Here is a 140,367-nt window from a genome sequence, read left to right on the forward strand (position 1 = left end):
ATATCCAAATGTATAACATGATCTTGTGTTATATATGTAATGAGTTATCTAAACAGTACTTAATCCTAAAGGCTATTGAGAGCTGTCTGTAGACCCTGTGGGAATACTGCACTACTTTACGTAAGTGATTTCCATGAGCACAGACCTTAGAACATGTCACCATGGGACACTGAGGGATGGTATGATGTTTAGTTTTGTCAACTTGACACAATCTAGAATTATCTGGAGAGTCTCAGTCAGGACTGTCTAGATCATAGAAGCACATGTCAGTCAAAGTAGACAAGGACCCCAGTGACTGAGGTGGGGTAGTCTGAGCTCCAATCCTAGCTTTGTAGGGATGTGGGGGGATAAGGTAGAGGTGGTTTTCTTTGGTTTTGGTTGTGTGTAATTCACAGTTATTTGGTGTCTGTGTGTGTATACACACATATACCATGTCATGTATGTATGGGTATGTAAGTCAAAAACTATTTGGGGAAATAAAATAAAAATAGAGGTTGGGCAGATAGCTCTGTGATTAAGAGCACTGTCTGCTCTTTCAGAGGACCTGGGTATGATTTCCAACACCTACATGATGATTCACAACTATCTGTAACTCCAGTTTCAGAGGCTCTGATGGCCTCTTCCAGCCTCTATAGGCACCAGGTATGTAAGTGGTGCATAAACAGTATTCAGACAAACACTCACTAAGAAACAAAATAAAGACTTAAAACAACAAAAACATGTTGGTTGGTGTTGTTGGGAATAAGGTCTTTCTCTGTAGCTCAGGTGATCCTACCACCTCAGTGTCCTTAAACGCTGGATGACAGCCATGTACCACCACATCGGGTCTCATAGATCATAGATCAACTCCTAATGGTCCAGTGCTACCAACCACAGTGGTAGAAGATAAGACTAGAAATGCCAAGGACTGGTGAAAATATGAAATGGTAGGAACATGTAGAATGCTGCTGGTGGCAACATAAAACACGGGAGGACCCCTTTAGAAAGCATGTGGCAATCTCTTAAAATTAAGAGATGCATTTGTCACGTGACCCAGACATTTCACTGCTGAGTGTCTACCCAAGTGAAATGAAAACCTAACAACTCCTAGCTGAATGATTATAGCAGTATTATCCCCAATAACCATAAACTGGAAAGCCACTCAAAGTATCCAACAAGGGTGCATGGGCAAACATGTTGACTTAGAAGGCCACGCAGGACAAGGAAGAGGAAAAAGTGAACCTGAAGTAAAAGATGCTTGCAGATCCATGGGCGGGTCAGAAATTCATGGGACCAGGGAAGGAAGCACTGCATTTAGGTGAGGTTCAAAACCAACAAAATAGAAGTAGAAAGTAAACCAAGAGAGTAAACCAGTAGATGCCTGACTCTAGCTGAGGAGAAGAGCTTTGCAAACAAGTTTTAGAACTGTTAAAATGGGGTCAGGGATGGAGACTGCCACCTGTTTTGATGAGGACATGGCACAAGATGGATAGGGTACGTTTTCTTTTACGTAAATACAGACTTATTAAAACGAACAATGCAGATCTGGGTGGAAAAAGATAAAAACTATGTGCTGTACCACAATTGGTGTAAACTTTAAAATATACACTCGTTGGAACAATATGTGATTTATAAGCACAATTTTTTTAAAGGTATATTGGGCTAGAGAAAAACACCCATACTCATAAAATAAAACTAAATAAATCTTAAAAACAAAAGAAAATACAAGCTGGACTAGAGAGACAGCTCAGCGATTAAGAGACTGCACTGCTTTTATAGAGGACCTGGGTTCAGTTCTCAGCACCTGCATCAGTAACTCCAGGTCCAAGGCATCTGATGCCCTCTGCTGGCACTTGGGCACTGTTTGTGAACACTCAGCTCCCGCCCCATCCCCCTATATATCTACATAAACCAAACATTAAAAATAACTTAAAAAACTTTAGAGTCTTGGCTAATACTTTAGGTGAAATTAATCATAATTGTTACTTTTTCTGAGACAGGGTCTCATTGTCCTAATTAGATTTCTATTGCTGTGATAAAATGCCATAACCAGGAGCAATCTGGGGGAGGAGGTGAAGAGTTTATTTGTCTTACTCATCCTGATCATAGTCCATCATGAAGGAAAATCCGGGCAGGAACTAAAGCAGGAAACTGGAGGCAGGGGGTGAAGCACAGTCCACGGAGGGGTGCTCCCCATGGCTTGCTCAGCCTGCTTTCTTATTTACCCAGGACCACCTGCCCAGGAGTGGCACTGCCCACTGTGGGCCTGGCCTCCCCACATCAATCACTAATAAAAAAAAAAATGGTCCACAGACTTGCCTACAGGCCAATTTGATGGAGGCATTTTTTTTCAACTGAGGTTCTTCTCAAATAACTCTAGCTTGTGTCAAGTTCACACACACACACACACACACACAGAGTAACCAGGACACTCATGTAGTCCGAGATGGCCTCGAACTTGGGACCACAGGCCCACACCAGCACACTGGGTTTATGCAGTGCCAGAGACAGAACCCAGGGCTTTTGAATTGTTGTCCGGAGCTCAGCAGTTTGCAGTCTGAAGATGATCCCTGGATGGAGTCTATCGATCAGCCAAGTGAGAATCTGCTGACACAAATACAGACTAGGGACAGAAAATTTCCTAGTAATTGGGGAAGGTGAGGAATCCCAAGACCAGGAGAAAAATTCCTGTGTTCAGGAACAGGTAGGTGTACTTATCTGGAGTTCACTTGACCAAGTCATTTTCTGAAACTTACAAGAATCTTTTTAAGTTTATAAGAGGAGAAGAATTTTAGATAAGTTATTATTATTATTTGGTTTTTCGAGACAGGGTTTCTCTGTGTAGCCCTGGCTGTCCTGGAACTCACTCTGTAGACCAGGCTAACCTCAAACTCAGAAATCCGCCTGCCTCTGCCTCCCAAGTGCTGGGATTAAAGGCATGCGCCACCACCGCTCGGCTAGATATGTTATTATTATCATTGTTTGTAATCTGTGCTGAAATCCATGTAGTAGAGAAGGCAATATATTCATATCTTCGTATCAAAGTAGATGCTTGGAAAATGGTTTTGGGTTAAAAATACCAATGCTCTGTAAGGCGAGTTCAGGGAAGACAGAAGCTTTCTGTGGAGCAGACTGGCAAAGGCTCATTTGATCTTGGTTTTCAGTATAAATCACGAAAGAGGGGCTTTTCCCTTCTATCCAGAAGACTGGATGTACACAGATTTAGCATAATGAGAAACATTTTTAAGTCTACATTTAAAAGACAATCAAGGGAAATTAAAATATTGAACTTGTGCTTATGATAGTGGATCATACAGTGGAAATCTTTACCAGAGTTAGACTAATAATTTGTCAGAATTCTACTGATTAATGTTAAAGCTCTAAACTTTTGAAGTCTTAAAACACCAGTAGCATAGAGAAGAAAAGCAATCTGAAGCATTTTTTATTCTTCTTTTAAGTATCTTAAATCACTTTCTTACCATTAAAGTTTTATGTATTCTAATTTTTATAATTTGCACTTATCAACTTTAAAATATCTTCTTAAACCCTCAAATTCTTTCTCAGATGCACAAATATTTTCTTAGATCCTCATGCTTTAAGCTTTCATATCTTCAGACCTTAGATAAATTTTATATTTTCTCCTGTCCAATTATTCATCATGGGCCACAGGTGGTTGGGTACTGGAGGCAGTCACTGTAAAGTGAGCTTTAGGTAAAGGAACAGTGAAAATATGCATCTGAGAACTGTTTATCTTTTAATATGAAGCCTGTGAGCAAGGCAAACCTGCCTGCCTTTTCCTAACAAGAGACCTAGTAGACTTAGAAAAAGCAAGGCTCGTTTTTTTATATATGAAATGGACTAACAAGGCAACTGCAGCCTTGCAGGGGACAAGATGGCTGCCTACTGCTGCCAAGATGACAAACCTACAGTTAGCCTAACTGTCAATGCTATCAGAGATCTGAGAAGAATAAATTATAACTGGAAGTATAATCCAAATGGCCTATGTATCAGTTAAAGTGGCAGAGTCTTACCTATTACCTAGATAGCCACCCCATTAGGATCCTTCAATGGCTTTGTTGGGGGTGTAAGTCCCAGGGCAGCATTAGTCTGGCAAATCTGAGAGGCCTTCCTGTGGAGGAGGAACTTGGGAGACTGACTTATTTGTCTTAAGCAATAAACAGTTCAGGCCAGACCCTAGCAATAGGCAAGATATTGGGGCTGTTTTTCTCAGTGGTTAACATAGCATAATCCAGGTGGAGTCCTTATCATTGTACCCATATCTTCTTGGAGACCTTGTGGGGGAGTCACTGTTAGGATTTTAGACTCTCTGTCTTTCATAATTCAAGCATCTTAAATGACATATTCAGCAGATTCTCTGACAGGTTTGAGGACCATAATCTATTAAGTATAGCTGAGGTAAAACAAACTTTGCTTGTTCTTAGTTATTTGTTTTAGGCTTAACATTGAGAACATGTACAGAAAGCTAAATAAAGCTTTGTCATGTAGTTAATTGCATCAGGTCTTAGCATGACTTCAGATGTATTTCTGAAGACATTAAAGGTATGATCATTTACAAGGTGACTGACCATCAAGTTACGTGTCTTAGTTATCCTTGATAGTTTATGGTAATTTTGTAGCTTTCATAAGACCAGGAGTCCATGTTTTATCCTCATTAGGTTTAGATTGAAAATGACAGTTTTAAATTGGAGTCTTCCTGGACTCAAAATAAAAAATTTTAAATCCATAAACATAGTCTATAAAGAGACTGGAAACTTTTCTGACCTTTAAATGGTGTGTCATTATGGAATGTAACAGTTTCCTAGGAAGTCAAAGGGATACAGATAGGAAAGGAAGAAGTTAAAATTTCACTATTTGCAGATGATATGATAGTATACTTAAGTGAACCTAAAACTTCCACCAGAGAACTCCTAAACCTGATAAACAACTTTAGCAATGTGGCTGGATATAAAATCAACTCAAACAAATCAGTAGCCTTCCTCTATTCAAAGGATAAACAGGCAGAGAAAGAAATTAGGGAAATGACACCACTCACAATAGCCACAAATAAAATAAATTATCTTGAAGTGAATCTAACCAAGCAAGTGAAAGATCTGTATGACAAGAACTTCAAGTCTCTGAAGAAAGAAATTGAAGAAGATCTCAGAAGATGGAAAGATCTCCCATGCTCCTGGATTGGCAGGATTAACTTAGTAAAAATGGCTATCCTGCCAAAAGCAATCTACAGATTCAATGCAATACCCATCAAAATTCCAAATCAATTCTTCATAGAGATAGAAAGAGCAATTTACAAATTCATTTGGAATAACAAAAAACCTAGGATAGCGAGAACTATTCTCAACAATAAAGGAACCTCTGGGGGAATCACCACTCCGGACCTCAAACTGTACTACAGAGTAGTAGTGATAAAAACTGCATGGTATTGGTACAGAGACAGACAGGATGATCAATGGAATAGAATTGAAGACCCAGAAATGAACCCGCACACCTATGGTCACTTGATCTTTGACAAGGGAGCTAAATCCATCCAGTGGAAAAAGGACAGCATTTTCAACAAGTGGTGCTGGCTCAACTGGAGGTCAGCATGTAGAAGAATGCAAATTAATCCATTATTATCCTCTTGCACAAAGCTCAAGTCCAAGTGGATAAAGGACCTTCACATAAAGCCAGGTACACTGAAACTATTAGAAGAGAAGTTGGGGAAGACCCTCGAATACCTAGGCACAGGGGAAAAGTTCCTGAACAGAACACCAATGGCTTATGCTCTAAGATCAAGAATCAACAAATGGGACCTCATCAAATTGCAAAGTTTCTGTAAGGCAAAGGACACTGTCAACATGACAAAACGGCAACCAACAGATTGGGAAAAGATCATTACCAATCCTACATCCAATAGGGGGCTAATATCGAATATTTACAAAGAACTCAAGAAATTAGATGCCAAACAACAAAATAACCCCATTAAAAATGGGGTACAGAGCTAAACAAAGAATTCTCAACTGAGGAAACTCGAATGGCCGAGAAGCACCTTAAGAAATGCTCAACATCCTTAGTCATCAGGGAAATGCAAATCAAAACAACACTGAGATACCACCTCACACCAGTCAGAATGGCTAAGATCAAAAACTCAGGTGATAGTAGATGCTGGCGAGGATGTGAAGAAAGAGGAACACTCCTTCATTGTTGGTGGGGTTGCAAGCTGGTACAACCACTTTGGAAGTCAGTCTGGCGGTTCCTCAGAAAATTGGATATAGCACTACCTGAGGACCCAGCTATACCACTCCTGGGCATATACCCAGAAAATGCCCCAACAAATAACAAAGACATATGCTCCACTATGTTCATAGCAGCCTTATTTATAATAGCCAGAAGCTGGAAAGAACCCAGATGCCCTTCAACAGAGGAATGGATACAAAAAATGTGGTACATTTACACAATGGAATATTACTCAGCTATTAAAAATAATGAATTTGGGAAATTCTTAGGTAAATGGATGGAACTAGAAAATATCATCCTGAGTGAGGTAACCCAATCACAAAAAAACACACATGGTATTTACTCACTGATAAGTGGAGATTAGCCCAAAAATTTGAAACAACAAAGATTCAACTACCAGACGACATGAAGCTCATGAAGAAGAAAGAACAAGTGAGGATGCCTAGGTCTTTCTTAGAAGGAGTAACTAAATACCCAAGGGAGCAAATATGGAGACAAAGTGTGGGACAGAATCTGAAGGGGGGGTTGTAGGGAGACCATTCCATCTGGGTATTCATTCCATGGGCAGTCACCAAAAATAGACGCTGATAGGGATGTCAAGATGGGAAAGCTGACAGCAGCCTGATAAGGCTGTCTCCTTAGAGGTCCCCCAGAGTCAGACATACCCAGAGACAGATACCCACAGCTATCCATTAATCTGATCAAAGGTTCCCAATGGAGGAGTTAGAGAGTAAATTGAAGGAACCTTAAGGGCTGGTGGCCCCGTGAGGAGAGCAACAATACCAACCAGCCAGAGCTCCCCAGGGTCTAAACCACCAGCCTAGGAGCACATAGGGAGAGACACATGACTCCAGCTGTATATGTAGGGGAGGATGGCCTTGTTGGACATAGGTGGGAGACAAGATCATTGGTACCCTGAAGGCTGAGCACTGAGGGGGTGGGGGGAATCTGAGGGTGGGGAGGGGGGCTGGGGGTAGGTGGGTAAACACCTTCATAGAGGCAGGAGGAGGGGGGATGGGATAAGAGGTTCCTGGGTGGTGGGGGAAATATGATAAGGGGATAAAATTTGAAATGTAAATATTATATCCAATAAAAGAGGGGAAAAAATAGAAAAGCGGTTAGAACCAACATTCTTAATAAAATGTCAGCCCTCTTAAAAAAAAAAACTATCTTGATACTAAAATTTGTTTTGAGAATTGTATATTGCAGAATGATCAGCCTTGGTGTATCTACTCAACAAGCAAGCTGGGCAGACCTGCTCAAACCTCTGAGGTCCGGGAATTCCATCTGGAGGCAGCGAAGACACAGCATCAGAGGATTGTCAATTTGCTCTCCCCCCCCCCACTCCTCTTCTAATATCTCAACGCCCATAATCAGCTTGAAGAAGCTAATGATGAGTCAGCGCCCCTATTCCCTGGGCTTGGGGACTAAGGTGGTAAATGTTGGGCTGTCTCTCTAGGGAAAAGTAGTGGTTTTGTTGGAATAGAGAGGATTAGCTAGGGTTTATTGCATAGCCATAACCTATTAGTAGAAATCTGTATAATTAATATCAAGATGAAGATATAAATTCTTAAATGGCACCAATTTACTTTGTTTACAAATTTTAAGGTTTTCATTAGCATGAGCTTCTTAGTGATATAAGAGTGAGATGAATATTGTTACTCTCATAGGCATTGTACCAGTATAACACATTTAGGAATACAAAGCTTAGACCCAGTCCTTCTTTAACTTTTTTACCTGATTTGAGATGGTCAGCCTGTGAGTTAAGGGACTATAGCAAATTCATGACTTGGAGTTTATTACAAGGGTGTTCTCTATGTTTTATGTAGAAATAGCTGAGTGGAGTTAACAGGCAACAGTCCAGATTACCTTACATGGATAGCTGGTTTTCAAAACATCAGAAATCCTTAGAATTGACATGACAAACATTTCAGTGTTAATGTTCATTTTCATTAGAGACCTGTCTGCTCCGGACAGCTTCCTATATTGAATTCTAAGAAGAAATTGAGCATCCTTGGAGTTACTCCAGTTGTGGTGAGACAGCCACTAGGCAAGAATTGCCACTTTCCTTCTACAGACAAATTACTGTCCAGAAAAGGACACACTTGCAGAATAGTCGACTGATTATATCTGCCTAGACAGAGTAATCAGCCCTTAATAATTCTGCAGCACTAAGGTCTGTCAGATGATCCTGGGCCAGAAGGCTGAAGAACAGATGCTCCAACGTTTTGAAGTAGAGTGAGTGTCCAGGTGTTCAGAGGTCTCTATAAATTGGCTAAGTTTTAGAAACTACGATTTGTACTTCCCACAATTATAGTTAACTCAGTCATTCTGGATTTCTGATGGGGTTGAAAACATATAGCTATTTACCTTAAGAGAAAAGATTTGAGTGGATGGTCGTCAGCTGACATTCATCCTAAAACCAGGTTCAGAACTAAATGTTTTAGTTAGAATAGATGACAGAGGAGCTGGTTAGTCAACAAAAGGATGGACTGGGTATTAGGACTATCCTGTACCTCACTGGTACAAATTGGCATAATTATGCTCTAATTGTATTTTGAGAGAAAAGTTTCATTTTAACAGGAAGGATGATGTGTAGGAGGAGCTAAGGTAGGAGGAGTACTGAGAGGAAGAAAAGGAGTAAGAAGAGGAGAAGAAGAAAGAGAGGAGAAGCTAGGTGATGAAAGAGAGAAAGAGGGGGGAGACAGGGAGGCAGATGTTCAAGTATCTCCACCAGTCAAAGATAGTTGTTATATCTAGGTTGGTCAGTGGGTTACACCTCTGATTGAACAATCCCAAACTTATAAAGCCTATGATTAACATTATTTTTAAAAAAATGTATAAATGCAAAAAGGAAAAGGGGGCATGGGCTAGGGGTTTCCTAAGGGGGGTGGGAGGGAATGGGGAAAGGGGATGCCATCTGAAGTGTAAATAAAATATCTAATAAAAAAAGAAAAAAAAACAGTTTCCTGTATGACTCACTTTATAATAAAAGCCATATCTTAATAATGCTAGTAAAAATTAGGTTAAATATATCTTTAAATTTGTCTTTGTTAGCCTGAGCAGACCTTATCAGCCAGGGATTTCCATTTTCTTTAATGTTGTAACCCTTTAATATAGTTTTTTATGTTGTGGCAATATTAATCATAAAATAAACATCTGATTTGCAGTCAATGCTAGGCTACCCCTGTAAAAACAGACTTTTGACACCAAAGGGTTGTGACCCATACATTAAGGAATTGTTCCAAATTCTTTGTCAGATTGTCCAAGGTCATTGTCTCATAAGAATTCTTTAGAGTCTTGTGTTTAGCTGTGGTTGTAATTTAGTTTTTTTTTTAAGTTAAAAATTCCTTAATTTTTTATTCCTGGTACAGTTACCATAGTTTACAGGGCAATATATTGATATAATGAAAAGGAAAAAGAAAAGCTACACAGATAAAAGAACTCAGGAGTGTATACCTAGTTGACATCACATTGCATTAATCACTAGCTGCACATTTTGTACACTGTGGCTCTGACAGTCCTGAACAAGAGGCGTTTCCTGTTTAAGCTGCAGTAACTTTTCTGGCTATGGATCATTGTTCCTCCTGTGGCAGGTTTTTACAGTTCCTCTAATGCATCTGGGACAACTGTCTCAAAGTAACCTGCAGCTTTTAGGACAACTCCTCGCTCTCCCTCCTGCTAAGAACTGTAGCCCTTTTCTGCTTTTATTAGACCTTCTGCTATCATATCCGTCATTTCCATCACCAGACCCACAGCCATCGGCACAGGGACTGCCTGAGCTTCTCCCATCTACACTGATTCCTTCCCGGGTCCACAATTTGATGGCTGTTGTCCGTTATGATATTCAAAGTCATTATACTTTCCACCATCGTCATGGTTACCTCCACTAAAATTACCTTCTCCATTGTAACCATCATATACTAATAAAGACATTATAATAATAAAATATTTGATAAATTTAAAAATATCACAGGTCTTATATATGTAAATGTTTTTAAAAGTTGGTTTTGCAATAATATTAAAATAAAGCCTTTAAAAGGGTAAAGTTGTAGAGCATAACCATAATTTTTAGAAGACAAAACCAATTTGTAACAGTGTAAACAATTCAATGTCTCTAAAATCAATACCAGGTGCATTATTTTGATGCTATAAAGTTTGGCTGCCACCAAGAAAAATTCTTGTATAGGAGCGGATGGAGGTACAGTTTTAATTCCCCATTAATCAAGCACAGTCTTAAACTTTATTTTCTATAAATCTGGTTTTTAAGACAGGACAAAAATTTTGCAAAATCTTATCCCAATTTAAAAGCATCTTTGGAGACCTGGTCCTTCATAGGTTCATGTCATTTGTTGCTGTTCAGGATAGCTCCAACCTTGAGTTCCAAGTTTAAGCTAACTTTTTTGGTTTATTTATTTATTTATTTATTTATTTTAGAGATTTTACACACACACACACACAGAGAGAGAGAGAGAGAGAGGGAGAGAGAGAGAGAGAGAGAAAGAGAGACAGAGACACACACACACACAGAGAATCCATATATTTAAAACCAGCCAGAAATAAATATGTAATGGCCACGTACGTTTAAACATTTAAAACAGATAAAACCTTCCTTTATTACCTCCAGCTGTAATTTCAAGGGAGGACACCCCCTCTTGTCACCTGCTGAATCCAGCTGATCCAGGCAGGAGGCAGGGCTTCTTCAGCAGGGCTCACCTCCTAGCTTCGTGTGCAGGGGCTACAAGAACAGTCAGTTTATCCATTTTTGTTGTCCCAATTCAGCCATTTTTTCCCCTGAAAATCCTTGAAATGAGTTAAAACTAAGTCCAGGGGTGAATGGCCAGCAGATGAAGTTTGGCCCTTTCTTCTGAATAGGAAACATAGAGCAACAATCAAGCAATTAAAATTATAGACATAAACTGACAGACGCACAGACTGGCACACCAAGGACAACCTTGGAGTTGCGGAGGAGAGAGAAGAGAACCAGATGTCCCATCAGGGTGACCAAACTCTGGCTTTCTTCTGGAAATGCTGTAAGATGAGGTCTAAAGGAGATGAGGCTGAGGGAGAACTTTGACCCATGAACTTTGACCCATGCTTTCAAAGTAGAGTGAGAGACAGGCTGATGTGGGGGCATATGGACAGAAACAAAGTTTGACACCAATATCAGAGCGGCAAGACTATGAAGGAAGCTGGTCAGCTTCATGTAGTTAATTAGGGCACAGCAGGCAATTGGTTATGTATTTTTACAACTTATGCCCCTTGGTTTAGATAACCACTGTTAAGCCCAAAAGTACTGCATGGAGACTAACACTCCCATGTGCAATTGTCAAGAGTGCTTTTATTCTATGAAAGCAAGAAGCCTGCATGTAGGGGTCAGCCACTTACAAAAATGACAATGACCTCAGGCAATGACACACAGGGCTTTTTAGAGGGAACTAGGGAAATTTTAGCTAGGGTTACGTAATCTAAAACTTCACTGGTAGGTGCTGTGGATGTTACATGTGTCGGTTTTTGATCAGCTTGTGTCCAGGTGTTTGATGGACTGCATTCCTGTGTCATGAACATTTAACCATGGGATGAGATAGCCAAACCACACTAGGCTTCGCAGCACAGATGGCCCATCCTGAGATAAGATATTTTCCCATCCTTGTGGTTATCTCCAGGCTGTTCTTTGGATGGGGGATTTTATAGCCTAGGTCCTGGGACTGATGACTTGGAGGGAGGGGGTTATGGTCATTTCCTGGAACAGATGACTTGAGAGGGTTTTATGGTCAGTTCCTAGAATGGATGGCTTTCTTTTTGAAGTCAGGCTTGATCCTAAAATGGAGTTTATGTTGTCCTCTCACCACAATGTCTTTACCCATTAGCAGACAATTGAGAAAGTATTTGGAGAAGTGGGATAGGGGTTCATTCCTAGGCTGGGAACATGAACTTGTTTGACCCAGCCAGCAAGATGGAGAAGTTGTGCCCTCGCTTGGTCTTTGTGGCTAGGACAGACGCCAAGCTGGTCTGCTCCTGTGAAGACACCAGATCCTGAGACATCCTAGAGGAGCCACTGCAATCAGAGCAGCTGAAGCTCAGGATCACAAGATCACAGAGACATCTGGACCCTGAGGAGTTCTGACACAAGCAAGATAACTGGAAAGACAGGCTCCAGTCAGAGACAGTGAGTGCAGGTAGCACTAGAGGTAACCAGATGGTGAAAGGCAAGCTCAAGAACGTAAGCAACAGAAACCAAAGTCACTTGGCATCATCAGAACCCAGTTCTCCCACCATAGCAAGCCCTGGATACCCCATCACACCGGAAAAGCAGGATTCAGAATTAAAATATCTTCTCATGATGATGATAGAAGACTTTAAGAAGGACATAAATAACTCCCTTAAAGAAGTACAGGAGAACATAGGTAAACAGGTAGAAGCACTTAAAAAGGAAACACTAAAATCCCTTAAAGAATTGCAAGAAAGCACAACCAAACAGGTGAAGGAATTAAACAAAAACATCCAGGATCTAAAAATGGAAGTAGAAACAATAAAGAAATCTCAAAGGGAGATTACCCTGGAGAAAGAAAACCTAGAAAAAGACCAGGAGTCATAGATGCAAACATCACCAACAGAATACAAGAGATAGAAGAAAGAATCTCAGGTGCAGAAGATGCCATGAAAAACATTGGCACAACTGTCAAAGAAAACGCAAAAGGCAAAAAGCTCCTAACTCAAAACATCCAGGAAATCCAGGACACAATGAGAAGGCCAAACCTAAGGATAATAGGTATAGATGAGGGTGAAGATTCCCAACTTAAAGGGCCAGTAAATATCTTCAACAAAATTATAGAGGAAAACTTCCCTAACCTAAAGAAAGAGATGTCCATGAATATACAAGAAGCCTACAGAACTCCAAATAGACTAGACCAGAAAAGAAATATCTCCCGTCACATAATAATCAAAACATCAAATGTACAAAACAAAGAAAAAAATACTAAAGCAGTAAGGGAAAAAGGTAAAGTAACATATAAAGGCAGACCTATAAGAATCACACCAGACTTCTCACCTGAGACTATAAAAGCCAGAAGATCCTGGACTGATATCATACAGACCCTAAGAGAACACAAATGCCAGCCCAGACTACTATACCCAACAAAACTCTCAATCACTATTGATGGAGACACCAAGATATTCCATGACAAAACCAAATTTGCACAATATCTTACCACAAATCCAGCACTTCAAAGGATAACTGATGGAAAACTCCAACACAAGGAGGGAAACTACAACCTAGAAAAAGCAAGAAAGTAATCTTCCAACAACCCCAAAAGAAGATAGTTACACAAACATAATTCCACCTCTAATAACAAACAGGAAGCAACAATCATTTTTCCTTAATATCTCTTAATATCAATGGACTCAATTCTCCAATAAAAAGACGTATACTATCAGATTGGATACATAAACAGGACCCAGAATTCTGCTGCATACAGAAAACACACCTCAGTGAAAAAGACAGACACTACCTCAGAGTAAAAGGATGGAAAACAATCTTCCAAGCAAGTGGTCTCAAGAAACAAGCTGGAGTAGCAATTCTAATATCAAATAAAATCGACTTTTAACCAAAAGTAATCAAAAAAGATAAGGAAGGACACTTCATACTCATCAAAAGAAAAATCTAGCAAGATGAACTCTCAATTCTGAACATCTATGTCCCAAATGCAAGGGCACACACATACATAAAAAAATTTACTAAAGCTCAAAGCATACATTGCACCTCACACAATAATAGTGGGGGATTTCAACACCCCACTCTCAGCTATGGACAGATCGTGGAAACAGAAACTAAACCGAGACACAATGAAACTAACAGAAGTTATGAACCAAATGGACTTAACTGACATCTATAGAACATTTCATCCTAAAACAAAATAATATACCTTTTTCTCAGCACCTCATGTTACCTTCTCCAAAACAGACTACATAATTGGTAATAAAACAGGCCTCAACAAATACAAAAATATTGAAATAATCTCTTGCACCCTATCAGATCACCACTGACTAAAGTTGGTCTTTAATAATGACAAAAACAATGGAAAGCCCACATACACATGGAAACTGAACAATGCTCTACTCAGTGATGACTTGGTCAAGGAAGAAATAAAGAAAGAAATTAAAGACTTTTTAGAATTTAATGAAAATGAGGACACATCATAGCAAAACTTGTGGGACTCCATGAAAGCAATACTAAGAGGAAAACTCATAGCTCTAAGTGCCTACAAAAAGAAACTGGAGAGAGCATACACTAACCACTTGACAGCACACCTGAAAGCTCTAGAACAAAAAGAAGCGAATACTCCCAAGAGGAGTAGACAGCAGGAAATAATCAAACTCAGGGCTGAAATCAACCAAGTATAATCAACCAAGTATTTTGTATAAAAGAACTATACAAAATATCAACAAAACCAGGAGCTGGTTCTTTGAGAAAATAAACAAGATAGACAAACCCTTAGCCAGACTAACCAAAGGGCACAGAGACAGTATTCAAATTAATAAAATTAGAACTGAAAAGGGGGACATAACAACAGAAACTGAGGAAATTTTAAAAAATCATCAGATCCTACAACAAAAGCCTATACTCAACAAAATTTGAAAATCTGGATGAAATGGACAATTTTCTAGACAGATACCAGGTACAAAAATTAAATCAGGAACAGATAAACCATCTAAACAGTCCCATAATCCTTAAAGAAATAGAAGCAGTCATTAAAAGTCTTCCCACCAAAAACAGTCCGGGGCCAGATGGTTTCAGTGCAGAATTCTATCAGACCTTCCAGGAAGACCTAATACCAATTCTCTTCAAACTATTCCACAGAATAGAAACAGAAGGAACACTACCCAATTGATTCCATGAAGCTACAATCACGCTCATACCTAAACCCCACAAAGCCCCAACAAAGAAAGATAACTTAAGACCAATCTCTTTTATGAATATCGATGCAAAAATACTCAATAAAATTCTCTCAAACCGAATCCAAGAACACATCAAAACAATTATCCATCATGATCAAGTAGGCTTTATCCCAGGAATGCAAGGATGGTTCAATATTCGGAAATCCATCAATATAATCCACTATATAAACAAACTCAAAGAAAAAAACCACATGATCATCTCACTAGATGCTGAGAAAGCATTTGACAAAATTCAACATCCCTTTATGTAAAAAGTCTTGGAAAGATCAGGAATTCAAGGCCCATGCCTAAACATAGTAAAAGCAATATACAGCAAGCCAGTAGCCAACATCAAACTAAATGGAGAGAAACTTGAAGCAATCCCACTAAGATCAGGGACCAGACAAGGCTGCCCACTCTCACCCTACCTATTCAATATAGTACTGGAAGTCCTAGCTAGAGCAATTAGACAACAAAAGCAAGTCAAAGGGATACAAATAGGAAAGGAAAAAGTCAAAATTTCACTATTTGCAGATGATACGATAGCATATTTAAGTGACCCTAAAACTTCCACCAGATAACTCCTAAACCTGATAAACGACTTCAGCAAAGTGGCTGGATATAAAATCAACTCAAACAAATCAGTAGCCTTCCTCTACTCAAAGGATAAACAGGCTGAGAAATTAGGAAAATGACACCCTTCACAATAGTCACAAATAATATAAACTATCTTGGAGAGAATCTAACCAAGCAAGTGAAAGATCTGTATGACAAGAACTTCAAGTCTCTGAAGAAAGAAATTGAAGAAGGTCTCAGAAGATGGAAAGATCTCCCATGCTCCTGGATTGGCAGGATTAATTTACTAAAAATGGCCAGCTTGCCAAAAGCAATCTACAGATTCAATGCAATACCCATCAAAATTCCAAATCAATTCTTCATAGAGATAGAAAGAGCAATTCACAAATTCATTTGGAAAAAAAAAAAAAAAAAAAAAAAAAAAAAAAAAAAAAAAAAAAAAAAACCAAACCAAACCCAGGATAGCAAGAACTATTCTCAACAATGAAAGAACATCCGGGGGAATCACCATCCCTGACATCAAACTGTACTACAGAATAGTAGTGATAAAAACTGCCTGGGATTGGTACAGAGACAGGCATGAAGATCAATGGAATAGAATTGAAGATCCAGAAATGAACCCACACACCTATGGTCACTTGATCTTTGACAAAGGAGCTAAAACCACCCAGTGGAAAAAGGACAGCATTTTTAACAAATAGTGCTGGTTCAACTGGAGGTCAGCATGTAGAAGAATGCAAATCAATCCATTCCTATCCCCTTGTACAAAGCTCAAGTCCAAGTGGATAAAGGACCTTCACATAAAACTAGCTACACTGAAACTAATAGAAGAGAAGGTGGGGAAGACCCTCGAATACCTAGGCACAGGGGAAAAGTTCCTGAACAGAACACCAATGGCTTATGCTCTAAGATCAAGAATTGACAAATGGGACCTCAAAAAAAATTGCAAAGCTTCTGTAAGGCAAAGGACACTGTCAATAGGACAAAATGGCAACCAACAGATTGAGAAAATATCATTACCAATCCTACGTCCGATAGAGGGCTAATATCCAATATATAAAAAGAACTCAAAAAAATTCGACTCCAGACAACCAAATAACCCTATTAAAAATGGGGTACAGAGCTAAACAAAGAATTCTTAACTGAGGAACTTCGAATCGCTGAGAAGCACCTTAAAAAATGCTCAACATCCTTAGTCATCAGAGAAATGCAAATCAAAACAATCCTGAGATACCATCTCTCACCAGTCAGAATGACTAAGATTAAAAACTCAGGTGATAGTAGATGCTGGCGAGGATGTGGAGAAAGAGGAACACTCCTGCATTGTTGGTGGGATTGCAAGTTGGTACAACCACTCTGGAAATCAGTCTGGCGGTTCCTCAGAAAATTGGACATATCATTACCTGAGGACCCAGCTATACCACTCCTGGGCACATACCCAGAAGATGCTCCAACATATAACAAGGACACATGCTCCACTATGTTCACAGCAGTCTTATTTATAATAGCCAGAAGCTGGAAAGAACCCAGATGTCCTTCAACAGAGGAATGGATACAGAAAATATGGTATATTTACACAATGGAGTATTACTCAGCTATTAAAAATAATGAATTCGAGAAATTCTTAGGTAAATGGATGGAACTAGAAAATATCATCCTGAGTGAGGTAACCCAATCACAAAAGAACACACATGGTATTTACTCACTGATAAGTGGATATTAGTCCTAAAGCTTGAAATAGCCAAGATTCAACTCACAGACCACATGAAACGCATGAAGAAGGAAGACCAAGAGTGGGTGCCTTGGTCCTTCTTAGAAGGCGTGACAAAATGTGGGACAGAAACTGAAGGAGGGGCCATCTGGAGACCATTCCACCTGGGTATCCATCCCATGTGCAGTCACCAAAGTTAGATGCTGATATGAATGTCAGGAAGTACATGCTGACAAGAGCCTGATGATATAGCTGTCTCCTTAGAGGTCTGCCAGAGTCTGACATATTCAGAGGTGGATGCTCACAGCTAACCACTGAACTGATCAAGGGGTTCCCAATGGAGGAGTTAGAGAGAAGACTGAAAGAGCTGAAAGGATTTGTGGTCCCATGAGGAGAACAACAATACCAACCCACCAGAGCTCCCCAGGGTCTAAACCAACAGCCTGGTAGCACATAGGGAGGGACCCATGACTCCAGCTGTATATGTAGGGGAGGATGGCCTTGTCAGGCATAGGTGGGAGAGGAGATCCTTGGTCCCATGAGGGCTGGACACCAAGTGTGGGGGAATTCAAGGGTGGAGAGGTGGGAGTGGGGGGGTAGGTGGGGGCACATCCTCATAGAAGCAGGAGGAGGGGGGATGAGATAGGGGGTTCCTGGTTGTGGGGGAATGGGGTAACGGGATAAAATCTGAAATGTAAATATAATATCCAATAAATAAAGGAAAAAAAAGATGGAGAAGCTGTCCTTGAGATGTCTGAACTCAGACAACTGTCTCCTTACAAGTTGTCCCTGAGATATCTAAACCCAGACAACTGTTTACAACAGAAGCTGTTCAGCTTTTGGGACTGTCCCCTAGGTCCTGAGATCTTGAATCTAGTTTCTCCCTATGATTCAGTCGAGTCTGAAAACAAAATTGCAGTCCTAAGAATAAGTTTCTTTTGCTTGCTCCCAACAGGATGATAGGCAAACACTCTACCAACTAAGCTACATGCCAAGCCCACATCTTAATTAAAGAAAAAAAAAATAGTAGGAAAAGATACACAGTAATGAAGATAATAGCCAAGGCTAATAAAAACAATACTTTGGAAGATACACTAATAAAGGTAGTTGCGAAAGATACACAATGATAAAGGTAGTATGGAATGAAGATAAATTGCAACAATGTGAACAAAGAGAAACAAAAGTTCTGTGCTATCACTAAAGGAAAAAAAAAAACTACCAACTAACTCTGAACAAAATAGACACTTAAACCATTTTTGTGGTTTTTGTTTGGAGTCGGAGTCTCAACTGCTAGCTTTTCCAGGTTGGTTTCCAGTTTCTGAACTCTGGTTATCCACCTGTTTTGGTCTCCAGCATAGCCGGGACTACAGGTGCAAGCCACCACACCCAGATACAGATATTTTTTTTTTAATTGGAAAAAAATAGTAACACAGATTTCAGAGGGTTGCTGGGAGGATTAGTTGAACTATTATTGTGTGGAAAGCGCAGAGAACGCCTTGCACAGAGTGAGTGTTTAGTAAGTGCTAGCTGTCATCATCATTATTATTGTGGCAGTTGCCCTTATGGATTTAATTGCCATGATTCCAGTGTCTCCAAGGTTCCAGGGCCAGAGCCAACAGCTATGAGTGACAGCTGGGGATTTGAGCTGGTAGGAGGCAACCGCCCAAATCCTTCCTGTGGAACAGAAAATGAGTACATAGTTGAATTGGAGAGCAAAGAAAAAAAAAAAAAGCCAAGAAAACCAGCCAAGTTGTCAGGCTTCCTCCTCCTCCCTCCTCCCGAGTTTCACAGACAACTAACCTCCACTTCCTGTTTTTGCCCAAGGGAGTTTTAATAACCAAGGAAGTTTATGCAGGAGAGGAAGGAATCCAGAGAGAGTTGCAAAGAAGAGACAGAGAAAGAGAAACTTGGAAGGACCTCCTCGGGGATGGGCTTTGTCAGAGGGCAGCTGTACTTCCTGGCACACACCCAGCCCTTACAGCATGAGAAAGGTCTCACCCAAAGGCGAGATGTCATGTCCCTGTTTTATGGAAGAATGGGCCCAGAATAAGAAAGGTTCAACTCTGGTCTGTCCTGGTTGATGGGAACACATTCTAGAACATTCTTTAGCTTGAAAGTTCAAGAGAGGGGGCAATGGGGAAGTAAAAGAATGTGTTCGCGTCTCCATTTAAACAGATGAGGAAAACATCCAGCTTGTAGAAGACCTGAGGAAACCAGAAGGGCTGTTAGGGTCAGAGCCTGGATCTTAGGAGTCCCAACAACCACCTGCTCTCAAAATAAACAAGTCATGGAAAAAAGCAGAGAAAGGGTCCACTTTAAGAAGAGGGACAAAGGGAATCTGTGTGTGACACATATGCCCTCCAGGTCCTCAGACCACAGAATCCTGACATGAAGTTTAAGCTTAAACAATGAGCAAGAGGTACGCCTAGCTGGGCAGTCCTGACCAAGCTGTGGTCCCCTGTGGTCTCCCCTCCAGTCTCTCCTGCAGTGATCTGAGGGTTTGTGTTTGAGGGAAAGGGTTCAGTCAGTAAAGTACTTACTGTGAGGTCTTGAGTTCCACCCCCAGAACCCATATAAAAAGTGGGGTGTGTTAGAACATGTGTAATCCCAGGGCTGGAGAGGTGGAAACAGGAGGATACTTGGGGCTTCCTCAAGCTATCCTCAAGCCAATGAAAGCCCTGTCTCAAAAAACAAGGAAGCAAACAAAAAGCAAAGGTGAATGCTATCCAAAGCCATCCTCTGACTTCCACATGGACATGAGCACCCGCACACACAAGTCCACTTGTATACACATGCACCACTCTCCCTCTCCCTTTCCCTCACTCTCCCTCCCCCCTTAAAGTTTTAAGTCTCTTGGGGCTTGAGATGGTTCAGTAGTTAAGAGCATGGGCTTTAACTTATAGAGGACCACGGTTCAGTTCCCCACACTGACACAATGGCTCACAAACGCCTATAACTCTAGTTCTAGAGGATGCTAGCAAACAGGCCATTCCACTGGCCTGCTCCCAGGAGCCTAGCAGCTGCTTATGTCACTACCTGCCACCGCAGTGATTTCTCCCTCTGCCCTTGTGTCTCCTGCTCTGTCTCCCTCTATGTCTGCTTCTATCTCTGCTTCATATTGACATCCTTTCGTTCTCCCCTCCCCCAATAAACCTCCTACACCAGATCTGTTGCTTGTCCTAATTTCCCAAGGGTACATCTTGGCACGGGCTGACAAAGGTACCCTACCCCTCGCCTGTGTTTTGATCCTATTAGGAGATCTTAGAACTCTTTTCTGACCTCTGAGGGCACCACGCTCTCATGCAGCACACATACACACACATAGGCCGAACACTCATACAAATAAAAATAAATACTTTTTAAAAAAATCTGTTTCCCAGAGACAAACCCTCCTCTGCTGGCATATGGATTTCCCTGATTTCTTCTTCTAGCACAAGACTCCTGGGAATGTCTAGTTTTTGGGGGCCCATTGTCTCTAAAGTCTGATAGCCAAAGGGAGGTACACAGTGCCTCTTTAGAGTATCTTCATTCCTCAGAGGTGGGTCTGCAGATGTCTAGGAGTCCAGCAGTGAGGAATGTTATCACAGTTCCTGTGACGTGTAGTGATGTTCTGAGATGCTCTGTACAGTTTCCCAGGAGCTACAGATACTCTGGTTTAGATTGAACCAATGAAGTTAGAAGATGTGTGGTGGGGATTTTCCTTCCAGTGGCCCTAGGTTGTGTGTGTGTCTGGCTTAGCTAGACACTCTGTGTGGGCCTTTGTTTTAGTTTTGCTTAGTTTTTGTTTGTTTGTTTGTTTTGAGACAATGTTTCCCTGTGTGGCTCCAACTGTCCTGGAACTCACTCTGTAGACCAGGCTGGAATTGAACTCAGAGAACCATCTGCCTCTGCCTCTGCCTCTGCCTCTGCCTCTGCCTCTGCCTCTGCCTCTGCCTCTGCCTCTGCCTCTGCCTCTGCCTCTGCCTCTGCCTCTGCCTCTGCCTCTGCCTCTGCCTCTGCCTCTGCCTCTGCCTCTGCGCCTCTGCCTCTGCGCCTCTGCCTCTGCCTCTGCCTCTGCCTCTGCCTCTGCCTCTGCCTCTGCCTCTGCCTCTGCCTCTGCCTCTGCCTCTGCCTCTGCCTCTGCCTCTGCCTCTGCCTCTGCCTCTGCCTCTGCCTCTGCCTCTGCCTCTGCCTCTGCCTCTGCCTCTACCTCTAGTGCTGCTATTAAAGTTGTACACCATCAGATAGTTTGTTTTTTTTTTTAATTTTTCTCTCATTTACTACATTCTGAACACAGTTTCTCTCTCCTCCTCTCCTCCAAGTTGCCCTCCCCCATCCACTCCTTCATTTTTCTTCAAGAAAAAACAGACCTCCCAATGGTATCAAGCAGACAGCACATCAAGTTGCAGTAAGATTAGGCACCACCCCTCATATTAAGGCTGGATAGAGCCCCTCTGGTTCCTGTTTACAAGTGTAGCAGAGTATCATTATGGATCATTTCACTCTCACACACACGGATATTATACACACATTATATGTATATATATAATATACATCCTATATAACCTACCCCTAACCTATATAACCCTAACCCCTGTAACGAGAGTTAATAGAATGGAAGCATCTGTCTAGTTCCCGGCTTAGCCACCATGTTCCCACACTAACATTGGCTCCCTTCAGGCCACCTGGTTTCAGCTGGGTGTCCTCATCTCGGCAGGCTCTCCCGCAGGGCCAGAGCTTCTGAGCTCCTTCTGCAAGGCTACTCTCTCTAGCTTGCCCCTGTAGCGACCAGTTGCTGTGATTCCGGCTCTGGTCCTCATGTCCCTGGAGCCACTAGTTCCTTCACAGTCATAACCACCCGGCGGACCCACCTCCCAGTAACCCAGTAAAGTAAAACTCTAAAGATTAATATTATCCAATGGATTTATGTATTTAGAAATGCTCAATTTTCAAGATGCTCACATAATTAGAACAGTTACCCAATATCTAACCTTTGATGTAAGTTGCTACCCAGGACTGCTCTCGACCCATCTGTCCTCCTCCATGGTTGCTAGCCTCCTCCTCTCACTCCTCCTCTTTCTTTTCTCCTCTCAGCTTCTCACTCCACCTACCTTTCATACTATCTAATCAACGAGCTTTATTGGAAATGTAGTGGGGGAGGGGAGGAATATCCCTGCTACAAACCCTAACCCTATATATAGTCCTGTTTGGTTGTATCCTGGGTTTCTGGGCTCTCCAGCCTATGGTTTCTGGCCCTGACACAGGGGTGGGCTCCATCTCATGGCATGGATCTTAAGATGGATCGATCATTGGTTGGCCACTCACATAATGTCAGCACCCCCTTTACCCCAGTACATCTTGTAGGCAGGACAAATTAATTATAAATCAAGGTTCTTGTGGCTCAGTTGTTTTCTCAGTCTCTCCACTTGAAGCCTTGCCTGGTTACAGGAGATGGCTGCTCCAGGCTCCCTGTCCCTCCAGGACAGCCAGGGCTACACGGAGAAACCTGTCTCGAAAAAACAAGACAAAAAAAAAGTGTTGTTAAAGGGGCTGGAGAGATGGCTCAGCCGTTAAGAACACTGACTGCTCTTCCAGAGGTCCTGAGTTCAATTCCCAGCAACCACGTGGTGGCTCACAACCATCTGTAATGGGATCTGGCACCCTCTTGTGGTGTGCCTGGAGAGACTATGGGGTACTCATACATGAAATAATAAATAAATCTTTTAAAAAAATACTTGTTTTGTGACCAAGTATATGATCAGTTTTGGAGAAAGTTTCATGAGATGCTGAGGTGGTATATTCTTTTGTGTTTGGGTGTAATGTTCTGTAGATATCTGTTAGGTCCATTTGGGCCACAACACCTGTTACCTCTGTTATTTCTATGACTAGTTTTGCTCTGCAGTACCTGTTCATTAGTGAGAATGGGGTGTTAAAGTCTCCTACTACTGATCTGTGAAACTTGATGTATGATTTGAGTTTTAGGAATGCTTCTTTTTACAAATGCCCTTGCATTTGGAAAATAGATGTCCAGAAGTGAGAAATCATCTTGGTGGATTTTTTCCTTTAATTAATATGAAGTGTACTTTCCCATCTCTTTTGATTAAATTTAGTTGAAGTCTATTTTGCTAGATATTAGAATGGCTACGCCAGCTTGCTTCTTGAGTCCATTTGCATGGAAAATCTGTTTTCAACCCTTTATATCAGGTAATGTCTACCTTTGATGCTGAAGTACGATTCTTTTTTTTTTTTTTTTTGAAGTACGATTCTTGTACACAGCAGAATGACGATTCTGTTTTCACAATCTGTATTTTGTGAAAATACAGAATCTGTTGCACAATTCTGTATTTTGTTAGTCTGTGTCTTTTTATTGGGGATTTGAGCCTACTGATATTGAAAGATATTAATGATCAATGATTGTTAATTCCTGTTATCTTGGTGGTATGTAAAAGTATGGGACTTTTCTATGCCCTCCTTTGTACTGAATAATGACATGGAAACTTATTTATTAATAAGTTTCAAGCACTATAGCTGGGCAGATGTTCACCTATTCCAACCCAACTATGCTGCCTACTACACAGTCATGGGTCCCATTACCTGCCATATTAGTCTCACCCTGACTGCTCCTGCTTCATCTGTGTCCCCATTGACTCCCTCATGGCCACTCTCTCCTGGAAATTTCTCCCTCCTTTCCACCCAGGATCTCTTCACTTGGATCAGAAGTTCCACTTTAACTTTCCTCCCCAGCTATAGGCTGATCACATCTTTATTGATGAATCAAAGGTGAAGGAGAATAATTGCCACGCAACATTGAGACAGGAGGTACTTCAATAATTATGGCAATGCCAACATCCATACTGCAACCAGATCTCTGGGCACAGTAATGGACATCTGAACACACAACACAGTGCACAAAACAATCCCCCAACTTCTCCCCCTTTTAGTTAAATAAAGGCTCTTCCTCTTATATTAATAAACTGTATAATAACAATTATGAAAACTATAAATTACGAAAATAAAATTATGAAAAATTATGAAAATTACATGAATAATGTCCAGTCCATTTGTATTTGGCAACCTTGGAGAAAGTACTCCATCAGCTATCTTATCTTGGTGAGATCAGAGTTCTGTACTTAATTCATTTTCTATCATAACTTGCATTTGTCAACCTATAAATACCTTTTTAGACTTTAAAACATTTTCTTAAATCCTAAACAGCTTAAGCTTAATTGTGAGATTCTAACTATCTAGTCTTTAACCCCAGCAGAACCCGAGAAGGATAAATATTACCTGAGTAAACAGGGAGTGCAAAACAAGTAGCTTCCCAAACTGTAGAGATGACAAAGGTTTCTGGCTCCCTGGATGTCATTCAGTGTTTCTCAGCATCATGAGAGTATCACCTTCAGCTTTCTGGCCAAGTGTATGACAGACTTTCCTGTGAAGCAGGAATTATGAAGGACTTGCCTACCTTGTCCTTGCAAAGTCCAGCCATCTTCCATGTCCTGTTTGTCAAGTTTGGATAACATGCTGTCTACAGTTGAAGCTAGAGCATTTTTTTTTTGGCCTGGTGGCAGCTTGCCGCCACATTTGAAGCAAACTCCACATGTAGATTCTTCGATGCTCATCATCTTCTTTAAAGTAGATGGGCTGTTGCCAGGAACTGACATGTCTCACTGTCATGGAAAGCCTATTATTAATAAAGCATCTTTAAATGCCATATTCTGTAGATCTCTAAGGTTTGTGAAGACCATCTATCTACCTATAGTATATCTGAACAGACAAATGCTGCTTGTTTCTAGCTATCAATTATCTGTTTAACTCAGAAAATATCTAAAGGAGGCTAAATAAAGATTACTTCTGAAATTAGCTAAACTATTACCTAACAAGACCATAAAGTTGATTGATTGACTACTAATTCTTTCTAATAATTTCTTAATTATTCTGAACAGTTTGCAATAACAGCTTTCAAGGACTAGTACTTCACATTGCATTATAAAAATGAATTACATAGGTACAGTACCTTAAACAAAAGTTAAAACGTAAATATATAGTATGTTGTTTTTTAAAAACTTTAAATTTGTATCAAGTATATAAAATTCCATACCAATGTAAACATATTTGGCTTGTTCATGTTCTTCAGTTTAAAAGTAGATTCAATACTCTACCCTTTTATTCTATTATTCCTATATTCTTTTTTTCTCTCATCCCTTCTCACCCTCCTTCCCCAACACTAAATGGGAAAGAAAGAAGAATCGAGGAAAGAAAAGGAAAGAGAAAAATCCCTGAATCTAACCTCCTATATTTTGTTTCATCCCTGACCAAGACCATTTACTATTTGTAATTAACCCCCTAAAACAACAACATATATCCATTACCCACCAGACAACCAAAACCCATCCACTCCCTTTTGGGGGAATGTGGCATCATTCTCTTAAAACGGTCTCCTGCTGTCTAGGATTGACATTCTCTTTTGGGATTCCTAAGAAAATTAGAATAATGGCCAAGTCCTAAGAAAGCTAGCTGTATCATGTGTTGTCAAGTCTCTGTGTGATGGGAAAGTACAAGGCTTAACTGAAGTCCTGGTTGGAATAGTCTGTGAGTCTGTCCAGACTGATAGACTTACTGTTCATCTTAGCTAGCCATCTTGAAGTTGTTCTGGATACAAACTCTTGAGGAAACAGCTATTGAGGCAGTCTGTGAGGTAGCATCATCTGGGCTGTTTGTCTTGTCTTCTTCGGTGTCTGGTTCTTTTGCTTTGCAAACATAAACCTATAAACCTTCACAGGTAATATACATTTCTACATTAACATGTGTATGGAATGTGCTATGTACACAGACCAGCTAAAGAGGATTCTTTGATCTTTGTTTGAGCAGGTAAAGCATGTGTTCTTTTTTTTTTTTTTTTTTTTTTAGGTTAGTTTGGACTGTATAACCAAACTGTAATATACATATTCATCCATTCCATTTGATAGGATGTCATAATAAATCCTGAGGACTCTGTTGCCACCAAGATTTATTAAGTAGGCTTTAATAAAGTCTTGACTGAAGACATTTTTATCTTAGTCTCAAAGCTGTTTCCACATAGAGGGATCCATGTTCATGTTACTTGTTTTGTTGTTGTTCTTGAATTTTTTTCTTCATGTCTGTAGCCAAGATTTTCAGGAGGTCTCCTCTGGTCAAATTTAATCTTCATTCAGTTTGATGGTATCCATAGCTTTCCTTCTCCTGTTGAAACAAAGACAATACCTAATTCACTAATGCAATGCATTTCCTTCCTTCCATTCTGAAGTTAGGACATCTTTAAAATAGATGGAATGTTCTGATTCAGCAGTTTTTTCTATGATCCAATGTTTCTCAGAAGTGCTGTTTTTCTGTCCATTGCCATTTAAATTTTTTTAAGTTAATAAAGCATTATGTTCTACTACTAGGGGTCTTTGTTACCCCTTTCTGTTTATTAAGCATCTCTTTTAAAGTACAATTAAAACAACTGTTTGTCCTACAGGATTAAGCAGTATACCTATAATATGTTTTATATTGTAATATGCAAAAATTGTTTCACTTTATTAGAGACATACGCTAGAGCACTGTCAGTCTTAATTTGTACAAGTATTTTCATAATTTTCATATCTTCTAATAAATGTGTAATTAGAAAAACAGCCTTTTTATAACTTAAAGTAGTTGCCTATTGAAACCCTGAGTATGTGTCTATGGCATGGTGAACATATCTTAATTTTCCAAACTCTGAAAAATGGAACATATCTACTTGCCCAATTTCATTTCTTTGGGTATCTTTTGGATTACTCCCTGTAGGTAACGGAGTTTGGTTGTACAAAGAACAAGTAGGACATTTCTTTATAAATTTCCTTGGCTTGTTGCCAAGTGATAGAAAATTCTTTAAACATTTGCTGTTAACATGGAGTTTTAAAAATGAAATTCTGAAGTTTCTAACACATTTCCTATTAATAGCAGGAATTAAAAGCAATTTCTTTATTTCCCTGTGTTAGGGAGTCTGGTAAACCTGTCCAGGATTTCATATGTGTTATACATAATGGGTTATTTCTATTTCTGATTATTTGTTGTAGTTGAATAATACAATACCTCTTCAATAGTAAAGTCAATAGTAAATAGTAAATAGTCAATAGTCAATAGTAAAGTTGACTATGAATTATCCTGAATAAGTTCAGTGGCTTCTATATGCAATGCAAAATAAATTTTTCTGCATATTGAGAGTCAGTAACTATATTAAAAGATTCGGAAAAATCTAATAATGCCATAAGAATGGCATACAACACTAATTTTTCAACTGAGCTATAAGGGCTCTGAACCGTTTTGTTAATATACTGACTTGCAACCTGACTTTTCTGACTTCTTTGCATCGGTATAGAATGTAGGGGCCCCAGAAATTGGTGTCCCTTTTACTATGTGAGAAAGAATTCAATTAGTTCTTTTTATAAACTGAAGTCACTTGTGTTAAGGATTTGTTCTAATGCTTGATTCAATCTGTCTCCCAAAGGCTGTGAGCCCAGACACTGATCGTCTCCACTCCAGCTGGATTTGATCCGCAATAAAGACAATGGCTGGGCAGGTAGACTGAGGTGGGACCTGGGGATTTGCATAGGCTAGGAACTGGAGGAGAGGAAGGAGAGGGAGATTGCCATGACAGGGAAGAAGAAAGACCAGACCTAAAGGCCAGCTGACATGTGAGAATCAGGGATAGCAGAGATGAAATATAGAAATAACTCAAAAGTACTGGAGGAGAATGTTTGATTTAGAAATGCCCAACCATTATATTACGCTAGTCAAGGCATATTAAAATTAACGTGTGTGTGTGTGTGTGTGTGTGTGTGTGTGTGTGTGTGTCTTTCATTCAAGAATCCAGATAGCTCTGGGGGTGAGGGGGTGTGGCCCATCGAGAACTAGAGCACTTAGCTAAATTACTGCCTCACACTTGCTTCAGGGGTATTTGTTTTTAATCTCTCCCAAAAAATTATTGCAAGCTCTTTGCCAACATTCACTTTCTGCCCCTAATGAGGCAGTTTTAGCATTAGTAAAAGGTACTACAATTTCTGCTAATTGACAGTCTCATTCTTTCTTCTAGAATCAATTCAAAAACCTTTTCTAAATAGGTCTTTAATTTTTTATTCTGTTTGCGTGTTAAAAATATTCATTATAAGATGTAATCTTCTCCCTGCATAAGAATTCCTGTGAGAAATAAGTAGAAGTCAAAAGAACTAAAATACAAGCCATCTTTGGATCCAAATGATAGATACGTGCATCCTATAATTTCTTTACTACCAGAGTAAGTTCTTTTTCAGCCTGAGCTGATAATTTTCTTGAACTATTTAAGTCTGTATCAGCTTGTAAGGTTTAAAATAAATTACTTAGCTCATGAGTAGTTAATCCAATTGTGGGCTTAGCCAATTGATATCTCCCAACATTTTTTTTTAAATCATCAAGAGTTCTTAATTGATCTCTCCTGATTTGTACCTTCTGTAATTGGATTTTCTGTAGACCTATCTTATATTCTAGATGATTAATAGGATCTTCTCCTTGTATTTTTTTCCAAGATCAATTTGTAATCCCCAACAAGGCAAAATTCCCTTTACCTCATCAAATGTTTTTCCCAAATCATCTCCAACTGAATCAGTCAGTAAGATATCATCCATATAGTGGTAAATTATATTGAAGTAAATTGAGGAAACTGCTTATGAATTATTTCTAGTGGCTGTTGTGCAAAGTATTGATGTAAGGTAAGACTACTCTACATTCCTTGAGGAAGCACTTTCCAATGTTACCTTTTTATTGAACAACTATTATTATAAGCAGATATTGAAAAAGCAAACCTTTCTCTATCATGCTCTTGCAAAGGGATTGTGAAAAAACAATTTTTTAAATCAATCACCATAATAGACTATGTCTTAGCTAACAAGAAAGCAGGTGGCTTTCAGGTTGTAAAGAGCCCATTGGTTGAATGATTTTATTGATTGTTCTCAGATCTTTTAATATCCTCAATTTGCCAGATTTCTTTTTAATGAAAAACACAATAGAATCCCAAGGGCTGCTGGGCTCTGCTATATGCTGAGCCTACAGCTTTTCTTGGACTAGCTGTTCTAGTGCCTGTAAATTTTCTTTTGTCATAGGTCATTGCTCTACACAAACAGATTAGTGAGTCAACCATCTTAGTGGTAGGGCTGTTGGTGTTCTGCTGGTAGTGGCTCCCTCATATAAAGTTAAAGAATCAGTCTCTGTTATATCCTGCTTATGCACAACTTGGACAGACTGTGACTCTTCTTGATAACATTTTTGAATACCAGTGTAGTCACTGGGGTTCTGGACACCAGCCAGCATAGTTTCCAGTAGGGCCTGGGACTTCTGCTGGAATTGTAGACCAACATATGGAAACAAGGGGAGGGTGCTGTTAGAAAAGCTGAGTCAGGTCTGAGGAAGCATTGGATATCCAGAAGAGTAGTAACTAGTTTGATTTTTTTTTTTTTTTGAGTCATGCGGGTCTTGCTCTGTAACCTAGAGTGTAACCTCCTGAGTCCTAGGATTACAAGTATACACCGCAACACTTGTTTTTCTGTGTGTGTGTGTGTGTGTGTGTGTGTACATGTACATGTGTGTGCACATGGAAGCCAGAGGACAATCTTAGGTGTCATTCATCAAGGGCCACTCACCTTTTATTTTTATTTATTTATTGCACTATTTGGGGGGTATGGGCAGTACATATGCCACTGCTCAGATATGGAAGTCAGATGTCAAGTCTCAGGTTGGTTCCATCCTGTGACCATGTGGGTTCCAGGGATTAAACTTGGATCCTTAAGTTTGTCAGCAAGCACTCTCTAAGTCATCCATCATAATGACTCTTCCTTGTGTCTTGTTGGTTATTTCTGTGGTTGTTGTTCTCTTTTGTTTTCTTGAGTTAGGGTCTCACTAGGTAGCATTGGCTGACTTAGAATTAACTGTGTAGACCAGGCTGGCATTGAACTTACAGAGACCAACTTGCCTCTGCCTCTCAGGTACTGGGATTAAAGGTAATGTCACCATACCCAGCTCTCACCTTGTTTTTAGAGTCTGTCACTAGCCTGAGACTTGACAAGTAGGCTAGACTGACTGGATTGGGCCTCATGGACTCTCCTCAATTCTCCAGCTTTGACATTACAAGAACACAACAGACCACCTTCATACAGAAGATTCTCTGACCCATGGAACTGCCTATATGCTTTCAAAAGCCATAACCCATGCTAGGGGGACTCTTTGGTGATGCAGCTGTCTTCCAGTCATTCCTGCTCCTGTAAGTAACCCAATACTCATTGGTTTTCCAAGCTGGACTTTGGTACAATCTTACTTTTGTCTGTTGTGGGTTTCCTGTTTGGGCCAAGTAGATGTGTGTGGTGTCTCCCTAGGAAAACCCACACATGTCCACTACTATGGTAGGTCTGTTACTATGTCACTGACTGAAGTTAAACTCCAGAGGTTGGACTGAGACCCTACAGAATGTCTCTGCTGCCCCACTTCATTGGATTCCCATAATATCACATAGCACTTGTCCAGAAAATTTAAATTTAACAAAACCCCATCAGCATCCATAAATTCAATACAGACTCCATAGCTTTAAGAGGTGACAATTGTGATAATACTTGGGGACTTGAGGAAAATATGGAAGTATCATAAGAATGCCAGAGAGGAGCCACCCACCCTAATGTGTATCTCAAGTGTTCTCATCATTAAACAATGGTAACTATATATAGAAGTGTGTATGTATGAGCCAGCTGGAGTTATCCACCCAACAGAAGACACAGATTTCTTTGTGTTTTGTTTGTTTTGTTTTGTTTGTTTTTACCTTGGTACTGGGCATGGGATTCAGAGCTTCATGAGAGCTAAGTAAATACTCCACCACTGAGCCATACTCCCAATTTTCTGAGGAATTGCCAGATTGATTTCCAAAGTGGTTGTACAAGTTTACACTCCCACCAGCAATGGAGGAATGTTCCCCTTGTTTCACATCCTTGCCAGAATGAGCTGCTGCTTGAGTTTTTGACCTTAGACATTCTAACGGGTGTAAGATGGAATCTCAGAGTTGTTTTGATTTGCATTTTCCTGATGACCAAGGAAGATGAACATTTCTTTAAGTGCTTCTCAGCAATTCAAGATTCTTCAGTTGAGAATTTTCTCTTTAGCTCTGTACTCCATTTTTTAATAAGGTTATTTGGTTTGTTGCTGTCTAACTTCTTGAGATTTTAATATATTTTGAAATATATATATAATATATATATATATATAAAATATTTATATATTTTATATATTTTATTAGAAAACAAATTGGTGCCCAACTTATTATTTAGAACTCAACTAACTTGAGATAAAAATGTATTGAAAGCTGAATAGGTCTGAGGACCTACAAAGAACAAAAAGTTACAAAGTACAAAAAAAAACTTCCCCAATGGCCAAGGTCAGGAGCAGCACTCAGCGTAAAGCTGGGCTTGCTCACTGCCCTGTGAAAAAAATTAAAAAGTGAAACAAAACTGATTGCAGAGAGACCAATAGGTCATAGTAAAGAGAATTAAAAAGGTGAATAGAAATGGATAAATAGATGAAAAGGGCTTTAAAGTTGCGAGAAGTAAATTGCAGGCTGCTCTGAGTCAAGAGAGCCAAACAGGTAAATAGTTAAAGGTTATAGTAATAAATTGTAAGGAGGGACTGGTGATCCTAGAACATAACTGTCTGTGAGGTAGTTTTCAGATAAAAACAGTGAATTGAGGGCTGCAAACTTGATAAGTTTTTAATATAAAAAAGAAACATATTTTGATACTTAAAGATGACAAAAACAATGGATATCTTTTGGGCTTTATATGATGATATTTCAAATGGTTTGACAGGAATCAACTTAGGGAACACTTTATTATTTATCAGTATTGCAATATTTATTTTTTTATATACTATATCTTCTCAAAAGACAAAGCTCTAGATAAAAAATTCTTTGCCTTGGAAAAGAGATTACAAGAAACAATAGAACTTTTGGTACAGGATAGAGATGAGATTTGTAAACAGATAAAAAATAATGAGGAATGGACGCAGGGCTTAGAACAGAAGTTACAGGAGCTAGAAAAGATGATCGAACAGAGCATACAACAGCTCACAGATCAGATGGAGAAACAGATAGAAAATAATGAGGAATGGACGCAGGGCTTAGAACAGAAGTTACAGGAACAAAAGGATGAAAGTGAAAGTGGGAGACAGGAGATTAAAAGGATAATTGAACAGAAGATACAGCAGTTAATAGATCAGATGGAGAAACAGATAGAAAATAATGAATTGAAGACACAAGAAATTATAGATCAGAATAAGAGACAGAAAGATGAGAATGAAACTGGGAGACAGGAGCTAGAAAAGATGATCAAACAGAGCATACAACAGATCACAGATCAGATGGAGAAACAGATAGAAAATAATGAGGAATGGAAACAATTACAATATAAAGAAACATATGAAGCATGTATACAAACCTAAAGGGAGGAATTTAAATTTTCAGCTGAGGAAAATACTGAGGTTAAGACAGAAGTAAATAGAGAAAGTCATCCAAGAGTTATTAGAAAACACACCTTGGTCTATCCGGTTACTGTACAACAAAGACCTCCAAACGTTGTTTACCCACAGGGTTATGAGGAATTTGAATGGCAACCTGTGGATGTGTTAGATCTGAGAAAATTTAAGGAGAGTGTCACTAATTTTGGTATGCACTCACCATTTGTTAAACAAATTCTGACTTCTTGGGCTATTAAAAATAGAATAATCCCCCAAGACTGGAAAGATATGGCAAGAGCTATATTAGAACCTGCCGCAAATTTACAATGGGTTGCATGATAGAGAGATGAGGCGAGGGAGATAGCACGACAAAATAGAGTCAGAGGAGGAGAGATTTCCATAGACCAACTGCTTGGTGAAGGTCGTTTTGCTGAAATAGAGGTGCAGGCTGTATATGATGAAGAAACTCTGGCATTGTGTAGATTGTCAGCCTTAAATGCCTGGGACAAAGTTGCAGAATCCGGGAAGAGACTTGAACCATTTACTCAAGTCATACAAGGGCCAAAAGAAACCTTCCCTGACTTTTTACAAAGGCTAACCTCAGCTGTCGAAAGGAGTATATCAGATTCAGTAGCAAGAAAAGCAATAATTGAGTCTTTAGCCTTTGAAAATGCAACTGCTGAATGCAAGGAAGTAATCAGACCACTGAGGGCAAGGTCAGCATCAATAGAGGAGTGGATTAGATACACAGCTGATGTTGGATCTCACTCAGCTGATATGTCAGTAATAGGAAAAGCTGCAACTAGTAATCTAGAGTTGACCCAGGATTTCAAATGTTTTAATTGTGGTAAATGGGGTAATCTCAGAAATGACAACAGGACAGATAAAAATAATACTAAATGGGGGCCTAAGCTTTCTGGAATTTGTCAAAGATGTGGCAAAGGCCGACATCTGATTAAGGATTGTAGAGCAACAACAGACAAATGGGGAAATACCCTGCCAAAAAACTTCCAGGGGGGGCTCTTGCAGGCCCCAATGCCAGACAAAAAGAGTTCTCTTTCCCAGGAAAATTAAATGTCACTGCTTCAAAAACAAATGTTGTAAGACCAGATAAGGCTGAGGAAGGTTTTATAGACAATTCAGAAGGCCTCACAGGGAGTCCAAAGCAAATATTTTGGCAAACTTCTATAGAAAATCAAAGACCAAAACTAAGAATACTAGTGAATAATATTGCGATTGAGGGGATGGTTGACACTGGAGCAGATGTCACTGTTATTTCTCCAAATTCTTGGCCTGAAAGTTGGCCACTTCATGAAGTAGACATCCAGTTTCAAGGACTTGGAACTTTATCCAAAATAAAACAAAGCATCAGATGGCTTAAATGTATAGGACCAGAAGGTCAGCTAGGAAATTTGAGGCCACACGTGGCTGATATAGCCATTAACTTATGGGGAAGAGATCTATTACAACAGTGGAAAACCCAGATTAATATCCCCTCAGTGTCAATGTTTAATCATGAAATTCATCAGGCTCCTAATAAAAATTTAAAACTTGTTAAGAAACGTTATTTAAGGCAGTCTCACACTGTCCAAGCTGTTCATAAACAACATATGGTAGAGGCCGACAATTTAGCTCTACCCCAAAGAGCCATTGCTACCAAAACACCAACAACATTATCACTAAAGTGGTTGACTAATCAACCCACCCATTTGGATTGAGCAGTGGTCTATGACAAAAGAAAAATTACAGGTATTAGAACAGCTAGTCCAGGAACAACTGGAGGCTCAGCATATTGAAGAGTCTACCAGTCCTTGGAATTCTCCAGTATTTGTCATTAAAAAGAAATCTGGCAAATGGAGTTTGTTGACAGATCTCAGAGCAATTAATAAGATTATTCAGCCTATGGGTTCTTTGCAGCCTGGTATCCCATTGCCTTCCTTGTTGCCTAAGGATTGGCCCATTATAGTGATTGATCTGAAAGATTGTTTCTTCACAATTCCTCTACATGAATGTGATAGGGAAAGGTTTGCTTTCTCAGTACCTACCTTTAATAAAGGTTGCCCAGTAAAGAGATATCATTAGAAAGTCCTACCACAAGGAATGGTAAATAGTCCTACCTTGTGTCAATACTTTGTACAACAACCATTGGAGATAATTCGCAAAAGGTTTCCCAAATCCATTATTTATCATTATATGGATGATATTTTATTGGCTAATTCAGATATTAATATCGTGGAAAAAAATGTTTAATGAAGTAAAGAAAATCTTGCCTTGCTGGGGATTGCAAATAGCCCCCCAAAAAATACAAAGAGGAGAGCCATTGGAGTGGGGGAGTTGGCAGTTGGTGGAAGCAGAGGAGAGGTGGTTGGTGGAAAGGAGAGAAGACGAAGAAGACCTTGACCTAGGAAACCGCAAGTTGTTAAGAGCTCTCTTAGCCGGGGAATAGTGTAGTTTAATGGTAAATCTGCCCAATCTAGGCATGCAGCATTCATTTAATATTTATTGACTTGTGTCTTTTCTTCTATGGACTTCCTATGGGCAAGAGATTTACTGCAACAAGTTTTTTATATTATTATTATATATATTATATATTATATTTAATATATTTTGAATATTAGTCCTCTCTCAGATGTAGGATTGGTGAAGTTCCTTTCCCAATCATGGTTGTCGTTTTGTCCTATTGATGGTATACAAAAGAAGCTTTTCAGCTTCATGGAGTCCCATTTATCAATTGTTGATCTTAGAGTCTGAGCCATTGATGTTCTGTTCAGGAAACTGTCTCCTGTACCAAGGCTATTTCCTCTTCTACTAGAATTAATGTATCCAGTTTGATGTTGTTGTCATTAATCCACTTGGACTTGAGTTTATGCAGGGTAATAAATATGAATCTATTGGTATTTTTCTACATGCAGACATCCAGTTAGACTGGCACCATTTGTTGAAGATGCTTTCTTTTTTCCATTGTGTGGATTTTGTTTCTTTAGTGTCTGTAGATATGCAGGTTTATTTCTGGGTCCTTGATTCTACTTCATTGATCAACCTCCCTGTTTTTATGCCAATACCATGAGGTTTTATTACTATTGCTCTTTAGTGTAGCTTGATATCAGGGATGGTGATAGCTCCAGAAGTTCTTTTATTGTTCAGGATTCTTTTGGCAATCCTGGGTTTTTTGTTTTTTCATATGAAGTTGAAAATTACTCTTTCAAGGTCTGTAAAAAATTATGTTGGCAATTTGATGGGAATTGCATTGAATTGATGGGGATTGTTTTTGGTAAGATGACCATTTATACTATGTTAATTCTACCAATCCACAAGCATGGGAGATCTTCCCATCTTCTGTTATCTTTTTCAATTTCTTTCTTCAGGGACTTGAAGTTATTGTCATACAGGTCTTTTTCTTGCTTTGTTAGAGTTACACCAAGATATTTTATATTATTTGTGGCTATTGTGAAGGATGTTGTTTCTCTAATTTCTTTCTCAGCCCATTTATCATTTTTATATATAGGAAAACTACTGAATTTTTTAGTTAATTTTTTATTCAGCTACGTTGTTGAATGTTTATCAGATATAGGAGTTCTCTGGTAGAATTTTGGGGGTCACTTATGTATACTATCATGTCATATGCAGATAGAGATACATTGACTTCTCCCTTTACAATTTTAATCCCCTTGATCTCCTTCAGTTGTCTAATTGCTCTAGGTAGAACTTCAAGTACTTTATTAAATAGACATGGAGAAAGTGGACAGCCTTGTCTTGTTCCTGATTTTAGTGGAGTTCCTTTAAGTTTCTCTCCATTTAATTTGATGTTGGCTATTGGCTTGCTGTATATTGCCCTTATTGTGTTTAGGTATGGGCCTTATATCCCTGATCTTTCTAAGACATTCTATCATGAATAAGTGTTGTATTTTGTCAAATGTTTGGGGTTTTTTTTTTGTTTTGTTTTGTTTTTAGCATCTAATGAGATTGTCATGTGAGATTCTTTTTCCATTTGTTTATATAGTGGTTTACATTGATGGATTTTTGTATGTTGAACCATCCCTGTATCCCTGGGATAAAGCTTACTTGATCGTGGTGGATGATGTGTTTTACATGCTCCTGAATTTAGGTTGTGAGTATTTTATTGAGTATTTTGCATCTATGTCCAAAAGAGAAATTGGCCTGAAATTTGCTTTCTTTGTTGAGTCTTTGTGTGGTTTAGGTATCAGGGTGACTGTAGCCTCATAGAATTTGGCAATGTTCCTTCTGTTCTTATTTTGTGGAATATTTTGAGGAATATTGTTATTAGCTCTTCTTTAAAAGTCTGGTAAAAATACTGCACTAAAACCATCTGGCCCTGGGATTTTTTGGTTGAGAGACTTCTGATGACTGCTTCTATTTCCTTAGAGATTATTGAACTATTTAATTTTTTACCTGATCTTGACTTAACTTTGTTAAGTGGAATCGGTCAAAAAAATGTCCACTTCATTTAGATTTTCTAATTTTGTGATGTACAGGCCTAATAACTATTCCAATTTCCTTGGCATCTGTTGTTATGTCCTCTTTTTCATTTCTGATTTTGTTAATTTGGACTCTCTCTCTCTCTCTCTCTCTCTCTCCCTCTCTCTCTCTCTGCCTTTTAGTTATTTTGGCTAAGGGTTGGTCTATCTTGTTGATTTTCTAAAAAAAAAAAAAAAGCTCTTGGTTTCATTCATTCTTTATATTGTTCTTGTTGTTTCTAATTTATTGATTTCAGCCCCAAGTTACTTCCTGCCACCTACTCTCTTGGGTATGTTTGCTTCTTTTTGTTTTAGAGCTTTTAGGTGTCCTTTTAAATTCTAGTATGAGATCTCTTAAATTTCTTTATGAAGGCACTCAGCAACAGGTTCAAGAGTTTCCAGGTGCAGCTGGATATTGTTGCCTCTGGATAGCAGAAGTTGTGGAAATAGCAAGGCATTTATACACTAGCACAAATTGGGGCCCTGAGCCCCTAATCTGAACTGAGACTAAACAAAAGGGATTCAGGCATTAAAAACAGCTCTGACTTCAGCTCCAGCCCTGGGACTTCCAGATGTCTGAAAACCTTTTCATCTGTTCATCCATGCAACAAAAGACAAAGGGAGTTTTAACCCAAACTTTGGGGTCATGCAAACACCCTATGACATAGGTGTCCAAACAACTGGACCCTGTAGCCACAGGATGGCCCACCTGTCTAAGAGCTGTGGTAGCTACTGCTAGTTTAATGAAAGAAAGCAAACAAATTAACTCTGGTCTAGATCTTATACTCACAGCACCCCACAATGCAGTCGAGGCCTGCCTCTGAGGAGCACCAGAACACTGGCTGTCTAATGACTGTGCTACCCAGTATCAGGACCCTCTCTTGGTCCACCCTCAAGTCTGGTCTGAGAAATGCACTGCCATCAATCCTGATACCTTCTTGCCCGATGACCCATAGGTGCTCACCCATGACTGTTGTGAGATGAAAGATGAAAAGACCTAGAGCTGTTTTAACAAAACAGTTTGGGCCCAAGCCTGATACCTCAGCCCAGACAGCAGAATTAATCTGACCTAGACTCTCAGATGGGAAAAAGGAACGTCTACCACCATACACATGGACCATCAGTCAGTATGTTTTTACTTCTGGGCATGTCCACTGTATGATCTAAAGAGAAAGAGGGCTTCTCACTACTGGAAAAAAAGGACATTAAAAATTTTTGACTTTCCTAAAGACTATTTGGCTTCTCCTACAATTTGCTGTTCTACCCTGCTTGACAAACAATCTTAAGACCAGCAGGACCTATTGATATTCTGATGACATACCAGGACATGGAGTTGCCTAAGTAAAGAAGAGATGGACATCTCAAACTCACAGACTGATGAAGGAAACCAGACAGAAAGATCACTCTCCCAGAAACAACCGGCAGGATGCTGGTAACTGACCTTCACCAGGCTACTCAGCTGGGTCCACAAAACCTTTTGCGTTGCTCAGATCAAGTTATGTTATACCTAGACTCGATAGCCTAGCATGGGATGTCTCCGTCAGAGGCCAGGACTGTGCTCAAGTGGATTTAAAACAGAGAGCTTCTACCCAGGAAGGGGCTGGAATAAGAGAGCATCAACCAGCAAACTCCAGGAAAACTGGCTTCACTAAGCCTCCCAGGGAAGAGAAAAGAAAAGTGCTGGCTACATTTTATAGAGACCTTTCCTGGGTGGGTAGATACATTCCCTCCCTGGACTGAAACTGCTCAAACAGTAGCTAAAAAGCTCCTCTAGCAATTGGTCCCCTGATTTACACCCCCCCCCCAGCAAGGGGTCTGACAATGGCCTAGCTTTCATAGCCAAACTTCTCAATTCATGGCTAAAGCTTTAGACATAGAGGGAAAGCTTCACTGCTCATATAGACCATATGGACCTTAGATTTCTGGCCAAGTAAAAAGAATAAACAGGACATTCAAAGAAAACTCTAACAAAACTCTCATTCGAGTCCAGCAATGAATAGATGGACACCCTTGCTTTGCTTTGCTTTGCTTTGCTTTGCTTTGCTTTGCTTTGCTTTGCTTTGCTTTGCTTTGCTTTGCTTTGCTTTGCTTTGCTTTGCTTTGGGCCTGTTGAGCCACATAAGGATGCATTTACACCACTATGAGATGAAGTTTGGAAGACTCCCCCCATGCTTCCCAGGCTCAGAGACCAGCCGATGACAGAGCTCTCTAAGCATTCCTTTCTTAAGTCATCGTAGGCCCTCCAGTTCTCCATACAAAACACTCACTGGACTATTGAAGGGACTCAGCCGACCTCTGAGTATACCACCAGTTTCTTCTTGTTTGAGTTCAATGATACCATCTGAGTCAAGCCAAAGGGATGCTGGAACTAAACTAAAAAAGGAGCCTACAAGAAGATTTTCTCTACTCCTCTGACAGTAAAGAGAGCTGCCCTTACACATGGATTAAGAAAACGGAAGCCACAGATGCTGCTGCCAAATGGACTGCCTCTGGACTATGACATTGAAACTAAGCTTTCACTGGGCCCCAGGGATTTCTACTCCCTGCCTTCTGTACTCATCCTGAATCTTGTGTTTTACAATATGGGTATGAATAGAGTTATGATTCAACCCTCAAGCCTAGGCTGTAAACTGAGGGTGACACATAAAGGAAAGGTATTCGCTAATGTGACTTCAGGTCAGCAACCCATATCCCATTTTGATTTCATTTTGACCTTTACTGACTGATGCCCACTTTAAATATCTGGTTGTATCTTTTTTTAAAAAAAAGAAAAGATGTTGAAGTATATCTTTTAAGGTAGGAATACAGAATTTACAATCCTTTGCATGCCCAGCAGTTGGACCCCTTAGTTGCCAGAAACAACGGAATTTCCATAGCAAAAACTGACATTGTAAAACAGAGGCTTCCTAAAAGCATGCAGATAAATATATGGAAAGAAAGGCCCTTCCCAAGAAATGCACAATAGAAAATTGTAATCCAGTTGCAATAAAATTAAAAGTCTGGAAATTTCTTAAAATATATTCTGGCTTTGGGGAAACAGGAAAGACCTGGGATATCAGACTCTATGCCACAGGAAAAGACCCTGGGGATAGAGTTAACCATTCCCAGCCAAAAATTGGCCAGTATTGCTGGTTATACTTAGATACCCAGCCTCTGTACTACATAGGAACTAATCAGACTGTCAGCTCATTAACTAATAAAATCCATTGTGACTGAGGGCAGCCCAAATTAACAATAGAGGACTAATAAGTGGCTAACACTTGTCTAATATCCAAAACTTTTAGCCAAGTCATTTCCTTTCATTCTGATGTGTGCTCTTCTCCCTTCTGGGCTAATCCATCTTGACAACAGCAATATTACCAAGCCCCTGAGACAACTTAGTGGACATGTACTAGTGGTTTGACTAAATGTGCCTCTTCTGAGGCTTTCCAAACTAACTACACAGGTTGATCAGGATCTATGGGGTATTAAAACAACAGTATGTTTCCTTGCAGAAATAATGCTACAAAGTTGGAAAGTCTTAGACTCACTTCTCATGAGATAAAGGGAATTATGTCTGGCTTTGGGGGTGGGGGAAAACCCATGTTGTTTCTATGCTAAACCCATGTTGTTTCTTGATTAGGAGTAATTAAAAAAAACCCTAGCCATGGTTAGAGAAAACTCAAAACTCAAGAAGGAAAGAAAGAAAAAAGGAGAAGAGAAGAGAAGAGAAGAGAAGAGAAGAGAAGAGAAGAGAAAAAAAGAAAAGAACACAAACCAGATAGTTAACATCAGTCTTTGTTCTCTGGCTCCCCCTGGCTAACTACGCTGTTATCAGCACTGACTGGACCTTTAATTCTCATTCTGACTGGATTAATGGCAGGCCCCTAAATATTAAACTATATGGCCAATTATATATCCGTTTAGTAAAATTAAATGAATGGTTCTTAGGACCAATTAGGCTTCTTTAGAGCAGGATGAGTCCAAGATTTGACTCATTCACTAAGACCCATGGAAAATGTAACAGAGCCATAGACCTTAGAAGGACCTGAGACCTTAGCACAACTGATTCCATGATGGAAGTACCATTCGGGCTATAGAACTCAGGGTAGACAATGGCACCTTCCAAAAGAAAAACAAAGGCCAAATCCATCAAGGTCCACAGTTCTGGGAAAGTCTCTAAATTTACTAACCTTTTCATTTGTTTTCTGTAGTTTTACTTCTGGCTAACTGCTCTAGTTAACTGAAGTATGTCAACCAAGAATGTGGTATTTGTGTTTAAAAGCTCATCCTGAGTGTAGCCAGGGGTGACACTGGGATCCCAAGCTCCCAGTGTAGTCACTGTCCTGATTAATAAAGACTTTCTATGGGCTTAAACCTGTCAGAGCAGTCTTCTCTGGTGAATAAATGCTCCTCAACTATACTCATTACTGTTAAAGGTGTTTTCTTGGAATTGGAGAGATGGTTCAACTGTTAAGAGTACTTGCTGCTCTTGCAGAAGACCCCAGTTTGGGTCCCAGAAACAATGTGGGGTGGCTCACACTGCCGACAACTCCAGCTCCAAGTGACCTGATGCCCTCTTCTGGCCTCTGTGGGCACTGCACCCACATGTATATACCGCCACACAGAAACACATACACACTTAAGTAAAAAGTAAAAGAAATCTGCTCTTTATTTGTTTGTATCTTTGTTTTTTCCTTTTCTTTTTTAGCTTTCTATGTAGTCCTGACTGCCATGAAATTCATGCTATAGACCAGACTGGCCTCAAATCCAGAGATTCATCTTGTCAGTGCTGGGATTAAAGGTATGCACCACCACTGCCTGGCTTGGCTTGGCTTGGCTTGGCTTGGCTTGGCTTGGCTTTCTTTCTTTCTTTCTTTCTTTCTTTCTTTCTTTCTTTCTTTCTTTCAAGAAATTTTTGCTGTGATAAAAATTGCATTGAAACAGCCTGGAGAACAGAAGGGAGCAGTGACTTTCCAGAAATTTCCATAGGCAGCCTTTCCCTCAGGGTTCTGTGTTCCAGTCTCCCTCCCTGTGGCAGCTTCCCCTCTGTTCCTCCCATCTCTGCCTCCATCTTTCTTCTCCTTAGTTCACTCCTTCCCTTCCTTTCCAGATCTCTCTCTCTCTCTCTCTCTCTCTCTCTCTCTCTCTCTCTCACACACTTTAAAAATAATAAAATATTTTAAAAATTAAAATGTAAAAAAAATAGGGTGAATAACTGGCTATATTGTTTTCAGTTCTAAATAGAACATTCACATCATCCCTTCGAGATTCAAGAAACATTGCAGAAGAGAAGGCAGAAGGAATGTAGGAGCCTGGGAGAGGGTAGGCTGACCCCTGCTGCACAGCCTTGACTGAATACGACAAGGCCATTGCACTCATGGACTCCCTGCTTTGACCCAGCTGCTGTGGTTACCTGCACAAGACCTCCAGGGCTGACTGAGATTAGGCTGGTCAAAATAGCATCACAGATGGGGGAAGAGCTTGCCCCAGCCCTCACTAGGAACTGTGGGCAGTTAAGTGTTAATGGGGAAGCCAAGCCATTTTCTTCAGTGATGTAGTCCCTGGTAAGTGCTCTGCACCCATGCTTTAAAATAAAGATCTTAAAATTGGAGGGGATGGACTCTCTTGGTAGGAGCAGGAGTGGGTAATGGACAGAGGTGTGTCAGATGGTCAAAGTTTAGTATATACATGTATGAAGTTATCAAGAAATAAGATGAATTTAATACACAAATAGGTGTAAATCAATAAGTTTAAAATAAAACATTTTTTAAAACTAAAAAGAGTAATGGGAAGATAGAAGTACGGTCTGTTGTATAGATATTCTTTCTCCATTCATCTACGGACGAATACCCAAGATAATTCAATAGCATAGGTATTGTACACAGTTCTGAAACAAGAATTTGTAGACTAAAAGATAACAAGACAGTGACAGGCAGAGGAAGACACCTGAGACACACACAGGAATTGGGTTAGGTAGTGATGGCACAAGTCTGTGAGAAGCAGAGGAAGACACCTGACATACACAGAAACCAGGTTAGGTAGTGATGGCACAGTGTTGTTGTGATATGGGAATCACCACACAAATGGCTCAGACACTGATCTCAGTCAGCTAGAGATGGTTAGTGAACATTGCACCCCAAGACTGATTAATCAGGGACACTATTCAGGCTCCAGAGCTAAACCATGACCCCAAGTTAAGATTCTACAGGGCTTTTTAAGCCAGTGATCTACAAACATCTGTGCCAAGTTATTCCACCAATCAGGATTTAGGGATAGGGGGATTTCCATAGGGGGATTTCCTTAGGAACACTTCTTATCCCACTCCCATTGGCTGGGGTATTAAGGGGGTATTCAACTGTGGCGGGGGACGTGCCTTGTCTAACATTCATGTCTTAACTTGCCAACCAGGATGTCAGTTGCCCACTTACATGGCTCTTTCTGCCAAGTAGGATGTCAGTTCCCAAACAGTTAGACTTTACTCTACTCAAAATGGAAGTCTTATTCCAAAGAGTTTCTTATATTGGTGCAGGTGTCTCTCTTATGCTGGGCTCCATCCCAGAGGCAGCTTATAAAGGTAAATATCATAAAAGCTTATACACAGGTGTAGAAAGTGCTACTGGGTGGTTGGTTCAGGTCCAGGCTTATTGTGAATAACTATTTAAAGCAGTTCTATTGACGTCTATCATGATTGGTTTCAAGGGCATAGAACATAACAGAATATGTAAGCAACTTGGCATTAGAAAGTTTTCTAGTAACAGCAGAAGCTTATGAGACAGTTTCCTTATAATGGCAGGCCAGCCAGGTAACAGTTACCTAGGTCTTAACGTTCTATCTAAGCATTACTATGTGTGATCCCAGCACTCAGGAGGCTGAGGCAGGAGGATTGTCTGAATTTGAGGACAGCCTAGGTTCCATAGCAAGTGCCAGGGCTAGTTAGGACTAGCAAGACCCTGTCTCAAAAAACAAAACAAATAAATACGATCAATAACAAATTCAGGGTGCTGGAGATTTGGCTCAGATGCTAAAAGCCTTGACTATTTTCAGAGGACTCAGGTTCAATTCCCAGCACCCATATGGCAGCTCACAGTCACTTCCAGGGGATCTGACATCTTCTTCTGGCCTCCACTGGCACCAGATACACAGGAGGTCCATGGATATACATGCAAGCAAAATACCTATACATATAAAATATTTTTTAAAACAACAACAACAACAAATAAAGCTTTAAAAGAGAATTCAGTTAGAATTAAATTCCCAAAGAGCCCAAGTCAGGAGTCCACATTGTACATCTCTAACCACAGGGCTGGGAATCTCTCCTGGCCTCTGTTCTTCTACCCCTGAGCTCTCTCTGCTTTCACTTCCCCATTGAACCCTCATACCCTGTACCCAGCCTCTTTCCTCTGCCCTTCCCTGTTCAGGGTGTCCTAGGGCCCCACCCTCCCAGCTCATTCCTCCCTAGAGTGGGGATTAGAATCCAGGTCCACAGACACCTTGAGTCATTGTCCCCTGGGCCCATCCCCTGGGACGTTGGGGGTGGGGTGGGGGGTAGTGGAGCTGGGTCTTCATGGAGTGGAGAAGCTCAATTATGTGTCATCAGCTGCAGAGAGTTTCTGCAGGATTAGAGACATCATGCCCCACCCTGTCTTTCTCGTCCCCACCACCACGCGGAAATCCGAGGAGCTGACACAAAGGGATCAGGTGGGGCGTCGTGTAACAGGTGGACAGTAGGAGAAGTGACTCTTAAGGTGGCCAGCAGATGAAAGGGCTGGGAGGTAAGTGGACCGGGAGATAGCACACAGAGACGGAGAGACAAGCTGAACAGGTGACAAGCCATCAAAGACCTGGCAAACAGGTGAGAAGGTGGACACCATGAAGGAGTGGCCTGGGAGATATGGGGCAGAGAAAAGAGGGCAGAGGGGAGGGCACAGGGGCGGGTGAGCTCAGATACCCCATCCTTCCTGACAGACCCTGGAGGCGGCCCACCATGAGGCTCAGCATTCTCTTGTTCCTGTGTGTTGTGGGTGAGTTTTCTGAACTGGGGGTTGAGGGTACTAGGGGGAAAGAGGGTGGGAAAGCGGGGAGGGGGTGACAGAGCAACCCTGCTTAGCTGTCTCCCTGTATCCTTGGGTCTGTGAATCATCCAGCTTTCTCTGCTATTTCTCATTTCCCGTCTTTTTTTTTTTTCATTTTATTTTGTTTTCCTAAAACCTGTGACAGACCTCCTGCCTCAGCCTCCCGAGTGCCCTGAGTGCTGGAATGTCAAGCACACGCTGCCCCCCCCCCTTCGCCTCTACCTTCCTATACCTTGCCTCCTTCTCCCACTCACAGTCTTCATGTCTAACCCCATTTCTCTGGTCTGCACTCCACCTCAGGTCTCAGTCAGGCAGACCAGGAGAAGATCTATGGTGGCACTGAGTGTGTGAAGAACTCCCAGCCATGGCAGGTGGGGCTGTTCCATGGCAAAAACCTGCGCTGTGGTGGTGTCCTTGTAGACCGCAAGTGGGTCCTTACGGCTGCTCACTGCAGTGGCAAGTAAGCATCCTGGATGGGCTCTCCTCAGGTTAGAGGGGCAGAAGAACTTCCTGGAGTAGAGCTGGGTGTAGCCAGGTGGGCCGAGGTGTGCAGTGGGCGGGGGACCTGGATGGTGCCTGTGTTCCTCTCTCATTTCCTTCTGTGCTCTTCTCTTTCCTACAGTGTTTATCACCAGCCCCAGGCTAGACCCCACCTAGACTCAGGATGTCACTGAACCTGAGTCACAGGCTATCCCCCAAGAAGCCAAACTCAGCCACCCTTCCTTGAGAAGCCTACTAAAACAGACAGATTACTAATATAGAGGAGATTTACTCAATGTAGACACACTGGGAAGGGCACAAAGCGATCCAGTGATCCCCTCCATCCATCTTAGGGTCCCGCAGTGAGACTGAGGTGTAAATAGAGGGCTAATGTTATGTGTGTCTGTACAGTCCACGATGTGGTCCTACCCACCACTGACCCGCCATCTTCTGGGCTTCAGTCTCAACCTGTAAGGTGTAAGCTCTTAGAAATGTGTGAAATCTCTTTTGGGAAGATGTTACCCTTTGGTTGGCACCTTTTCCTTCTCCCAAAATGTTTGTAGGAGGGAGATTCTATTGTTCTAATAATCTTATAGATAGGTTGATAGACACTAGTGTCTCTTAGACAACCAGGATACCACCCTGAGCTAGCTCCCCAGACCCCAAATAATCCATTTTCTAGGTCTGGACTTTGTTGTGGAAGGGGAGCCTAGGTGCCAAGAGACCAAGAAGTTCCATGCAGGACAGAGAGGTGGTGTCCTCCTTATCCATTGCTCAGTCTACAGCCCTGGTGACACTGCTGATGCTGGCTATGGGGATAAATTTGGTAGCTGGAATATTGAGGACACCCCTGCCCCATGACACCTGTTGTCAAAGAGCAGCAGAGAGAGATAAGGGCCATGGAAGTAGAAGAGTAATGCAACATACATAGATAATGGGAGACAGAGACCCAGAGACAGAGACAGAGACAGACACAGAGACAGAGACAGAGACAGAGAAAGGCGGGGGGCAACCTATCTGCTACTCACTGACCAACTATACCCTCAGGTACATGGTGCGCCTTGGGGAACATAGCCTCACCAAGCTGGACTGGACGGAACAGTTTAGACATACCACCTTCTCCATAACACACCCCAGCTACCAGGGTGCCTATCAGAACCACGAGCATGATCTTCGACTCCTGCGGCTAAACAGACCCATCCGCCTGACCCATGCTGTCCGGCCCGTGGCCCTATCCAGTTCCTGTGCACCTACAGGGGCCAAGTGTCATATCTCAGGATGGGGTACTACTAACAAGCCATGGGGTAAGAGGGCTTGAGTTTAGGGATGAGAGATGTTGGGTAAGAGGTCAAATCATTCACTTCAGAGAGAGCATGGGTGTAGGGTTAAAGATCAGGGTCAAGGGTCATGGTGGGTGGGAGTATTTAGAGTCACAGAGGTTAAGAGATTGAGTATGGAATCAGAAGCCAGGGGTTAGAGTTATGACCAGGGGTCATCAGGACATCATGGGTCATGGGTTCAGGCATTAGAGGTCATTATAAGGCTGGTATCATTGGGCCTCTAATCTCAGGTACTCTGGAGGCTTCAGTAAGAGGGTTGCAAGTTCAAGGCCAGCATTGGGTAGAGAGTGAGAGCCCGTCTCAAAATACAAAGTGAAAACATGTATAGATGTGGCTCAATGTAGACCCTCTGCCTAGGATTCTCAATTGCGTGTCTAGGCTTAGGCTCCACTAGGAGTGGGACACTGAGGTCACTCAATCACAATCTGGTCAGAATCTTTCTCATGTCTGCATTTGGGAGTCATAGGATTTGGGCCAGGGTTTCTGTGTCATGGAATCTGAGGTCAAATGACCCAAGATCAGAAGAAAAAAAATTTTTTTAAGTTGAGATGAAGTGAAAGTTTAGAAGATGCAGAACTGAGGTCTGGGGTTAAAGTGAAACATGGGACAAGAGTTCAGGAGATGAAAGATAGGAAGTGAAGCTGAGATTGAAGGGTAATGAGGTCAAAGGTCAAGGGACCAGGCCTATGACCTGGGGACAAGGGTCACTGTGAAGCTGAGTCATGAAACTCAGAGTGTTTAGGAGGCAGCAGAGTTGAGGGAAGGGGTACGAATTTGGATGGAATGTCTGTGGGAAGAATGTAGCCTCAAAGTAGGGATCTCAGAGGACTCCTACATCACCCGTCTTCCGTCTCCAGATCCTTTCCCAGACCGGCTACAGTGCCTCAACCTCTCCATTGTCTCCAATGAGACGTGCAGGGCTGTGTTTCCTGGAAGAGTGACAGAGAATATGTTGTGTGCAGGTGGAGAAGCCGGAAAGGATGCCTGTCAGGTGAATCCACTCAGGGTGGGGACCACAGCCAGGGACAGAAAGTAGGAAAGGAAACCTTGGGTGAGGGTTGGGGAAGAGGCTGAAGAGGGACACTGAGGTAGACTGCTGGGGTGTAAGGAGCTTATTAGTAGAGTTCTTAGTGCCATGGACAGACAGACAGAGACAACAACATGGCAGGAGCTGAGGAGTGTTCAGGCCGCAGCACGAGAGACAGAGAGCATGACAGGACTCTGAAGAGAAACCGGAGTCTATATGGCATTTAAAAGTGTCTCTTTTTATATCTTTCTGAGAGTGGGTTAAGTTTCACAGCAAGACCCTACAGCCAGGCTCTCTGGTTCCCAGGGAGGAGGCACAGAACGAGGGGGAGAGAGGGCAGCGTGTATGGCCACCAATACTCCAATGTAAACTCACTTCCCAGGCCAGGGATCCAGGCACCTGAAACTCTGTTAGCTAGGGGCTGGAAGACAGTATCTGCAGAATGGCTGTTGGAGTCCATGAGAGGTGAAGAGGAGGGTTGCTGACAAATATCACAGCTTGAGCCACAGCTGGATTCTAACTACACACTCTTACAGAAGTGAGGAAAATTAGGAGACCCAGACCTGGGAGGTGGGAGGTGAAGGAATGGAGAGAGGGAGATGGGACTAGGGAGGAAGGGAGACTTGGCCTGAGGAAGGAAGAGGCAGGGATTAGGAGAGAGGGGCCAAAATGGAGGACCGGGAGAGGGAGGAAAAGGGACAGAAGGCTGAGAAGAGGGCGGAACAAACCCAAGCAGTAGAGGGCAGAGAACTAGCCAGGACTGGCTATGCTAGGGCCCCTTTGTGGGTGCTCCAAGGCTTGCCCACCAACTAATTGGGCTTACCCATGGGGTGGGGGAGAGATAGGGAGGAGAAGAGAGAGAGAGAGAGAGAGAGAGAGAGAGAGAGAGAGAGAGAGAGAGAGAGAGAGGAGACAGAGAGAGACAGAGAGAGAGAGAGAGAGAGAGAGAGAGAGAGAGAGAGAGAGAGAGAGAGAGAGAGAGAGAGAGAAGATTGGGTGAAGAAGGTCACAAAACCAGCTGACTGTGTTAACATGTGACACTGTGTCCCTGATCTCTTGGGCACTCTAAAGGAGGCCACTCTAACATAGGGTTCAGAGACCATCCAACTTCCTCTTCTGTTATAGACCAGCCCTCCACTCCTGGGGTTGGGCATGGAAGATAGCATTCTCTTCACTTATTGGCCAGAACCCCCAGTCAGGGTGGCATCTTCCTTCCTATTGGCTAGCTGTTAATCATGTTCTTCCTGTGAGCAACCTGTGCTCCTTTCTCCCTGGACCTGGCTTGGAGCCACTTTCTTTAAGTCTCAGTCTCGTTTCTGTCTTTTAGGGTGACTCTGGAGGTCCCTTAGTGTGTGGAGGGGTTCTTCAAGGTCTCGTTTCCTGGGGGTCTGTTGGGCCTTGTGGTCAAAAAGGCATTCCAGGGGTCTACACCAAGGTCTGCAAATACATGGACTGGATCAGAAGAGTCATCAGGAACAACTAATTGGCTCCCTCAGTCTGCATGCAGCGCTGCTTAGGGACCACTCTGCCCCTCGGGAGCACCAATGTCTCCTCCCTCGACACTCCAAGCTCCCACCCTTGTGAGCTTAGAACCTCTTGAAACCTTGACAGTGGAGAGGGGGCTGTATCACTGTCTAGAATAAAATCTATACAACCAAGGGAAGGGGCTGAACCTGTCTGTTTAATATCCAATATAAGACTGGAGGAAACCAGAGAGGGTGGGAGTTTTTGCCGGACTTGGTTGCACAGGTCTGTGATCTCAGCACTCTGAAGAGAGAGGTGAGGGAGATCGGGAGTTCTATGCCATTCTGAGTTTTATGAGACCCTCTTGCAAAAATAAACAGTTCAGGAGTAATGGTGGAGGTCTTTAGTCCCAGCACTTGGCAGGCTGATTTCTGAGTTCGAGGTTAACCTTGTCTACAGAGTGATGTCTGGGCCAGCCAGGGCTACATAGTGAGAATCTGTTTTAAAATAAAGCTTTGGGCCTTAATTTATCATCATCATCATCATCGTTATTATTGTTAATGTATATGGGTATTTTGCCTGCATGTGTGTCTCTGAGCCACACAAGCCAGAAGAGGACATTAGGTTTGGAGCCCCTGGCACTGAAGTGACACACAGTTGTAAGCCACTGCGTGACCACTGAGAATTAAACCCAGGTCCTGCAAAGGGAGTAGCCAGTGCTCTTAACTGCGGAACCACTTCTCCAGCCCCAGCTTTTGGCCTTCTCACGAATCATTTATAAATGACCAGAGTGGGGGTGGTGTGTTATGCCTGACTGCCCCATAATATTCATCTGTTCTATCTGCTATGGGATGCCAGTATGTTTTATTGTGTCAGAGGTGGTCCAAGGTGAGTCTGGAGATTAAACAACCCAGCTCCAGTAGTTGGCTATTCCTACCCCACTGGTCCTGTCTCCACATTCTCTTCAAAAGGCAGAAAAGAGGGCCTTGCTAAAAAATGTCTAAGAGGACACATGATATGCTGAGGACCTTTGTGTGCTGACCCAAAAGCACAAGGATGGTAGCCTTTCCCAGCATCCTCCTGACATTTTATCCCCCACTCCACCCCAAGGCAGGGCCGGCACCCCCATGTCACAGAGTAGGGAACTGAGCTTACCTGGGGTGGAGTCACCTGTCCCACGTCACCTGGGTAGGAAGAGGCAGAGCCCGTAGGGTTTGAGGCCACGGTAGGCTGCCAGCAGAGCCTGGGCCTACCCTGCCTCGCCCCACATCTGGTTAGGGGAGAAAGGCAAAGAAGGCCCACGGAAGGAAGATCTAAATGAAAACATAAGCCCGGAGAACTGAGGCTTCGAACCTGAAGCTATCTGATGAGGATGCCCAGGAGGCTGAAGAGTGACTGGAAATTATCTACAGAACACAGTAAGTGCCAGAGGTGTAGGCAGTGGAGACAGGGTGGGGGAGTGCGGGGAGGGGGAGGGTCAGCAGAGAAAGGAGGCCCACATAAGAGTCCTGGGGCCCCTGGCACACCCACTGAGGTTTCTCTCTCCTATCTTGAGCCATGGCTGCCACAGGCCCTGACCTGCCTCCCCCACTGTCCTGTCCTGCCCCTTCACCTGACAAGCAGCCCCACCTCTGCAACGCCCCAGATTCCCCCCCTCTCTTTTTGGAAAGGAGAAGGGAGGGCCCAAAGGAGGCCAAGGGGCCTACTGGGCCTAGGCTATGAGTAGGGAGAGGCCCACAGGAGGAGAGCCAGTGATGGAGACCTTAGAGAGAAGACAGAGACAGGCACGGTGGGAGGCCTAGAAAGGGGTGGCACAGGACAAAAAGCTAAGACAGGAGGAGACAGGGATCCAAAGACAAGCAGGGACAGAAGCCTAGAGGTAAAGAGACCAAAATCACACACACAGAGGAGAGAGGGGTGGGGTGGGGCTGAGACTCGAAGACCTGTTGAAAAGAAAAGGGTATACCTACAGAAAGAGGCCACAGGGAAGAAAGGGGCTCAGACAGGTGACATCCTGGCTCCCTGACCCCAAGGCTGCCTTGGAAAGGCCCCCACACAACTCTCTCCCAGGGCAATAAGGCAGGACTAGAAGCCCAATCATCCCAGCTCCCACCCCCTCCAGGGGCCAACCTCCTGCCTGCCTGCCTGCCTGCCTGCCTTTTTACCTAGACTCAGCCTGCTGCAGCTGCTAACCGCACCCTTTAGTCCCCATCCCCAGAGGAATAAATCCAGAACAGAAGGGAAGGTTCCCCCATGCCCACCCTCTTCCCTACCCCCACCTCCACCCATTCCACAAGACTGCCATCCTAGAAACTAGACCTCTTATGTCCCAGGATGCATTTCCCCCCCTCTAGTCTGTCCTTGGAAGATGGAAAGGGACTTGAAGCCACACTTAGCTTTTCTCTGTATCTCTCATCTCCAAACTGCTGCCCCCAAACTCAATGACCTCTGTCCCTTTCGGTGGCTAAGTCCTGCCCTTCTCTCCCACCCTTGCCAGTCAGGGCAGCTGTAGGCACCGGCTGTCTCTTAGCCAACCACACCCAGTCCATCCAGCTGTCCTTCACAGAAGTTCAGCAAGGTGGAGGGAGGGACTTCACTGGTTGTAGACAGACCTCACAGGTCCCTAATACTCTGCATGTTGGGACATCAAAAATAAGGTCCTTACCCAGTAGGTAGCCCCTTCCCCTTGTCCTCCCATTTGTGGGGCTCCCAGCTGTGGAACAAGCCAGGTTCTCCTGTAAGGAAGAAGGAAAATATTCTCTAAGATTTCTCCCGGGGTCTTCCTTCTCCACCGGCAGCTTAAACCAAACCGAGCGAGCCAGGAGCCTTGCCCAACAGAGCCCCTCCCAGCAGCTTTGTTGTTCTCATATCCAGGAAGCTGGTAGCCTAGATCCAAGCCTCTGCCCAAGGCCACTCTAGAAGCAGAAGGCTTTTCTTACAGGTTTGGGGATTGTTGTGAGAACCAGGAGGTTCCCCCAGGGGTCAGAGAAGCAGAGAAACCCAACGGGTGACAGAAAGAAGAAAAACCAAAAGGCACCCTTCCTCACCTTTTAAAGTGATTGGGCCTCCCTCCTTGTCCTCAGGGGAACCTGGAGCCCGTCCTGCGCTGCTCCAGGCCATGACGATCCTTCGATTCATTGCAATTGCTCTGGTAACAGGTACAGTGGGGCTTAGAGGGGTGTGGGGCCTCCCTCTCCTATTTCTAAGTCTCCCCCTACAACTACGGTGACACTTGCTTGGAGATCACCCCCATAAACTAGCCTAAGCTATACCAGGCATAATCAAGTGGGTCTAAGAGAAGGAATGAGGGGGGCTGGGTCCCCTCAAAATCTTAGGACAGCCACCACTGACCTGGAAGTATAGTCTTATGCTAGCACGTGCCAGCTGGGAATGAGAACACCTACCCTTTTGCTCCTCTCACTCTCATTTCTGGGGTCCCTCGACCAGCCTACCTCCTCTTATGCTTGTACCTCATCTTTTGACCCCTTCAGGGCACGTAGGGGGAGAGACAAGGATCATCAAGGGTTATGAGTGCAGGCCTCACTCCCAGCCATGGCAGGTGGCTCTCTTTCAGAAGACGCGGCTTCTCTGCGGGGCAACCCTCATCGCTCCCAAATGGCTCCTGACAGCAGCCCACTGCCGCAAGCCGTGGGTGCGGGGGCTGGGGCGGGGCTGGGCGGGGCTGGGAGGGGGCTGGAGATGGAGAGATGGATGGAGAGAGGGGCTGGGGCTAGAGAGAACATGTGGGGGTGGCAGCAGTGGGTGGAGGGATTGGGGATGGTATGGTGTTAGCATGAATGATCAAGACTGGAGAGGGTAAAATAGCATTCGTGTGTATGGTTGAGGTCTAGTTGGTCTGAAGATGGAGGGGATGGAGTGGCTTTAGTTTGCGTGGTGAGGATCTAGTTGGGTTGATGATAAAGGAACGAGGTGGTTGGTCTTAGGATGAGGATGAAGCGGTGAGTTATGGTGGAGGTTGGATGGGTCTGGGTGTTCACAAGGCACAATTCATCATCTCTCCCTCCCCACCCCTGCCCTGTCCCCCTACCTTTCCACCTCTGACCACATCTTTCCCACCTCAGCAATTACATAGTCCTTCTTGGGGAACACAATCTGGAGAAGACAGATGGCTGTGAACAGAAGCGAATGGCCACTCAGTCCTTCCCCCACCCCGACTTCAACAACAGCCTCCCCAACAAGGACCACCGCAACGACATAATGCTTGTGAAGATGTCGTCTCCAGCCTTCATCACCCAGGCAGTGCAACCACTCACCCTGTCCCCACACTGCGTCACTGCAGGCACCAGCTGCCTCATTTCCGGATGGGGCACCACGTCCAGCCCCCAGTGTAGGGAAACATGATCAGGGTGGGAGATGGGATGTGGGGAAGGGAGACCAGATGAATCTTCAGAAAGAAAGATCAGAGTCGCCCAAGTGGCATGGTTACCTGGGGCTATCAAGAAAGGGATGAGCTAAAAGGAAGGTGAGAAATTCTGAGACTCACTTTTGGGCCTCAGGACTGAGACAGGTGTGAAACAGGTGTGAGACAGGTGTGATCCCCAAATCTAGTTGTGGGATCTAAAGCAGGTAGCTTTACCTCTCTGAAGTTTGGTTTTATCCTAAAAACAATAATCGTGCCCACCTACCACAGTGGGGTCAGAGGTAACACATAGGGAGCAAGCAGTGAGAAAAATGTATTAATAGCATTGCTGCTGTTGCTACAGTTACAAGCATAGAGATGGGTAAGGGCAAGGATTGTCCCAGGTGCTAAAAAATGATCTCTGCTCATACCCTCCACTGCTGTCCCCACAGTGCGCCTGCCTCATTCCTTGCGATGTGCCAATGTCTCCATCATCGAACACAAGGAGTGTGAGAGGGCCTATCCAGGCAACATCACAGACACCATGCTGTGCGCCAGTGTTCGGAAAGAGGGCAAGGACTCCTGTCAGGTCAGCAGGCAGGGGCTGGGTCTCCAGCCACGTACCCATTCCAACCTCCGTCACATCTTTACTGACATCCCCACACAACCTGACCACAACCATATCCACCCCTGCCTCCCCATGCCTACCCTCATTTCCAACTCTGCCACCCATAAAGAACCTCTGGACCCTAGCCCCATCTATATTCTCACCCAGAATCCCACCTTCATCTCCCAGCCTCTCATTGTCCCACCATCAACCTCTTCCTTCATCTGCCCTCCGCCCTCACCACCATCCTCATCCCATCCCGAGCACCCTACTTGACGCTAACAGGTTGTGTCTCCTCTCGTGCCAGGGTGACTCTGGAGGCCCTCTGGTCTGTAACCGATCTCTTCAAGGCATCATCTCCTGGGGTCAGGACCCGTGTGCGGTCACCAGAAAGCCTGGTGTCTATACAAAAGTCTGCAAATACTTTGACTGGATCCACGAGGTTATGAAGAACAATTAGAGGGGACCTGCTTCCCACCACCCAACCCCTCCAGCCTCTTCTTAATGCTTTGACTTCTCTTCATTCTGCCCTAAGAAGTTCTCAGCGGGGACCCTTGCATGTACTCTCTCAGACCCACCACGAGGATAGTGTAGGGATGTTCTAACTTGATCGACCTGGGGCTTGGAACCAAATCCTGACTTGAACTAAATTGTGACTCTGGATATGATCATCACTGGTTTTGTTTGTTTGGTTGGTTTTTGTTGTTTTGTTCTCAGCTTTGAAGACAGTCCCTGGCATATTCCAGGGCTTCAATAAATATTTGTTAAATGATAAATGATTCTGTTGAGTGCCGACTGCATATTAATCCTGATCCCGAGGGCGTTTAAATGCTGTGTGTGTGTGTGAGAGTTTGCCTGCATATTTGTTTGTCCGCCATATGCCTGCCTGGTGTCTGAGGAGTCCAGAGGAGGGCATCAGATCCCCTGGCCACCATCTGAATGCTGGGAACCAGACCCTGGTCCTCAGCAAGAGCATCAGGTCCTCTGAACGGCCGAACATCTCTCCACCCCCCACCCCAAAGATCTTTTAAATGTTACTAACAACTGTATGCTCACAAACCCAGAGGAGATTGGTCCTATTTTTCTATCTACTTTGCAGACATGAAAGCGGGCACAGACAGATGAAGGCACATGCTCACAGCTGAGACCTGAAAGACTCGGAGATTTAGAAGCCCAATGACTCTTAGCTACCAACACGATGTCCCATTAAAGCTTGGTTCACTTTCTTTTTATGTTGTTTAAAATTTTTTAGTTTTAGTTTAGTTTAGTTTTTCCATTGATTTGTTCATTCATTTTTTTTTTTTAGGGGTGGGCGGGGAGAGGCCCATGCCATGGTGGACTTGTAGAAGTCAGAGAGCAAATTGCAGGAGTTGTTTTTCCTTCCACCATACGGGGTCCCAGGATCAAACAGAGGTGGTCTGGCCAAGCAAGCCACCTTGTTACCCACCAAGCCATCTTGTTAGCCAGGCGGAAAGAACTCCCTCAGTTCATCTCTCTTCATGAGAAACTGCACATGCAAAAGTGTAATCACAGGGAGTGCTTCCTCTCACATGGAGTAAGAGGTAGTAAAGGAGGCTATCCTTATTTTCCAACTGCCAGATTCGGTCCACTGAAGTCAGTGCCAACTGGTCTCTGCTAGCCAAAATGAAGTCAAAGGACACAAAAGTGGAAAGGAAATTCCTGTCACCTTTAACACAGTTTGAATGCGCTGTAGCTCCGAGTAGCTGGTGGCTGGTCTAACATAATCAACTGTAGCAAAAATCTGAACAAGGCTGAGGCAAGCGACCCCTGAAGTTAACACAGTTCTCCACAGACAAGATGCCTCAGATAACACGGACGTTCTGTTCAGCTCTTGGAGAGAGATCGCTGGAATTAGAGAGAACCGTCTCTAGTTGTCCCGTGGACTTTGCTTGCTGTGTGACCTCTTATGAGTCACAGCCCTCTCCGAGCCTCCCATTCCTCACCCAAAATGAGGGTGTCAGCCAAGGTGATGTGGCCTGTCCCTTGATGTGATTCATTAGCTAGTGTCACCTGAAGACACACAGGGAGGGTACAAGATGCTCACACACAGGCTTAGTGCAAAGCCATAGCTTCCCACCCCCACCCTCTAAGCACATGCTGAGACACAAGGAGCCTACTGTTTCTTGGTTTAGACACTTGGGAGTTTGTCTGTGTCCTTCCCACTCTTTCCTTTTGCCTACTTGAACTCTGCCCACCTCCCTCTTCTTCCGCATTCTGGCACCTGTCAGCACATACCTCTCCCCCTCTTCGTTTCCCCTCTCAACTACCCCTTGCAGTCACTCACCATCTCATCATCCCAAGCTCCCAGAAGACGCAATCCCCCCATCTTCCCACCACACCTGGGAACACTTCTCAGAACAGGGCACGGGGGAACCCCCAAGAAAGCCAGCTCCAAAAGATATTCTTGTCACTGGCAGAAGCCTGTATTCCAGGGCCCCTCCCAGAGCAGGAATCTGGGGCCCTGGTTGAATGCCAACCTCACCCACGTTATAATTAGGGAGAGGGAAAGAGAGGGAGTGAATCCCTAAGGGGAAGGGTGGGGGGGGGAACTTCCGGGATCTTGAGGGTTAAAAGGGAAGGTCTAGCCAGGGTTCCCTGGTCAGAAGACTGTTTGCAGCCCACACTGCAGGGCAAGAGACACTTCTGAGTCTCCTCCTTTCTTCTTACTGGCGACTCCCAGGTGAAGCGGGATGCACCCCACCCTATTGAGGTGGATGGCGAGAGGATGGGTGGAGACCCTCAGGCAACGGGCAGGAACTCTTTCATAGCCTTGATTTCCCTGCAGCATGGGGAAGTCCCTCCGCTCTGAGGTTAGGAAAAGGTTCCCACGGGCTCTAAGCAGGACTCCCACCTACCCACGAAGGAGTGTGGACCTGGAACTCAGAATGGCTGGTGGCCAAGAAAGGCTAGGTGCATAAAGCGCTCCCCTCTAGAGGAGAAAGGACTGGAGTCCTGGGGCCTGTGGAGTAGGCTCCACTGAAGTGGCTCAGGTGTGCTGAGGCAGGGGGTCTTGACCGAGCATCTATTTTAGGCCTCCACTTCAGCATCTGCAAGCCAGGTATCAGCTATGAGGGTCCTGCTTCTCCACCTCTCCACTACCTCTGGCTCCTCGTCCCTAGTGAAGCTGCTGCTGCCGCTACTGATGGTGCAACTCTGGGGTGAGCCTGGGGCCCGGGGGCGACAGGAGGGAAGGGCCAGGACCGGAGGTGGAGGGAATGTAGCCACTGCAACTGCAGCCAGCTCGCCTTCCTGGGGGCCTGGCACCCACATAGACATCCCAAGCAGGATCCACCCTCGGGTGGGCTCTGTCCGCAGATGCCGCGCCCAACTGTTAGAGAACCCAGTCCCTTCACTCCATCAGCTTCTCCACCTCTTTGCTTCTTCTGCCTTGGCTCTTCCCCTCTTTCAGCCTTGCATGCCTTCTCCTCAGCCCTTGCAGACCCATTGCATCCCTGCCTCTTCCTAAAGGAGGTGCTACAGTACCCCTAACCTGCTGTGCAGTGTTGGAGCATCTTGCCATCCTTGGACTATAACTACCTTTCCCTTTTGCACATCTCTTCCCATCTGTCTAGCGCTTTTCGGAGTTCTGACCCCATCTCTTGCTGTCCCACCTTGTCCCTGTCTCCTCCTCACTGCCTCATTGAGTTCGTCCTTACTGCCCCACTGTGTGTCCTGTCTCTTGCTCCATACTGCCTCCACCGTATTGACTGTTTCCTTTACCGCCTCATTGTATTCTGGTCTTTGCTTCTTACTGCTTCACTGTGTCTCTGCCCCTCTGGCCCCCCTGTTCGCCCCTTACCTATCACACTCCCTCTGCACAGTGCTCTGCCTAGGCTCATAGCTAGGTCACAGCCCGATAGGCTAGGTCCCTGCCTTTCCTGCACATTGCTTCACCCTTCATCCGACTCCCACTCAAGCCTCAGCTTTGGGGTGTCTTAGTCCCTTCTAACCCCTCTTGCCCTTTCACGCCTCAGCAACTGGTTCGCAGAGTTCTCTTTTCCCACGGCTTACGATTCAGCTGCGCCCCCTAGAGGCCAATCCTGTGAAGTGCTTCACTAACCCGGAACCCAGACCGGGCCCGGCAAGACCTGATCCCCTTGTCCCACTTCTCTATCCAGCGGCTCAGGCTCTGGTGCTCCCGGGAAACGACACGCGCCTAAACCTCGAAGCCTCCGGCGCCCTGTGCGCACGTGACTCTCATCCCTGGCAGGTCTCCCTCTTCCATAACCTCCAGTTCCAATGCGCGGGTGTCCTCGTGGACCAGAACTGGGTGCTCACGGCCGCACATTGCTGGAGAAAGAAGTAAGTAACAACTCAGGTAACAATGGAGGAGTGGGGGAGGATCGGACCCAGGCATTCATCCAGCTTCGGTCAGATTAGGAGTGTCAGCCATCCTACAAAAGAGGCAGGATCCAAGCTGCAGCGCCAGGGCGGGTCGCTGTGAGCCCATCGTACCTGTCCACAGAAGTCAGTATTTAAGACCTGTAGTCTCCTCATATGCCTGCAAGGCAGGGAGAAAGGACCAGGTGACACGAAGAAAGGAGAGGTGGGCATAGCAAACCCCAGTCTTCAACCCTTAAACTCTTACTCTCTTCCCTCAGACTCAGGATTTCAGTCTCAGCCTCTTCCCTCAGTCCCAGGGGACCAGCCCCATCTCCTCTCCCAGGCCCTCTGATCTCAGGAGCCCACTCCACTAACCCCACCCTCTGACCCAAGGACTGAGATCAGGCTCTGTCTTCATGAAGGCTTTGCCTCCATCTCTCTTCTCTTCCTTCCCCAGGCCACTGACAGCTCGAGTTGGGGATGACCACCTGCTGCTTTTCCAGAAGGAGCAACTGCGCTCCACGAATGCCCCCGTTTTCCACCCCATGTACCAGCCTTGCTCAGGCCCCGTCCTGCCACACCGCTCAGATGAACACGACCTCATGATGCTGAAACTGAGCCGTCCTGTGAAGCTGACGTCCAGCGTGCATCCTGTGCAACTGCCCTACCGGTGCACTCAACCAGGGCAGGAGTGCCAGGTCTCAGGCTGGGGGACCACAGCCACCCGAAGAGGCAAGAGCTGGGCTGCAAGCGTGTACTTTAGGGAAGAGGGTTGGACTCCTGGGTTTAGGGGAGGACTTTGTGACCTGGGTTCCTGGGTCCAAAGGGAGAAGGGCTGAATGAGAGTTAGACCCTAGATCTGAGGGAGGGTAACTGGAGCCTGGATGTCTAGGTCCGAGGGACAAGGCTAGAATATGAACTGGACCAAGGAGCTGGGGTTGGATTCTTGGATCTGAGAGTAGAGGGTAGAGTTTGTAGCCCTGGATCTTGGGGAAAGGGCTGGAGTCTAGACACCTCGATGTGGGGTCAGAGAGCTGGGGCCTGGACCTCTAGGTATAAGAGAAGAAGGTTGTGGCTAGACTCCCATCTTCAGGGAAGAGGGCTGAGGTCTGACATCTGGGTTTGAGGAGAAGGCTAAGATCTAGACCCCTGGGTCTGAGAGAAGAGGCTGGGGCTGACACCCTGGGTCTGAGAAAGGAGGCCTAGGAAAGAGCACGAGGGTATGAATTTCTGTGCCTAAGGGTGGAGGGATGGGGTTAGGTTTCCTGGGCATGCAGGAGAAAGGCTTGGGGCTGGACTCTGGGGTCTGGAAGAGAGGACTAACTGGGCCCTGTGTGACTGGCCTGTTCCCAGTGAAGTACAACAGGAGCCTGAGCTGTTCCAGGGTAACTCTCCTCAGTCAGAAGCAGTGTGAGGCCTTCTACCCAGGTGTGATCACCAACAACATGATTTGTGCTGGGCTGGACAGAAACCAAGACTCTTGCCAGGTAAGGGCAGGTCAGCAAACAAGTCTGTCTCCTGGACTGGGGGACAGGAAGACACTGAAAGAGCTGTCTATGACTTCTCTCCCTTCCTCTCCAATCCTCACTCCTCCCTACTCTTTACCCCCCCCTTCTCAACCCACTTCCTCAACCCACTTTTCACCCTGCCAACCCCTGATCTTTCTCAGTCTTCTCATTTTGGATGAGCCAAATCCAGCTTCAAACCCATTGCACTTCCATTGTCACCTCCCAACTTGACACCCATGCCAACATCACCTCTGTCTGTATCCCCTTACCACCCCAACTTCTAACATCCTTCCAGGCCCATCCCAGTATCTTCTGTATCCTAACCCAACAATAGCCCTCCAGACTGTGACAGCTCTCATTTCATGGTATCTCCTTCCTCCCATCCCCAGAGTGACTCCGGTGGCCCCCTAGTGTGTGACGACACCCTGCATGGCATCCTCTCATGGGGCATTTACCCATGTGGTGCTACCCAGCACCCAGCTGTCTACACCGAGGTCTGCAAGTACATCCCCTGGATCCGAAGAGTCATTCGTACCAAATGAAGCCCTTCATCCCCCTCGCATCTGCCCACCCCTTCTCCTCCTCTCATGCCCACCCACACCTCTGAGAATGTATTATCCTCTCTCACCCCCTGCCCACTCTTGTTCTCTGCTCACAAATGCAGAAAATGGTGGCTGGGAAAGTTCTAGTACCTCAAGGAAGCTGGCAGTCCCCAAGTCTCTAAGAGAAGTTATCTGTCATTCAACCTGGCTTCCTCTACCTCCCTCTTCTGTATGACTGGGACAAGCCTGGTACTCTCTCTGAGCCTTGGTTACCTTGTCTGAAAAACGGGGACAATGAATTGTCTACCTCTTACATAAGTTGTATGGAGACCATGATGGATCGTGTGTGTGTGTGTGTGTGTGTGTGTGTGTGTGTGTGTGTGTGTGTGTCTGTGTGTGTGTTTTCATGGTAATTATCACAGAGACATGAACACAAAAGCATATATTTATTCACGTGCATGAATCTATGATTAAACACTACCCACTCTGACCTCCAGTGTGTGTGCCTCTGTCTGGGATCAGAGCCAGTGAGTGCACAGAGGGCAGCCTTCATATATGTCAGCAGCAAGGAAGAGTCCAGCTCCACACTGCCACCCAGAGCACCCTCAGAGTCCTTTCATGTTTTAAGGACCTCAGTTCCGGTAAAGCTGGGTTTCATGATGATACACTCTGCAGTAGAGTTGGAGGCTTTTTTTTTTTTTTTTCAAATCACATTTATTTTGTGTATGTGCATGCGTGTACACAGCATGGAACATGTGTGGAGGTCAAAATCAGTTGGTTCTTTTTTTTCTACCGTGTGGGTCCCAGAGGCAGAAGTCAAGTCATCTGGTTCAATGGTGAACACATTTACCCACCGAGCAATCTTTACATATCTTCTTAGTTTACAAAGGCATTTATTTATTCACGTGCATGAATGCAAACACATGCATGGATGTCAGAGGACAGACACCCCAGGAGCCAGTTCTCCCATCCTAGGGACTGAATCCAGGATGTCAGGCTGGGTGGTGCCTTCACCCGCTGAGTCATCTTACTTGCCCAAGTTGGAATTTATTGCAAGAAATTTTTAACATGGATTTTAAGCATGAGGGTTAAAAGAAAGAGAGGCACTTTGGAAGAAAGCAAGACACATCTAAAAGCATAGACACGGCCTTCTTTTTATTATTATATTTACATATCTATTTGTTTAAGTGTGCACAGGTGTGTGTGTGTGTCAGCGAACAATTAGTGAGAGTTCGTTCTCTCCTTCCACTGTGTGAATCCCAGGGATAGAACTCAGGTTGTGTAATTTTACCCGCTGAGTCATCTCACCTATCCCAGGAGTGTGGGCTTCTCAAAGAAGAATCTGGCTCATTGGTTTTCACAATAGTCAGAATGGGCTTTTCAATGGGGTTTGAAGTTAGCATCATATGGACATCTAGTTACCTCAATATAATTATGCCATTGTATCTAAGTGAGATCATAGGTTGGCTTCTGGGGGGCATCTGATGAGACCACCACAGACATGGTGCAACTCCAAATCGGGAGCACTTGGAAAGGTGGTTACCTACAATGGTGACAGTTAACAGTCTCTGAGGGATCCAGAAAATTCTTAGGGGAGGAGAGAGGTAAATATTGGGCCAGTCAATTAGTTCCCTGGGTCACACAGATGGAGGGAAAGAGCAGACACTGCAAATTGTTCTCTGACCACCACACGGACACTGTGGCATGCATGTGCACGAATACACAAAAAACAAACATTAAAAAGACAGTAAGAGAGGAAGAGGGGAGAAAGGTCTGGAGAGATGGCTCGGCAGTTAAGAGTGCAGACTGCTCTTCCAGGGGCCCTGGAATTAACTCCTAGCATCCACACAGCAGCTCACAACCAGTTGTAATTCCAGTTGCAGGGACTCTGATGTTTTCTTCTGGTCTCCAGGCACTCATGTGGGGCATATACATGCAGGCAAAATAAAAACATAAAATTCCAAATACTTAAGATATGGGCTGGTGTCTTAGTTAGGATTTCTACTGATACAATGAAATACCATGACCAAAAAAGCAAGTTGGGGAGAAAAGGGTTTATTTGGCTTATAGTAACATATCACTGTTCATCATTGGAGGAAGTCAGGACAGGAACTCATACAGGGCAGGAACCTGGAGTCAGAAGCTGATACAGAGGCCATGGAAGGGGTGCTGCTTACTGACTTCCTTCCATGGCTTGCTCAGCCTGCTTTCTTATAGAACCCAAGACCAGCCCAGGGATAGCACCACCTACAATGAGCTGGGCCCTCCCCACCAATGACTAATTAAGAAAATACCTTACATCTGTATCTCACGGAGGTGTTCCCTCGACTGAGGCTCCTTCATCTGTGATGACTCTAGTTTGTGTCAAGTTGACACAAAACCAGCCAGGACACCTGGAGAGATGGCTCAGTGGTTAACAGTGTGTGCTGCTCCTACAGGGGAACCTGAGTTTGGCTATCAGCACACAAGGGGTCAGATGCCTCCGGCTTCCTCGGGCACTTGCACTTACATTCGCGTACCCATCTACAGATATGTACAAATACACATGACTTTGAAACAATAAATAAACACGGCTCTTAGCAACAAAAACTAAAACAAACAAACAAAAACTCAATATGGTTAAGTGTGCTGGAATCCCTGACTCTCAGCTAGTGAGACACTTTAGCTAGACTTTGGAGCAAAGGGTCTCTCTTCTGACGGTTTCCTTTCCTGCCTCACCCCCAGCCCACCCATAGGACTGATGGGAAAATCAGATTCTCTATTCCTCCTAACCTTCCAGAAGGGTCTTTTAACCACTTCCTCTCCCCCTCCTACTAGGTCTCATTTCTGGGTCCACCCAACACCAGTTCTTCCTGTCCTGGCAGGAACCAGGAACCTTTGGGTCACCTGATACACTCTCTGCCTCCCTTGGGGCCCTGGAACTCAAGGGTCTGGTGCAGCATCCACGCCCACTCCCAGCTACAGCAGAAAGCCCCCACAGCTAAAGTCACCAAGGAGCCTTCCCGTGGGTTTTAGGGGAAAAACTGGGCTGTATGCTAAGGGCTCTGAGGGTCTTGTCAGAGAGAGAGGTCATTTTCCCCATCTTGATATGGTCTGTGGATAAATGTATCCATTTCAAAAGGCTTATGGAGTTCTTCACAGAATTCAGATGAAATATAAATGTGTGTGAGCATCCTGACCTGCCCTAGACCTAAATAAAGGGAACACAGAAATCTTGATAGAGAGGCACATAGTTTTGGGTATTAAAGGATGAATAAGAGTTCATCAGAAAAAGGATGGAGAAGAAAAGTGTTCACTTATTCAATCAGCACATTTTCCCCTTTCGAACACCAATTAATTGAGACTCTGCTATATGCCAGGCCCAGAGCCCACAGAGTGTTGATGTGTAAGGTCAGAGCATGGTGTCTGACCTACAGCTCCCTTCTGTCAGCTCTGCCTCATCCCACAGCATTAGCATACCCAGGAAATGTCAGTTCAGTGTGTCATCTGAGAATCCAAAGAACAGTAAGTAGGGTCTTGCAGACCGGCCTCATATTTGGAAGTAATTCATCTATGTCCTCTGCCAAGTCCCAGAGGTGACGCTAACCAAACCCTACCCCCAGGAAGCTGCTCATCAGGTCTAGGAGACAGGCTAGTCTCACATTCCTGACATTCAGGTCTCTGTGAGGTCACGTCCTCCAGGAAGCCTCCCTGGATTGCCCTAGACAAGGTGTCTTACGTTGGTTGCCAATCTCTTTTTTGAGGGGGTGGGGTTTTTTTTTATTAATCATTTTATTCATCTACATTTCAAATGATATCCTTCCTTCCCTTCACAGACCCCATTTCCTCTGTGACACCTGTGACAGCAGCTGTTGTACTGTGTTTTTATTTGATAACATCCTCCCTGTCCCTGTCACACTCTGCTTCGGCCCCTACCCTGAAACAGAGATACCTGCTAGATTAGACTCATCCATACTAAATGGGATCATAGAAACCAACTTATTTAAGCCCAGGCTATCGAGGGGCTGGAGATGGCTCAGTGCTTAAGAACACCGGATGAGCACAGAGGACCCAGGCTCAACCCCAGCAGGGTGGCTCACAACCATCTATAACTCCAGTTCCAAGGGGTCCAATGCCTTCCTCTGACATCTTCAGATATGAGGTGATACACATACATACATCCAGGAAAAAAAAATCCATGTGCATAGAATCCAAGAATCTAAATACTTTTTCTAAAAGCCCACTCAAATGATTGGGGCGGAGAGGTAACCAGCTCAGTGGGCATAAGAGCTTGTCGCCAAGCCTGATGACCCGAGTTTGACCCCCACAATCCACACAGTGGAAAGCAGAGAAATGACCCCCACCGTTGTCCTTTGACCTCCACGCACATTCTGTATCGTGCCCACATACAATAAACTAATGTGATTTTTAAAAGGTAGCTGCGTAGCTGCTAGAGGGGAAAGAGATAGCTCGGCTGTTAAAAAGCTCTTGGTGTGAGAACTGTCGCAGGGGCCCAGCATGAGCAAACATCGGTAACACGTGAACAAAATAAATCTTTTTTGAGGATAGCTATTAGCACAGACTTTTAAGATCTATTTTATTTTTATTTAATTTTATGTGGTATGTAGATGAATGTGTTCACTCACTCAGATACCAGAAGAGGGCATCAGATCTCCAGGATCTGGAGCTTTAACTCAATACAGGCTACTGTGAGCTACCTGATATGGCTGCTGAGAACTGAACACCCACTCCCCACCCCTGATCCTCTGAAAAAGCAGCAAATGCCCTTTCCCATTGAGGCATCCCCCTGGACCCTAAAGTGTACCCTTAAAGCAGGTAATGTAGTTCTTAGCACACAGTGTCTACTTTCTGCTCTCAGAGGCATCCACAACTGCACGGGGAGTGATTGCACCCTTTGGTTGGCATGCACTTGAAGACTATGCAGGGCTCAGGCTTGGGGTGGGAGCTGAGAAGACAGTTTGTTAAATATTCTTCACATTGCAGGCACTTTTTGTTTGGTATGTGTATGTGTTCATGTACACATGTGTGTGTGTGTATGCATGTGGAGGCAAGAGGTGTGTGCACATGTGTGTGTGCACGTGGAGGCCAGAGGTGTGTGCACATGTGTGTGTGTGCAAGTGGAGGCCAGAAGTGTGTGTGTACATGTGTGTGTGTACATGTAGAGGCCAGAGGTGTATGCACATGTGTATATGCATGTGGAGGCCAGAGAGGTGTGCATATGTGTGTGCGTACATGTGTATGTGTGCATGTGAAGGCCAGAGGTGTGTGTGCACATGTGTGTGTGTGTGCATGTAGAGGCCACAGGTGTGTGTGCACATGTGTGTGTGCATGTAGAGGCCAGAAGTGTGTACACATGTGTGTGCACATGTGTATATGCATGTGGAGGCCAGAGAGGTGTGCATATGTGTGTGTGCACATGTGTGTGTGTGTGCATGTGAAGGCCAGAGGTGTGTGTGCACATGTGTGTGTGCATGTAGAGGCCAGAGGTGTGTGCACATGTGTGTGTGCATGTAGAGGCCAGAGGTGTGTGCACATGTGTGTGTGTGCATGTGGAGGCCAGAGGGTGTGCACATATGTCTGTGCACATTTGTGTGTGCATGTGAAGGCCAGAGGGGTGTGTGCACATGTGTGTGTGCAAGTGGAGGCCAGAAATGTGTGTGTACATGTGTGTGTGCATTTAGAGGCCAGAGATGTGTGCACATGCGTGTGTACATGTGTGTGTGTGTGCATGTGGAGGCCAGAGGGTGTGCACATATGTCTGTGCACATGTGTGTGTGCATGTGAAGGCCAGAGGGGTGTGTGCACATATGTGTGTGTGCATGTAGAGGCCAGAGGGGTGTGTGCACATGTGTGTGTGCACATGTGTGTGTGCATGTGAAGGCCAGAGGGGTGTGTGCACATATGTGTGTGTGCATGTAGAGGCCAGAGGGGTGTGTGCACATGTGTGTGTGCACATGTGTGTGTGTATGTGGAGTCCAGAGATCAGATCATTTCTCTCCCTCTATTGCTGCCCACCCTTTCCTCTTTTTGCAAATATCATTCTTTAACTTTTTTATTTTTATAATTTATTTATTTAACATGTATGTGCATTTTGCCTATATGTGAGTTTGAAAACTATGTACATGCAGTACCAAAAGAGGCCAGAAGAGAGCATTGAATCGGATCTCCTGGAGTCTCAGTTCTGAGCTGTCACGGTGGTTGCTGGGAATTGAACTGGGGTCCTCTGGAAGAGCAGTCAGTGCTCTTAACCCCTGAGCCATCTCCTCAGGCCCTCTACCTCTTCTTATTATGCCTTATTATTATTTTAATTTTTGTGTGTGTGTGATGGGGGCTGAGAGGTGTTCATGCCACGGTGCACACGTAGAGGTCAAAGGGCAACTCATAAAAATCAATTCTTTCTTTCTTCCACCATGTGGGTCCTGAGGATCAAATACAGGTCAAGCTTGGCAGCAGGCCACTTTATCCACAGAGCCTTCTCATTGCTTCTTATTTTTTGAGACAGAGCCTTTCACTAAACCTGGACCTCACAGATTGGCTAACCTGGCTTGCCAGCAAGCCCCAGGGTCTGCCTGTCATCATCTCCTGAGTGCTGGAACTAAAAGAACATGAACCACTGTGCCTGTTTTGGTTTTTGCCTGTTTGGTGGTAGTGGCGGTGGTGATGGTGTGTTTAACAGGAGCTCTGGTAATTGAACTCAGGTCCTCAGCTTTGCACAGAAACTACCTTACCCACTGAACCATCTCAGCAGGCCCTCTGATGAGAGTAATACCTGTTCATCGGCGCCATCGCTCCCTCCCTGCAGCTCTGCTTGTCATTGCCATTTAAAGGCCCCAGTACCTAAGTCACACATCTAACCTTGACCCCCAGGAGAACTAGGCACACACATGGTCCAGCTCACACTTCAACACCATAGGGCAGGGGTGTGCCAGGGAGCAGATCTCAACTTGATATTCAGGCTCCTGGGCATCAGAAAGTGGACATGAGGCCAAGTCAGCCTTAGCCTGAAGTCATTGAAGGCATGTCAGCAGAGGGCATTGGATCCTGAGGATGAGTAAGAGTTTATCAGAAAAAGAAGGATATGGAGAAAGACACTCAATCATTGCCATCTTTGGAGGACTCCAGAGAGCCCCACCCAGACCAGGGTGACATTGGGGACAGGGATGAGTCAGACCCAGGCTGTGCTCTCCCAGGAGATTCGCCCCATGCTGGGAGAGAACGATGGGCAAAATAGAAGTGGGAGAGATGGGCAAGACCAATACAGCGGGTGAGAGGCTCTGAGAGGATAGAGGGGAGGCGTGGAGACAGACAGGCGTGATTCCAGAGACTGTAAGCACCTGGGCTCTTAGGGAACTGTGGAGAAGGGGCAGGTTATGACAAGAGTGGGTTAACCCAGATAGGACCAGATTTCTCAACACCACAGGAGAGGCCCGCGTGCTTGAGGGAAGGAGACCTGATCGCGGTCCCAGAACAGGTTTGGTTTGGAGGAGAGAGCTTCATTCTCACTCAGATGTACATAATCTCTGTTTCTGCCTCTCTGTCTCTGTCTCTCTGTGTCTGCCCTTCCTTCCTCTTCCTCTTCCTTCTCCTCCCCGTTCCCCTCCTCCTCCAAGCCATAGAACAGTTTGAATCCATATCTCGAAGTCTGAGGACATGGGAAGCAAACCCCACCTTCTTAAGGCTCCAACAGAAACTCTCCAAGGCCCAGCACCCTTCTCCCATTTACCCAAGTCTGCTGAGCTAGGAGGCCCCATGGAGAGTCCCCTGTGCCCCATCCCCTTCCAGCGGACCCTGTCATAAGGCCTTCCCCCTCCCCCGTGGACATTTCCCAACTCTGATTAATCACAGGGGCGGCCCCACGGAGGAGGAAGGAAGATCTCTATGGCTTACCATAAAGAAGGCCAGGCACCCAGTAGCAGGCCGAAGGACCTGTGCCCAAGGCCATGAAGCTGGGACTCACCTTGGTGCTGTTCTCTCTGCTGGCAGGTGAGAAGCCCAGACCCACACCCTCCAACCCCATGTTCTCCTATATGGTGTCCTCGCCCTTTGGACTCCCCAGGAAACTCCTCCTCGAGCTCTCCCCAGGCTGCTGGTTCTGACCCCTCTGCCCTCCACCGCACCCTAGGCCACTGTGGAGCTGACACCCGCGCCGTGGGAGCCCGGGAATGCCAGCGCAACTCTCAACCCTGGCAGGCCGGCCTCTTCTACCTCACCCGACAGCTCTGTGGAGCCACACTCATCAATGACCAATGGCTGCTCACAGCTGCTCACTGCCGCAAGCCGTGAGTGTCCAGAGCCGGCCAGGCCCAGAAAGGACTGGGAAACAGGAGGAGGGGAAGGCCTGGCTTGGGGGTTTGGGGGTTTGGGATTGGAGGCAGGAGAGGGCTGACATCAAACCGGGGCTCTTAACTACCTGCTCAGAGACCTGATTCTAAGACTCAATACATAAGTTCTTCAGGGTCTCACTGCGTAGTAATCCTGGCTCTCCTGGAACTTGCAGTGTGGACCAGTCTGACCTGGGACAGAGATCCACAGACATCTGCTTCCCCAGAGTGCTGAGGTTATAGGCATCCCAGCACAATCAGAAATTCAAGATTATCCTCGGTTACATAAAGTTCTAGGCCAGCTGGCACACATGCAACTCTGTCTGAAGAAAAGAGAGAGAGAGAGAGAGAGAGAGAGAGAGAGAGAGAGAGAGAGAGAGAGAGAGAGAGAGAGAGAAGAGTGATGGAGGGAATATAAAAGGGAGAGGATAAAGAGAGAAGAGGAAGAGTGATGTAATGTAGGGAAGAAAGAAAGAAGAATAGAGAGAAAGGAGTGAAGGAGGGGGAAATTCTAGAAGCCTGTAGTCAGGAATTACTAGATTGCCAACCACAGCTAGACTGGTGAACATGTAAAATCTGGCAGGTTTAATATCCCAGAATCCTGCCCTTGCAGAGTCTTGTGGGCCAAGATGGCTCTGAACTGTGGATGCTCAACCTTCTGTAAATCAAATGTTTACACACGGGTACTGGATCTGTAAAACTCGTCTTACTGTCCTAGAATATTGGGATTCTAGAATCTTTGACCACTAGTATGCTATATAATTCAGACAATCTTAAAATCCTGCAGTTTGTTTTTGAGACAGGGTTTTGAATAGCTGGGATGTTCTTGAACCTGCCATGTAGCCAAAGGTGGCCTTGAATTCCTGTTCTTCTAACAACCTCCTCCTCCTCGGTGTTAGAATGATGGGCTTTTGCAACCACAGGACAAAAGTCTTGAACTTTCTGACGAAATAAGATGTAGGATGTCAGAAGCATGAATCTATATAGTCCCCTAAGTTGACCTTCTCAGAATCTCAGAAGCTGGGCAGTGAGGTGTTGGACTTGGCATTCTGGGATCCTGATTCCAATTGTTCTAGGGTCCTGGACACTATAAGGTGAAAGAATCCTCTCTACATTTTTTTTTTCAGACAAGGCCACCCAGGCTATTCCAATATTCCCTCTAGGAATTTCCCAACATGCATCCTACCAAGATGGGCACCATCTTGGGCTGAGAGGGTGATATTTTGATTTAGTCCCCAAGAAAACAGGGCTGTGGAGAGGGAGGAACAGTCAGGGGGGCCTAGATGGATGAAGGGGCTCGCTTCCTCATCCCCAGGGTGTCAGAGAGGTGTAGACACAGAAATAATACCTCATACTCCCCAACCCCCAAGTTTTCAACTATCATCCTGATGTTTCCTATTGCAAGTTGGAAGCTAGGGGACCTGGAGACCATAGAAAGTCCCTACGTGCTCATAACATGAACTTAGACCAGAGCAAGTTTGCTGGAGCTGCATCAAGGGAACCTAAGGTTAGAACTGAGGGAGAAATACCTGGGCAATAAAGAATATTACAGATGGAAGTGGCTTTTAGGCCTCTTGGAAAACTTGGAAGTTATCCATATCCCACCCCTTCGTACACACGTTGAAAACACTTAAAGCCACTCCCACAGAAGCCACTAGACCTGTGGGAGCAGGGGCGTGGTTTTTGTGTGGTAGGTGGGGTTCCTATGCATCCACAAGGTTCCAGTGGACCCAGGTCACCACTGAGGCCCCAGGTGGGATGGGAAGAAAGCAACTGATTTCGGAAAGTAGACTACAAGGAGCAGAGCCTCGGAGAGGGTGTGGCTGTGGAGGGGCATACAGGACCTTGGGTGGACTGAGCCTCCTGTCACCAGCCTGATCTCTGAAGCCTGCCCTCACAGGTACCTGTGGGTCCGCCTCGGGGAGCATCATCTGTGGCAGTGGGAAGGCCCTGAGAGGCTGCTTCTGGTCACAGACTTCTTCCCTCATCCTGGGTTCAATCCGGATCTCTCTGCCAATGACCACAATGATGATATTATGCTGATCCGGCTACCTCGGAAGGTCCGGCTGAATCCAGCTGTGCAACCCCTCAACCTCACCGAGACAATACCAAGTGTGGGCACCCAGTGCCTTATCTCCGGCTGGGGCAGTGTGTCAAGCTCCAGAAGTATGGGTTTGCCCTTAACCCTTGCTCATCTCTTACCATCTCTCCTTTCTTTCTCTTCCTCCTCCCTGCCCCCTCCATCTCCTCCTAAATCTCACCTCTGCTTTCCCTCTCCTTCTCCATCCTCTTCCTCCATTTTCTTCCTTTCTCTTCCCACCTCTTCCTACTCTTTTTCTCCTCCTTTTTTTTCTTCCCCCTCTTCCCTTCCCAGGGGCCTCCTCCATAGGACTTCTTAGCGCTCAGCTTAGCTCCAGGTTCAGCGAGAGACCTTGTGTCGAGGGAATATAGCGTAGTAGAGTGACAGAGCAGGAGATCTGACGGCCTCCTTTGCCTCTGTACACACACACACACACACACACACACACACACACACACCACATACATGTGCATATCTTACGTGTATATACATATGAAAAATTCAGGACAGGATGTGGTGGTGTGTGTTTTTAATCTCCACATTTGGGAGGTAGGGACAGACAGATCTCTAGGAATTTGAAGCCAACCTGGTGTATACAGCATTATATACATCATATACACATACATATACATGGGTACAAAAGGTGCTTATACTCTCAAAATGGCACCCACTTGGCAGAATCAATAGTATAGGCTTCCCACAGAGTAGCAGTAGGGGCTACACTCGAGAGATTTCTATCTACAAGGGACCATGTGCCCCTACCGTGTTGTCCAGTTTCTGTTCATGTCTCTCAACCCTTTTCTCTGCATGGCTGCCTTGCCATTTGCCTCTGGCTGTGGTTTTTACCTCAGGGATGTTTATCTCCCTCCCTGGTCTTTATTCACCCCACTCCCGTGACCCCCCCCACCTTCCTGTTTCACTTCCTCTCTCTCTCTTGGCCTTTCCCCCTCTTAGCCATCTATTCTTTCTCCAGCCCTGAGTTGACTGTCTGGATGTCATCTCTGAGTCTTGGCCCAGTGACTCTGTGGGAGTCCTGAGGAAGGAAGGGCTGCAGGGAAGGTTCTTGGGGGTGCTGCCTGGGATTCTGGGAACATCCTCCACCCTTCTTCCCCAACAGTACAGTATCCAATGACACTGCAGTGCGCCAACATTAGCGTCCTCGACAACAAGCTCTGCCGCTTGGCATACCCAGGCCACATCTCTGAGAAGATGCTGTGTGCTGGCCTGTGGGAGGGTGGCCGAGGCTCTTGCCAGGTGAGCCATCCCCTGCAGGAGGATAAAAGCCCTTTTCTATACCTCAGAGTAGGAGATGGCTGGAACCACAGACTCTAGGACCTAGGGATCCAGGCTGAGTCCTGGGAGGTTCTGTGAGCCCAGGATGCTACATGGTGGGGTTTGGGGACGTGAGATGTGTGAGCTTTTATTTCTGGGTCTAAGAGAGGAGAGACTACAGACCAGGCCTCCTGGGTATTCAACAGCAGGAAAGCTGTTCAGCTTTCTCAAAAAAGAAGCTTCAATTCTCATGAATAGGCCTAGCTAACAGCTCTGTTCTTCACCATGCACAGGGTGACTCTGGGGGACCCCTGGTGTGCAAAGGAACCTTGGCAGGTATAGTGTCTGGGGGGTCTGAGCCTTGTTCCAGACCCCAGAGACCCGCTGTCTACACTAGTGTCTTCCACTACCTGGACTGGATTGAAGACACCATGGAAAAAAACTGAGTCCATGCTAAGGACAGACTGGAGAGGAAGATGGATGTAGAAAGAGAAGATACAGCAGGATTCCACAGCCCCAGCTTCTCTGACGTGTGTCAAAGCCCAGGATAATAAAACTCCACCCCCTCAGACTCTGACCCTCAGAATTCACTCCTTACTTAGGCTCCTCTCAAAGAGTCCACCCACTTAGGTCATCTTCCCTCTTGGGTTCTGCTCCCAGGCAAATCAATTATAATAAGACCACGCCCCCTCAAAACCAACTGAGACACGCCTCCTTTGCTCCGGGCCCATACTACACGATTTTAATCACCATTCTCTGGAATAGCCCTACCCTCAGGATCACCGCCAAGAAATATCTTTCACTAAATAGCTGCTGCATCCCTTTAAATTTCACCCAATAGGATTTCTTCTCAAGACTCCATCCCGTTTATCCCCATACCTAGAGATGCTAGGACTGCGTTTACTCCGTGCACGTGGACCTCAGACGGCTCTGGGTTCTGCCCCAGGTGTGTCGTGGGTTTGACTCTTGAGAGAGGATGATGGGGGCATTGATCTCTCCAGACCCACCAGATGAGTCAGAATAAACCATAGGAACGATGACTTCCTGTCGCCTGTAATGTGGGATAAAGGGTGCGCACAGGTGGGGAGGAAAGGGTAAAAGAAGGAACCTGCACCGGCCGAACCTTTGCGCTAACCTTAACAACAAGCCTATTGCAGCAGCACCTTGGGACTTTAGCCAGGGCTGGTCCCGCCGCCCTGGGAGGAAGGGGAAACCAGGTTACAGCGCCACCCTAACCTGCCTACCCAGATGCCCCGGGCTGGTTACTGATCCACCCTCAAAGTCCCCAACCAGAACACACGCCTTTCCCAATTTCCACAAAACTCAGTTCCAAGCCCGTCCTTCATGAAGGACAGAGAATTTAATCCCAGCCCCCTGCTTCCTCCGACCCTGGAGAAACCCCCAGTCCTCCTTCAGATTCAACCTCCACCCTCAAACTCAGGAGTCTAGATCTTATCGCTCCTTCCTTGGATCCAGGGGTTCAGATGAGGTATTCAAACCCCAACTCACTTCTCTCGGACTCAGGGATTCGGGCTTCCACTTTCCTCCCTCAGACTCCGGGTCCAGGCTCTGCTCCTCCTCGCCCAGACCAAGATATCCAAATACTAGCCCTCCTCCTTCAGGCCCAGGAGCTCAGATTTCAGTTGCCTCCCTCTGACCCATCTCTTTCCGATCTACTCCGGGGGTAGGTGCACTGCCCCTCTAGTCCTCACCTCAGTTTCCAAGGCTCCAGCCCCTCCTCCTAAAGTCACTCCAGCCCCTGCCCCTCCTCCCTCCTCGAGTACTTGCGGGTTCAGCCGCACCGCAGCAAGGTGCGGGCAGAAGGCGGAGTCGTGGGCGGGGCTTCTTAGTTAAAAGGCTGCAAAATCTTGTACCCGACACACCGAAGGAAGTCCGGGGGCCTCTTCCACCGAGTGTGAGTGACCCCGCCCCCTGCATTCTGGAAGGTGAGGCGCAGAGGTCTCCAGACACGGACCTCAGGCGCAGGGACCTCCCCCTTCCCTGAGCCCAGGACCCCCAGCCTCACATTTTTTTCTCTCAGGATCTTCAAGCGGGTCTCCTAAGCTCCCTTTTCCCCAGGACGTTGGAGTCACAGCCTCAGATCTTTCTCTCCAATCTCAAGAGTGGGCCAGAACTCCTTACTTTAGAATGTCGGGATCCCCACCAGCAAGCTTTCCCCCACACTAAAATTCAGGGGTCTAGAGTACTGCCCCAGCTTCCTCAGACCCCAGCTCCATCCTCCATCAAGACTCAAGACAGCTCCGGAAACACCTCCTTGCCCCAGTTCCCCAGACAACAAGATCTCAGGCTCCTCCCTTGGACGTCCTCTCAATTCCACCCTCTTCCTCAGAGGCCACCATGGGACGCCCCCCACCCTGTGCAATCCAGATGTGGATCCTTCTGTTTCTGCTAATGGGAGCGTGGGCAGGTGAGGGGAACAGGTACCACTACCCAGGGCCTTCAGTGGGGTCGGGGCTACTGGACTCTGAGTGAGCTCCTGCTAACACGTGGGTGCGTGGGTGTGTGTGGTGGTCTTGGGGACTGAGGAGCTTTCTTGGGAGTAGAGATAGCAACACATAGTGGGGGGAGCGGGCTGAGTTTCCCATAGGTGCATGGCTGCGGAAGAGATCTTGTTGCCCGTCAGACAGGGGGCTGAATTTGAGTGTGGGGGTGTATAATAACTCATCTAGACATGTGTGGAAGCATGGTGGGGACTGTGCCTAGTGTTGAATATTCTCAGGTCTCAATGAGCTTACATGCGTGGCCATGTGGCCATGTTCCAATGGATGCTGGGACCTCATCTGTTGAAGTCATAAGAGATGGTACACAGAGGAACTGGCCTGTGTGTCCCTTTGAACCCACAGTGGCTTTCCTGGCTGGGGCTCTGACATCGAGGGTGGCGACCCACCCTTCTCCTTCCTGATGCAGGACTCACCAGAGCCCAGGGCTCCAAGATCCTGGAAGGTCAGGAGTGTACACCCCACTCCCAGCCTTGGCAGGCAGCTTTGTTCCAGGGTGAGAGACTGATCTGTGGGGGTGTCCTGGTCGGAGACAGATGGGTTCTCACTGCAGCCCACTGCAAAAAAGAGTGAGTGAAGGACTGGGCACAGATGGGGGGGTCTGGAGGGCTGAGGGCTCTGTCTGAGGAAGAGGAGGAAGTTAGAAACGAGTCTGAGGGAGGAGGACTAAGGAGGACTGATGGATCTGAGGAAGACAGGCTAGGGCCTGGACTCCTGGGCTTGGCGGAAGACGAATGGGTTCTGAGGGAGAAGGACTGGAAAGAACTGAGGTTCCAACATCCACCCCCACTCCTCACCCCACCTCCACCCCTCCCTGTGCAGGAAGTACTCCGTGCGTCTAGGCGATCATAGCCTCCAGAGTAGAGATGAGCCGGAGCAGGAGATCCAGGTGGCTCGGTCTATCCAGCACCCCTGCTACAACAATAGCAACCCAGAGGACCACAGTCACGACATAATGCTCATCCGACTGCAGAACTCAGCAAAGCTCGGGGACAAAGTGAAGCCCGTTGAACTGGCCAATGTGTGTCCCAAAGTCGGCCAGAAGTGCGTCATATCAGGCTGGGGCACTGTCACCAGCCCTCAAGGTAAAGAGATGGGCCCCTACCTAAGAAGGTGAAGAGAAGGCAGCCACCCCAGTGGACCCCAAGCCATTGCAGACCTCACCCCCCAACATACCCTGACCCACACACACCCTAAGAGAAGATAATGAGAGAGAAAGGGGACCACCTTACGTTTTATAGGGAGAGGGAGGAAATGCTTTGGGGAGGGGGACTGTAAGTAAAGTGTTTGCTTAGCAAGTGTGAGGGCCTTGAGTTCAGATCCCCAGTGCCCATGTTAAAGCCAAGTGTGGCAGCATACATCGTAACCCCAATGCTGGGAGGTAGAGAAAGGTGGGTACAAGGTTCATCGGTCAGCCAGCATAGCCTAAAGATCCAGGTCCAAAGACAGACCCTGTCTCAGTACAAACATGTGGTGAGCACAGGCACTGTTTGGTTTTTTTTTAGATTATATATATTTATTTGTGTGTTTGTGTATATATGAGCATGTGCACGTATGCAGGCCCCGGCATACATCAAAGGTCAGAGGATAGTCTGTAGGAAATCAGTTGTTTCCTTCCACCCTTTGCGTCCTGGGCATGGAACTCAGGCTGTGAGGCTTGGCAGCAAGCCCCTTCACCTGCTAAGCCGTCCCGGCAGCCCATGGTGTGCCCTTGTGATCACAGCTCTGAGGAGTTAGGTAAACAAGTGGGTTCCTGGGACTCTCTGGCCAGACAGCCCAGCTGAATTGCTGAGTTACAGGCCAATTAGAAATGCTGGCTCCAAAAACAAGGTTGACTCCAGCTTAGGGATCAACACCATTGGTTAATCACTGAACACACACACACACACCACACACTCAACCAGGGCCTGTGTTAGAAACCGTGACTGCTAGATGATAATGGGAAAGATTAAACAGCTTGTTAGTGTTAAACAGAATTAAAAAAAAAAAAAAAACAACACACTTTTCCTTTACCTTGTATGCACTTCCATTGTATAGAGCTTTATATAAACGTCCTAGCAGATGTGGGTACAAGCTCCAGTCTGACCCTGTTCTTTCTCATGACCTAGGATCCAGACTCTTCATCATCACCCAGCCTCCATGATCCAAGGGGGTCCAAACTCCCTTCTTATTCATGAGCCAAACATTAGTCCCTTTGGGATTTTTGGCATATCTAGAATGTTCCTCAGCTCATAACCTCATAGTGAGAACAAGTGGGACTCAGCTCAGAGAAACAATGGGGCCCTCCAGGCATTGGCCACGCCAGCAATCAGGTCCCTACATGCCTTGACTTCTACTGAGACAGCATGGCTTGGTAATGCATACTGAGGAATGCGTGGATCTTTCCATCAGCCCCGGGGGAGCCACTTCCTATCCCCCAGCCTCACTTTCCCCAGTGATGTCCAGGGAGTCAGCATCCAACTGACAATAAGCTCCATGAGGTTTCTACTTTCTTTAGTTTTTATCGCATTGCGCATGTGCGTGTGCACGATCCACAGTGCATAGGTGGTGGAGGTTGGGGAGAACCTATGGAACTTGGTTCTTTCCTTCCACCATGATGTCCTAAGAATCAAAATCAGGCCACCAGGCTTGAGGTTTGACTCACTGAGATATCTCTCCACGACTCGTCAGTTTTCTTTTTTAGTTTTTCTTTTCTTTTATGTGCGTAAGTGTTTGCCTGCATGGATGTGTGTGTACTCCATCCACGTAGTGCCTGAAGAGACCAGAAGTTCTGAAGCTGGCGTTGTAGATGGTTTTAAGTCACCCTGTGGGTACCAGGAGCAGAGCCGGGGTGCTCTTACCTACTGAGCACCTCTCCAGACCTCAGTCTGGTTTTTGTTTTGTTTTGACACAGGGTCTCTCTACTATGTAGCCCTGGCTGTCCTGAAACAATGTAGACAAGTCTGGCTTTGAATTCCCCAGTGCCTCTGCCTCCCAAGTGTTAAGGTTAAAGGTGTCTGCCACCACTTCTATCTGTTCTCTTGACAATGTGTTCTATGTGCTTGGAAGTTTCCTGGGTCCCTGGAAATGCTTTGTAAATCTCCCTGAGTGGATAAATGAATGATAAGATGAATGAGTGTACCCTGACCTCTTCAAAGAGCATTTGTGAGGGTCACATGAGATTGTGAGCAAAAAGATTCTGGATCTTCTTCCAGTCTTCTCCTTAAAGGGGATTAATAGTGAAGTTAATTGTAATTTCAGTCGTTAATTTTTTTGTCAGGATTAGAGATTAAGCTGAGGGCCTCACTCTTGTTAGGCAAGTGCTCTGTCACTGAGACACACCCCAGGCCCTCTTAGGGGATTCTAGGCAAGGGCTCTACCTCTGAGCTACGCCCACAGCCAGTCATTAACATTTATTAAACAGCCAGTATGCCCAAGATGCTATGGTCAACGGGGAGCAAACATAAAGTCTTAAGAAAGTGCTCACTCTAGTTGGGGGAAGCAAATACATATGTAACATAAAGTAACAAGAGGCAAGCAGAAAGTTGTGCAGGGTAAAAGATCACAAAATCCTGGGAGCTAGCACAGACAATCATCCCGTGTACCCAGGAGGATCTCAAGGTCAAGGTCAATCTAAGCAGTTTAATGAGAGTCATGTCTCAAAATCAAAAGTGTAATGTGGCATGCACAGTTATGACCCCCAACACTTGGGTAGTGGAGGCTGGAGGATCAGGAGTTGACTCAGCTCTGCAGAGAGTTGGAGGCTAACCTTAGCTACGTGAGACTAGCTTAAAAGAAACAAAAATTAATGAAAAAATGGATTAAGATGTAGCTCGGTGATACAGTGCCTGCCTAGCACGGATGAGGACTTGAATTCAATCTCCCTCATCCTTCTTCTCCTCCTCCCCCTCTCTCTTTTTCTTCTCTCTCTGCCCCGCCCTCCCATGCGAGGACAGACAGATGTACTTTAATTAGAGTGGTCAGAAAGGGCTTCTAGGAGGAGAGTGTAATTGGGAAAAGGAGAATATAGATGAAATTAAGGAGCTGGTGGTCTAGTGACAAGAAATCTGGGGGGAGGGCAGGGGCATGTCACAGAGAGGTACTCTAAAATCCCCCCTCCATAATCTGCCCCTAGATTTACATTTTACAAGGACAAGAAATGGAAGGTAAGACTCGGAAGCTCCTGTCTAGACAGAGAAAGATGCACTGGTCTGGGAAGTCATGGGCCCTGTAGGATGTCCAGTCAAGGGACGGAAGGGAGGTCCTGTGTGGATAGCATGGAGAGAAAAGGTTCCTGTCTCTTCTCGCCTCTTCCTTCTCAGAGAACTTCCCAAACACCCTCAATTGTGCGGAAGTGAAAATCTATTCCCAGAACAAGTGTGAGAGAGCCTACCCAGGGAAGGTCACGGAGGGCATGGTCTGCGCCGGCAGCAGCAACGGGGCCGACACGTGCCAGGTGAGCAACCTCTGGAATTGCCCCCTCACAGCTTGGTGTGGATAGAGATGACCCAAATGATGTAGTACATAGAGGAGTTATGCCATCCTGGCAGAGTCCAGAGAAAGCTAGCTACTCCCAGAAGGTCGCAGAGTGAGGTAGGCACGCCCAGGAGCTTTGCTGGCCACAGTCTTTGTCTTGTTAGTGGTAAGCTGTGGAGAGGTGGCAGTGGGTATGGAGGACAATCTGAAGCTGAGGATTAGGCAATGCTTCACTCCCACTGATGGCTCTTTGAACTGGTCTAGTTTCTGCCACCAGGTTCCCAAGGGAGGCTTCTTTCTGTCATTGCATCCTTGGGGACCAACATTGCCTTCTCAGTTGGCCAGGAAGTAGAATCAGACTTCCAAACCCCTCAGTGACCTCCCATCCTGCCCTCGTGGGATTTTTTTTCCATAGATATAATATTCTCTTCCCTGTCAACTGCCGTGCATCTGCGTCCATAGGACTTCCTGTGACTTTGACCCTTTCATGGAAGCTCCACCCACAACACTAATGATTAGACCCCAAAAGGCAGACCTTTCTTCCTCATTTGTCAAGGATGTTGTCATTCCCCTCACTGACTGCCCAGCCTGCCTTAGAGACCACTCTCTGTTCCACAGAGATCCTCACCATTGCCCCGTAGGGATTGGTTCTGTGCATGAATAAGGTATCTTTCCATCTGTCTCTATGAGGATCCTGTTCTTTCCTCTGTGCTCCCCAACTGGAGTCATTAGCTGAGTCCCCTCTTTGAAAGCCTAGTGTCCTCTCTATTACACTTTGGACACTTGACTTTCTTTTCTCATTGGTCAGGAATTTGACCATCATCTTTAGAACTCTTCTCTGCACTGGAAACTTCAGTTTCTCCCACTGGACCGACACATCTTATTCCCATTTCCTATAAGAAACCAACCATTCCACCATGTGGAAGAATTGGTTTGTAGGACCAGCAGATGCAGCTCAGTAGTTAGAGTGCTTGCCTACCACACACAAAACCTCAGGCTCCACCCCTACTGATGCAGAAACTGGGTGTGGTGGTGCACACCTGTCATCCCAGTACTTGGAAGGTGGAGGCAGGAGGATCAGAAATTCAGGGTCAATCTCAACTACACAGAGGGTTTGAGGCACCTGGGCTACAGGAGACTATATCTCAAAAATTAAATGCTGATTGGTTCAATGCAAGATGGCTCAACAGGTAAAACCACTTGATATTCAAACCCAACAACCTGGGTTTGATTCCCAGGACCCTCCTTGTAGAAGGAGAGAACAGCCCTCTGCACACTGACCTCTGATCTCCATGTATCACACTAGATAGTAAGATGTAATCCAGAATTTTAAATGCTGGGTACAGAAGGAAAAGAAATGTGGGCATTTTAAGGCAAATACGACTCTTCCTCTGTTCAGGGTGACTCGGGGGGCCCTCTGGTATGCAACAGAATGCTCCAAGGTATCACCTCGTGGGGCTCAGACCCCTGTGGGAAACCTGAGAAACCCGGAGTCTACACCAAAATCTGCCGCTACACTACCTGGATCAAGAAGACCATGGACAACAGGGGCTGATCCTGGTGGTGGGGGTGTCAATAAACACTAATGTTGGCTGGTTCCTCGACTGTGTTTTAGCCTGTGTTTAAGGAGGGAGGAGAGAGGAGGGCAAAGGGCTACATCTTGCTAACGGGAGTAGGAGGCATGAAGGGACTGGGTCCCCATGGCTTCTGTGCACATCACATTTTTCTGAGTGGCTATACAAGGACTCGAAGGCATGGTGGAACATGTCTGTCATCCTGGCATTCAGGAAGTTGAGGTCATAGGATCAAGAGCTTAAGGCCAGCCTCAGCAACATAGTAAGGAGGAGGAAGAAAACAACTTTGGTTAATGGAGAACTGTTCCAAAGGATCAAAATTTTTAAGAATTTTCAAATACAGGGTTCTGGTCTATGACAGATTAGTGTTTTATGTTTTCCTTCCCCTACCTCCTCTGTGTGTGTGCATGTGTGTGCACATGCATGTGTGTGTGCGTTCATGTGTGTGCGCGCGTGTGTGTGTGTTTCTCTCTTCTCTCTGACTCTCTCTTCATATGTCTGAGTATTTGTCTGTATGTATGTCTATGCATGTATGCCTGATACCTATGGAGGCCAGAAGAGGGCACCAGATCCTCTGGAACTGGAATTAAAGATGGTTGTGGTGAGCTGCCATGGGGTACTGGGAATTGAACTCTCGATGTTCTTAATGGCTGCATCATCTCTCCAGCCCCAAGAATTCATGACATTTGTTCTTTTTAATAAAAGAAAGCAGGGTTAGTCGATCTTATTTTTTTCCTGCAGCCACATCATGGATTACTAAATGGCTAACAATTTCACTGAACTTTATTCAAGAGACCAATCCTAACCAGCCAGTGACTATTTGGTGTCATGTGGCATGAAACATGGCTGACTAGGTTATTTGAGTACCATTTTTCTCCACAGGGTGTGTGGGTGTGCCAAATGCCTTACACAATTAGTTTCCAACTCTGGTCCAGCTTGAAGGGGACCCGCCCCAGGAACCATGACTGTTGCTGGCTTGGCTTGAGTTCTTATCCATCCAAGATATTGTACCCATGAATACACAGAGAATAAATTTAAGGTATCATACTAAAAATATTATATTGAGAGGCCAGAGAGATGGCTCAGAGCAGTCCACTGCTCTCTCAGAGGACCCAAGTTTGGTCCTCAGCACCCACATGGCAGCTCACAGCCATCTGTAACTCCAGTTTTGGGGATCTAATCCTCCAGTGTGAGGGAGGGATTGGAGGACTATGAAGGATGTCTTCACCAGATATAGGAGAGGAAGGAACCTCTCCCTCAAAGAAGTGGATGTTGTTCTAAAATAGAGGCAAATGAGACTCAGGAGATCAGAAGCAATGAACCGTCAGAACCCTTAGGTGAGGCAGGAGTTGCTGGAGTCCGTGTGTGCAGGATACCTCTGGGCAGGGCACAGCTGGAAGGGTGACTGACTCTCAGTTCTTCCATGTGATTGTGAGCTGCCATAGGAGTCACCAGCAAAGGCTTCAGGACAGAGATCTGAGGACAAGGAAAGACATGAGGCTGGGTGTCTGGATGGGGCTTTAGTGACAAGTGCTGGGATTAACTCCAAACACAAAATGCTTCTGTTTGGTTTTTGGTTTTGGTTTTCAACACAGAGTTTCTCTGTGTAGCCCTGGCTGTCCTGGACCTCTCTATGTAGATCAGGCTGACCTCGAACTCAAAGATCCACCTGCCTCTGCCTCATGTGTGCTAGAATTAAGGAATGTGTGAGGATGTATATATTAATAGGACCAGCAGTTCTGGGGTGTGTGTGTTTGTGTGTGTGTACATGTGTGTAAGTCAACCTTATTCTTTCCCAAGCACAGTCTACCTTTAGGATCTATCACTGGCCAGGAGCTAGGCTGGCCAGCAGGGAACCCCCAGGGATCCATGTGTCTTTAGCTTCCCAGCACTGGGTTCTGGTCTTCCCCCAAGGCAAGCACTTTACTCACTGAGCTAGCCTCACGGCTCCAGAATTTCTCCTTCGGTATGTAGCTGTTTATTTTCTTATCTGTGAAATGAGGTTGACAATTCTCTATCCACGGCAAATAAGAATGAACAAATGCAATCAAGAGACAACTCGGTGGTTAAGAGCATTTGCACCTCTTCCAGGGGACTAGGGTTCAGTTCCCAGGAACCAGGTCAGATGAGATACAGCCAGCTGTAACACCAGCTACAGGGGATCTGACTCCTTCTTTTGACCTTTATAGGTACTGCCTGTGTGCACAAAAACACACATACATATAAATAAAATCTGTAAAAAAAAAAAAAAAAAAATTAAAAAGCTACCAGGTCTGAGAAGCACCTGACACGTGTCCTGCAGGCCGACAAGGGATGGCCTCTTCCTTTGCTGGCCTCTTCCTTTGCTGCACTTCGGGCTCAGCATCTTCTTTGTACCTGTTTCTTGTGACCAACTTTAGGTAATTCTTCTGGCGTCCTCTGCTCTCTCCCACTTTAGAGGAGGGCACAGTGAGACACCGAGGAGTGAAGTCACTCACCTGAAGTCACAGGGTGAGCAACTCTGTGTTGGATTGACCTGTGAGGCCAAGTTCTTTTCCGTCACACCCTGAGGCAGAATGGCTCAGCAGGACTGAGAGTAAGGAGGCGGCTCTGTGGGTGCTAGGTGGTTTGCAAAATACTGTTTATTTAAGTACCTCCAGCTGATACAGCTTCACTGCTGAAGAAAACAACAGTGAGCGCCACACATGGTTCACTGAGCTCAGGGACCGGTGTTTAGTCACAAAACCAGCCTTACTAATGAAGACTGTAACAGATGGATAGACATGAACAGTAACATGTAGGGATTTCAAGATCAACAGGCCTTTCAAAGACCAGAGCTTGCCCTCCCTTACTACCCTGACTCCTTCACAATAATCAGTCTCATGTGATCCAGGTAGACTCAAAGTACCTATGTACCTTGAGCTCTGAACTTTCTGCTTCCAACCTCCCCAGTTACCAGGATTGCAGTCATGAACCACCACACCTGTTTATGCAGTGCTTCCTGGACACCACCAATGCTTGCTTTGGGAGTCCAAGTCAGGAAGGCTAACACTTCCTGGGGCCCAGAGTCCCATGATGGGGTCTGCATTCTGGGATCTAACTTGGGACTTGATAAGAGAAAGGGACTTGAGCCTTAGTAACTTAGTTTGAATATAGTAATCATGGTTTTGTGTCAGGACAGGGCTGCTTGGTAGACATTATCTTAGAATTGGTTGGAAGGATAAAATTTGTGTCTGGAAATCATGTTCAGTGTAAAAGGTGGTCATCCTAACTACTAGGGAAACAGAGGCATGGCAGGAGGACCCTGCATCCAGCTATAGAGTACATTCAAATTCAACCTCAGGTGCAGAGTGAGACACTCTATCAAAATGAAAATAAAAAGAGGTCTTAAAATGTAGCTCAATGGTACAGCCCCTGCCTAGAATCCCCCAGTGAGGGGCTGGGGAGTGTGGCTCACCGGTAGTACCTGCCTGGACTTCCTCAGTGAGTGGCTGGGGGCGTGGCTCCCAGCTTCCTGCTCCAGTTGCCATGGCTGCTACCCATCATTATGGATGCCAACCCTCTGGAACCATAAGCCAGAATAAACCCTTCTATAAGTCACTTTATTTGTGTATTTGTGGTGTTTTGTCATAAGAACAAAAATGTAACCAATTCTCTCTCTCTCTCTCTCTCTCTCTCTCTCTCTCACACACACACACACACACACACACATTGCTACTTCACATCTGTTTATCTGCATCACGTGGGTATGTGGGTGCATGTACCCATGCATATGTGGAGAAGGCTAGAGCAAGATATAAGGTGCCTTTCCTTATCACTTCCTACCTCAGCACCATGAAACAGGTCTCTCTCAGTGAACCAGAAACTTGCCAATCAGCTAGGCTGCCTGACCAGCAAGGTCTTGTGATCTGTCTGTCTCTATCCACCCTCAATAACAGGGTTGCAGGCATACACAAGGTGGGGCTGTAGGTATACACAACATGTTTGGCTTTTTATGTGGGTGCTGATGATTTGAACTCAGGTCCTCAGGCTTGAAGAGCAAGTACCAACTGAGCCATTTCCCTAGCCTAAACGTGAATTGATTATTGTTTTTACAAAAGTCTACCAACACCTTGAAATAAAAGAGTATCTATGCAAGTGTATGCATCTCTGTATCTTTGACATGTAGGCCAGCCTAGTATACAGTTGATGCTTAATACAGCTCTTTCAAGTGTTTGAAGGATCGGGTCTGAAACAGGATATGGCATGAGTACTGTGAAGAAAGCTCGGACCAGAGAAAGACTTGAAGTTTTAACTTCTCTAGTTTGATATAGGGCTCCAGAGAGAAATGCTAACACAGATCTGACACCTCTACATCTGGAAGTCAGATGGGAGGATCACAAATTCAAGGCAAGCATAGGCTATAAAGTGACAGCCAGGCTGTGGAAGAGAAGGAAGAAGAAAGAGGGGGAAGGCAAAGAGTTTAGAGCTGGATTTGGCTTTCTATTGAAGGCCATATATGAGTTGGCCTTGTATTCAACTCCAAGAGTGAATAGCTATAACCCAGAAGGATGCTTGGAACAGTCAGGAGAGGGAGACATGCCATTGCTGATGTGTCCACTGGCTCAGAAACAACATTGCAACCCCAGAAGGTCACCTCAGTCTGTCTACAGTGTGTTAGCCTAGTCTACCGCCATGTTCTTTATGGTTCTAAGAAGGCTGCTACAGTCTCAGAATTGGCACCCAGAAGGTGGACACCACCAGGCAGAATGAAAAGTGAGCCGCCTTTTAAAATTTTTTATAAGATAGTATCTTATGAGAGCCTACTCATGTAGCCAAAGACAACCCTGATTCCCAACGCCCACCATGTTGGGAGCTGGAATCACAGGTATGTGATGCCACATCTACCTGCCTGCATGTGTCTCTTTTTGAACAGAAGAATCCCCCAGTGAAGGGCAAGGGTGTGACTCAGCAGTAGAGCATTCACCTACTATGTGCCAGTAGAGCAGTCACCTATTATGTGCAAGGTGCTGGATTTAATCCCCAACACGGTCCCCACAATAGGAAGGTAGAATGGAATCTTTTGAAAAGAAAAAGGGGGGTAGATAAGGAGACCTGTGTGGGGGTGGAGACTCTATTAAATAATGCTTGATTCTTACATTTTTGCTATTAAAAACATAATATATATGTTTATATAAAGTGTATTAACATATATTAAAATGTATATAATGTATTAAATGCATAAAATGTATTAAATGTAAAAATGTATTTAAGAACATAATCAACATATTATATGATTAAAGATCAATATGACCGCTGGCAAGATGGCTCAATGGGAAAAGGTGCTTGCCACCAGACCCCACACGATGAAAGGAGAGAATCAACTCTTCAAAGTTGTCCTCTGAACTCCGCATATAAACCATGGCACACATGCACACAGACAATAAATAAAATAATTTACAACTTTTTTGTTTTGTTTTTTTGAGACGGTGTTTCTCTGTATAGCCCTGGTCTGACTGTCCTGGAACTCACTCTGTAGACCAGGAGAAATCCGCCTGCCTCTGCTTCCCAAATGCCGGGATTAAAGGCATGCACCACCACTGCCTGGCTTTTTTTTTTTTTTTTTTAAAGATTTACTTATTTTTTATTTATATGAGTACACTGTAGCTGTCTTCAAACAAACAAGAAGAGGGCATCGGATCCCATTACAACAGTCAGTGCTCTTAACCTCTGAGCCATCTCTCCAGCCCAGTACAATTTTTTAAAGAACTTGAGAACACAGACTAGACCTATATCCATAAGAGCCCTGCTGGTGTTGGGTGTAGAATCTTTTTTTTTTTTTTTTTTTTATGTCTGTTTGGCTGGAGTGAGCTCAGCCTCAAAGGCAGTGCTGGATCCAGCAGGCAGGAGTTCCAACATATTGGTCACTATCGTGGTGTGGGGTCTGGGCTACCCTGAGAGAAAGTCAGAGATAGAAAATGATCCTTGTAAGGCTCCAAACTGAATGCCCCTCTGCTTTCTGCACCTGCTTGACTTCTGCTCCAGGACTCACTCCCTGACATGCGGATGTGAGAATGTGTGGGGGCTGGCTTCCACATGGGAGTCACCCTACCTGACTGCAGTAAAGAGGGTGGAGGGAGAGATGTATGATATCAACTGTTGGGGCTGCCTCAGGGATTTCAGATAACCCTAAGCTCAAAGCAGAGGGAAGGCACCCAGAGACAGCTCCACCTGTGCCCCAGGGAGCTGGAGGCGGTGCGGGGGTAGGGGAGGTATAAAAGGACCAACCCTCTAGAAGGCTGAAGACACTGGGCTCCAGATCAAGGACAGAGCTTAGCCAAGTCACTCCCAGGTGAGAGGAGCTTTCATCAGGGGGTGTACACAAACCTCCCTGGAGACTGAGGCTCCAGGGTCCTAGACAGGAGGCCATGAGGGGCACAAGATGGTTGCTATCCACCCACAAGATAAAAGCAAAGGAGCTTAGGTGCCCTGGGACGGGGTCTGTCTAAAAGAGGAGGGCTGGGGTCTGAATCCAAGGATCTGAGGGAGAAAGTCAGGGTCTGGACCTTTGGATCTAAGGGAGGACAGCTGGAATTGGACTCCAGGGTCTGAGAGAGGAGGTCTGGAGTCTAAAACCCCAAGGTCTGAGGGAGGAGGGCTCTGACTAGACTTCTGAATCCCTGAGAGGATACTGGAGGCTTGGACTTCTGAATACAAGTAAGGAGGGGTAGGGCTGTGTCTTAGTGCCTCATCTTTCATCATCCCTTGCTCTGGCAACATTTAGCTCTCTCATCTGGCAATCCCTGCGCCACTGTCACCGAGATGGGAGTCTGGCTCCTTTCCCTGCTAACTGTGCTGCTGTGTTTAGCCCTGGAGACGGCTGGACAAGGTGAGGGCTTGCTCAGTGTTCCCAACAGCCTGATGCTGAATCCCTGCTTCCAGACAGCTCCCACCAGGTGGCCTGACCCCGTGACTCTGTGCTGTCTTTTCTTCTACCCTCAATCAGACAGACTCCCTGGGGCCTCTGCTTGCTCCAGCAGTCTGTGTCTACCATGGGGGTTTTCTGAGTAGTCCCCAGTCTCTCTCCCTACTCCACTCTCACACCCTTGGCATGATCCTCCATCACATCCTCTGCCTTTCCTCCTGAGCCTTATAGACTCATCTCTGACTGTGAATCCCTGTTTACTCTCATCCTCCCCGTCAAAAGGAGAAAGAATTATAGATGGCTACCCATGTGAAGAAGGCTCGCACCCTTGGCAGGTGGCTCTGCTCAAAGGCGACCAGCTTCACTGTGGAGCAGTGTTGGTGGATGAAAACTGGGTGCTCACAGCAGCCCACTGCAAAATGGGGTAGGTACTGCAAAGGCAAGCAGGGTAAGTCTCTCTGTAAGGGTCTCTGTCTCTGTCCTCGCCTTCCTCTCTTTCTGTTTTGTTCTTCTGTGTGTATTTCTGCCCTCTCTCTTTGGCTCCCTATTTTTTTCTGTTCTCTTCATCTCTCCAGCTCTTCTGTTTCCCTCCCTCTCTTCCTTTCTCCCTCCCACTTTTTCCCTTCCTTCCTCCCTCTCTCCTTTCCTACTTTCCCCCTTCTTCCCTCCTCCCTCCCTCCATCCTTCCCTCCCTCCCTCCTTTCACCCTCCCTCCCTCCCTCCTTCCCCCCTCCCTCCCTACCTCCCTTCTTCTCTGAGTGTTACCCTCTTCTCCCAGTCAGTACAATGTGCATCTGGGCAGTGATAAAATAGGGGATCAGAGTGCCCAGAAGATCAAGGCTTCAAGGTCATTCCGACACCCCGGCTACTCCACAAAGACGCATGTCAATGATATCATGCTTGTGAAGCTGGACAAGCCGGTCAAGATGTCATCCAAAGTGCAGAAAGTCAAGCTTCCTACGAGCTGTGAACCCCCAGGGACATCGTGCACCGTCTCTGGATGGGGCACCACAACCAGCCCAGAAGGTAAGATTGTCTCAGTGGGTTCCAGCACAGCCCCCTCCCTCACACCAAGAGTTCAGACCTGGGCCCTCCTCCCTCAATCCCAGAAATCCAGATCCCAGCCCTCTTCCTTCATATCCCTGATCTTGACCCAGTCCCTCAGCTCCCCACCCAACCCAGTCCCTTACTGAAGCCCTCCTCCCCACAGTGACCTTTCCCTCGAATCTTATGTGCTCGGATGTGAAGCTCATCTCCTCCAAGGAGTGCAAGAAGGTGTACAAGGACCTGCTGGGAAAAACCATGCTGTGTGCTGGCATTCCTGACTCCAAGACCAACACGTGCAATGTGAGCCCTCACTGCCCCCACACTCTAGCCAAGCCCCTGTCTCTCCACATTAGCCCGAAGCTCCTTGTCCCAGCCTGTCCCGCTATGGTCCAGACCCCACTTCCTTAGCTCTCTCTTGCTTTCTGTCAGTCAACAACCTTGATTCATGCATGGACCGCACTAGCCAGAGGCCAGTAGTTTAGTGGAGCTGAGAAAGATGGAGACAGAGATGTAGGATTATGAGTGAGCCTCCTGCTTCCAGCCCAAACTTTGCAGGAGCTTCAAAACTCCATGATTGATATTATTTCATTTATGCACTTTTGAGACAGTATCTCTCTGTGGTCCAGGCTCATCTAAACCTCACTCTATAACTCAGGTTAGCCTGAAATAACCAAGGTTAAACTAGAACTACGTAGCCAAGACTGGCCTCAAATTCACAGGAATACACCTGCCTCAGCCTCCTTACAGGAGCTTACAGGATTGAGCAGTACACTGAATGGAACATTCCTTGTTAAATTTTGTTTCTAAGATTTATTTAAAATGTTTTTTTTTATATGTGTGAATGTCTTGCCTGAGTGTATGTAAATATGTGTCTGGTACCCAAAGAGACCAGAAAGGGGCATCAGATTCTCTGGAACTGAAGTTACAAGTATTTGTGAGCTACGATGTGGGTGCTGGGGACTAGACCTGGGTCCTCTACAAGTGGTTAAGGACTAGATCTGGGTCCTCTCAGTGGTTAAGGCAGTGCTCTTAACCACTGAGTCATCTCACTAGGCCCCTGGTTTGTTTCTGAGTCAAGGCCGTGTAGCCCTGTCTGGTCTTAAACCTGCTCTATAGCTGAGGCAGGATTTGAATCCCTGGTCCTTCTGTCTCAGCCTCTGGAGTGCTGGTATCCAGTTGCCTCTTGGTTTTTAACTCATGTGTTTATGATGACTCCTGACGTTTTCTGCCTGATCCAGATGCCTGACCATGGTCTTGGTCCTGGGGCAAGAACAGCTCTCTCTCGATTCTCCCCGTGTTCTTTCTTCACATCTGTCAGGAGCCTCTGTCTTTAGACAACATATTCCCACCTCTTTCTTTTTATTCCTAATTTTATTTTATCCTTTGCCTTTTTGCTGTCTCTCTGTCCCGAACTGGCTTCTGCCTCTGTCTCCTTCGCCCCCTCCCATCTTGCTCTCACCAATTTCCCTAGTTTGTTCTCCCTTTCTCCCCTCTTCTTTCTCTCTTCTTCCCCTTCTCTCTCATCTTCTTGTCTCCTCTCTCTTTTTTCTTCTTCTTCCTCCCTCCCTCCTTCCTCACATCCCTCCTCCTCCTTCCCCTCTCCACCTTCCCTCTCATCTTCTTTATCTTCCTTCTTCTCCCCCTCCCTTCACTCCCTTCCTCCCGGACCCTCTCACCTCTCAGGACAGATGCTGTGCTGTGTGTTGAAGGACTGATTGGCAGGAGACACATTTATGTCCCTGTAAACTAGGAGTCCCCTCTCTCTTGGCTAGAGTCAGCTTCCTGACAGCCCAAGAGAATACCTGCCCAATCCCTAAAGAAGACTCTCCTTCTCACCAGTCTTAATTATTAGACTTTATCAGTAAGGAAATTATATTTGAATGCCCAGAAGTCCCACCCTTTCCTGCCAAGAAGCTCTAATGATGAACCGAGGTCATCAACATGATAGTATGAATTCCTACTTTCTCATTGGTTCCTAAAATCCATGCTCCTTAACTAGGGTGGAAGTCAATTCAGATTGTCAGGACAGAGGGTGAATTAGATATCCTTTAGTCTGAGGGTGACTTAGGGGTCACAGAGCTTTCCTCTGAAACCAAAACTAACCTCCTCTGTTCTCCATAGGGTGACTCAGGGGGGCCCTTGGTGTGCAATGACACCCTTCAAGGTCTGGTGTCCTGGGGAACCTACCCATGTGGCCAGCCCAACGACCCAGGCGTCTACACTCAAGTCTGCAAGTACAGACGGTGGATAGATGAGACCATAAAAATCCATCGCTAACGTGCCAGGAGCTGATCTGTAAGCCTCCAAGGCTGTGCTCATGGAGTAAGGACATCGTGGCAGCCCTGTCAAGTTCTGACTGGCTTCCCCTTTCCTCCAGGACATAGCCAAACCTCAACACTATGTTAAGCTTATAAACCAATCAACCCCAGAGACCTAAAAGCAAATCAAATCAAGAGACTAAGAAGTGGAAGATGCCAGAAGACTAACACTTTCCAGTGCAAGAGCTGGGGCTTCCCACAGTCCTTCATTGGGAAGTGGCTGGTAACTTCGAGACTGTCACACATTGCCTTTGACTCGGGCCATCCACTTCTAGAGAGTTCTTTAAAAAAAAAAAATAGAACCAACTTTGGATTCATTACATTACTTATTGTAGAGGAAGAAAAGGATGGAAACTGTTAACATGTTCAAAATAGTAGATTATTTAAATGGAAGTTTGATTTCTCTCATCATGAAGTTGTGAGAAATAATGCCTAAGGTGTAATGCTTAGCCTTATGCAAGAGAGCTCTTGTTGTATGACATTTAATGGAGACATGGGCTGGACATGCCAGGTGAATAAAATCTAAGTGATACTGATGTGTGCCTCCTAGCCTGGAAAATAATGTTGGGGGAGCTGGGGGCCTCGGTGGTGGAGGGAAGAGACCCATGAGGAAGGGTTGGCTAAAAAATTAGAGCTGGGCCAGCAAGATAGCTCAGTAGGTAAAGGCACTTGCTGCCAAGCCTGGCATGAGTTTCATCTCTAGGGCCTACACAGTAGAAGGAAATAACTGACTCCTGCATGCTATCCTCTGACCGCCAGGTGTGTTGTGGCACATGTGTACCTGCACACATACATGGACACAAACCAGATTAAAATGTAAATAAAGTATTCTTCATATTTTTAACTTTTAAGGACATTGTAGCTTGTTTTCAGCCTTGTCCTGCTGGGTGGTATGTTTTCTTTATTTCTTGAGTTTCTGTTTTCTCACATGTAGAAAGGGGAGGGCAGGAAGGGAGGACAGAAGAAAGGACGGGAAAGGAGGATGGGAGGTGACAAAGAATGGACAGTAAGTATGTATGTCACCAAGGTGAAGGGACGGGGGAAGGCCCACATTTCTCTTAGGTGACAAGGGAAGTTTTCAATGGCGGGTGGAGGAGACAGAAACTGGACGTTTAGGTCCTCTGGGGGTCAGCCTAAAGTGAGCATCCAGAAACTCGGGGCCAAGAAAGATGGCCTTCTTCCCAAAAGGTCAGGGGGGCTCTGGAAGGGAGGGGCTTTGTGATTCAGAGCAGAGTCACACCTAAGCAATTTGCCTTCCTTCTCTGGGCAGTGACACCTCAGAATCTGCTGACAAAGGGATGCAGTGCCACAAGGGCCTGACCCTCCCACCTGTCCTTCCTGTTTCTCTTCCAGGATTCTTTCCCCACAAACATGTTCTTCAGAGTCTCCACTGACTGCCCTCATCTAGTCAGCCAGAAATGCTGCAGCTACTAAACTCTTCACAGGGTGGCACAGAGCACAGACCTCAGACTCTTCCCTCAGGCTCAAGGGTCTAGGCCCCAGTTCTCCTTCCTCAGACTTAGGGATGGATCCCAGTCCCAGCCTTCTCCCTCAGTCCCAAAATCCTAGACTGCTCCTCCCACAGACCCAGGAATACAGGCCCAGCCCTTCTTTCTCAGGTTCCAAGGGTCCAAATCCTCCTCACCGTCCCTCAGAGCCAAGAGTCCAGACCCTGGCCTTCCTTATCAGCCTGAAGTCCAGGCCTATTGTTTTCTGCACCTGTGTCTCATTTAAGAAATACCAAAGGAATGTGGCCCTCCATTTCCACGGAGTCTCACTAGCTTTTCCTCTCTCTTCCAACCACCCAAATCACCATTCAACCTAAAAACTTAAAGAGCCTGGAGTAGTCCTGTATATCTTTAATCTCAGTACTTGGGAGGCTACAGCAGGGAGATCTCTATGAGTTCGAGGTCATTCTGTTCTATGTAGCCAGTTCAGGCTAGTCAAGGTTACATAGTGAGACCCTGGCTCAAAAAGCTCAAGGCAGGGCTTCAAAGATGGCTCAGTGGATAAAGTGCTGGCTGTGCAAGCCCGAGGATCTGAGTTTGTGTTTCCAACACCCACATCAAACGTGGCTGTTGTGTGTGTTTGTAATCTTATTGCTGAAGAGATGGAGACAGAGGATGGGGAGTGGGGGTGAGGCTCACTCGCCAGCCAGTCCATTTATCTCTCAACAGTCAGAGACACTGTCTCAAAAAATAATGTGGAGAGATCTAATGTCAACACACACACACACACACACACACCTCAGAAATAAAATAAAACATAACTTAAAAAAAAATAAGCCAGCCACACAGTGATACTGACTCAGCCTGGCTACAACAAGGGTTTGATTGGTTACAAACACAGAATTTCATACTCAGCTGGATTCTTAGGAAAGGGCTTTGCTTTTCTTTGGTCAGACAGTAGACTTATAGCTAACGCCAATAGCTCCTGGAACTTGCATTAAAAACCTACGGTGGCGCCTACAGCCCATTTGTTGTGGGTGTGTGTGTGTCTCTCTCTCCTCTTGCCTCAGAGGCCAGCAAGGGTGGACCTCTCCTTCATGGCTGGCCTTTGGCTTCATCTCCCATTTTGCTGGTAACATTACAAAGGGAAATATCATCTTTGAATTCCTGTGGGGATCAGCCATGTGCCCTGACCGCTGTGCGTTAGTGACACTGTGTGTTAGTTTATAGGAGTAACTAACCACATTTTGATTGGGTTTGAGGCCTGCTTTACAGGAGGGGATTCATACCTGGTACTGTAAAACTGGTCAGTAGCCTAGGGCTTGGGAGGTCTTAGGCCCTGGGGAGAGGGGGGTTTACCAGGGGGACTTATGGTTCTTTAGTCTAAATCGTTATGTTGCCAAACTGCCCTCTAAGTGTTTGTAGCCTCAGTATAGTGCTGCTCTTGATCTTGACCAGAGAAGCCCCTTTATGCAGTGGGAAGAAATACAGAGACCTGCTCATAGTGTGTAAGGACTATGCCCTAATGGGAGAGCTACATTAATAACGCCAAGGCTCAGAGGACACAGAGGGAGAGTGTATACAGAACATAAGTGGACAGTGTAGATGCTGTGAAACTCTACATTCTGGACATGACAGTTGCCCTTGCACTCATGAGCTCGCAGCAAGTATGGTTACCTGCCGGAAAGGAGAGGGAAGCACAAGGGCTGGGCTGGAATCAAGACAAAATCCATCAGGATTTCAACAGAACTAACTGGACTCAATACTCTACAAAAAGAAAAAGAAGCAAAAAAAAAAAAGAAAGGAGACAACATGAAAGTGGGGGTGTCTGGGGGAGTAGGAGGTGGAGTAAGGGGTGACGTAGTCGAGATACATTGTGTGCAGGTATAAAATTATCAAAGAATAACACAAGATGCTCTTTTTAAAAACCAAGTATGACATGCATCGTGTCATCTTTGTAAATTTTAAATGCCCAGGGCTCTCGTGAACAACGAAAAAGGGAAAAAGGGAGGGGGAGAGGGAGGGATGGAGAGAGAGAGAGAGAGAAAGAGAGAGAGAGAGAGAGAGAGAGAGAGAGAGAGAGAAGGTGGACACATTAGGTATTTGTTGAAGACCATTAAGAAAGACCTTCCTCCTGGTCAAAAGAATGGAATCTACCTCTGGTCTGGGTGGAGACATGACACTGATCTGCTTCAAAGATTAGAACATGACAAACGACTATAGACTACTATCTCCTCAAGAGTTAATCCAGATGGACCTGTCAATCAACTGGTTAGGAGTGCACCTCTCAGGAAATCTGATTCACCCGAAGGCATGCTAAGATGAAGGGAGGAGTAATTACCCCCATAATGAGATCATGCATTGAATTTATCCTTCCCAGAAGCCCCTTCTCCAGCAGGGGCTCCTGCTGCTTCCATGCATTTCTGAGTTGCTTTTCTTTCAGATATTGGTCCAAACCCAGGTATATTTCCCTGATTTCTCACTCTCTCCCTCAAGTCCCCTTCCTTCCCCTTCCACTTTGCAGCTGCTTGCCAACCTCCATTGCTAATCATGAGAGCAAGGATCACAGTTTTCTCTCTTGCTCTTCCTTCTCTGTCTCCCTCCACTAGGCAGCTTGCCTTCTCTCTTAAAGATAATATTTTTATTAATTTGAAAATAATTTCATAAATGCCCTGTCCCCTCCCTTCCAATTTCTAAATAAATTATCCTTCCAAGTTGGTTTTTAAATTCTTTTATTAACAGGACTAAAAATTCCAAAAAAGAAACCTGTTTTTTTTTTTTTTCAGGAATATCCTCCCCCACCCACCCTCACACTCCCACAACCCCACATGCTGCCCACACTCCCACAACCCCACATGCTGCCCACACTCCCACAACCCCACATGCTGCCCACACTCCCACAACCCCGCATGCTGCCCACACTCCCACAACCCCGCATGCTGCCCACACTCCCACAACCCTGCATGCTGCCCACACTCCCACAACCCCGCATGCTGCCCACACTCCCACAACCCCGCATGCTGCCCACACTCCCACAACCCCGCATGCTGCCCACACTCCCACAACCCCGCATGCTGCCCACACTCCCACAACCCCGCATGCTGCCCACCCCCCCACAACCCCGCATGCTGCCCACACTCCCACAACCCCGCATGCTGCCCACACTCCCACAACCCCGCATGCTGCCCACACTCCCACAACCCCGCATGCTGCCCACACTCCCACAACCCCGCATGCTGCCCACACTCCCACAACCCCGCATGCTGCCCACACTCCCACAACCCCGCATGCTGCCCACACTCCCACAACCCCGCATGCTGCCCACACTCCCACAACCCCACATGCTGCCCACACTCCCACAACCCCACATGCTGCCCACACTCCTGAGTGTGTTGCTTCTTCTTTCTTGTATGCTTGTCTTCTCCCCTCTCTTCCCTGGCCTCCTGTCCCTTCTCTCCTGATCTCCAATGCCACCCTTCTCTCTGCTCTCCCATCTCTCTTCTCCTCCCTTCTACCTTCCCCTTTCCTCCTCTCTCTTCTCTTCTTTCTCCCTACCTGTTTTGTTCCCCTTCCTCCCTATTGTCTCTCTCCCTCTTCACCCTCCTCCTTATTCCTCTGTTTGGCTCTCTTCTTTTCCCTTCTTCTTCTTCTTCTTCTTCTTCTTCTTCTTCTTCTTCTTCTTCTTCTTCTTCTTCTTCTTCTTCTTCTTCTTCTTCTCCTCCTCCTCCTCCTCCTCCTCCTCCTCCTCCTCCTCCTCCTCCTCCTCCTCCTCCTCCTTCTTCTTCTTCTTCTTCTTCTTCTTCTCCTTCTCCCTCTCCCTCCTCCCAGGGGTAAGTAGATGCCCTGACCTTGAGCTACACCCCCCCAGCCCATTATCTACCCTTACTATCTTGCCATCTTTCTTCCCCATCTGTGTTCCTTCATCCTCTAAGTGAGAGGCAAAGCTCCCACCTCTTGGCATCATCATAAAGATCAAATGATTCCCTATGTAAACAGTGGCTGGGACAGCATCATACAGCACAAAGCACAGAAGATAAGGGTTGGTCCTGGATGCTCATGACTTCTCACATTTTCCATGCTTACTCTCATGAAGTTTCCTTTAATTTTTTATTGAATATTTTGGCTGAATGAGTCAATTTAGATATAAACATTCACAGACTTAAACATGCATGTCTGGATCAGAGATGAGGATGGGAGATAATGAAGGTTACTGACAGATGCATGGACCTCATTCTCTCTGAAGATTTCCTGGTCCCACAAGTAACTTTGGAACAGAGAGGAGACAGTGGGACAGATGGGCATGAGAATGCCACGAGAGACTCAAACCCTACGTGTTCTCTCCTTTCTCCTCATGGATGATTCCTCCTGAGCCCACTTACCTTGTATTGTAGTAAGGAATTTTATTATCATCTTCGGGGAATTGTAGAGGGATGAGCTGAATCACCACAGTGTTGGAACATGTCCACGTTAGAACACCACTGTGTTGAAATACTCCATTTTGGAACAATGTTAGACTATATACCATGTTGGAAATCACTGTTTTCAAATACATCATATATTATGTCAAGGCAGGGCATATTAGAATCCTCCATGTTGGAAGGCTGACATTTTGGAATGTGCCATGTTGGAATGCTGCTGGTTTTGGAATATGCCATGTTTGGATGCTGCCATTTTGGCTCATGTTCTATTGAAATACCACAGTGTTGGAAGTTGAGTTCCAGTTCAGGCTCTCCCACTTCCTGTGTGCTTGTACTTGAGGATGAACTTCCCTAGTTAGTCGGTGCCACAGTTTTCCTATCCACAACAGGAGTAGATGTGATGAGGTCATGGTAGTCATGGGTCAACATTTCCTGAGTTCCCTGGGGATGCAGCCATGAGTCAGCACAGTCCATGCCCTCCGGAGCTCAAGTTCCAGCAGGAAAGATGGACATTGATAGAGATGGCTCTGGTCCAGGCTAACACCTGGAAGGAGACACCTGTGGAAACCCACACAAGGGAATGACTAACCCAACCATGGCAGGTGGCACTGGGAGGTGTCCAGTGGGAACTTCTTCTCAGAGGCAATGTTCCAGCCAAGAGCAAAGGGAGAAGAGGTGGTCGGCAGGAAAAGGTGGGGAAAGCATGGAACAGATGGAAAATTTCAGAATCATAGACTCCCTCTGAGGTCACAGGGCATGGAACCACTTGGGACACTTGATCTGGTCTCCAAAGCTGGAGCACCAAAAGGTGGGTAGGCTGGTCCAAGTGGAGTGTGGCCAAGGCATTCACAGAAGAGGTGAGAAGGGATAAGATGAACTCCCACTAAGTTGAGTTAAGTGTAAAAGGCCCATCAGATTCCAAGCATTCCATATGCCAGGACAAGAGGCAAGTGGGTTCTTTGGTAACTTTCAGAACCTAAATTCGTGAACCATTAATGTGTTGAGTTGTATAATGGAACTGAATGGACTTCTGCTTTTGTTTTGTTTCATTTCGCCTTATCAGGGCTTGAACCCAGGGCCTCACACATGCTAGGTCAATACTGAGCTGCTGAGCTCTGACGTCAACTTTCTTTTTATTCTTAATTTTAAGATGGGGGTCTCATTCTGTAGCCTCAGCTGGCCTTGAATTTGCAATATTCTTCCCTCCATCTCCCCACCAGCTGGGATGACAGGCCTATGCCATGAAATTTAGCCAATTGCTGTATCTTTTTAGCTGTTTTCTTATTCTTACATTTACTTGCATAGAACAAATGAAAATTACATACACTTACGGTATTTTAATAAATGTACACACACACAGTGCGGAACGGTTAAGGAAAGCCATCTAACACAGGCATCAATACATCTGTGTGGTAAAAACACGTAAGATAATACCACTGAGGAATGGAACTGAGGGACATGCTAGGCATGTTCTCAATCTCTGAACCACACCTACCTCAGACTATCACTGGGGGACTCTGGGAAAATATTCTCCCTCCAGCCCCTCACTAGGAGTTTCCAGGCAGGTGATATACCACTGAGCCACATACACTACCCACCACTGTGGGGCCCTAGGCAGGAGGTATAAAAACAAGCCACATTCCCAGTCCCCCTACTGGGGGATTCTAGGCAGATGGTCTACCTCTGAGCCACCCCTCCAGCCCTTTGCTGGGGACTCTAGTAAGGGGATCTACAACTGAGCCACACCCGAGCCCCTGGTTGCTGAAGATCCCTCAGTCTCAAGCTGAGGAGCGGGACAAAGGCAAGACAAAATGGGACAAAGGTGGAACGAAGGCAAGAGGCATGAGGAACTGGGGCAGATCTGTGAGAAGCAAGGCCAGGGCTAAGTCCAAGCAAAGTACAGGGAGACCCTTCTTGAAGTCTAGTGAATGCTTTAGAGAGTGGAGAGTGAGGTGGGTGAGGAACTAGTCTGAACTGGGACCAGAATATGGGAACAGAGAAGAGTGGGCCCCACAGAAGGGAAGTAATGAGACAAGGTTAGAGAGCCAGGGGGTCGTGTGAGGGGAGCTGACTGTGTCTGGGGAGACAGTGAGACACAAAATGAAGATGCCAAGTTCAGAAGAGACCTAGTGTGAAGTGCCCAGTGTATCCCCGGTGCTAACTAAAGTCTTCATTAGCCAGGGTGATGGGGCTGAGTAACACAAGACCCGGTTAATGAAAGGAGAAGGGTGCATGGGGCAGCACGCCCAGCAAATGTTGAGGGGCACATTGTTCATGCTTGCTGCTGCTGTTGCCTGACGGTTTCCTAGTATGTCTCCATGTCCCCTCTTCATCTCACACCCTTCCCCAGGTCCCTCCACCCTCCACAGGTTCCTCCCTCGAAGCCCACACTGAACATTACCTACTCTTCCCACACACGCCTACATCCTCTCTTCTTCACTGACTTGCTCCCCAGACCCAAGTTCAAAGGCACCTCCCCATGGTACTCCCAGGTCATGACATAGCTTGACAGTGCTCTTGCTTATCTCCCTTGGTGTTGCTCCCCAGTTTCTGCATGCCAGATTCTCTCTACTTGTGCATCACTCGGTATAAGCAAAAATCTTAGCAGTGACTCTCCATGTCTTCCTGTACCTCACTCCAGAAACATAACTGCATACCAAGTGCATACATGTTTCCCTACGTGGTACAGGAAGAGAGTCAGCAGAGAAACAGAAGATATGGAGCCCAAGGGTCTGGGAAACAGAAAGATATTTGCACAAGAAGGAAGACAGATTTTTAAAAGGCAGAAAAACACATACACAGAGAAAGATGGAGAAATGGAGACAGAGAGAAAAAAGAGGAGAAGAAATAGAGATGTGGAAAGAGAGAGGGAACGACAGAAAGTCTGAGACAGACACGGGGCAGGGGAGGGTGAGCAGAGCCTTGAGAGACGCAGATAGAGCAAATACATTGAGATGGAAGGAGGCAGACACAGAGAACCAGGAGGTGGGCAAACTTGGAGGACAGGTGTCCAGAGCTCTACATTATTCAAATGAGGGACTCAGAAGGGCTGGACCCAGCAGGGCTGTCACTCACACTGATACAAAGAGAAGTCATTGAGATAGCCTCCCGCCCATCTTCCTGGGAGCATGGCACCAGCTTTCTGGGGACAGACAATGCTCAATTGTTGGAAGTCTCTTTCCCCATATTGCTCATGCCACTTCCCAGCCTGGGCTAGGGGTGGGGGACAGTTTAGTGAAACACCCTTTCTCAATAGCTGGGTGGCAGCTCCCTCTCTCCCCGGGACACGGAGGTCTTCAGCACCCACAGAGGGACTTACAGGTAGGTGAGTCAGCCTGACCCCACTGAACCTGGGCAGCTGGTTCCAGTGCCTCAGAGATACAAACCCAGGAGGAGAAGCTGCGGGCTCCCTGGAGGGTACAGGTGGGGTATCTGTGAAGGCTGGGGCACCACTGGCTAACCTGGGAACTGGCATTCAGCCCTCAGTCTTATTATGTCCCAAATCCTACGAACCCCAAACTAAGAATGAGCCCCCAAATTTCTCTCCCTCAGCTCTAAAGGGTTTGGCCTAACCCTCCTCATTTGGACCAGATGTCCAAGCCTCAACCTTTCTCCTTCAGACCTAGGAGAGTAGACCCATTTCCTCCCTCAAAATTCAGAGATCCAGGGTCACTGTGTTCTAGAGCAGGCCACTGGCTTCCCTGTAGCTATCTGGTCAAGGGTCACCAGAAGCAGAACTGTGGGGCAGAAGGAATGTACGTGGGAGGCTTGGGTGAAGAAAAGGGTGTGTCTGGCTTCCTCCTGGCTCAGAGACTAGAAGAGAGAGGGGTTAAAAGGGAGCTGGGAGACTCTGAGGACAGAGCCTGCCTCTATCTGGGAGGCCACAGAGCCAGGCGGGTTTCTGGAGACAGTCTGCTACTCGGGACCCAGCACCCAGGTGCCCCATATTTCATGCAGGTCAGATCGTAAGGCAGCCTTCTGTCTGTGGCTCTGCCTCTTCTCTGGTGGAGCACCCTGCCTTGCTGACTTTCTCTGCCTCTGGCTTCCTGTGATAAGTGGTGTCATTTCCCCCCACCTGAGTGCTGGCAGGTACACTGCTGGCCACCAGCAGGTAAGGCCACAGGTGCTGCAGCGCCTACAGGTGTGGGGTGAGCGAAGGGTAAGGATGGAGACCAGGAAAATCCCACAGAAAGAAAGAACATCAGGGACTCCTTAGACTAACCTCTTTGATAATAGAAAGGGATACCCGAGCCCAGGGCTATGTTTCTTCCCCAAAGCCACTGGAAGCATGGACATGGTCTGCATACTGTCTTGCATCTGCTCTCACAGGACCCTCAGATTTAAGGTGTGGGCTGGGAAATGAGAAACCAGGAGGTGAGAAGGGTGTGTGTGTGTGTGTGTGTGTGTGTGTGTATGTGTGTGTGTGTGTGTGTGTGTGTGTGTAGATCAAACGAGGGCAGGAGAGCAGGACAGGGGGTGAGGAAGAAGCAGAGGTGAGGTCTTAAACAGAGGCTGAGACATGACTAATGGAATTGTTGGCTTCCCCTCTCAAGATGCCCATGAAGATGCTGACAGTGAAGACGCTGGCCCTGTGCTTGGTTCTTGCTAAGTCAGGTGATTAAAGAAACATAGAAGAGGGCAAGGGGCTGGTAGATGGATCGGCACTGTTGACAGAACTACGCAGCTTTGAGATGAGGAGGGCCCTGAGGGGACTGGCTAAGAGCAAGTCTGGAGGGTGGATTTGCTGATAAGGGATGAGTGTGACTTTGAGGATGGAGATAGCTGGGTGTGGTGACGAGTGCCTTTGATCCTAGCACTAGGAAGGCAAACGCAGGTGATCTCTGAGTTTGAGTCCAGCCTGATCTACAGGGTGAATTCCAGGCCAGTCAGGAATACACCAAGAAATTCAGTCTCAAAAGGGAACGGTGGTGGGGGCGCTGGAGAGATAGCTCAGAGGTTAAGAGCACTGGCTGCTCTTCCAGAGGTCCTGAGTTCAATTCCCAGAAACTACATGGTGACTCACAACCCTCTGTAATGGGATCTGATGCCCTCTTTTGGCATGCAGGCATATGTACAAGAGAACACTGTAAACATAATAAATAAATAAATAAATCTTTAAAAAGAGACAGAGGGTGAGGTAGAGTAGAGGAAGAGGAGGTAGATTTGGAAGTGACAATGAGATTAGGGACCCATTTGGTTGCAGCTCATCTCAGAAGGATCCAGGCTCTCTGAGCTCTTCTCTCACTCAGACCCTTTCTCCCTCAGCCTGGTCGGAGGAACAGGATAAGGTGGTACATGGAGGCCCCTGTTTGAAGAACTCCCACCCTTTCCAAGCTGCCCTCTACACCTCGGGTCACTTGCTGTGTGGTGGGGTCCTCGTTGATCCACAGTGGGTGCTGACAGCCGCCCACTGCAAAAAACCGTGAGTTTCCTCTGTCTTTAAGAAGTTGATGTAAGGGGGTCCAGAGGGTGCCTTGTAGACTTCAGAAGGGATGCAGACCTGAGCATCCATCATTCTGTAAGCAGCTCTCTTCAGCCAGATATCCACAGGTTCTGGGACCCTGGAGGTATTTCAAGACCCTTAAGAAAAATAGTGTACCATTTGCATATCCTTGCATGATCCTTGCATCTCCTAAATTGGGCCTGGCATTCACCACTATAGTCTTAGCATTTGAGAGATGGAGGCAGGAAAATCAAAAGCACAAGCTGAGCCCCAGCTACACAGAAAGCTTGAGGCCTTCTTGAGCTGCAAGAGACTCCCTCAGTGGTTTAACTTGCTTCACAATCATTAGGACTGAAGTGCAAATCCAAGCACTGGTGTCACAAGCCAGGCAGCTGCAAATGCCTGTAAACCCAACTCAGAGAGTTCCAACTCCTTCTTCTGGCCTCTGCGCATGCTAAGCTATGCAGCACACACACGCGCACACACACACATGCGCACACACACACACGCACACACACATGCACACGCACATGCACACGCACAGGCACACACACACACGCACAGGCACACACGCACACACACACACATGCACACATGCACACACACATGCACACACACACGCACACATGCACACATGCACACACACATGCACACACACGCACACACACACGCACACGCACACACACATGCACACACACACATGCACACGCACACACACACATGCACACACACACATGCACACACACACACACAAACAATCAAATAATTTTTAAATAAAAGATTGGAGAGATGGGTCAGCTGTTAGAAGCACATACTGCTCTTTCGGAGAATATGAGTTCAGTTCCCAGAACCCATATGGCAACTCCAAACTCTCCATAACTCTAGCATCAGAAGATCCAACACCCTCTCTGTCCTTCATGGGCACCTGCACTCAAATGTACAAAACCTTACCCCCACATATATTCAAATACAAAAGTAAACCTTATGAAATAAATAGTAAGTAAAATTATCTTTAGATTATGTTTAGTACCCATGACAATGTAAATGCAACATATATAGCTGTTAAATCCTTTCGTTTGAGAAACAATAACGAGAGAAAAAATCTGTATATGTTTAACACAAGCACATGTCCCTCAGATACCTATTTTAAATGCTGAATTTATTATTCTTGTTGCATAGGTGTGCACATGCCACAGTGCGCCTGTGCAGTTCACAGGGCAACAGTGTAGAATCAGGTCCTCTGTGTCCACATTCATGTAGGTTCTGGAGCGTGAACTCAGCTTATCGGGCTTGTGCAGTGGTCACTTTACCTGCTGACCCATCTTGCCAGCTCCTCCTCTCTTGTTGCTTGTCTTTGAGTCAGGGTCTCTCTGTGTTGCCCTATTAGCTTCGGATATACTATGTAGACCAGGTTGGCCTCAAACTCATAGGAATCCTCCAGCATCTGCCTCCAGAGTGCTAGGGTTAATGGTGTGCACCACCATGCTCTGCTGCTCCCCCAATACTTTTAACCTGTGGTCAATTGAATCTGTGCAAGTAGAACCTGCAGCTATGGCCGTTGGCTGTCAAGTTGTGCAGTAGAAAAGTTTTAAAGGCAAAATTCTAGAAAAAATGAGCTTGCCTTTTACTGAACTGGGGAAGATTGAGGGAGGGAGGAGGAGGAAGGACGGAGGAGTTGGGCAGGTGATCTTTCTGGGAGCCTCCAGTGAAGCCCAGGACTGTAGATGAGTCTAGCTGTCTTCTTCCCAGGAATCTGGAGGTGTGCTTGGGGAAACACAATCTACGGCAAACAGAGACTTTCCAAAGGCAAATCTCTGTGGACAGGACTATTATCCACCCCGGCTACAACCCTGAAACCCATGACAATGACATCATGATGGTGCATCTAAAATATCCAGTCAAATTCTCTCAAAAGATCCAGCCTCTGCCCTTGAAGAAAGATTGCTTTGATGAGAATCTCAACTGTCAGATCCTGGGCTGGGGCAAGATGGAGAACGGTCAGTGCGGGGAGATGGTTGGGAGTGGCTAAAAGGTCCAAAGGGAGGAGGAGAGGGTCTAATGATGGAGGTGGGATGGTAGATTATGAAGGTGAGAAGGAAGACGGTGGACCATGAGAAGATGCTGACGGAGAGGATCAGTAGGCCACTCTATGGGTAAAACACAAATGGAGGAAGGAGAAGGTTGAGGAGTTGGACAAATGTGAATAGATGGCCACAAAATGAAGGGCCAATGAGAAGAGAAATGAGAACTCATGGGGGAGTAATGATTAGTGAGAAAGTCAGGCCAAGAATGATGGGGAAAGAGACCAATCAGGAGACAGTGACAAGGAAAACGGAGTCTAAGCATGAAAGAGAAACAAAAAGGGAATGGGGGGTGGGAGGGGAAGGGCAGTAAGGACAGCTGGTGAAGACATGACCTGATGGGAAGGGGGTGTGTGAGCCTGGCCCATCTCCCTCCTCCTAGGTGATTTCCCAGATACCATTCAGTGTGCTGACGTCCAACTGGTGTCCCGGGAGGAGTGTGAGCGTGCCTACCCTGGCAAGATCACCCGAAGCATGGTGTGCGCAGGCGACCAGAAAGAAGGGAACGATTCCTGTCAGGTGAGACTGGGAACAAAGATCTGAAGTCAACCACACACAGAAAGACAGAGACACAGACCCAAACAGGGCCAAACAGAGATTGAGAAAGTCAGCCTGGGAGGACACTGGGGGACAAGACAGGAGAAGAGACTCCACCTCACACATGTAAAGACAGATAAGAGAGAATCAAGGCAGCTTGGGGCTGAGAGGTTGGCTCAGTCAGAAAGATACTCACCATGCAAGTATGGGGACCTGAGTTGTAGGGTATGATGAATACCATATGCTTGTCGTCCTGGAACTTGAGGACAGAGGCAGACATACCCCTGGGGTTCATTGGCCAGCCAGCCTAGCCTAATGGGTGAGATCAGCCTAGTGAGAAATCCTGTCTCAAAAGACACAGTGGATGACTCCTAAGGGAGGGTTCCCATGACTGCTGGTACACACACATATCTGCATGTGCACACACCTCACATGTGTATACACACGAGAGAGAGAGAGAGAGAGAGAGAGAGAGAGAGAGAGAGAGAGAGAGAGAGAGAGACCCAGCAGAAACAAGAAGTTTAGATGCAAGGTCAGAGACACCAAGAGCCAGAGAGATGCTAAAATGTGCTGAGAACCTAATATAGGGTGAACCTAGCAAGCCTGAAAATCTAAGACACAATTTTAATGAATGGTCACCTTCGTGGGAGTTTTGAACAGCTGGGCAGACCCAAGGGTCAGAGAGATGCTACAGAGAGCCATCCTTCCTCAGAGTGGCAGCCATGAAACCCACTTGGAAATAGCTGAGCTCCAGATGAGGGGGTATCCCAGCCACAAGGAGGGATTCTATGTTCACCCCTCAAAACCTGCAGCTGGGCTCACTTGGAACTCATTCACAAGTCTCATCTTGTTCCCAGACCCACAGCAATTCTCCTGCATCAGCCTGTGGGGTACTGGGATAACAGGCATATACGACCATACCTCTTCAATGCCTTACCTGGAACCTCTCTACCTGTTATCCTCCCAGACTCCTTTTTAATGCCAGAATGACTCTAGACCATGGAGGGCCAACATCAACCTACCAAGAAAGTAAGGGTGGGGTGGGGGTTGAGGGAAGAAAGGCCAAGAAAGTGAGCTAATGGTTTGGAAGCAAAACAGGCAGGCATGGCTGGCCTGTGATCAAAGGATGGAGAGCATTTTCTGCCCCCCTCTTGAGTCTGCCTTTCCCAGCCTCCCCTGCTGAGAATTTGTCATCTCCTCCCTCTCTCACCTTCTCTTTCTCTCCTTCTCCTCCACTGACAACATTTACTTTTACGGACCTTGGTGTCTTTCTCTCTCCTGTGACACTCTGCAGTGATAATAATAAACATGTATCCATCCCAGACACAGAAGCAATAACAAACCAATGAATGACACCAAAGTCCACCTTGGTGAACCAGTGAGCTTTATAGAGGTTACTTACAGGAATATGGGTGAGGGGTTACTTAACGGGAGCAGAAATGACTCATGGGAAGCTGCATCACCAAAAGCTCACCCCGGCATGGGTGACAGCTCACCAAAGCCACTGCACAGCCACCGCACAAATAAGGAGCACACTGCACAGCCTGCAGGAAGCTCAACAGGTTGGAGAGTGTCTCCCTCTGGCAGCTGAGGTAGCCAGAGTCTCTTCCAGGCAGCTCATCTTGTCCAAGAGACTCTCGGTAGTCCTTCCTTACTGCTTATATATACTTGAGGGAGGAGGGACCTAGTGCTTCTGGTCAGTTCCAGTGCCTTCCTGAAGCATTTGAGTTGTTTGCTTACTAAGGATCTTTGCTGTGGGTGGAAAGTTTCAACTCCCCTTAGAACATGCTGTGTCTAACAACCTCCCCTCCAGGATGGATGCTTTATCTAAACTAACTCTCTCTCTCTCTCTCTCTCTCTCTCTCTCTCTCTCTCTCTCTCTCTCTCTCTCTCTCTCTCTCTCCTATGCCTGTGTGGAACTTGGTATCCTCGAGCACCTCATCTCTCTTTGTCTTTTCCTGGGAACTAAATCCAGGATCTTCTGCGTGCTCAGCAGTGCTCTAGTGGTGAGCTACAGCCCTGTCCCTCTTTAACTCTTCCTACACAGCACAAGCTAGCCTTAAACTTGCAATCCTCCCACCTGTCGTCCTGAGTAGGTCAGATGACGAGCATGACCACCAATCCAGCCTTTCCTCCATCTCCAAGTATCTCTAACTCTCCCACTCGCCCCTCTCCTGACTTCTCTTCCTGCTCTTGCTCCTCCCTCCTTCTCCTGATTCTATGTGAGTTTCTGATTTTTTTTTCTCTCTTCCACACAGGGTGATTCTGGAGGTCCCCTGGTATGTGGGGGTCACCTCCGAGGGCTTGTGTCATGGGGTGACATGCCCTGTGGATCAAAGGAGAAGCCAGGAGTTTACACCGATGTCTGCACTCATACCAGATGGATCCAAAGCATCATCAGAAACAAGTGGATCTGACATGAGACATCCAGTTCTCGACCTATGACCCCCCTGACCCTTGCTGGTTCCATATTCTCTCTCCCTGAAACCCTGCCCTGCTCTCAGAGCCTTCAGATGTCCAGCTCTGACCCTGGTACTTAATAAATACAGTGACACAGAACACTGCTATATATACTTTGCTCAATCCTTGCACCCCAGGGAGTTTGGAAGGTACAGGCTACAATCCTACTCCATGGGTGTGGTTAGCGGATAGAATCCCAGTGTGGCCACTTACAGTCTGGGCACCCTTGGGAAGTGCTTTTCTTTAAAGTGTGAACGCTCTCATGTGTAAAGTTGGGATAATATTGGGGCTGGAGAAATGCTCAGTCGTTAAGAGCACTTACAGCAAGAATAAGGAATAAGTGTTCATTCACTTCTACCAGTAAAAGGCACACAGTGGGTGCTTTTCTTCATTATATTTCTGCTTCTTAGAAGCCTAGTTTTGCCCTCTGCCACAACCCAATTTGCTATTTACCTTGGATGACACTCCCTCAAGCTTTTGTGTTATAGTAGAGGTGAGAAAGCATACAGCCCACTACACCAGAGTCCTTTCTTTTGAGTCAGAGACCAAGAATGACTCTTGATGCAGATGCTCAATGGTAGAATGCTTTTTTGTTGTGTGTGTGTGTGTGTGTGTGTGTGTGTGTGTGTGAGAGAGAGAGAGAGAGAGAGAGAGAGAGAGAGAGAGAGAGAGAGAGAGAGATTGGCCTTAAACTCACAGAGATCCACCTTCCTCTGCTTCCTTGGTGCTGGAATTAAAGGCATGTGCCACTGTGCCCAACTTCATCTCCTTACTTTTGCTGCTGCTGAAATGACTAAAGTAACAAACACCATTTGTGGCAGCTTAGGTTCTTCTCAGCCCTCTACACACCTCCCCCAACAACAGCCCAACGTGGAGGGCAGAGCGTTTTTAAGGGCAAAAAAACATAATTACATCTGTACTAGCTGAGGGTCAGGGTAACCGTGCAACATTTTTGACAGAATATAGCCATCATTTCAGACACAACATACCAATTTTGATTTATGCTTTTTTTGGTTATTTTAGTTTATGTTTAGTTTGTATAAAATATTAAGTGTTTTGATGAATACATCTGGAAGATGGTCAGGATCATGGAAATTCCAGATGTGTTGCCAAGCTGGGCATGACGTGGTGGCACACGCCTTTGATCCCAGCACTCAGGAGGCAGAGGCAGGCGGATCTCTGAGGCTAACCCTGGTCTACAGAGTGAGTTCCAGGACAGCCAGGACTACATAACAAACAAACAAACAAACCAAGAAGGTGAAAGGACTGTAAGGCTGTGGTAGGAGAAAGAGTGATGGCAGACAAGTATCATAAAGGACCTCAGATACCAACATCTGAGGCAAGGACTTTCTCCTGGAGGTCACAGGAAGATAAGGAAAGTTTGAGAGCTGCCATATGCACAGTGAGACAAAAGGAGGAGAACACAACTGTGGGGTGTGGGAGGTGATATGGATGGTGGTGCAAGGAGGGAAGAGGTGGACCTGGGACTGGGGCAGGGTTGAAGAAAGGTGACTGGGTGTGGAGGCTGGGTGGGTGGCACTAGCAATGGAGGGACATCCTGGGTGTGAGAGTCTCTGGAGACCACACCAGACACTAAAGGCTGGGATCTGAAGTTTGTGACATGCCTGATGACATCAGATGAAGGGCCAGGCAGGGGAACTAGGCTTGCCTGAGATAAAGAACAGTCCAGAGCTGAAAGCTAGAACTTTCTTTATGCAGCCGAGGCTGGCCTTGAGCTTCTCTTCTTGGCTCCACCTACTGAATTACAAGCATGCACCTCAATGCTCAGTTTTATGTGGTGCTGGGAAAGGAACCTGGAGCTTCGTACATGTTGGGCAAGTCCTCTGCTAGAGCTTCAACCTAAGAACCAATGAAATACTGACTTTATAGTCAAGTCACGATGGGGAAAAGGAGAGCTGACCTTGTGAGTGGCTGGGAAGATGAACCTGTGACAGCCAGTTCAGACAGACAGTGCTGACTGGCACTCTCCAAATGTTATTAGGAGCAGCAAATGCAGTCATGAAACTGACCAGAGTCACCAAGAAAAAAAATCCAGAAAACGGGTGTCATGCTCCCTGAGTCGGGAGCAATGAAAGTAGCCTGATCCAGCCACACAGGCTTGTCACCTCATGTCTTAGTTGGGATTACTGTTGCTGTGATGAAATGATGTGAGCAAGGCAGCTGATTTAAAAAGCATTTAACTGGGAGCTCCTTGACAGCTTCACACAATGAGTCAATGACCATCATGGCAGGGAGCAGGGTGGGAGTCAGGCAGGCATGGTGCTGGAGCAGAAGCTAAGCGCTTACATCTTGAAGTTGGAAGCAGAGAATGAGAGTGGGTGTGGTATGGGTTTTTGAAACTTCAAAAGGTATAGAAAGGGTCCATAGTCTGTGTCCAGCTATTTTACACACCAAGAGCATCTTTTATTGCATCACCTTCTACGACTGAGTGTGGAAAGGTTTAGGATTGGCCCCTGGGTGTAAACTGATTTTTAAGTAGAATCTCTCTCTCTCTCTCTCTCTCTGTGTGTGTGTGTGTGTGTGTGTGTGTATCTGTGTGTGTGGATCCCCATGGGTGTGAGTATGTGAGTATGTGCCAAGGCTTTCTTATGGAGGTCAGAGGACAACTCAGGGGTCACTTCTCATCTTCCACCTTCTTTGAGACTAGGTTTCCTTTTCATTACTGTGTTGCCAGTCTGGCTGACCACTGAGTGTCTGTGGATTCTCTTGTTTCTGTCTCTCATCCTACCAGCCATGCAGAAATTATGAGATATGCTGCCATGTGTTACTTTACTCAGATTCTGTGGATTTGAATTCAGTTTTATACTCATATAGCAAGTATTTTACCCCCTGGGCCATCTCCCACATCCTAAACAAATCTCTTTTGTTTTTCTTTTCCTTGTGGTGCTGGGGGTGGACCATCCAGCTTCAAGCCTACTAGGAGAGCACCCTACACCAAGCCATCTCCCTTCCCTCCCCCAATACATGATTTTTTAGTTTGTGACTACAAAAATCAAGTTTATATACAGTATTGGGATATTTGAAAAATGCAAGATTTTCAAAATGCATATTTTCAACTATAATGTGCTTGGATAAGAAACTTTACAGAACGTCTGGATTTTTGCTCTAAAATCTAAATGACTTCCACAGTGGGTGTGTTCTTTTCAAGGGGGAGATTTAAAATGTTTGAAGGTGTCTCATTAACTTTGTTTGTAAGTAGGACAAATAATGTTGTAATTATCTCGTAAATGTGACTCTGAAGAAACCTCCAGAAGACTCACAACTGGTCAAAATGCAGACTCATCCATAAACAGAACTTCTATATCACAAAAAAAAATTACCCCAATTCTCAGAGAACTTACTGAAGAGGGGGAAGAAATATTTCAAGAGCCAGAAACTGGGAAGGAGTACTTTTAAATAGTATATTTTTCCATGGTGTGGTCACTGCACTCCTGAATTTGTAGCAGCTGTGGTTACCCTGTATGAGACCTGCACAAGAACAAGCCCATCGGTCTTACATCATAGACGGGAGAGGTGTTCACAAGCCCTAGCTCTAGCAAAGGAATATTAGCAGTTGGTAGTTGCTGGGGAAGAGTTAGGTTCTGGTGGGGAATGGCCCCTAGCAAATTGCCTGTGCTCCAGTGAATGACCCCGTACCATGTACATGCAGGCAGCACTGAACAAACTCAGTGGGTTATTAAAAACAAACAATAACCCCCTGCTCAACCAGAGGCCACCATAATTCCAGGAAGGCTGCTGGTCTGAGGACCTCCCTCATTTTCTTGGTGCTCACAGGCTTGATACTATCCCCCAATGTTCCCCTCCCCTTTTCATTACCATATCCCATTTCCTAACTCAGGAGGAGACCACTGCTTTACCAGAGGCCACCCTGACTATCAAAACTCCAGGTAGACCACCCATCTGTGGACCTCCCTCACTCTCTCGATGCCCCCCTTACTATTCCCAGTTCTACCTCTCCTCATCATCATTGTGTCCCGGCTACCAACTTGGGAGGAGAGCTCCTGTTTGACCAGAAGCCAGGGTGGCTGCCTGGCCCATGGACCTCCTCAACTCTCTTCCCCCTCTACCTTATCCCAGTCCTCCCCTCTCCTCCTCATTGTTGTGTCCTAGCCCCAAACTGAGGTGGAGACCCCATGCTCAGTCACAAACCACATCAGCCAGGACATGAGAAAAGAAACCAAAACCAAGGAACAAACACTCATCTAAAAAAGACAAACTCAGAAATTAGCACCTAGACCTAGAATCACCCCAAACCTGGATGACTAGATGCCAATGTTAAGAACACAATCACTAAGATGCAGGACAATATGTCTCCATCAGAACTCAGCTATCCTACTACAGCAACCTCTAAATATCCCAATACAGCTGAAACACAACAAGAAGATCTTAAAACCAACGTTATGAAGATGATAGGTGTCCTTAAAGAGGAAATGAAGAAATCCCTTAAAGAGATCCAGGAAAACACAAAGAAAAAATTGGAAGAAATAAATAAATCTCTTAAAGAAATCCAAGAAAAAAAAAACAAACAAATAGTTGAAAGAAATGAATAAAAACAGTTCAAGATCTGAAAATAGAAATAGAAGCAATAAAGAAAGCAAAAATTGAAAAAAATCTGAAAATGAAAAATTTAGAAATTTAAACAGACTAAAATTAATCAAAGGAGACAGGAAAGAACATCATAGTCATCAATGGAAAAATACACCAAGACAATGTTTCAAATCTTAAAATCTATATCCTAAGCACAAGGACACCCACATATGTAAAAGAAACACCATTAAAACTTAAATCTCTCATTAACATTCACACAATGAAAGTGAAAGACTTCAATATCCCACTCTCCAATGGACAGGCCAAACAGCCAAAAACTAAAGTGAGAAATGTTGTAACCAACAGATGTTATAATCCAAATGGCCCTAGCAGATCCTAAACATAGAAGAATATGCTTTCTTTTTAGGATACTTTCTCCAAAACTGATCACATACTCAGTCACAAAGCAAGTCTCAACAGACACAAGACTGAAATAAGCCCCTGCATCGTACCAGACTGCCACACATTAAAGCTGGATTTCACCAACAGAAACAACAAAAAACCTAAAAACTCATGGAAACTAGACAACTCCTTACTGAGTGAAAACTGGATCAAGACAGAAACAGAGAAATCAAAGACTTTCTAGAATCCAATGAAAATGAATAAATGAAATGAAAACCCAAACATATGGAACACAATAAAGCAGCGAGAAGAGTAAAGTCCATGGCACTTAGTAACTACATTAAAAAAAATAATAATGGAGGGCTCTCATTATAGCGACTTAGCAGCACAGCCAAAGCTCTAGAACAAAAAGAAGTAAGCACACTGGAGAGGAGTAGATGGAAGGAAATAATCAAACTAAGGGCTGGAATCAATAAAATAGATGCAAAGACATTGTTCAAAGAAGAGCTAATGCCAATAGACCTCAAATTATTCCACAAAATAGGAACAGAGGGAACACTGCAAAATTCATTTTATGAAGCCACAGTCACCCTGATACCTGAACCACACAAAGATGCAACAAAAAAAGAGAATTACCGACCAATTTCTCTTATGAACATAGATGCAAAAATACTCAATAAAATATTTGCAAACCAAATCTAACAACACATCAAAAAGATTATCCACCATGACCAAGTAGGCTTCATCCTAGAGATTCAGGGTTGAATCAACATACAAAAATTAGTCAATATAATCCACCATATAAATAAACTGAAAGAAAAAAATATGATAATCTCATTAGAAACCAAAGACAGCCTTTAACAAAATCTAACACCCTTCATGATAAAACTATTGGAGAGATTAAGATTACAAAGAACTTACCAGACATAATGAAGGCAATTTACAGCATCGAATTAAATAGAGAGAAACCCAAAGCAATTCCACTAAAATCAGTAGTGGAATTGACAAAGCTGCCCACTCTCTCTATATCTCTTCAATATAGTACTTGAAGTCCTAGTTAGAACAGTAAGACAACTGAAAGACATCAAGAAGATACAAATTAGAAAGAAGTTGAATTATTGTTATTTGCAGATGATATAATAATACACATAAGCAACCCCAATAATTCTACCAGGAAGCTTGTACAACTGATAACCACCATCAATGAACTGGCTGAATATAAGATTAACTAAAAAATCAGTAGTCCACATGTATACAAACAATAAATAGGCTTAAGAAAAAATTAAGGAAACATCTTTCACAATAACCACAAATAATATAAAAATATCTTGGGGTAACCCTAACCAAGCAAGTGAAAAATCTGTATGACAAGAACTTCAAATCTCTGAAGAAAGACATTAAAGAAGATAACAGAAGATGGAAAGATCTCCCATGTTCATGGGTCAGTAGGATTAACTTAGTAGAAATGGACATATTAACAAAAGCAATCTTCAGATTCAACACAACCCCCATCAAAATTCCAACACAGTTATTTACAGACCTTGGAAGAACAATATTCAACTTCATATGGAAAAACAAAAAACCGCAGGATACCTAAAACAGTCCTGTACAATAAAGGAATGTCCAGAGTTAGCACCATCCCTGATAACAACTGCATGGTATTGGCAGAAAAACAGACAAGTTAATCAATGGAATCAAATCAAAGACCCAGACACAAATCCATACACCTACAGACACCTGAGTTTTGACAAAGAAGCCAACATTATATAATGGGAAAAAAGCATCTTCAACAAATGGTGCTGGTCTAACTGGATGTCTGTGTATAGACAGATGCAAATAGATCCATATCTATCACATTGTGCAAAACTCAAGTCCACGTGGATCAAAGACCTCAACATAAAACTGGATTCTCGAGTATTTCCAGCTTCTGGGTTAATATCCAATCAGTGAGTGCATACCATGTGTGCTCTTTTGTGATTGGTTACCTCACTCAGGATGATATTTTCTAGTTCCATCCATTTCCCTATGAATTTCTCAAATTCATTGTTTTTAATAGCTGAGTAATAGTCCACTGTGTGAATGTACCACGTCTTTTATATCCATTCCTCTGTTGAAGAACATCTGGGGTTTTTCCAGCTTATAGCTATTATAAATAAGGCTGCTATGAACATAGTGGAGCATGTGTCCTTGTTATATGTTGGAGCATCTTCTGGGTATATGCCCAGGAGTGGTATACTCACAGACCACATGAAGCTCATGAATAAGGAAGACCAAGTGTGAGTGCTTTGGTCCTTCTTAGAAGGAGTAACAAAATACTCAAGGGAGCAAATATGGAGACAAAGTGTGGGACAGAAACTGAAAGAGGGGCCGTCTGGAGACCATTCCACCTGGATATCCATCCCATGTGCAGTCACCAAAGGTAGACGCTGATGTGGATGTCAGGAAGTGCATGCTGAGAGGAGCCTGATATAGCTGTCTCCTTAGAGGTCTGCCAAAGTCTGACATATTTAGAGGCAGATGCTCACAGCTAACCATTGAACTGATCAAGGGGTTCCCAATGGAGGAGTCAGAGAGAAGACTGAAGGAGCTGAAAGGGCTTGCGGCCCCATGAGGAGAGTAACAATACCAACCAACCAGAGATCCACAGGGTCTAAACCACCAGCCTGGGAGCACATAGGGATGGACCCATGGCTCCAGCTGTATATGTAGGGGAGGATGGCCTTGTTGAGCATAGGTGGGAGAGAAGATCCATGGTCCCATGAAGGCTAGATGCCGAGTGTGGGGGAATTTGAGGGTGGGGAGGTGGGAGTGGGGGGTAGGTGGAGGCACATCCTCATAGAAGCAGGAGGAGGGGGGATGAGATAGGGGGTTCCTGGGCGAGGGGATATGGGTTAAGGGGATAACATCTGAATGTAAATAAAATATCCAATAAAAAAACTGGATTCTCTGAATCTGATAAAAAAAAGGAAGTGAGGAATAGCTTTGAACACATTGGTACAGGAGACAACTTCCTGTGCGAGACACCAATGGCTTAGGCTCTAAGATCAATAATTAATAAACAGGACCTCATGAAACTGAAATACTTCTGTAAGGCAAAGGCACTGTCAATATAACAAAATAGGATCCTACAAAAGGAAAAAGGGTTTTACTAACTCAACATCCAATAGAAGCCTAATATCTACATTACATAAAGAACTCAAGAAACTAGACATGGAAAACCCAGCAATCCAATTAAAAATGGGGTACAGATCTAAAGTGAGAATTCTTAAGCAGAGGAATTTCAAATGGTCAAGAAACACTTTTTAAAATGTTCAACATCCTTAGATATCAGGGAAATGCAAATCAAAACTCCTTTGAAACGCCATCTTACATTTGTCAGAATGGCTAAGATCAATAACCTTAAAGGATACTCCATCCTATCAAAAGGACACTGGCTCAACTATGCTCATAGCAGCTTTATTCATAATATCCAGAAACTGGAAACAACCTAGATGTCCCTCAATCAAAGAATAGATAAAGAAAATTGGTACATTGACACAATAGAGTATTTCTCTGCAGTTAATGAAGAAGAGAAGGAAGAAGAAGGAAGATGTAGAAGAAAAGGATGAGGAGGAGAAGGAGGAGGAGGGAGAAGAGGAGGAAGAGAAGAAGGAATAGGAAGAGGAGGAGGAGGAGGAGGAGAAAAAGGACTTCATGAAATTTGCAGACAAATGGATAAAACTAGAAAACATCACCTTGAGTGAGGTAACCCAGACCCAGAAAGACAAACATGGTATGTACTCACTTGTAAGTGAATATTAGCTGTTTCATAAATGATAATCATGTTATACCCCACAGACCCAGAGAGGCTAAGCAACAAGGAGAGATCAAGAGGGAACAAATGCATGGATCTCCCTGGTAAGGGAAAATAGAATAGATTTTGTTGGTGAACTGGGGGATGGATGGGGAGGGGAGGAAACGCAGAGACCCAGAGTTATTAGGAAGAGAGAGAGATCCTAGGTGGAGGTCTCAATTGGATCCCCTTGCTTGCAGCTTGCAGCTGGGAGGGGGACCCCAGGAAAGAAGAAGAGGAGGAACTGTGGGTGCAAGGGTGTGTAGAAGACACCTGGACAGTACTACCCATTGAATCTACTAAGGAGGACCCATGGGGGATCACAGAGACAGAAGCAGTCTGTGTTAGGTCTTCTGTATGCATGTTATGATTGTTGGATTGGTGTTTTGTGGGGACTCCTGAAAGTGGGAGTGGGGGTATCTCTGACTCCTTTGCCTGCTTTGGAGACCCTTTCTCCTATTGGGTTACCTCACTTAGCCTTGATTTGAGGGTTTGCGCCTGGTCTTACTCTAACTTGTTGAGCCAGGTTTGGTTGATGTCCCTGGGAGGCCTGGTATTTTCTTGGAGGAAACATATGGGGATGGGGAGTGGAGGTGGGAGAGAGAGGGGGTGGGGGGAACTGGAGTAAGTGGAGGGGATGTACTATATGAGCAAAGAATACGTTTTAAAATTTTTTTTAAAGAAACAAACAAGACATTGGGAGGGAGTGTGAGGGATGTGGAAGGACTGAGGAGGAAGTAAGGGTGATTGTGATCAAAATACATTGGACACATGAGTGAAATTCTCAAAGACTAAATTTAAAAATATTTTTTAAAAGATTTCTCTAGGGGCTAGAGAGATGGCTCAGCAGTTGAGAACACTGGCAGCTCTTCTAGAGGACCTGGGTTCAATTCCCAACACTCACACGGCAGTTCACAACTGTCTGTAACTTGAGTTCCAGGGGATCCAATACCCTTAGATAGGCATACATGCAGACAAAACACCAATGCATATAAAATAAAAATAAATCAATCATTTTTTAAAAAAAGATTTCTCTAAAGGGCAAGCAAGATGGCTCCTCAGTGAAGACCACTGGCTGCTCTTCCAGAAGACCTGAATTTGGTTCCCAACATCCACATCTAGCCTCACAACTGCCTGTAATTCCAGTTCTAGGTAATGGCCATCTTCTTCCAGCTTCTATGAACACCTACATGCTGCATATACATACAAGCTGGAGAAACACTCATACACATGTTAAAAAAATACATACCACTAATTAAAACAGTTGAGGCATTATGCAGCTTCTGGGTTTGATCCAAAACACTACATCTAACAAGTTGTGGGGTACATGCAACCCCAGCACTCAGGAGGTGGAGGCAGGAGCAGCTTCAGTTCAAGGTCATCCTTAGCTATGTAGTGCATTCAAGACTAGTGCTGGTTACATGAGAAATTGCCTCATAAATAAAATAAAATGCTGGCCTTTTTATTTTAATAAAAATAAATCTAAAAGTGATGGTTCATACATATAATCCTAGCCAAGAATTAAAGGTCAGCCTGGCCTACAGCATGAAGTTTTATCTCAAAGATCAAAAACAGGAGCTGAGGAGACCACTCGGCTGGTAAAGGCGCTTGCTGTTAAGCATAGTGACCTCAGGTCGGTCTCTGAGACCCACGTAGTGAACAGAGAGGCCCAAACTCCAGCAGCTACATTGTCCTCTGACCTCCACTCGAGTATGACATGCGCACATGCATACACACACCAAATAAAATACATAAAATGATACATAAAGTAATAAATAAATATAATATAAAACAATTTTTTAATATAAAGCATTTAACAACTGCAAGCTGAACTTAAAAGACCGTATAAGTGAGGAAAAAAAAACACTGAGAGAAATAGGTGGCTGGTTTTGAGCCATTTAATCCCATTAAACCTCAAGGTGGGTTTTGTTGTTTGGCTTTTTTTTCTCCTATGCAGTAGACTCCACCCCAGGCTCTAACACCTCAATTGGAATCTGCACATCTTCACCACTGTCATTTCAAGTAGAGAAAGTTCATGTTTGGCATGAGGCTCACAGATCTGGGCTCCTGCCTCCCTGTGGGGATAGAGACCTGGAGAATCAGAGTGGGCATGTTGACAGAAAAAGAAGCCAGGACACAGAGGAGGGTGAGAGAGGCTGCCAGGTGGTAAAGATCAGACAGGGAGGGGCGCTGCCCTACTCCTCATCCAATGCCCCATTTCTCAAAGCCCTAGCAACCACCCACCTCTGGTCCTGGCTCTTGGCCTCTTTTCCATTAACAGATTGCCCTGCCCAATTGTGTCATCCATGTCTGGCTGTGCCGGCTAGACCAGGGCACCTAGTGGGGGCAGTCTGCTTCCCTAGCTCTTGCTGACCCTTGGCCTGGGACCTAGTATAAGGGGTGGGAGTTGATCATGGGGTTTCTTCTACAAATGTCCTTGTCTCCCCTGCCCAAATGGCAGGGAGAGGTACAGGGAGACAGAAAAGGGCAGAGAACCAATGGTCAGAGACATAGACTTCATTCAGATTGAGAGATGAAGATGAGACGGACAGAGAGACAAGACAGATGGGGAAACAGAGAGATAAAGACAGAAAAAACACAGACAGACACACAGAGAAAAAGAGAGAGACATAAGAAGAAAAGGGAGACAGTACAGAGATAAAAAAAAAAAATCAGTGACAGAGTCAGAGAGACAGATGCACAGAAGGCAGAGACAGAAAAACACACAAAAGCAGACAGACAGACAGAAACCAGGACAGAGAGGACAGAGAGGGAAAGATACACTGACCAAGAGACTCATTGGGTGCCAAATGTTGCAGACTCTGAAAGGTTCCATAAGAGCTGACAGCTAGACCACAGGTAGAAGAATTTTAAGAACAGAGGTAGAAAGATGAGAAAGGAGACACAGAATTGTAATGAACGAGTGTGTGACTCGGAGTGGGAAAAGGAACATTAGAAATTCTTGCTCGGGAAGAGAGCCTGGGAGCTGGTGAGATGCCAGGCACAAGGAGGTCCCAGTCTGCGCTGAGGACCCCTCCCCATCCTTGGGGCCAGGGAGGGAGAGAGTGGCACTCAACACTGGGTGGGGGGTGGACGGGAGGGGAGGCAGGAAGAGTGAGTGCTGAGACCCAGACCGACAGGAACCTCACTGCCTGGGAATGTGCCCCAGGGACCAGTGGGTGGTTATATCACCAGGTGCCAGAGCAGAGGAGGTGGTGCTGGCTGGAAGGCTCAGGCCAGCTTGAGAAGTCTGCAGCTATATTGGGAACCAGACCCCACCACCCACTGCCCAGGGAACAGGTGCAAAGTGCCAGGTGAGGCCTGGGGAAGGGTCTCAGCAGGTAAGGAAAGAGAGGGAACCTGATCTGGCTCTGTCTTATCTTGAATTCACCTCGTCTCTTCTTGCTGTCCACACTTAGAGGGACTGTAAAATGCTGGCAGTCTCTCCCCTCCACTGCCGGTCCCTGGGTGCTAATGGTGAGGCAGAGGCAGTGATGAAAGTGGGACACACTCCCAGAACCACCTAGTCTCATCCTCTATATCTTACAGGTGCAGCGGCCATGGTGAGAGCAGGACACTCCTGGAAATGGGCAATGACTACCCTAATCGCAACCCTGGTTTTGTGTGTCTCAGGTAACCAAGGTCCCCTAAGTGTGTGGGGAGGACTGCCTCTGTGGACCACGGGGTGTGTCTCCAGGACCAGGTGAATGCATGTTTGTGCCTCTGTGGTTACACAGTTAAATGTGGGTCCCGTGGCTGTGTATGTATTGCAGAGAAGGAAGGGGCTTTTATGTTATTCATTTATTATTATTTGTGAGGCGGAGTCTCACTGTGTCGTCCAGGCAGTTCTAGAGCTCACTATTTAGACCAAGCTGGCCTTGAACTTGTGGCTAGTCCTCTTAAATTTGCATCCTGAGAGGTACAATTGCAGTGTGTGCCATCATGTTTTTCCTGTTATTGGTTTGTTTGTTTGTTCGTTTTTACTTCGCTTATTTATGTATTTGTAAAGATATTCTGCACTGTGCACAGTGCAGAGGCCCAGAATAGGCTTCAGTTGGAAGTGCAGTTGCAGCCAGCTGTGAGCCGTCATGTGAATACTGGGAATCATACCCAGGTCCACCACAAGAGCAGCCAGTGCTCTTAATTACTGAGCCATCTCTCCAGACCCCTTATTTTTTAATTCTTGAGACATAATCTCGGTTTTTAGCCCAGGCTAGCCTAGAACCTGTTCTATAGCCCAGGCTCTCCTAGAACTCACTGTGAAGCCCCGGCTGGATTTGAATTCTAGGCAATCCCCCTGCTTTAGCTTCCCACATCCCAGGATTGCAAGTGTGAAGGATTCTGCTTGGCTTGTGTGTGTCCTTGTCCCCTATCAAGTGACTGCATGGCAGATGGTATGGACCCTCTGAGACTTGGTATATAGTTCGTGTCCATGCACTTCAGATCGCTTTGGTGCTGCAGTGGTGTGAGTGCACATTCCAGGTTGGTGCAGATGCTCCTGTGCATCTGGCCCCTTGTGTCTCCTCTGCACCCCAGTGTCTACATCTGGAATGCAGTGCAGCTTGGCTCATCACTGTGAAAACGCATGACCCTGGTGTTTGCAGATAGCCCCTTCCAAGTGCATAGCTGTGTCTGTGATTGTATTCGTGATCCTGTGACATTTGGAGCGCTACATTCGGAGGGGAGCTGTGTGTTTGGGGAGCTGCAAGTGCAATTGGATGTGTTCTCATGCCACTGTATCTGGGGTTCCTGACCCTGCCTTGAGAAATTGAGTGAAACGTGATGGACCATAGAGACTGAGATTGTTTTCTTGTACTGTGCCATGATGTAGCAACATACAGATGCCCTTTAAGTGTGGCATGTCAGTGTGTACAGAAGTGTGTGGCAGTCCCATCCATACACACCTGCCTGCCTCTCAGGTGGTCAGGTGGATGAGCAGGTGCATTTGGACACAATGCGTGTGTTTTTTGGAATGTGCCTGTGGATACAGATAGCACTGAGGTGTCCCTTCTCTGGGCCATTAGCAGGAACACGACCAGTGACTACCCTGAGAGGAGTGAGTGGTGGGGACAGAACACATGCAGGTCTGTGTGAGAATTCAGAAAGCGAGCCTTGCTGTGCCCTTCCAGAGTCCCTGTTTCCTATCTCCCATCCCAAGCTCCACCCAAGAGCTCTGACTGCACCCACTGTTCTCATCAAGTCCCTAGGCCAGGCTTCGGCCTCAGAGCCTACCCCTTTTCACTAGGCTCCGCCCACTTGCTATAAGTGGTTCCAGAGCTTAGCTCCACCTCCCTTTCCGAAGTCAGGGGGGTTTTGTGGGACTTGTCACCCCAAGTGACCTTGCCTCATTTCTCCCTAGACTAATTCCAAGTTCCCAGCCTCTCAGGTCTTAAACTTGACATCCTGGTGCCCCAGTCTCCAGAATAATTAGGGTGAGCAGCTCACGCCACTGGTCTTGGCTTCTGACGCCACTTCTGGAAGTTAAGTCTCAATACTCAAGCCTAGTCTGCCCTTAAGGTCTCTGTACCCCAGGGCACCCTCCTTCTCTCCAGGTATTACCAGCTGAGCTGGAGATGTCAGGAATCCCTGGGGCTCACAAAGTCCAGGAAGCCCACTGGAGCCAGGGTTCTCTGTCTTACATCCCAACTTGCTGGTTGAGTTGCAGTTTCGGCTTGATCTACAAGCTCCCTCCTCGAGGTCTTGGCTCGGCCCACAGGGCTCTGACCCCACCCCTACAGATCTGGCCACACCTGGCTACCCTGACCCCATCCTTCAGTACTAGCCTCACCCATACAGCTCTGTTTACATCTCGGATAATCCCTGGCCTCCTCTCCACAATCCTGGTTCCAACTCCTTATCTAAAATGTCAAGTCAGATCAGACAATTTGGTTGGTCCCAGTTTCTAACTGTAAGAGTCCTCCCGCATCTAAGCCCCTTCCGGAGCCCCACCTCCAGACCCATTCTCCACCCACTCTCTATTCCCAGAGCCCGTTCTTGCTGGTGATGTCTCCTCTTGTGACAACCCCTCTGGCACCAAACACTCTGGGACCAACAGAGACCTCAACACGGATTCCGAATCTGGGGAGGACACTCGTTCAGATAGCAGCTCTCGAATTGTGAATGGGTCAGACTGCGAAAAGGATGCGCAGCCATGGCAGGGCGCCCTGCTTTTGGGGCCCAACAAGCTGTACTGTGGAGCTGTGCTGATCCACCCACAGTGGCTGCTCACAGCAGCGCACTGCAGAAAGCCGTGAGTGTACCCGGAGAAGAGGGGGTGGAAGAAAGCTGGAGATAGGGGGCAGGAGAGGACAGAACTGGAGAGGGTATTGGGAAAGAAGAATGGGTGAGTCCATTGATAGATGGATGGAAAGATGAATAGGTAGAAAAAAGATAGATGGATGATGGGTGGGTGGGTGGATGGGTGGGTGAGTGAGTGGGTAGATGGGTGGATGGGTGAGTGGGTGGGTGGGTGGGTGGATTGGTGGATGGGTGGGTGAATGGATGGGCGGATGAATGGATGGATGGGTGGGTGAGTGGGTAGGTGATAGATAGATAGATAGATAGATAGATAGATAGATAGATCAGTGGGAGGATTCATGGATAGATGGTAGTTTAGAAGGAGAGTGGAAAGATGGATGGACAGAAGGATAAGACAGATGGGGACAACATCAGCATGGGGAAGAGGTAACACTGATGAGAGCTGATCTGGGCATAAGAGGTAGGGATAGCTGAAATTACAAACTAAAGGGTCAGAGACAAAGAAAGATTATAATAGAGATAAGAAAACTGAGTTAGGAGAGAGACAGAGGTGGTAACGATTATATAGACACAGACACATGGAATGATTTGGTATGGAGCTGAGATTAGGACCTATGAAGATGGGCTTGGGAAGGGGCTGGGTTTAGGGCTTGGAATGGAGACTGAGATGGGGTTAGAGTCAGGAAAGGGATTGAACCTGGCTGGGTTTGGAGATGGGGCGAGTTTAATGGTTTTGGGTTGGGAAAATAGTAGTGTTGGGGTTGGACACACATACATTGATGGTTTAGGGTGAGATGGATTTAGGACTGGATCTAAAATGGAGGTTAGTGGGAAGTGTGATGGGCGGAGAGAGAGAGACGGTGTTGACAGAGTTGGGACTAGAAATAGATATAGGACAAACAGTGTAGTTGGGCTAGTTTGTGGAGTGAGGGAGGGTTAAACACTTTTGGGTTGATTTGTTGTTTTGTCATTATTTTGCTGTTTTTTGAGGAAAGGGCTCATGTAGGCCAGGATGGCCTCAAACTGAGCTATCTTGAACTCCTGATCTTTTACTTACTAAAATCTAAGACCAAAGCCTGTGCTTCCATGCACTGCTAGAATGGTTATATTGGGTGCAGAGCATGGTTTGATTACAGACAAGACATAGTTAGACTTGAGGTTGAAGACGCTCATGCTGACAGTTGCTGGAAAGTACACACTTAGGTTGCAGTTGGTGTGAAAGATGGGGTGCAGATAGGCTGGGAGCTGGGAGGCGGGTGGAGGTGCACACAGGATAGAAACTGGCAAAGGTAGGTGTAGAGTTAGCGTTGATGATGGTGTAGAACTGGGTTTAAAATGGGAGGAGTTGGGGTTGAGGCCAGGGTTGAGCTGTGGATGAGGATGGGAAGGAGGTTGGGGATGAGATGAAGTTGAGTGGAAGATGAATGGAATTGGGGTTGAGAATGGGTTTGAGCAGGGAGCGATTGAGGCTGCCTTGGACAGGGGACAGAGTTCTGGGCTGGGATTGATCATTGCCATATCCCTCAGAGTGTTCAGAATCCGTCTGGGCCACCATTCCATGTCACCTGTCTACGAGTCTGGGCAGCAGATGTTCCAAGGAATAAAATCCATCCCACACCCTGGTTACTCCCACCCTGGCCACTCCAATGACCTCATGCTCATCAAAATGAACAGGAAAATCCATGACTCTCACTCAGTGAAGCCTGTCGAAATCGCTCCCGACTGTCCCACCGAGGGGACCAGGTGCATGGTGTCTGGCTGGGGGACAACGAGCAGCACCCAGAGTAAGTATTGTGGTTCCTCCTAATCCCAGCTCTTCCAGCAGGATCTCCCCACATAGCACAGGCTACCCTGAACTAGCCCAGACTAAAACTGTATTCTCCTATCACAGCCTGCCCGGGGCTTGGGCAGCAAGCTTGCACCACCATGCCCAGCTATGCTCTCTCTTGTCCTCTGCCCATCATGATTCTCTTGCTTAATAGATAACTTCCCGAAAGTCCTCCAGTGCCTGAATATTACTGTGCTCAGCAAGGAGAGGTGTAAAAATTCCTACCCAGGACAGATAGACAAGACCATGTTCTGTGCTGGTGATGAAGCGGGCAGGGACTCCTGCCAGGTAAGGACTGGATACAACTCCGCTTATCCAGAAAATTACATTTTACTTATGTGTGTGCACATATATCATAGTGTGTGTGTGTGTGTGTGTGTGTGTGTGTGTGTGTGTGTGTATGCAGGTCAGAGAACAGCACATGGAAGTTAGTTCTCTTCTTCCACGATATGGGTTGCAGGGATAGAACTCAGGCCACCGGGCTTGGCAGCAAGCACCTTTACCACTGAGTCCCCTCCGCAGTGCATCAAGGGCCATCCTGATTACCAGTACTCTATTAAGCACCAGAACGTTTATTTTCACAGAGCTCCGGTTCCAGGGCACTGTTCTATATGATGTTGGCACAGATTGAGCCTCTGCATTTTGTCTTCAGTTTTCATATAGGCAATTTTAGAAAAGCAGAAGTGGAGTATGGCTTGTTATCTCAGATATGTTGGAGGCTGAGTTAGGAAGAATGAAACCAAGGGCCAGCCTAGGCTACAGAGTAAGTCTAAGGTTGGCCTGGATAATGTACTGAGACCCTATCTCAAAATAAAAGGTAAAAATGAGGCTGGGGGTTTAGTGCTAGAGCCCCTGCCTAGAATCCCTGAGTGAGGCCCTGTGGGCCAGGCTCGGTGGTAGAGCACTTTTATGACATGCTACAAGGCTTGAGTTCTCTCTCCTCACCCACAAAAGAGTAATTAAATAACTAAAGATATGAAACTAACATTAATAATATATTTTATTTAATTCAACATATGTGGCCTCTCTGTGTTCTCAGGTGACATTTTTCAGAATTTAGTTAATATGTAACAATTATAAATATACAATTTACACCCTGCTTCCCATGATACCGTTTATTCTGAAATTCCATTTGCTAGACATATCACAGTTCATGTCTGGAAGGAGAAATCAAGACTTCCCTTGTGGTTAAATAGGATGGACACTGCATACAGGTTATCTCAGGGCCCCCTTTACATAATGGCTATAATAGCTCTATTTATGTGGCATCTCTAAACATGTAACGTGTCATTGTAACCGAATTCATTAGGTGACAGTTTTCTAATAAATGCTAATAAAATGGCATGAGGAAACAAAAGAGAAAACTTGTTTTAAGTATCTTTTAAAAGAGCATATAGGACAGACTCATTGTTGGAGTGCTGAAGAAGCAGACATAAAACACAAAATCAGCCAGGCGGTGGTGGCGCACGCCTTTAATCCCAGCACTTGGGAGGCAGAGGCAGGCAGATTTCTGAGTTCGAGCCCAGCCTGGTCTACAGAGTGAGTTCCAGGACAGCCAGGGCTACACAGAGAAACCCTGTCTCAAAAAACAAAACAAACAAACAAAAAAAAAAACAAAACAAAAAATCCCACAAAATCCTATGGTCAGGACTAGAGAGATACCTCACCTGTTAAGAGACTGGCTTTTCTTCCAGAGATCTCAAGTTATGTTCCTAGCACCCACATCTGTAACTCCAGCTCCAGGGCATCTGACACCTTCTTCTGGCCTCTTCTAGTACCTTCATTCCCATGCACACACACACACACACACACACACATTCACACACACAGAAATTCCACACACACACACACACAAATTCACACACACACACACACACAATTTAACATAATGGTTCTCAACCTGTGGATTACAACCCCTTTGGGAGTCAAATGACCCTTTCACAGGGGTCACCTAAGACCATCCTAAATTTCAGATATTTACATTATAATTGACAACAATAGTAAAATTACAGTTATGAAGGAGCAATAAAAATAATTTTGTGGTTGGGAGGCCACTAGAACATGAAGAGCTGAGTGAGGGTCGGAGCATCAGGAAGATTGAAAACCATTGATTTAACATAATAAAAACAAATCTTTTTTAAAAAAAAATTAAAAACCTATAGTTCAAGAAACTTTATAGCTAGGCCTCTTTCAGAAAGTTATAAGGAGTCACCATAAAATAAACAGAAGGACCAGTCTTCATTGTGGTCACCAGGAGGGCTTCCTTATAACATACATAAGCAGAGACTGTAAACACCTGGAGCCAGACTCACACAGGCTAAGGAAACAGAAAAGTGCTATGCAAAGGTCCTAAGGCAGCAAGGGGGGATGTTTGGCTAGCTCAAAGAATGGAAAGAAATCCCTATTTCTCGGGCACAGAGATTGTGTTGAAGAAAGCAGTACATGAGCTGAGGCAGTGACTGGAGGAGCCCTGAGGCTTGCTGGCCAGCCATCTCTGCTGTATCAGTAAGCTCCAGGATAAGGAAAGACTCTGTTTCAAAAACCAAGATTGACAGTGCCTGAGGAATGATATCTGAGGTTGTCTTCTGACCCCCGCATGTACATGCACATAGGTGTGCACACATACATACACAACAACACTAATAAGCACCTGCAAGATTGACACTACTAACAAAACCGCTGTGGTGACTGATTAAGGACTGGCTCTGTTTCACGTTACTTATAGGCATCCACTCATTAACACAGTCAGCAGCTATTGTGAGCCTGAGTTTACAGACTCAGAAATGTTAACTGATAGACTCGCAAAATTCGATGCAAAGTTTTAAAGAAAGCTCACTGAGAAAGCACCTGAGCCTGGTAGCATAGGACTGTCCTCCCAGCTATTCAGAAGGCTGAGGCAGGAGGATCACAAGTCCCAGTTCAGTTTGGGCTACATAGCAAGACTGTGATTCAAAACAAAACAGGGAGGAGAACAGACAAGATGGGAAGGAGAGAAGAGAAAAGAGGGAAGGCAGGCAGGAAGGAAGGATGACAGAAAGGAAGGAGAGAGAGAAGGGAGGAAGCAGAGATAGATGATGGATGGATGGATGGATGGATAGATAGATAAAGGGAAGAGAGAGGAGACAGATTAGACATCTTGTGGGGAGAAAGCAGAAGATTAGGAAGCTAGCAGGAGGTTGTGGTGTTAGCTAGAGTCTGGCTGGTGGGCTTTCTACAAGCTGAACCTGAAGTAAAATACTGACAGCATCCCTTCTCTCTCTCTCTCTCTCTCTCTCTCTCTCTCTCTCTCTCTCTCTCCCTCCCTCCCTCTCTCTTCTCCCCCCTCTTGGCTCTGTTTTACCTACATTCAATCCTGTTGGCCCTCTCACCCTTGTCTGCACCTGCTTCCTGTGTCCTTTCTGCATTGACACATGGTACTGAATGTCTTGTTCCTCCTCATTCAACCTCACCATACCTCGACCTACTTCTGTGCCTCCATTCTTCCCTAACAGGGTGATTCTGGGGGACCTGTGATCTGCAATGGCAAGCTACAGGGCCTTGTGTCCTGGGGTGATTTCCCCTGTGCTCAGCCCAACAGACCAGGTGTCTACACCAACCTGTGCGAGTTCGTTTCATGGATTAAGGACACCATAAACTGCAATTAATGAGCCACACCAGGAACCATGGAGCCAGTGCCACCCAACTGCAATGAGGAGCACTGTCCCTCTTTGAGATTGCTGAAGATAATGTGTCAGTCTCTCCAGACCTTACTCTATGTCTCCTGGCAACAAGATCACCATCCCCCACAGTGGACTGGCCCTGTTTCTATAACTAGACCCTAGGAACACTTCCTGAAATGACTAGATTGGGTTGAAACACATCACTAGCTATGGACTCATCCATAACCCAGATTTGCGCCTTTTCTTCAGCCATAACCCAGATTTAGACCGTGAAATAAAAAAAAAAAAATGGGAAGAACCCCCTTGATATTTCTCCTCCTGTGCCCTGCAGCTATGAGCAAGAAGATATCTTGGTTATTTTTCTATCATATAACAAGACAATGACACCATGACCAAGATAACTTATAGCAGAAAGAGTTTATATGGGGCTTACAGTTCAAAGGGTTAGAGACCATGGCCGTTATGGGGAGGAGCATGGTGGCAGTCGGGTGGGCGTGGTCCTGGAGCAGTAGCTCAGAGCTCACATATTGAGAGAGAACCACAAGACAGAGAGAAAGCTAACTAGGAATGGCATGGGCATCTGAAACCTCAAAGTCCACCCCAGAGACACAGCTTTCCCAGCCAAGTCATACTTCCTAATGCTTTCCAAAGATCTCTACCGACAGAGAACCAAGTATTCAAACACATGAACCTACAGAGACCATTCTCTGTCAAACGCCACAGTGGCTCCTCCTCCAGGATGATGCATTTGGCCCAGGGGGTCTTTAGGTGACTTTACATTTTCTTCACAAATAGCAACTATCTTCGTTACTTTTCTTTTGGTCTGGCTAAGTACCTGACTAAGGCAACCTAAAGGAGAAAGGGTTTGTTCTGGCTCACAGTTGCAGAGTACAGCCTGTCATGGCAGGAAAGCGTGCCAGCAGGAGTTTGAGGTGACTGATCACATTGCATCTAGTCTAGAAGCAGAGATGAACGTTGGTACTTCACTGGCTTCCTCCTCTTTAGTCAGACCATGTCCCCAGCTTATGGGCTGGTGCTGCCCACGTTCAGGGTGGGTCTTCCTACCTCAGTGAACTCCCTTACAGGTATTCCCAGAGACTTACCTCGGAGGTGACTCTACATCTTATCTAGTTAATACTATTAGCTAACCATGACCATAGTCAAAGCATGTTGTGAGACAGGAAGCATAGCAGCCCCCAATTACAACTCCACCATAACTTCTAGACTATGTGGCTTAGTCCCCAATGTGTAAGGTTCAACTTGGGGTCGTTTTTAACCATACAATGCTGTAAAAACAATGTACATCCGATCAAAAATACACTTCAAATACTGAATTTTGATCTCTTACCAAGTTAGTGATGTATATTCTGATACTATCACAGTTTTGATATTAACCATCTCCTGAAGGTTCATGTGCCAAAGAGTTGGTCCAGGCCGACAGTGACCTAGAGAGCTGCAAAACCTTTGAGAGGCAGATCCCAGGGGAAGGAAGTTAGGTCACTGGGAATGAGCACTTGAAGAAGATGTCGGGACTCTATCCTTTTCTCTCTCTTTTTACTTCCTGGCTACCATGATTTGAGCAGCCTCTTCCACTTCATGTTACTGCCATGATGAGCTAACTCACCACAGACCTACACACACACATACACACACACACAAGCACGAATGCACACAGACACATACACATACATATACACATACAATTTGAACAGCTTCTTCCACTTCATGTTCCTGCCATGGTGAGCTAACTCACCACAGACCTACACACACACACACACACATACACACATACACACAAGCACAAATGCACACAGACACATACCCATACATGAATACATACACACTTGCACACATGCACACACACATACATACACACACATGCACACAGACACATACACACACATACATGCACACATGAACACATACACACATACACACACACACACACACGGGGGGGGTTTCTTTCAGACCCCAGATTAAGCACAAACCACACCCAAACATCTGTTTTCACAGAAAGATCCTTTATTACATGGGAAAGAAAAGTTAAAGTGTCTAGTTTCTGACTCAGGCAGAAAAACAGCAGCAAATAACATAGCAGGTAAAATTTTTAAGAAGAGAAAAAAGGGAAGGTCTGTGTTAGGCCTAAGATGCAGCGGTGTACTTTGCTTGGGCATGTTAATTAGGTGAGCCAAAGGGAGCCAACGGGATTGCTAGACTTCAATACTTTCTAGTCAGCCTCCAGAGAAGAAAGTAACCAAATAAGGGAATAGACTTTGGTGGCTAGCTAGGAATGTAATCTAACAGTTTAGCAAGACAGTGGGAATGGGGGAGAAGGGCTAAGGCCTGCCAGAGCCACCTAGCCATGCTCAACTTGTCCAGACCCAAAGGCAAGATGACTTAAACTTCTATAATTCCAAACCTAAACAAATCTTTTCTCCCTTTGTTTATCTCCGGTGTTTTGACATGGAACTCTGAGTAACACAGGTGTTCTCCCTCAGTGCTGGGCCTAGGCAGCAAAGCTAGGCTCTCTAGGTCTTGAGGCCACAGGAGAAGCAACTTGCTGTGTGTGTTGTACTGATGTCTGGGCTTCCTGGTGTATTGTGAATGAATCTGTAGTCCAAACAGGTGTTTGCTTCTTTTCTTTTTTAAATATATATTATTTTATGTGCATGGGTATTTTGCCTGCATGTATGTCTATTCACCACCTGTGTGCAGTGCCCGTGGAGGCCAGAAAAAGCAGAAGCTCCCTGGGGACTGGAATTACACTCTGAGACACCTTCTCGATGCTGGGAACAAAACCCAGAACTTCTGGAAGAGCAGCCAGTTACCTTAACCTCTGAACCATCACTCCAGCCCCACCTTTATGGTTCTTCAATTTTTTTGTAACTTTTGGGGGGGGGAGTGAGGGGGTTCTTGCTTGCAGAGATTAAAGAACAACTTTTAGAGTTACTTTTCTCTTTCTGCCCAGTGAATTCTGGGATAAAATCCAAGTCATCGGGCTTGGTGAAGAAAGCCTTTGTCATGGATTCATCTCATCAGGCCCCAGATGTCTTTAAATTTACTTTTTGTTTGTGTATATCTGTCAATAGGTATGTGCACATGAGTACATGACCCACAGAAACCAAAAAAGAGCATCGGATCCCCTGGTGCTGCACCTACAGCCTCCCAGTTTGTGGGCTAGGAGCTAAACTTAGGTCTTCAGCAAGAACCATATGTCCTTCTAACAACTGAGCCACCTTGCTGACCTTCAGAATTTTTTTCTGCAGAAGGCTGCATAGCTATCCTAAACCATGCATGCACAGTGTGAGCCCCACTGGGTGTTTGTTTGTGGTGGTGGTGGTGGTGGTGGTAGGAGTGATAGTGTGGTGTTTTTTGTTTTTGGTTTTGGTTTTGTTTTTGTTTTTTTGTTTTTTTGTTTTTTTTTTTTGAGACAGGGTCTATTAGGTAGTGCTGGCTATTCTGGAACTTGCTATGTAGACCAGGCTGGCCTCAAACTTGGATACTAACCTGTCTCTTTCTCCTGAATGCTGGATTAAGGTCATGTGCCACCATGCCCTGCTCAACTAGGTGCCTATTCCTAAAGTAAAAGGCGTGCTGTGCCATGTTCTGAATGGCCAGGACCGTACTTTATGAAAAGGTTGGCTGGCTCAGAATGGCACAGCCAATCAACAAAGCACCATGTTGAGAAGAGAGTACAACCTTGAGCATGTGTTTTGATTTCAAGAAGTGCTTGACCCACGGGAATTGGAATTTCTGCCAAGCAACATTTCTATTTTATTTTTTTAATGGGGTTTTTGCCTTATTTAATCCTCTGATGGAAAAGAGGATACATTGAATTCACATTTCACTACAGAGAGAACATGTAGACAGGGGAATCCTTGGGGGTCTGCTGGCCAGCTAGTCTAACCTACTCAGTGCCTTCTAGGCCAGTGAGACCCTGATTCATAAAACAAGAGGACAGTTCCTGAGGACTGACTCCTGACATTAACCTCTGTTCTTCACAAACCAGTGTACCATCCCACACACGAGTGTGTGGTCACTTAAAGACACTGGGTTCGCGACATTTACTGTAGCTAAGGAGGAATCAGAGCAAGGGAAGCTTGTGGAATCTCCACGTCTCACAGATGCAGGTCCCGTCTACAATTTGTTTGTTGCAAGTGATGGAGTTCAGAGGCACCCTGACTCAGGATCAGAGTCAAGGGTGAGCAGGGAACCCAAGACATAAAAATATTGTTTAGTTTCAGACCCCAGGACAAGGGACTGAGTGTATATCTTACATACCAAAGCAGACCTGGCCTCCAGGTTCTCGCAGCATCCCTCAGTCCCTACCTAGCATACCCTGCCCCCAACCCTGAAATTTCCAGCCCAGGGCCTGGGCTGCCCTTCCCCCAGAGGCTCCTCCCCATAAAATCCAGACTTTTTGGTCTCCTGGCTCTCTCCTGCTCTTCTCTCTCTCCTCTTCTTTCTCTGCTTCCACCGATTTCTTTCTCTTCCCCCTCTCTTCTCTCTCCTTTCCCATGGCTACTTCCCTGGCCTCCTTCCTTGGGGCCAGTAAACTTGCCCCAAAGCAGCTCCAGGATAAACCTGCCTGAATCTGGCTTGAATTGGCTCACTTCAATGGCAGAGAAATAATTGATCAGATAAAACAAGGAAGAGAGGCCACTGCCCGTGACCCCTCTGACTCTACACGAGATAAACTGGACAAAGCCGAGATGACCTCACTCAAACCCTTCTTTCCCCTGGCCAAGATCAGCTATCACTTAGTTAGCAAGTGAGCTGGAAGCATCACAGAAGCCACAGGACCTAGCTCTAAGCAAGGAGCTAGGATGGAAGCCAGCTAAGATGGAAGCCAAGGGCTACTAGCCGTCAGTCTCAGGGAATGTTTGTTTGCATGGTAGACAGGAGCAAGCAGAGCTGGAATTGGCTCGGTAGTAGCACTCCTGTCTAGAATTCCCCCCGTGAGGGGCTGAGGGAGTGCTTTCCAGGTCACTTGTGGACGTGAGCAGTATCTGCTTGGTCAACAATGAAGTAAGAGGGTGGTTGACGCACATTTCAACTACACCCATCTTATCTGAAGTGTGGAGTCAGGCAAGGTCACAGAATGCCTCCCCATTCCAAGTGACAGAGAGCTTGCCTGGAACGTAAGAGGCCCTGAGTTTAATCCTTAGTACTGGATTTAAACATTCTTCTTACATTTATTTTATTTTATGTATGCATTTATGTATGCAGGGGTTGAGGGGGCGGGGCATGAAGAGTCAAGTGCATGTCGTGGCCTGTTCTGAGAACAATTTGCAGGATTTTTTTTTCCTACTTCTACCCTGTGGGTCCTGAGGGCTGAACTAAAACTGTCAGGCTTGGATGCAGTCACCTTTAGTGGTTGAGCCATCTTCCCAGCTCCTCTCCCACCATCAGCACTGAATATTTTTTATTTTATTTTATTTTATTTTATTTAACCAAAAAGAAGGGAAAGGAGGCTGAGAGAATAGTGGTTGACACATGTAATTCCCATACTAGGGAGGTCAAGGCAGGGAAACTCTGGAGACTAAGGCCAGCCTGGGCTACTTAGTGAGAACCTATCTCAATAACAAACACAAACAAAACCACTGTGGGTGGAGCACGGTTGGTGGCGTGTTCAGCTAGCTAGCACGCGTGAGGTGTAAACAGGGAGTGGTGGCGCATGCTGTAACCCAGAGTTTGGAGTAGGGAGCAGGTGGCTCTGGACTTCAAGGTCATCGTTGGCTAAACAGAGAGTTCAGAGCAAGCTTGGGATACAGGAGACCTTGTTACAAAAACAAAAAACTGTTTAAAAGGAAGACAGGTGACAAAGTCTGAATATCCCACCCCTATTTCTCACTTAGCAGGTGGGTACCCTGAGGAGGACTAACCATCTTAAACCACATGAACAAAAGCCACCAAATGGTGACCAGACAGCAAGCCCGTTGTAGCCCACCCTCTCAGGAATTTCCTTCCTGCTCCAGCCTTGCACCGGTTCCTCCCACCTCAACTTAAATGAGGGAAAATAAAATGTAATATCAAAGGTACAGTCTTCTAATGTTTGCTCTGATCCAGAGGGGAGGGTGTGGGAAAAGAAGCTTCCAGGAGGAGGAAGCTGAGCTAACACTCATTTTCTTGGCAGCCCTAACTTTCTTTTCTCACAGGAGGATGTGTCTTTTCCATGCAGACGCCGGGTTCCAGAGTGGGGAGGAGGCAGGCGTCTGTAAGCAGTCCCTTAATATCAAGGGTGGAGAAGGTCCTCGCCTTCCTGCTCAGTGTTGTAAGACGGGGGAGCAGAGGGCTGTGGTGGCGCAATAGCAAGCTTCTCACCTTAGGACACAACACGGCACTGTGAGAAACAGAAGTGATGTTCAGAGCAAGCAAGGGTGAGCTTATCAACAAGGGGGGCCAAGAGCAACACTGGAGAGGAGACTCAGACAGGTGGATGTGTAAGTCTAGGAGTTAACATGAGTTACAACAGCAGCCCAGATGGACAGGGGAAGACAGGATGCTTAATAAATGGTGTTGAGAAAACCAGTTCCCTCCAAACGGGAAACCAAACCCAGGGCTGCAGAGATGGCTTAGTAGATAAGGTGTTTGGGGCACATGCCGAACGCCCTGCGTTTGATCTTTTGAACCCATGTAAATGTGGAAGGAGAGAACTGACTCCACGCAGTTACCCTCCAACCTCCATACACATCATATACAAAATAACTGATAGGATTAGGCAGCGGGTCCCAACAAAAAAACACACCATGAGACAGGTCTCACGCGGCAGGTGTATTGGGGGAGAATACAGAGGGAGCCTCTGGGAGAGGGAAGAAATAAAGAGAGTGGGAGCAGGGAGAACGTGACTTTTATTGATACTATGGCGCATGCGCAAAGAGACATGTGACAGACGCGACACTGCCGCCTCTTAGGCAGCTAGAAATGATGTATCTCGTTGCTGGGTGCCTCGAAAGCTGGCTGTAAAAATGCCTGATTGTTGTGGAGTCGCTTTTAGCTGTCCATGGATATACCTGATTGCCAACAATAACAATAAATAATTGTTTAATAAAGACAAAGAAATCAAGTTCAGGTTTCTATCTGGTACCACAAGAACTGAATGCAGGCCATCTTGGGCTACACAGAGCGATGCTATGTCAAAAATAAGAAATTTAAGACAGAAATAAGGGTCACAGACCAGTGGGTAAAGTGATTGCCAGTAAAGCAAAAGGACCTGAATTCGAGCTCCAGAGCTCATAAAGTCAGGCATGGGGCTGGTGACATGGTTCAGTGGGTAAGGGCACAGGCATATCGGTGTGAAGATGTACACAGGCCTGAGGACAGAGTCTGATTCCTAAAACCCACATGGCAGAGGGGTAACCAACTCCCACAAACTGTCATCCGACTTCCACAGGGACACTGTGACACGTGTTCCCAAACACATGCACACAGGAACACACATGATAAATAAATGTGATAGAAAGGTTTTTAAATGCCAAGCTTGATGGAACCCGCTTGTAATCAAGCACTAGGAGGCCTGAGACCAGCAGAACCCTGGGGCTTGCTAGACAGCCGAGGCATACCTCAGACTGAAGACTGAGGTGCCCATTTTACATATCAAAGCAAACCTGGCCTCCAGCTTCTCCCAGCATCCCTCAGTCCCTACTTGGTGTACCCTGCCCCCAACCCTGAAATTTCCAGCCTGGACTGCCTTCCCTCCCCCTACTCAGCCGCTCCTCCCTATATAATCTGGACATTTTGATATCTCTCTCTCTCTCTCTCTCTCTCTCTCTCTCTCTCTCTCTCTCTCTCTCCTCTTCCTCCTCCTCCCCTCCCTCTCTCTCTCCCTCCCTCTCTCTCTCCCCTTCTCATTCTTTTCTCTCTCTGCATGTGCTCTTTCTCCTCCCGGCTTTCCCCATGAGGACTCCCCTGGCCTCAGTCCTTGGGACCAGTGAACTCACTGGAAAGCAGCTTCCCGAAAACCCTACACTTAATGTAATCTAATCTGACTTGAATTGGCTCGTTTCATCAATGAGAAACAACCTATCACCTGAGAAATTCTGGGTCTCAATGAAACAAAATGAGGATCTGGGAAGATGACTCAGCAGCTTAGAACACATGTGGCTCTTGCAGAGGACCCGTGTTCTAGTCCCAGCACCCACGTGGTGGCTTACAACCATCTGAACTCCAGTTCCAGGGGATCTGATGCCCTCTTCTGACTTCTAAGGGTACCAGGTTCACATAGAATGTACATACTTGTATACACAAAGTAAATAAGTCTTAGAGGAAACGTGCATGGGGTACATTGAATAAGGAAGGATTCCCAAAGTTTACCTATGGCCTATGACACACTCCTGGATCCACACACTAGCTGCATGTGAGACATACACACACCCCACAGAAACAAAACAGGCCACTACAAAGCCTCGTGTGGTGGCACATGTGTGTTCTCTGTACTCCAGAGACAGAGACAGAGACAGAGACAGAGACAGGAGGATCAGGGATTCAAGGCCATTCTCAGTTACATAGTGAGTGTATGTGAAGCTCTGTCTCAAAATAAAAATTAAAAACCACTTAGTACAAGGTAAACTTAGACATTTAGGAAAGAAAAATCAAGGAAAGTATATTTGACTCTGGGGAATGACTTGTTAAACCCTCAAACTCACAAATTGTTATGACAAAACTCTGAGTAGTTTGATGCTATCCAGTTTAGGTGTTCTGGTTTAAAGGAGAGTGGAATAGACTGTGAGAGGCACTGTTCACAGTGGGAGAAGCTATTTGGGGTAGCCAAAATAGACAGAGCTTTACCTATACTGTGTGAGAAACAGCTGTGAGTGTGTATAGTGTGTGTGTGTTTCTGTGTGCACACACAAGAGTGCAGCTGCCCTCAGAAGCTAGAAAAGGGTCTCAGATACCCTGGAACTAGAACTACAAGTGGTTGATGCTAGAAACCAAATTCCAGTCCTCTGGAAGAGCAGCAAGTTCTCTTAACAGTTGAGCCGTCTCTCCAGTTCCTTAATTTGTTAAGGGGGGGGGCGTGTCTTCATTAAAAGATGGATCAAAGACTAAAAAATAGCATAATCCCAATAATTAATGTTTTTCAGGAGGTATTTCATGTCATCGGTTATCATGGGCCAGTGAGATGGCTCAGTGTGGGAAGGTGCTTGCCACCAAGCCTAATGACCTGCACTTGATCCCTGAACCCACATGGTGGAAGGAGAGAATGGTAGTCCCTCAGCAGCACACAGCAAAAACTGATGCATCACAACAGCAGTCAAAGAGACAGGCCCTTCTTTTCAGCCCCAGTCTACAGCCCCAGCAGTAAAATGTCCCACAGGAGCTGTCCAAAAATGGCTGTTCCAGTCAAAATGCTGGCACCAAGACATCATCTCATCTTATATCTGTCACAGGAGCTGCCCACGGTGGTGGCACCTTTTCTGCCTCAGCCTACAGCCTTGGGGAAATGCCACTAAAGCCATCCACAGTGGCAACACATCCTCTCCAGCCTCCCCCAAACCCAGCAGTCCCACAGAGATGGCATCTAGGCAAAAGCCAGGTGCAGTCAGAAAGGACTTTCCACTCTAACCCGTGGACCCTGATGCAGAGAAAGAAGGGGGAGGAGTGAAAAAAGCCACCAATCCCTAAGCAGAAAAGCCCACCAATCCCTGGGCTCCCCCCCCAAAAAAAAACCCACCAATCTCTGAGCAGGAAACCCACCAGTGCTGAACAGAAAAACCCACCAATCCCTGAGCATCTCCCACCCCCAAGCTCAAGACTTGAAATAACATCAGTCCTTACACTGGAAATCTCTGCCCTGAGAAGCTCCACCCCCTCAGAAATCCTATATAAGCCCTGCCCCTTTGTCCAGTTCCCTGCTGACCACTCCTAGAAGCAGACGGCAGGCAGCCCTGCATTTGTCCCTCCCTCAACACCCTGAACCCTCCAATAAATCTCTTTCATGAGAGTTTCTGCCTGGTGTGACTCTCATTGAAAGAAGCCAAGAAGAAAGGAAGCAATGAAGTGAAAACGTGAAGCGGGGCTGAGGTTCCTGATCCTCATCTCCGCTGGGGATACACTCCCTTGGGAGCCGCAAAGCCTCTGCTGAGGAGGCTTTCTCTCAAAGCTGTATGATTCCTGGGCTTCCATGTCTCAGGATACCCTCCCATCCAAGCAGAAACACAAGAACCAGCTCACCAAAGCTGTCTTTGACCTTCACCTATGGGCCATGGCTCTCTCATGCATCACCCCCATACCCAAATAAACCACACGTAATAAATATTTGGGGGAAAAAACTTGATGAAGATGTCCTTGACACTAAATGAAGCTAGGAAATGGAGAGGAGGGGGTTGGTCCTGTGAGGGATGCTCTCTCAACAATAACAAATACGAGCTGTCCTCAGGTCCGCATGGAGCCTCTTATTCTGAAAATCTCTCAGGTGGTGTCAGCTCTAGTACACACACACCCTGTGACTCAGCAATTTCTCTCCTAGCTGCACATCCACACCCAGGAGGGGACGTGTGTGAGCCTGTGCTTCTCATTGCTTCAAGTCTCAGGACCGGAGGTTAGAAGCCGTCACTTGCCCATTGTTAGATCACAGCCCCTTCAGGTCACACTGCCTGTCTCCCCTAATTCAGTCTCTACCCCTTGTAGCCTTTGGGCTCCTCCTCCCAGTTAATATGAAGGCCTCCTGTATCACAACATTCTCTCTCCCTCCACCCCCACTTTCAGCTCCGGGCTAAATTTATAGTCCTACTTACTGCCTTCCTCAGTTCCTCTTGGCTAGTTCACGTGATATGGAGCCTGTCACCCTCCCGTCCTCTGAAGACCTGTGAGAGAGTTCCTTTGGTCCATGGACCTATGGCTCGTTACCTCCCTTCAGTGCCCCATTGCCTTAGCTCCTAGCATTCATGAACTAAAGGACCATGGCTGCCTGTGGTCATGTGGTCATGTGGTCATGTGGTCATGTGGTCATGTGGTCATAAGCCTACAGTTCTCTGATTAGTGATCTCTAGTGTGTAGTTTCATCAGCTTTTTCCCCCTTTCTTTCTTTCCTTTCTTTTTTCTTGTAAAAACTAAGTTTTATTTAGTTAGTGTGTGTGCATGGGCTGGTGCATACACTACAGTACATGTGTATGCCATAGTGTACATGTAGAGGTCAGAGGAATCTTGCAAAAAAAAGTCAATTCTCTCCTTCCAACCCTTGGCCCCAGGGATCGCATGCAAGTCATCAGGGTTGTGCCTTCACTAGTTGAGGCATCTAACTGGCCTTAGCCTGCTTCTTTACCTATATATTGTAAGACCTATCACCAGGGGGTTGTTGTGTGCATTGGGGTGGGCAAACCAAAAAGAGGCAGGGAGCAGGTATTCAGATGCCCTGGTACTCTGATGAGTTCTAAAGGACAAAGAGCTTGGGGAAGGTTGTGCCACATTGTACAATGTTGGTGACAGTGCCATACATTAAAATGACACACTTGGGACATTCACAATGGATATTTGGTAAGCCTGGGGTAGAGTGAGGGAAGGGAAAAGATGGAGGGAGGGAAAGATAAAAGAGATTATCTACAAACTAGTGAATACGTACCATGGTAGTCACCTACCCACCCCTCACAGAGGGCAAAAGGCCAAGAAAGGCAGCAGGAAGCCCTGAAGGATGTGATCCTGCTGGTAGGGTCTTCTCTCTCTTTCTTTCCTCCTCTCTCTCTCTCTCTCTCTCTCTCTCTCTCTCTCTCTCTCTTTCTTCCTTTCTTTCTTTGGATTGTTTTCAAACCCACATAGCAACACATTTCTCTTCTGTCTTTTCCTTATTCCCTACTTCTTTGGCTGTTACCTTCCTCCTCCCAAAAAAAGCATAATAGTCTCCTCGGGA

General features: G+C 45.7%; 8 protein-coding genes and 1 long non-coding RNA gene across 16 annotated transcripts; 8 read left to right on the top strand and 1 right to left on the bottom strand.

Annotated features, from left to right (window-relative positions):
- Positions 1-20,243: 20,243 nt before the first annotated feature.
- Positions 20,244-26,308, bottom strand: LOC143442073 (uncharacterized). Its single transcript, XR_013109980.1, has 3 exons — positions 26,037-26,308; positions 24,704-25,086; positions 20,244-22,922 (listed from the first exon to the last, which is right to left on the bottom strand). It is a non-coding gene; the product is annotated as an uncharacterized LOC143442073 (long non-coding RNA).
- Positions 26,309-45,044: 18,736 nt separating this feature from the next.
- On the top strand, positions 45,045-49,838 carry Klk12 (kallikrein related peptidase 12). 2 transcript variants are annotated; one of them, XM_076933009.1, is made up of 6 exons: positions 45,045-45,247; positions 45,361-45,416; positions 45,768-45,927; positions 46,995-47,251; positions 48,145-48,278; positions 49,642-49,838. In XM_076933009.1, exons 2-6 carry the CDS (start codon positions 45,380-45,382, stop codon positions 49,795-49,797), a joined length of 744 nt encoding a protein of 247 aa, XP_076789124.1. In that variant the 5' UTR covers positions 45,045-45,247; positions 45,361-45,379; the 3' UTR covers positions 49,798-49,838. The 2 variants fall into 2 exon arrangements, with proteins under 2 accessions (XP_076789124.1, XP_034376961.1); XM_034521070.2 differs by having other exon boundaries at positions 45,045-45,416.
- A 1,226-nt stretch (positions 49,839-51,064) lies between these two features.
- Klk11 (kallikrein related peptidase 11) lies at positions 51,065-55,521 on the top strand. 3 transcript variants are annotated; one of them, XM_034513189.2, is made up of 6 exons: positions 51,065-51,196; positions 52,862-52,936; positions 53,270-53,426; positions 53,861-54,126; positions 54,591-54,727; positions 55,053-55,521. In XM_034513189.2, exons 1-6 carry the CDS (start codon positions 51,145-51,147, stop codon positions 55,203-55,205), a joined length of 840 nt encoding a protein of 279 aa, XP_034369080.1. In that variant the 5' UTR covers positions 51,065-51,144; the 3' UTR covers positions 55,206-55,521. The 3 variants fall into 3 exon arrangements, with proteins under 3 accessions (XP_034369080.1, XP_076789098.1, XP_076789107.1); XM_076932983.1 differs by having other exon boundaries at positions 51,111-51,196; positions 52,720-52,936; XM_076932992.1 differs by lacking the exon at positions 51,065-51,196 and adding an exon at positions 52,655-52,719.
- A 1,826-nt stretch (positions 55,522-57,347) lies between these two features.
- Positions 57,348-61,634, top strand: Klk10 (kallikrein related peptidase 10). The gene is made up of 6 exons (XM_034513212.2): positions 57,348-57,446; positions 57,798-57,924; positions 58,885-59,068; positions 59,547-59,821; positions 60,443-60,576; positions 60,987-61,634. Exons 2-6 carry the CDS (start codon positions 57,834-57,836, stop codon positions 61,137-61,139), a joined length of 837 nt encoding a protein of 278 aa, XP_034369103.1. The 5' UTR covers positions 57,348-57,446; positions 57,798-57,833; the 3' UTR covers positions 61,140-61,634.
- A 6,143-nt stretch (positions 61,635-67,777) lies between these two features.
- Positions 67,778-73,266, top strand: Klk9 (kallikrein related peptidase 9). The gene is made up of 5 exons (XM_034485974.2): positions 67,778-69,122; positions 69,262-69,418; positions 71,361-71,626; positions 72,658-72,794; positions 73,106-73,266. The coding sequence occupies exons 1-5, from the start codon at positions 69,080-69,082 to the stop codon at positions 73,256-73,258; spliced, it is 756 nt and encodes a 251-aa protein (XP_034341865.1). The 5' UTR covers positions 67,778-69,079; the 3' UTR covers positions 73,259-73,266.
- Positions 73,267-74,674: 1,408 nt separating this feature from the next.
- Positions 74,675-81,384, top strand: Klk8 (kallikrein related peptidase 8). Of its 2 annotated transcripts, none has more exons than XM_076933030.1 (6): positions 74,675-74,727; positions 75,163-75,240; positions 75,741-75,900; positions 76,154-76,416; positions 79,633-79,766; positions 81,186-81,384. In XM_076933030.1, the coding sequence occupies exons 2-6, from the start codon at positions 75,171-75,173 to the stop codon at positions 81,339-81,341; spliced, it is 783 nt and encodes a 260-aa protein (XP_076789145.1). In that variant the 5' UTR covers positions 74,675-74,727; positions 75,163-75,170; the 3' UTR covers positions 81,342-81,384. The 2 variants fall into 2 exon arrangements, with proteins under 2 accessions (XP_076789145.1, XP_034362578.1); XM_034506687.2 differs by having other exon boundaries at positions 74,681-74,758.
- A 6,185-nt stretch (positions 81,385-87,569) lies between these two features.
- Klk7 (kallikrein related peptidase 7) lies at positions 87,570-92,459 on the top strand. Its single transcript, XM_034506723.2, has 6 exons — positions 87,570-87,670; positions 88,103-88,207; positions 88,526-88,667; positions 89,022-89,269; positions 89,454-89,590; positions 91,412-92,459. Exons 2-6 carry the CDS (start codon positions 88,141-88,143, stop codon positions 91,565-91,567), a joined length of 750 nt encoding a protein of 249 aa, XP_034362614.1. The 5' UTR covers positions 87,570-87,670; positions 88,103-88,140; the 3' UTR covers positions 91,568-92,459.
- An 8,176-nt stretch (positions 92,460-100,635) lies between these two features.
- On the top strand, positions 100,636-108,094 carry Klk6 (kallikrein related peptidase 6). Of its 3 annotated transcripts, none has more exons than XM_034506701.2 (7): positions 100,636-100,795; positions 101,432-101,585; positions 102,028-102,088; positions 102,740-102,896; positions 104,667-104,914; positions 105,381-105,517; positions 107,794-108,094. In XM_034506701.2, exons 3-7 carry the CDS (start codon positions 102,028-102,030, stop codon positions 107,950-107,952), a joined length of 762 nt encoding a protein of 253 aa, XP_034362592.1. In that variant the 5' UTR covers positions 100,636-100,795; positions 101,432-101,585; the 3' UTR covers positions 107,953-108,094. The 3 variants fall into 3 exon arrangements, with proteins under 3 accessions (XP_034362592.1, XP_034362603.1, XP_076789155.1); XM_034506712.2 differs by having other exon boundaries at positions 100,678-100,799; XM_076933040.1 differs by lacking the exon at positions 100,636-100,795 and having other exon boundaries at positions 101,320-101,585.
- An 11,885-nt stretch (positions 108,095-119,979) lies between these two features.
- Positions 119,980-128,812, top strand: Klk5 (kallikrein related peptidase 5). Of its 2 annotated transcripts, none has more exons than XM_034506674.2 (6): positions 119,980-120,091; positions 120,327-120,410; positions 122,763-123,027; positions 124,563-124,819; positions 125,018-125,151; positions 128,355-128,812. In XM_034506674.2, exons 2-6 carry the CDS (start codon positions 120,338-120,340, stop codon positions 128,505-128,507), a joined length of 882 nt encoding a protein of 293 aa, XP_034362565.1. In that variant the 5' UTR covers positions 119,980-120,091; positions 120,327-120,337; the 3' UTR covers positions 128,508-128,812. The 2 variants fall into 2 exon arrangements, with proteins under 2 accessions (XP_034362565.1, XP_076789140.1); XM_076933025.1 differs by having other exon boundaries at positions 119,981-120,118.
- Positions 128,813-140,367: the final 11,555 nt, after the last annotated feature.

This window comes from Arvicanthis niloticus, chromosome 1 (assembly GCF_011762505.2).
Source record: "Arvicanthis niloticus isolate mArvNil1 chromosome 1, mArvNil1.pat.X, whole genome shotgun sequence".
Classification (NCBI taxonomy): domain Eukaryota; kingdom Metazoa; phylum Chordata; class Mammalia; order Rodentia; family Muridae; genus Arvicanthis; species Arvicanthis niloticus.

Bases quoted from the DNA above. Each gene is read 5' to 3' on its own strand.
- Klk12 (XM_034521070.2), top strand. From the start codon at position 45,287: ATGGGGCAGAGAAAAGAGGGCAGAGGGGAGGGCACAGGGGCGGGTGAG. The intron at 47,252-48,144 runs GTAAGAGGGCTT...TTCCGTCTCCAG, and splicing joins TACTACTAACAAGCCATGGG to ATCCTTTCCCAGACCGGCTA. The intron at 48,279-49,641 runs GTGAATCCACTC...TCTGTCTTTTAG, and splicing joins CCGGAAAGGATGCCTGTCAG to GGTGACTCTGGAGGTCCCTT.
- Klk11 (XM_034513189.2), top strand. From the start codon at position 51,145: ATGAGGATGCCCAGGAGGCTGAAGAGTGACTGGAAATTATCTACAGAA. The intron at 53,427-53,860 runs GTGGGTGCGGGG...TTCCCACCTCAG, and splicing joins GCAGCCCACTGCCGCAAGCC to CAATTACATAGTCCTTCTTG. The intron at 54,728-55,052 runs GTCAGCAGGCAG...CTCTCGTGCCAG, and splicing joins AGGGCAAGGACTCCTGTCAG to GGTGACTCTGGAGGCCCTCT.
- Klk10 (XM_034513212.2), top strand. From the start codon at position 57,834: ATGAGGGTCCTGCTTCTCCACCTCTCCACTACCTCTGGCTCCTCGTCC. The intron at 57,925-58,884 runs GTGAGCCTGGGG...TTCTCTATCCAG, and splicing joins ACTGATGGTGCAACTCTGGG to CGGCTCAGGCTCTGGTGCTC. The intron at 60,577-60,986 runs GTAAGGGCAGGT...TCCCATCCCCAG, and splicing joins GAAACCAAGACTCTTGCCAG to AGTGACTCCGGTGGCCCCCT.
- Klk9 (XM_034485974.2), top strand. From the start codon at position 69,080: ATGAAGCTGGGACTCACCTTGGTGCTGTTCTCTCTGCTGGCAG. The intron at 69,123-69,261 runs GTGAGAAGCCCA...ACCGCACCCTAG, and splicing joins GCTGTTCTCTCTGCTGGCAG to GCCACTGTGGAGCTGACACC. The intron at 71,627-72,657 runs GTATGGGTTTGC...CTTCCCCAACAG, and splicing joins CAGTGTGTCAAGCTCCAGAA to TACAGTATCCAATGACACTG.
- Klk8 (XM_076933030.1), top strand. From the start codon at position 75,171: ATGGGACGCCCCCCACCCTGTGCAATCCAGATGTGGATCCTTCTGTTT. The intron at 76,417-79,632 runs GTAAAGAGATGG...CTTCCTTCTCAG, and splicing joins CACTGTCACCAGCCCTCAAG to AGAACTTCCCAAACACCCTC. The intron at 79,767-81,185 runs GTGAGCAACCTC...TCCTCTGTTCAG, and splicing joins ACGGGGCCGACACGTGCCAG to GGTGACTCGGGGGGCCCTCT.
- Klk7 (XM_034506723.2), top strand. From the start codon at position 88,141: ATGGGAGTCTGGCTCCTTTCCCTGCTAACTGTGCTGCTGTGTTTAGCC. The intron at 88,668-89,021 runs GTAGGTACTGCA...CTCTTCTCCCAG, and splicing joins GCAGCCCACTGCAAAATGGG to TCAGTACAATGTGCATCTGG. The intron at 89,591-91,411 runs GTGAGCCCTCAC...TGTTCTCCATAG, and splicing joins CCAAGACCAACACGTGCAAT to GGTGACTCAGGGGGGCCCTT.
- Klk6 (XM_034506701.2), top strand. From the start codon at position 102,028: ATGCCCATGAAGATGCTGACAGTGAAGACGCTGGCCCTGTGCTTGGTT. The intron at 102,897-104,666 runs GTGAGTTTCCTC...TCTTCTTCCCAG, and splicing joins GCCGCCCACTGCAAAAAACC to GAATCTGGAGGTGTGCTTGG. The intron at 105,518-107,793 runs GTGAGACTGGGA...TCTTCCACACAG, and splicing joins AAGGGAACGATTCCTGTCAG to GGTGATTCTGGAGGTCCCCT.
- Klk5 (XM_034506674.2), top strand. From the start codon at position 120,338: ATGGTGAGAGCAGGACACTCCTGGAAATGGGCAATGACTACCCTAATC. The intron at 123,028-124,562 runs GTGAGTGTACCC...CATATCCCTCAG, and splicing joins GCAGCGCACTGCAGAAAGCC to AGTGTTCAGAATCCGTCTGG. The intron at 124,820-125,017 runs GTAAGTATTGTG...CTTGCTTAATAG, and splicing joins GACAACGAGCAGCACCCAGA to ATAACTTCCCGAAAGTCCTC.